The sequence below is a fragment of the Cherax quadricarinatus genome, chromosome 2 (assembly GCF_038502225.1).
Source record: "Cherax quadricarinatus isolate ZL_2023a chromosome 2, ASM3850222v1, whole genome shotgun sequence".
Taxonomy (NCBI): domain Eukaryota; kingdom Metazoa; phylum Arthropoda; class Malacostraca; order Decapoda; family Parastacidae; genus Cherax; species Cherax quadricarinatus.
This window is the reverse complement of record NC_091293.1, coordinates 25496101-25628991: the sequence shown is the minus strand read 5'-3', so window position 1 is coordinate 25628991 and position 132891 is coordinate 25496101. Positions and strand designations below refer to the sequence as shown.

The 132891-nt window shown below is 43.2% G+C and overlaps 1 protein-coding gene across 1 annotated transcript; it reads right to left on the bottom strand.

Moving 5' to 3' along the window:
• Positions 1-11262: 11262 nt before the first annotated feature.
• LOC128690780 (R-spondin-1) lies at positions 11263-121400 on the bottom strand. The gene is made up of 3 exons (XM_070087718.1): positions 121212-121400; positions 58705-58872; positions 11263-14068 (listed from the first exon to the last, which is right to left on the bottom strand). The coding sequence occupies exons 1-3, from the start codon at positions 121393-121395 to the stop codon at positions 13731-13733; spliced, it is 690 nt and encodes a 229-aa protein (XP_069943819.1). The 5' UTR covers positions 121396-121400; the 3' UTR covers positions 11263-13730.
• Between the last annotated feature and the right edge of the window lie 11491 nt (positions 121401-132891).

Genomic DNA, 132891 nt, shown 5'->3' with positions numbered 1-132891 from the left:
GGCCCGATAGCTGAAAAGGTGCTTGCCAACATGCTCAGGGCTGTAACATCAGACAGGGAGACCGCCCGTCTCCAGGCTGTGAGCACACCTCACTCCAGGGACTTCCTGCCAACAGTTCCCATATCGGCAATTGGAATGTGCCTCGACCCTAAAACCCTTCGTATTGCATTGGCTCTGTGCCTTGCTACCCCAATTCACACGGAATATACGTGTATTTGCGGCGAAGCACAAGCCGACAAATATGGTCTTAACTGTTTCAAAACCATGGAAGGGCTGGCATGCAAGACACAATGAGGCCACGACATCATAAAGAGAACCCTTGCTACAGCTGGATGCCCAGCCGAGAGGGAGCCCCGATCACTAGCAGCCAACAACACCCACAACCCAGCAAACCGCCCCGACGGGATCACCATCTGTCCTTGGAAGAATGGCAAGCTCTTAGCATGGGACTATACCTGTGTGTCCACACTGGCTGACACCTATATCCATCACATTGTCAGGTGACAGGGAGGAGCTGCTGACCACAGGGAGGAGTACAAGATCAGCAAGTACAGGGACATAAGCCAACAGTATCAGTTTGTCCCAGTGGGAACAGAGACCTTGGGATCATGGGGAAAAAATGTCACACGTTTCCTTAAAGAATTGGGTTCAAAACTCATCGACACCACCAGGTACCCAAGGGCAGCCACTTTCATGTTCCTGCGCCTCACCGTGGCCATCCAGAGGGGAAATACATGCTGCATACTTGTCTCGCGTCCGGCTTCGGAGGAGCTGGAGGAAATTCATAATCTTTAATATTCTGTACCATTGTATTCACGTTTGTGTTTTCTCTAAACTTATTCTGTCTCTTAACAAAATTTCCCATAGAATATAAAATATATGGGGGTGATAGGAGAAGAAAATACTCAAACAGCTCCGAGGAGAACCTTGAGTTTTCCCTGAGGTACGTTTATTGTCTTCTCTGAGGATGAGGTTCCCCATTCCAGCTATAGAAGTGGTATATCTACATATGTATATATATATAATATATATATATATATATATATATATATATATATATATATATATTTATATATATTATATATATTTGTATATATAATATATATATGTATATATATATATATATATTTATATACATAATATATATTTGTATATATAATATACAGTGGTCCCTCGATTATCGACGGTAATCCGTTCCTGGAAGCCGGTCGATTATCGAAATGGTCGATTTACGAATCAATTTTCCCCGTAAGAAATAATGTAAATTCAATTAATCCGTTCCTGACACCCAGAAGTATTAAAACAAAAAAATTTTTACATGAAATATTCATGTAGTACATAAACAATACAATGGGAAATGATGAATGAAACATTAACAACATAACACTTACCTTTATTGGAGATTCTTCTTAGTGTATGGGAGACTGGAGGAGGAGGAGAGAGTGGATTGTTTATAGTTTGGAAGGGAAATCCCCTTCCAGCAACACCTCAGGTACCATTTGCTTTTCTGGGGTTGCTTCTTTTCTCTGTTTCTTAATGCCACTAGGACCAGCTTGAGAGTCACTGGAGTCCTGTCTCGCAAAATAACTGTGCAGAGAGCTCTGTTTCTGGCGTCTCTTTAAAACTTCCCTAAAATGGGCCAAGACTCTGTCACTGTACAAGTTGCCGATATGGCTTGCAACATCCTTCTCTGGGTGATGTTTCTCCATAAATCTTTCCATCTTACCCCACATAGTAAAAATCTCCTTAATTTCTGAAGAAGACACCTTCTTCCATCTCTCTTCCTCCTCCTCTGCAGCAAGATTCTGAGCTGCGATCTGTTGCTCTTCCTGCTGAAGCTCTTGCAGCTCCTCAGTGGTTAGCTCTTCGTTGTGGTCCTCCACCAACTCTTCCACATCCTCCAAACTCACATCCAACCCCATGGAACTCCCCAGTGCCACAATAGAGTTCAAAACTGACATAGGCTCATCAGGGTCAGCCCCAAACCCTTCCAAATCCCTCTTGTCGACACAATCTGGCCACAATTTTCTCCAAGCAGAGTTCAAAGTCCTGGTAGACACTCCCTCCCAAGCCTTACCTATAAGGCTTACACAATGGAAAATACTGAAATGTTCTTTCCAAAAATCTCGTAGGGTCAAGTGAGTGTCTGAGGTCACATTGAAGCACCTTTCAAACATTGCTTTGGTGTACAGTTTTTTAAAGTTTGCAATGACCTGCTGGTCCGTGGGTTGGAGGAGAGGAGTGGTATTCGGGGGCAAGAACTTTACTGAGATGAACCCAAACTCCTTCAGAATTAGGTCATCCAAGTTTGGTGGATGAGCAGGTGCATTGTCCATTACTAGCAGGCACTTGAGATCCAATTTCTTCTCCAGGAGGTAATTCTTCACACTAGGGCCAAACACTTCGTTGAACCACTCTACAAAAATTTCCCTCGTGACCCATGCCTTATTATTAGATTTCCAAAACACACACAATTTACTCTTCATAACATTATTTTTCTTAAATGCTCTGGGATTTTCAGAATGGTACACTAGTAACGGCTTCACTTTGAAATCCCCACTAGCATTAGCACAGAACATTAGCGTCAGCCTGTCTTTCATAGGCTTGTGTCCTGGCATTGACTTTTCCTCTTGTGTAATGAAGGTCCTCTTTGGCATTTTCTTCCAGAAGAGGCCTGTTTCGTCACAATTGAACACTTGTTCAGGTTTCAGTCCTTCAGCCTCTATGTACTCCTGGAATTCATGCACATATTTTTCAGCCGCCTTGTGGTCCGAACTGGCAGCCTCACCATGCCTTACCACACTGTGTATGCCAGTACGCTTCTTAAATCTCTCAAACCAGCCTTTGCTGGCCTTAAAATCACTCACTTCACCACTATTTGCAGGCAATTTATTTACCAAATCTTCATGCAACTGCCTAGCCTTTTCACAAATAATCGAGGTCATAAGACTGTCTCCTGCTAATTGTTTCTCATTTATCCACACCAATAATAACTTCTCAACCTCATCCAGTACTGGTGATCTCATTTTTGTCAGCATATTTACCCCCTTTGCAACAACAGAGTCCTTGATTTCCTTTCTCATGGCTATGATGGAAGATATGGTTGAATGATTTTTGTTATACATCCTCGCCAGTTCGCCCACATGTATGCCACTATCATATTGTTCAATGATGTTTTTCTTAAATTCAATGGTATTTCTCACCTTCTTTACCAAAGGTTTGGCACTAGGAGCTTTCTTTGGAGCCATGGTAGCTTATTTAGCACTTAAATAACTTGCAAGCACTAAAATAAATGAAATATTATGAAATATTTCACTGGAGCACGTGAGAGGACCGCCGCTAACTGGTAAACAATGGCACACTGGCTGGGAAGGAAGGCTGAGGTGGGTCGAGGCCCGCTTACCTCGTGCATACGCGTCTGGGACGACGGGTCGAGACGGGTCGATAAACGAATTTCGGTCAATTTCCGAGTCAATATTTTGTCGAAAAAACCGGTTGATTTCCGAAATGGTCGACTTTCAGGCCGGTCGATTATTGAGGGACCACTGTATATATAAATATATGTATATATATATATATGTATAAATATTATATATATATGTATATATATATATATATATATATATATATATATATATATATATATATATATATATATATATATATATATATATATATATATATATATATATATATATATATATATATATATATATTACAACCATTTGAGGGAGGGTGATGGGACTCTTTATCCAAGGAAATGGAGCTACCTTTCCTTGAAACAAATCTGGTTGCCTCCCTATTAAGAAAAACTGGGACATATATCTGAAAGATAATCATAATGACACAAACCAGACAATGGAACACAAGGCAAAGAAAACTAGTAAAGTGCATTAAAGAACTTTATTACATACTGAATAAGAAGTTTTTTAGATGGTAGTATGGCACCTACACTGCCATTGTACAGGTGCCATAGTGCCCGGCGAGATTATTTACACCTTGTAAGATGAGCGATCTTTGACTGTACACAGGTGGGTAGCTGGCGACCCACGACCCATCTCACCACCTTACAGCTGTGGTATTGTCTACGTGCCTAACCTTTTGTTTACTACGAAAGAGAATGATTAATATATATATATATATATATATATATATATATATATATATATATATATATATATATATATATATATATATATATATATATAATATACTCAAGGATATGTACACCGAGCGTTGGATATCTCTGTGTATGTACGATGAGAGTTTGATCCCTATTTTAGGAATTAATCTATTCTTGGCTAGTGTTGAAGAGGTTATACACACCCTTAATGACCCCTCGGGTAGTCCATAGGTTTTAAACCAAGTTAACAGAGGAATTGACGGGAACTCGAACGGTGATCGAGACTTGTAGCATGATCAGTGCTGTACCACTTGACCACTAGGCTTACAGTAGGAAAGTTCCACAGACAGTAATGTTGTGTCATGTCTGTGTCTATTGTCTGTGGTCACTGTCTGTGACCCAGCTTTCCTTCCCAAAACTCCAGAACCTTTCATAGTATATTTATTCACATAGCCATCGAAGTTATATGGTCCAATGTAAGCTTCGTAGCCCAGTGGTACAGGGATGCACCTGCTACCAGTGGTACAAGGATGCACCTGCTACCAGTGGTACAAGGATGCACCTGCTACCAGTGGTACAAGGACGCACCTGCAACCAGTGGTACAAGGATCCAGCTGTTACCAATGGTACAAGGATGCACCTGCTACCAGTGGTACAAGGATGCACCTGCTACCAGTGGTACAAGGATCCACCTGCTACCAGTGGTACAAGGATCCACCTGATACCAGTGGTACAAGGATGCACCTGCTACCAGTGGTACAAGGATGCACCTATTACCAGTGGTACAGGGATGCACCTGCTACCAGTGGTAAAGGGATGCACCTGCTACCAGTGGTACAAGGATCCACCTGCTACCAGTGGTACAAGGATGCACCTGCTACCAGTGGTACAAGGATGCACCTGCTACCAGTGGTACAGGGATGCACCTGCTACCAGTGGAACAAGGATCCACCTGCTACCAGTAGTACAAGGATTCACCTGCTACCAGTGGTACAAAGATGCACCTGCTACCAGTGGTACAAGGATGCACCTGCTACCAGTGATACAAGGATGCACCTGCTACCAGTGGTACGAGGATGCACTTATTACAAGTGGTACAGGGATGCAACTGCTAGCAGTGGTACAAGGATGCACCTGCTACCAGTGGTACAGGGATGCACCTGCTACCAGTGGTATAGGGATGCACCTGCTACCCGTGGAACAGGGATGCACCTGCTACCAGTGGTACAGGGATGCACCTGCTACCAGTGGTACAAGGATGTACCTGCTACCAGCGGTACAGGGATGCACCTGCTACCAGTGGTACAGGGATGCACCTGCTACAAGTGGTACAGGGATGCACCTGCTACCAGTGGTACAGGGATGCACCTGCTACCAGTGGTACAAGGATGTACCTGCTACCAGCGGTACAGGGATGCACCTGCTACCAGTGGTACAGGGATGCACCTGCTACCAGTGGTACAGGGATGCACCTGCTATCAGTGGTACAAGAATGCACCTGCTACCAGTGGTACAGGGATGCATCTGCTACCAGTGGTACAGGGATTCACGTGCTACCAGTGGTACAAGGATACACCTGCTACCAGTGGTACAGGGATGCACCTGCTACCAGTGGTACAAGGATGCACCTGCTACCAGTGGTACAGGGATGCACCTGCTACCAGTGGTGCAGGGATGCACCTGCTACCAGTAGTACAGGGATGCACATGCTATCAGTGGTACAGGGATGCACCTGCTACCAGTGGTACAGGGATACTCCTGCTACCAGTGGTACAGGGATGCACCTGCTATCAGTGGTACAGGATACTCCTGCTACCAGTGGTACATGGATGCACCTGCTACCAGTGGTACAGGGATGCACCTGCTACCAGTGGCACAAGGATGCACCTCCTACAAGTGGTACAGGGATCCACCTGCTACCAGTGGTACAAGGATGCACCTGCTACCAGTGGTACAGGGATGCACCTGCTACCAGTGGCACAGGGATGCACCTCCTACCAGTGGTACAGGGATCCACCTGTTACCAGTGGTACAAAGATGCACCTGCTACCAGTGGTATAGGGATGGACCTGTTACCTGTGGTACAGGGATGCACCTGCTACCATTGGTACAGGGATGCACCTGCTACCAGTGGTACAGGGATGCACCTGCTACCAGTGGTACAGGGATACACCTGTTATCAGTGGTACACGGATGCACCTGCTACCAGTGGTACAGGGATGCACCTGCTACCAGTGGTACAGGGATCCACCTGCTACCAGTGGTACAAGGATGCACCTGCTACCAGTGGTACAGGGATCCACCTGCTACCAGTGATACAAGGATGCACTTGCTACCAATGGTACAAGGATGCACCTGCTACCAGTGGTACAGGGATGCACCTGGTACCAGTGGTACAGAGATGCACCTGTTACCAGTGGTACAGGGATGCACCTGCTACCAGTGGTACAGGGATGCACCTGCTACCAGTGGTACAGGGATGCACCTGCTACCAGTGGTACAGGGATGCACCTGCTACCAGTGGTACAAGGATGCACCTGCTACCAGTGGTACAGGGATGCACCTGCTACCAGTGGTACAGGGATGCACCTGCTACCAGTGGTAAAGGGATGCACCTGCTACCAGTGGTACAGGGATGCACCTGCTACCAGTGGTACAGGGATGCACCTGCTACCAGTGGTACAGGGATGCACCTGCTACCAGTGGTACAGGGATGCACCTGCTACCAGTGGTACAGGGATGCACCTGCTACCTGCTACCAGTGGTACAGGGATGCACCTGCTACCAGTGGTACAGGGATGCACCTGCTACCAGTGGTACAGGGATGCACCTGCTACCAGTGGTACAGGGATGCACCTGCTACCAGTGGTACAGGGATGCACCTGCTACAAGTGGTACAGGGATGCACCTGCTACCAGTGGTACAGGGATGCACCTGCTACCAGTGGTACAGGGATGCACCTGCTACCAGTGGTACAGGGATGCACCTGCTTCCAGTGGTACAAGGATGCACCTGCTACCAGTGGTACAGGGATACACCTGCTACCAGTGGTACAGGGATGCACCTGCTACCAGTGGTACAAGGATGCACCTGCTACCAGTGGTACAAGGATGCACCTGCTACCAGTGGTACAGGGATGCACCTGCTACCAGTGGTACAGGGATGCACCTGCTACCAGTGGTAAAAGGATGCACCTGCTACCAGTGGTACAGGGATGCACCTGCTACCAGTGGTACAGGGATGCACCTGCTATCAGTGGTACAGGGATACACCTGCTACAAGTGGTACAGGGATGCACCTGCTACCAGTGGTACAGGGGTGCACCTGCTACCAGTGGTACAGGGATGCACCTGCTACCAGTGGTACAGGGATGCACCTGCTACCAGTGGTACAGGGATGCACCTGCTACCAGTGGTACAGGGATGCACCTGCTACCAGTGGTACAGGGATGCACCTGCTACCAGTGGTACAGGGATGCACCTGCTTCCAGTGGTACAAGGATGCACCTGCTACCAGTGGTACAGGGATGCACCTGCTACCAGTGGTACAGGGATGCACCTGCTACCAGTGGTACAGGGATGCACCTGCTACCAGTGGTACAAGGATGCACCTGCTACCAGTGGTACAGGGATGCACCTGCTACCAGTGGTACAGGGATGCACCTGCTACCAGTGGTACAGGGATGCACCTGCTACCAGTGGTACAGGGATGCACCTGCTACCAGTGGTACAGGGATGCACCTGCTACCAGTGGTACAGGGATGCACCTGCTATGAGTGGTACAGGGATGCACCTGCTATCAGTGGTACAGGGATGCACCTGCTACCAGTGGTACAGTGATGCACCTGCAACCAGTGGTACAGGGATGCACCTGCTACCAGTGGTACAGGGATGCACCTGCAACCAGAGGTACAGGAATGCACCTGCTACCAGTGGTACAGGGATGCACCTGCAACCAGTGGTACAGGGATGCACCTGCTATCAGTGGTACAGGGATGCACCTGCTATCAGTGGTACAGGGATGCACCTACCAGTGGTACAGGGATGCACCTGCTACCAGTGGTACAGGGATGCACCTGCTACCAGTGGTACAGGGATGCACCTGCTATCATTGGTACAGGGATGCACCTGCTATCAGTGGTACAGGGATGCACCTGCTACCAGTGGTACAGGGATGCACCTGCTACCAGTGGTACAGGGATGCACCTGCTACCAGTGGTACAGGGATGCACCTGCTACCAGTGGTACAGGGATGCACCTGCTACCAGTGGTACAGGGATGCACCTGTTACCAGTGTTACAGGGATGCACCTGCTACCAGTGGTACAGGGATGCACCTGCTACCAGTGATACAGGGATGCACCTGCTACCAGTGGTACAGGGATGCACCTGTTACCAGTGGTACAGGGATGCACCTGCTACCAGTGGTACAGGGATGCACCTGCTACCAGTGGTACAGGGATGCACCTGCTACCAGTGGTACAGGGATGCACCTGCTACCAGTGGTACAGGGATGCACCTGCTACCAGTGGTACAGGGATGCACCTGTTACCAGTGGTACAGGGATGCACCTGCTACCAGTGGTACAGGGATGCACCTGCTATCAGTGGTACAGGGATGCACCTGCTACCAGTGGTACAGGGATGCACCTGCTACCAGTGGTACAGGGATGCACCTGCTATCATTGGTACAGGGATGCACCTGCTATCAGTGGTACAGGGATGCACCTGCTACCAGTGGTACAGGGATGCACCTGCTACCAGTGGTACAGGGATGCACCTGCTACCAGTGGTACAGGGATGCACCTGCTACCAGTGGTACAGGGATGCACCTGCTACCAGTGGTACAGGGATGCACCTGTTACCAGTGGTACAGGGATGCACCTGCTACCAGTGGTACAGGGATGCACCTGCTACCAGTGGTACAGGGATGCACCTGCTACCAGTGGTACAGGGATGCACCTGTTACCAGTGTTACAGGGATGCACCTGCTACCAGTGGTACAGGGATGCACCTGCTACCAGTGATACAGGGATGCACCTGCTACCAGTGGTACAGGGATGCACCTGTTACCAGTGGTACAGGGATGCACCTGCTACCAGTGGTACAGGGATGCACCTGCTACCAGTGGTACAGGGATGCACCTGCTACCAGTGGTACAGGGATGCACCTGCTACCAGTGGTACAGGGATGCACCTGTTACCAGTGGTACAGGGATGCACCTGCTACCAGTGGTACAGGGATGCACCTGCTACCAGTGGTACAGGGATGCACCTACTACCAGTGGTACAGGGATGCACCTGCTACCAGTGGTACAAGGATGCACCTGCTACCAGTGGTACAGGGATGCACCTGCTACCAGTGGTACAAGGATGCACCTGCTACCAGTGGTACAAGGATACACCTGCTACCAGTGGTACAGGGATGCACCTGCTACCAGTGGTACAAGGATGCACCTGCTACCAGTGGTGCAGGGATGCACCTGCTACCAGTGGTACAAGGATGCACCTGCTACCAGTGGTACAAGGATGCACCTGCTACCAGTGGTACAAGGATGCACCTGCTACCAGTGGTACAGGGATGCACCTGCTACCAGTGGTACAAGGATGCACCTGCTACCAGTGGTACAAGGATGCACCTGCTACCAGTGGTACAGGGATGCACCTGCTACCAGTGGTACAAGGATGCACCTGCTACCAGTGGTACAAGGATGCACCTGCTACCAGTGGTACAGGGATGCACCTGCTACCAGTTGTACAGGGATGCACCTGCTACCAGTGGTACAGGGATGCACCTGCTACCAGTGGTACAGGGATGCACCTGCTACTAGTGGTACAGGGATGCACCTGCTACGAGTTGTACAGGGATGCACCTGCTACCAGTGGTACAGGGATGCACCTGCCACCAGTGGTACAGGGATGCACCTGCTACCAGTGGTACAGGGATGCACCTGCTACCAGTGGTACCGGGATGCACCTGCTACCAGTGGTACAGTGATGCACCTACATATATATAACAGATCTGAGTTTTAAAGCTTTCATTTTTGAGCTGAGTTAATGTTTTACTTACAAAGATTAAAACACAAATATTTTAAAACGTTGTAGCTTGCAATATACGAGAAGTTGCACTAGCAGTGGCAGGAGAGGTACAGCTGGTTGAGACCTGAACCCCACCAGCTGCACTAGCAGTGGCAGGAGAGGTACAGCTGGTTGAGACCTGAACCCCACCAGCTGCACTAGCAGTGGCAGGAGAGGTACAGCTGGTTGAGATCTGAACCACACCAGCTGCACTAGCAGTGGCAGGAGAGGTACAGCTGGTTGAGATCTGAACCACACCAGCTGCACTAGCAGTGGCAGGAGAGGTACAGCTGGTTGAGATCTGAACCACACCAGCTGCACTAGCAGTGGCAGGAGAGGTACAGCTGGTTGAGATCTGAACCCCACCAGCTGCACTAGCATTGGCAGGAGAGGTACAGCTGGTTGAGATCTGAACCACACCACCTGCACTTGCAGTGGCAGGAAAGGTACAGCTGGCTGAGATCTGAATCACACCAGCTGCACTAACAGTAGCAGGAGAGGCACAGCTGGCTGAGGTGTGAACCACACCATCTGCACTAACAGTAGCAGGAGAGGCACAGCTGGCTGAGGTGTGAACCACACCATCTGCACTAACAGTAGCAGGAGAGGCACAGCTGGCTGAGGTGTGAACCACACCAGCTGCACTAACAGTAGCAGGAGAGGCACAGCTGGCTGAGGTGTGAACCACACCATCTGCACTAACAGTAGCAGGAGAGGCACAGCTGGCTGAGGTGTGAACCCTACTAAGTGAACCAACAGTGACAAGAGGGGTGCAGCTGGTAGATGACTGAACCCCAGGCAGCTGCACCAAATGTTAACATTTTAAACACAAAATATGAGATCGTTGACGACATATAATATATGTGTGTGTGTATGTGTGTATATATATATATATATATATATATATATATATATATATATATATATATATATAGTATTTATATATATATTTTTATATATATATATATATATATATATATATATATATATATATATATATATATATATATATATATATATATATATATATATATATATATATGTATACATACATGTACAGAATTCTTGTGTGTGCATATTTCGACTCTCCTTTCAAAAGACAAAAAAGATTTGATTGAGGTGAGGCTATGTCAGGTACAGTTTTCCATCAGTACCTTGAACAAATATTCATAGTTTCGTCTTACCAAAATTCAAACCATCAAATTTAATTTGATCAAACTTAAAATAACCAAAACACAAAAGAAAAAAAAGATCAAAAATTGAAATTATCATAAATTGAAAATAACAGACATAAATTAAATTATGAAAAATGATACAATCAAAAGAGACTTACAAAATTGTCATTATCCATATATAAATTCTGACATAATCCCTAAAATTTAGTTATCCAAAATACATAAATGATTTATTAAGGTCTGAATTATCATTACTAATTCTCTTAACGTTTTAATGGGAGAACTGGTAAGCTAGTGGAGGACCTGGGTCAGGTGACCAAAAAAAAAAAAACTCTAGTGGCGGGTCATCATATGACTTAAGACCTGCGTCAGGAGACACTGGTTCTACTGGTTCTCTTTCCTGACGATTCTTACCTAACCTAACCTGACTCATTACATTTGTACGGGTCGTCGAGAGTTGAAGTCCCGAGTCATGACGACTCACTAATATTAAACAAACTCTGAATGTTCTTTTTTGTTCTTTTCATTTTACCAGACAATTAATCTCTGCTTTTACAGATCATAATACAAAGCTCTCATGAGAATGACATTTATCACGACGTTGCAAAGCTACAAATACAAAGGTTTACTTGAATTACAAAGCCCTTTTTTTCAAAATAATGTAATGAGTCAACGAAGCAATACATTTAAACAGTTTATTGCTGTAAAATTTCCACACATAAGACTACAGCACTAAACAAAATACAGTGAGTTACAAGATAAACCTATTACCATTTATATCATAATTTATCTATTGTAGATCAATGAAAATGCATTTTATAGCATATATGAATTAAAAAGTAACATTCTTCAGCATCTAAAAATACTTATTCATGAATAATAATAATAATAATAATAATAATAATAATAATAATAATAATAATAATAATAATAATAAAAATAACAATATTAATCGTATTATTAAGCTTTACGATAATTCCAAAAAAATGAATTTTCTGAAGATTTAGCGAGACTTTCTCAAGAGTTTCACAAGAGGCACCTACTAGAGGCACTCACAAAAGGCACTCACGAGAGACCCTTACGAGAGGCACTCACATAAGGCACTAACAAAAGAGAGGCATTCACAAGAGACATTTATAAGAGGTATTCACAAAAGGCACTCTGATGAGGAAGTTAAAAGAGATACATAAGGCACTCACAAAAGGCACTCCACGAAAGAATCACAATTCTCTCACAAGAAAACACTCGTAAAACACACGCAACAGACACTTCCAATGCACTCATAAGAGACGAAAATGTTCATTGGAAACGGTCAAGAAACAGTCACAAGAGACACTCACAAAATACAAGAAACACTACAAAAATACTTACAGGAAACACTCGCAAAAGATACTCAATAAACATTTACAAAACACTCACAAGAGACACTCTCAAAAGACAAGCTACAATGTCGAGTCCTCGCGGTGAATGAGACTGGAGGCACTGGAAGCAATCTCACACAGCGGATCAAGCTTAGTATCAGAAAAGGATCAAGCACTCCTTTCTTTACGTGTCATGCAAACAAACACTGTTCCTTACGGGTCATACAGTTCCGGAGAGTGGGGGGTGGATCACTCTGTATTGGAGGTGGGAGGTTACTTAGGCCTACTTAGCGAATCATACATACAGTTCGGGATGGGAAGGGGACTCAAGTTGCTACTGAGAGGGAAAGATCGCACACTACTGGAGGGAACTGATTACACACGTGGAACATCACTCCACTCGAGGAAGGCAGTGACCAACCTCGGTGCAGGGAGGATCTCTCCACTCGAGGACCCCTCAAGGAAGGCTCCTTGACGCTGGTGAGGGGCTCTTGATCTAGGGAATTGGATCTGTGCTCCAGTTCCCTGAATTAAGCCTGAATGCCTTCCATCCCCCCATAGGCGCTGTATAATCCTACGGGTTTAGTGCTTCCCCCTTGATTATAATAATAAATCCACTAGAGGAAGGCAGTGACCAACCTCGGTGCAGGGAGGATCACTCCACTAGAGGAAGGCAGTGACCAACCTCAGTGCAGACACTCTTACACAAAATATTAGGAACGTCAAAACACAAAATAAATTAGTTGGAGAAGATGGCTTGTATAACAAGGTCGGGATCACAAGGCACTGTCACCTCTCTTAATACCGTCCATTAGGTCTCTCTCCCCACTTGAGGAGCTGAAAGTCCCATGCGGGTTTAACTATCTCTCTTAATAATAATAAAAATGATAATAAAAATAACTATCTTTCCTCACTTCAAGTATAATTACACGAGGCGTCTCCAAAGAGTGACGGACTCTAAATTAAAATGAAAATTGGCACTCAAGAGGCCAGGGACTCAGCTATTGGCCGCCATTGTTGTTGCTGTTGTTGTCGGGGCCGATGACTTTTTCCTTTTCTCTTTATTCTTTTTAAGCCTGCCTCTTCTCCTGTCCTTCCTTCTTCTGTTTCTCAAACGAGTCTCTTTATATTTCCTTCTCCTGTGTCTCTCCCTTCTTTTGTCCTTTTCCTTCCTGCGTTTTTTCTTTCTCCTCCTTTTAGGTGGTGTAAGCTCGGTCGGGAGAGAGGTGGCGTTGACTGGGGTCTGGGTGGCGTTGACTGGGGTTTGAGTGGACTTAGGTGGCGTCAACCAGGGCCAGCTGCTGTTGCCTCTGTCTATCTCGTTGACTGCTACATCTGCAACAATGATACACAGATGTTAGGTCAGTATTTATGACATAATGTCACTGTACACAACTTTAACTTTACAGCTGCCATAGAACACAGAGAGTGCCACAGCTGCCATGGAGCACGAAGAGCGCCATAGCTGCCACGGAGCATGGGAGGTATTATACAAGTATTATCATGTGGAATAAGCAAATATATACAGTGAAAGTTCTATTGCAAACTTAACAACATTAAATATGTTATTTCATACGTTTCTACATTAACATAATAATAATAATAATAATAATAATAATAATAATAATAATAATAATAATAATAATAATAATAATAATAATAATAATAATAATAATAATAAATATACCTATGTAGTTATCGACTTAACATTACATAATGAAAATATCGAAAATTAAATAAAAGTAATGGAGAATAATTGGTAAATTACTTTGTAAGTTTGAAGTTTGTGCTTCATGATCAGTGATCATGACGTGATCATTGTGGCTTCATCGTTCACTGGTGTGGTGACGGGTCAATTCCAGTCCTTCACTTCAATGAATCAGAAACCGTATACTTACAGTGCAATTCCCAAATCTTCGGATGTCTTTACAAATAAAGCTGGAGTCACCTCTACGGTGGTCCACATGAGAGTTGCTCGCTAGCATCCCGGTGAAGCGGAATCTCTGTCCGGTATCTGTCCACCTTAGAGAGGAATTTGACCGCGAGGTTGATAAGGTATTACAGTTAAACTTAATCGAGCCTCCAGATTAATTTTTTTTTGCTCACCTGTGGTGATGATTAATGAAAACACGCAGATGGTTCGTATAAGCTAGCTCGAGACCTCAGAGGTCTGAAATTCATTAAAAAATTGGATGTCAGACCTGTGTGTTATAGACAATGATATTCACCGATTCTGTAATTTTTCTTTTTCAGTGACAAATATCATGCAGGCTTTCCATCAAACATTACTACATCCAGACTGTAAACAGTATACTGCATTCTCAACTCTGCGAAGACCGATGCAGCACAGAACCATGCTATTCAGCCTAGTCTCATCTTGTGCGACCTTCGTAGGACTGGTGAATGAAAGTGCTGGATAATTTACCTAACGTTTCTGCCTATTTTGGCAATATTTATGTCGTAAGTTTTATTTGGGAAGATCATATCAAAGCAAACTCCTCGTTAATAGTTAGACTGGACACTCATAGCTTTACTGTCAAACTTTGAGAAATGTTTCCTTGGATATAATTAAATTATCTTTTTTTCTAATCTCAGTTAACCTCTCGTCTTCTATTCTTGATAAAATACAGACATTAATTCTCCAAGGCTAAGAAACTTAATCTTAGTTTTTCAGTAAATTCGTTCCCAAGGTAATGGATCTTACCTCAGTGTTGGCAAGCTCCTTGATAACACTGCGTTTATGATATGTTATCAAAGTTTAATTCCATCAAGGAAATATTTTTCAGTACCCCTGCGCTGAAGCTGCCAAGTATCAGCAAAGTGTTTTGTTTGAGAAATGATGCAGCCAAACGCAGGATCGGGGGTTGGGGGGAGGGGTTGTCGTGTTGCATTACCATGAGGACACCCAGTTTTCTGTTTGCTTCATTAGCAGACAGCACCCTCCTGCTTGCCAAACAACGCTTCTCGACTAGAGAGAATGTATAACCCTGGTGAGGAGCATCTCTAAACTTGATAGGTAAGCAATTTATGTTAGAAACTCATCGTAAGCCATTAATTTACCTGGAATATTTTAAACTATCAAATAATTGCCTCCTGAGGTTAACTTTAGCTATCCAGTCTTTAAGTGCAAAATAATATTTATCAATGGTGCTTTAAATTATTTCTCTGGTTAAGTCGAAAGAGTCAATAAGTAGCCTTGATTTATTTTACAGTTTTATTTCCTGTGAACTTTTTCATCAATGTTTTTATGCCCTCTGATTATAAAGCTATGGAATGAGGCAATGTGAGGAGCCACCCTCCTAAGCCAGCCACCCCCCGAAGCCAGCCACACCCCGAAGCCAGCCACCCCCCGAAGCCAACCACCCCTCGAAGCCAGCCAACCCCCGAAGTCAGCCACCCCCCCAAGCCAGCCACCCCCCGAAGCCAGCCACCCCCCGAAGCCAGCGACCCTCGAAGCCAGCCACCCCCCGAAGCCAGCCACCCTCGAAGCCAGCCACCCCCGAAGGAGGTGACTGGCAGACAGTTGACGTTACTGAGTGACAGATGATGTTACTGAGTGACAGTTGATGTTACTGAGTGAGAGTTGATGTTACTGAGTGACAGTTGATGTTACTGAGGGACAGTTGATGTTACTGAGAGACAGTTGATGTTACTGAGTGACAGTTGGTGCTACTGAGCGCTGCTTCAATAGATTTATGAACAAAATATCTAACAGATAAGTTAAACAGGTAGACAGACGGGCAGACAGACAGGAAGACAGAAGGGAAGACATTCGAGCAGACAGACAGGACGACAGAAGGGCAGACATACGAGCAGACTGACAGAAAGAGAGACGAGCAGACAGGAAGAGAAATGATCAGAGAGTGAGACGGGCAAATAATGAAACGGGCAGACAGTAAGACAGGCAGACAGTTAGAAGGACAGACAGTAAGACAAGTAGACAGTGAGGACAGGCAGTGAGAGGGACAGACAGTGAGAGGGACAGGTAGTGAGAGGGACAGTGAGAGGGACAGACAGTGAGAGAGACAGACAGTAAGAGAGACAGACAGAGATGGACAGACAGTGAGATGAACAGTGAGGACAGACGGTGAGAAGAACAGACAGTGAGAAAGACAGACAGTGAAAAGGACAGACAGTAAGAAGAACAGACAGTGGGAAGGACAGACAGTGAGAAGAACAGACAGTGAGATGGGCAGACAATGAGATTGTCGGGCAGTGAAAGGGTCAAAGAGGGATAGAGGGGCAGTGAGAGGGAGGGACAGAAAGTGAGAGAGACATGGAAGAGGGACGTGGAGGAGGAAGACGACATTTACAGCCGTCGCATCTTCCACCAACACAGTCCCAGGAAAACGTTCATCAGATATACAATTATCACTTTCACCAGTGGCAGAACCTGCGGACAAATCAACAGCAAAACACAAGTGGTGCAACAAATAGGAGTCCACCCTCCCAGGCACCTAGGCAGTGCTCTTGCTGTCACCGGAGGGGACACACCACTAACAACTGCCTGCGAGATAGCAGGTGCAATTATTGCTACAAGAAGGGACATCAGAAGAAAAAGGAACTTGACAGAGAGGATCACCTGTTTAGAGACCTGTTCTCGGAACAAACCAGTAGAATCTCTGAACTGGTGAACACATTTACACGTCACCCACTCAGCTACTCCTATCTCAGCTCAGCAGGTGGTTTTCTGTATTATACAAGACCACAGAACTATATCTCAGCAGCTGCCTCGGTGCCCTGCCTCTCTCAAGGGCAGGCACCTTACACACCTTACACACACATCACCTCAAGCTGAACACATCATGAGGAGCCAGTCTATCAGCATCCTGTAAGCCAACATTAGACGTTTCATTACCAATGCTGGAGAGCTCACACACAGTTTTGTGAACACATGACGTCCCGACATGATACGCTGTTGTTGAAACATTTTTGAACAACAGTACTCAGAAAATTTTGCAAGAATTACTGGCTACACCTCATGGATGAGAAGAGACAGGCTGTGTGCTTCTCTAAAAGTGTACATGCCCAACACATTGATGTTGTCATCCCTTCTCATCTTGAAATGATCTTCAAGCTATGCATAAACACTAGTGCCTCTGTACTAGTATGTGCAATGTACAGACCTCAATGGCAACATGCAGACCCCATCACTTCCTCATGGAAAATGTGGCCTCCCTTCTGCTCCAACACAACTGTCAACTTATCATAATTGTTGGTGACCTCAAGCAACATTTTTACAGAGGGACTTTGATGACCTTGCAGATGACCTCCCTTGACTCAGTAGTAAGTGATCTGGCAGAAGGTATAGTCACTTGTCAAACCCTCGGCTACGTTGGATTGTCTGACCACACGGCTGTTTTTACGACACTTAAGATCCCAACAGAACGAGATGAGGAGTCCACACGCACAACCTGGCTATGGGAAAGAGGTAATTGACCAGCACTTTGCTCTGAGCTCGCCACCACCGATCGGAATGCTCTTCTCCAAGAGGATGTTGACAATCAAGTGAAAGCCTTCACTGGACACAGCCTTAATCTACAACAAAAACACATCCCTCACGGGTAGTAAGTGACGAAGCCTACAGATCAGCTTTGGTTTGGCTTTCATTGTAGAGAGGCTACTACTGCTAAGTACAAGGCTTGGCGAAAGTATAAGAGACATCCTACTACCTGTAACAGGAACTTGCACAGGCAAGTCTATAGGCACATGGGTGAAGTTCAAAAGTGGGCCATCTCTAAATGGGAGGTGGACACAAGAAGAAAGCTAGCATCAGGTAGAGGGGGTTCCAAAACCTGGTGGTCCCTGGTCAAGGACAGAAAAGGTTATCTGCCTGATGAACTTATTCCACCTCTAAATCGATAGGATGGGACCATCTCTAATAGTAACCAAGAGAAAGCGGACCTCTCTGCTGAACACTATGCTACCAAAATGAAAGTTCCTGATCCAGCAAGGGACCCTCATTTGCTAGCTGCAAGGACTATGTCAAAACTGTCAGTGGTGATAGTAAGCTGAGCCCAAGATTGCTGAGTAGATGTGCAAACCAGCTAGCAGCACCTCTAGCTCGCATCTTTCAGCACTGCCTAGTACAGTGTAAATGGTCTTCTCTTTGGAAAGAGGAAAGTGGAGCCCCTGTTAACAAAAAGAAGAGCAGAGCAGAAATCAGCACCTACAGACCAGTGTCACTCCTGTCAATCACTGGCAAGATCCTTGAGACAATAATCTCAAGACAAATGACATAGTTTTTCGACTACCACTTACTACTTTGTGACAGACAATATGGCTTCAGGAAAGGTTAATTTGCTGCTGATCTGTCGTTAAACATTTCCACTAAATGGCACCAGTCACTGGATGAATCCAAAGACAGCTGTGTGGTACCACTGGACATTGCTGGCGCTTTCGACCGAGTGTGGCACCAGGGCCTCTTGGGAAATCTGCAAGCAATGGGAATTGCGGGCTTTACACTATGCCACATCAGTGAGTACCTTCATGGTAGATCCCTAAGGGTAGTTCTCAATGGAACAGAATCAGCAAGACATCCTATTGGGGCAAGTGTTCCGTAGGGAAGTGTGCTTGGGCCATTGTTACGGAATGTCTACTTCAAAGACCTTCTTCATCTCATCCCAGAACCCCATGCATATGCAGACGACTGTACTCTGACATTTACTTATCCAAGAGATGAAATGTAAGCTGCTCTAAGCTACATCAATCACCAGCTAAGAGCTATATCCTCCTGGGGAAACCGATGGCAGGTAACATTTGCAAAAATGATGCTGGTCTCTAGACACGATGATGGTAATGCTGGAGCAGTAGTAAGAATGAATGGGAGAGTGTTGGTACCTGGGGAATAAGTTGATGTACTTGGGGTGAAATTTGACTCCAAACTGACCATGAAGAACCACGTTGTAAATCTTGCAAACAAGGCAGCCAGGAGGCTTACAGCACTTCGACGTATCTTGCATTTGCTTGACAATTGGGGATGCATGATTCTGTATGAGGCACAAATGCGCTCACGCCTTGAGTATGCTCCACTTTCTTGGTTTGCCTGCTCCTCCCCCTCTCATCTGTGACTGCTTGACAGAGTAGATCTGTCATTTCAGCAGAGCCTTCAACACAGGAGGGATGTGTGTGGCCTTACTGTTATGTACAAGGCCAACATAGTCAGAGTACCACACTTGGCTCCACTCTGAGGACAGCGAGGAGCAAGCTTCTATACTTCTTCTATACCACAAGACGGGCAGAAAGCAGCTTCTTCACTCTGGCTGTACCCTTCTCCAGAACATCACTTCATCTGAGATCATTTATCTCCAGGATAACTCGAGTCTGCAACACATTCGTACAGCATTATGATATCAACGAGATAAAGTCAGTTGATGAAATGAAAATGCTGGCCCACAGATGGCTCCATCTTCATCCTGTTCCCTACTTGTATGTTTCATAACAATGAAAATGCTTTCAAATGACCTGATGTAGGTAACAGCTCTTAGTTTGTCAATAAAGTTAGGAATCCTTAACTTGTCAATAGCTTGTCAATAAAGTGAGGGACCTTAACCTAACCTTGTCAAACCCCGTGTAAAAAAAAAAAATAGACGAGTAGGGAGAGGGACCGGCAGTGAGAGGGGTAGGCAGTGAGAGGGACAAGTAGAGGGAGGGGTGGGCAGTGAGAGGGGCGGATAGTAAGAGAGAAGGTCATTGAGAGGGGCGGGCAAAGAGAGGGGCAGGTAGTGAGAGGGGCGGGCAAAGAGAGGGGCAGGTAGTGAGAGGGGCGGGCAGCCAGACTCTCTCATGTAATTAAATGATCCTAAGAGATTGCAGTGCTGGGTGCCGCCCCACTCACGCAAAGCCTTCCCACTCACCTCCCTCAACACTCTCCCACTCCTCTAAGATTATTATTATTATTATTGTTATTGTTATTATTATTATTGTTGCTGTTGTTGTTGTTGTTGTTGTTGTTGTTGTTGTTGTTGTTGTTGTTGTTGTTGCTGTTGTTGTTGTTGTTGTTGTTGTTGTTGTTGTTGTTGTTGTTGTTGTTGTTGTTGTTGTTGTTGTTGTTGTTGTTGTTGTTGTTGTTGCTGTTGTTGTTGTTGTTGTTGTTGTTGTTGTTCCTACTGCTGCTCTTAATACATATTATTATTATTTTTATTATAATTATTATTGTTGTTGCTTTTATTATTATTATTATTATTATTATTATTATTATTATTATTATTATTATTATTATTATTATTATTATTATTATTATTATTATTTACGTCCCACGGAACACCTTTCAGAAGTTTCCTGATTTTTTCTCCTGCTTAAATACAAGTTATCAATTTTATTTCACTCATAGCTCGAGAACGCCTCATCCAATCGGCTTCAAATTTTCACCATTTGTTTAAGGTAACGAGGACCAAATACGTGGAACAATTGGCATGTTCACGTTCCCTGTGACAAAAACTGTTGAACTCATTTCCATCTTTCAGGAATGGCTGAGATAACTTTCTAAACCTCAGAGGCGGAGCTTCTAACCTTCACAAAACCTGCTAAAAAGAAAAAATAGACGACGGCGGAAAGTGAGATCCAAATGTGTAGTTGAAGATCTGACCATTTAATGTTTTAAAAATACTGTGAAATATTTTGTTCACGTAAAATCAGGTTAAATAATATTTAGTTTATCTCTTCTGGACGACTTCAGTATTTAATGACTGATGCATCTCAGGAGCCAGGGAAGTGTTTGTTATGTTTTGTTTGCTTGCAGCAACATTAGTATGGACTGATGAAGCCACTGTGTGGCGAAACGTTTCCTCAATAAAGATACCCAAGAGTTGCACATGTGTCTAATTTATCAACATTAGTTGATGTAGTAAAATAATGAAAACGTGGAATCGTTGGAATCCGTGCCGTAACTGGAGACTGACTCATCAGATCGGCTTCAGATTCTCACCACTGGTGTGGTTCCTGAACACAAGGTTCACGCTGCTCTTGGGTAGCATAAGTCATAATTTGCCAGCTTTATTGAATAGTGATAATTAAATTTTTATTCAGTAATTAAAGACTGCTTCTTCTGGCTGGCTTCAAAATATTGTTGATGATGCATTGTGTAACAAGGATGGAAGCTCGTAAGTTTAGTCCCAGCAAGTTAAAATTTGAAATTTTTCTGAAAGAGTTGAAAACCTGGAATCGTTGGAATCAAATCAATTACTGGAGAGGCTTTTCACATCGGTTTCAATTTTTTCAATTGTTGAACTTTATTAAAGCACAGTTTGCCACTCCTTAAAATATAATGATAAAAATATAATAATTATAAAGGTCATCAATCCTCAGTGGTTGATGCATCGTATAAAATAGAAGGAAAGTTTCAGGTGTTTAACCTGTGTTGGCACAAATGTTGGAAGGAAAGTTTCAGGTGTTTAACCTGTGTTGGCACAAATGTTGGAAGGAAAGTTTCAGGTGTTTAACCTGTGTTGGCACAAATGTTGGAAGGAAAGTTTCAGGTGTTTAACCTGTGTTGGCACAAATGTTGGATTCCGTTCAATAACTGGGAAATGCATCTTCTGGTCAGGTTAAAACTTTTGGTGCTGATGTATTTTCTCTCAAAGGAAACAATCACTTGATCTTAAATTCTGTAAGTTATTATGTGACAATTATATTAATCAAATTTATTTCTGTGAAATGAAGAATGTTTCTTCTGATCAGAAATATGTCACAGTGTTTGACTTGGTTTTCGTACGTAAATCAGCTTAATGTTGATTTATGTACTTATAACATTTGATTGCCCTCAAGTGTAGTATTAAAAATTTGTATTAAAAAGTTGTAGTATTAGTATTATAATGTTGATATAGACAGCTGCAGTTGTGTATATCATCGATATCACATTAGGAATTCACCCCTAAAAAGTAATCTCTTACTCAGTGGTGATCTGTATTTAGCTTTGTCAAGACCTGTCTATGAGCAGCTATATCTCCAGCTTAAGGCAGAACTAACGGAAGCAAGAAGAGGAATTCAAAGAATGAAGGGTGTATGCAAGGATTATCCCCGGAACAATGTCAAAGATGATCGGACCAATGAATGGATGCTAGTCGGAACTGAAGGGACGAAGCTGAAGATGAAGAAGGTCCAGGAGACCGCTATGAAAACCAGCAACTCTTTTTCCTTGTTATCAGACGAATATGAATTGACCATCCATGATCTTCCAACGAAGACAATTCTATCAAGGACAATTGTTAACGACACAGTGAAGCAAGCTAGTGAAGAGATCCCAGCGAAGACCATCTCTACTAAAGACCATCGAGAACGTCACGCACACCGCCAGTCGAGGTAAGAACATTGTTTTAGATGGGGACAGTCAGATTAAGTTTATGGATAGGGTTTTTTGTCTTAGAGATAGGATGAGGAGGCAGAGGGTGTGTTTTCCTGGGGCTGGGATGAAGGATATTGTTAGCCGTCTGGACAACATATGAGAGGCAATGGGAGCAATCCTATTTATGTCTCAGTGCTGGAGGCAACGATGTTGGCAGACATAGGAGTGAAGACCTGATTAGAAGGTATAAGTCAGCAATAGAGATAATGAGAAAGAAGGGAGGGAACCCTGTGATATGTGGTATTTTGCCAAGGAAGGGAGTTGGAAATGAATTGTTGTCCAGGGCAATTGGTGTTAACTGCTGGCTGGACAAACACTGTAAGGAAAATGCTGTAACATTCATTGACAACTGGGACCTCTTCTATGGTAGAAATGACATGTATGCCAGGGATGGGGTTCACTTTTCTAGGTTTGGGGTGGGGGTACTGGCCAATGCAGTGGAGGGAGCTGTTAGGACTATACACTAGAAATAGTGGTATTGGTTTTTGGGGTAAAACAGTGAAGTCCCATTGTAGCAATATTGTGAGTTTTAGGGTAACCAGTAATATGTAGAATGAGGTGGACATTGGAAAGCCAGTGGCACTAGGTGACAAGGAAAGTAATAGCTTTAGTGGAAAAACAGAAATGAGCAGGAAGGGTAAAGAGAAAGGAGGGTCTCTAACCTTACATCATACTAATAGACGTAGTGCCAGGAATAAGATGGATGAGTTAAGATTAGCTGCAAGTGCAGGTAACATTGATGTATTTGCCATAACTGAGACATAGTTTAATACGAAAAATCTGGACATTCCTGCTGAATGTTATATTCAGGGTTTTAAATTGCTCCAAGTAGATAGAAGTATCGGTAAGGAGGGTGGGGTGGTACTGTATGTCCGAGATCGCTTGAACTGCTGCGTAAAAACGAGTATGAAGTCTGAAATAATACGTACAGAGTCTGTATGGATAGAATTTTCAGATGGGCATGAAAAACTGATTTTAGGCATGATATACCGTCCCTCAAACTTGGATAGGGACCAAGGGAGACTGCTGTGGGAGGAAATTGTTAAGGCCACAAGGCACGATAACGTAGTAATTCTAAGGGAATTTAACTTTAGTCAGATTGACTGAAATTTAATTGACTGGAAATTTAGAATCTAACGACTTTAGAGGTAATTCAGGATTGTCTTTATAAGTAGTTTGCGGCAGAACCTACAAGGGGAAATAACCTGCTTGAGTTGGTTCTGGCAAAGAAAGAAAACTTTGTTAATAATTTAGAAATTACAGAGGAACTCGGCACAAGCGACCACAAATCAATTACCTTTAACACTAAATGGAAGTATGATAGTAGGGACAACTCAATAATGGTCCCAGATTTTTGCTTAGCAAATTATAATGTGCTTAGAGAACACTTATCATCCGTGGACTGGGGTAATGAAGAGAACTATCAATGTGACAGCTTTCTAAGCACTATATATGCTGTCCAAGGAACATATATTCCATATAAAGAAATAAGATCGAATAGAAATGGGTGACTAATAGGCTCAAATATCTTTTAGGGCAGAAGAAAGGAATTTATAGGCCTATCAAAAGAGGTGAGGGTCTTTTTATTAATCAATATATTCACATTAAGAGGGAGGTTAAAAAGGGGGTAAGAAAAGCAAAACTGGACTATGAAATTACAGTTGCTAGGGATTCGAAAACTAACCTGAAAGGTTTTTCCAGGATTATAGAACAAAAGTTAGAGATAAGATAGGTCTCCTTAAAAATAACTCTCGGTATCTTACTGACAAGGAGAATGAAATATGCTCGATATTTAATGATTATTTTCTCTCAGTTTTCACGCAGGAGGACATTAATAGTATCGCAATAATTAATTTTTATAGTGGGCCTGAAGAAGATAAATTATGTAACATCACAATCACTAGCGATATGGTTATCAAACAAGTAGACCGACTGAAGCAAAATAAATCCCCGGGCCCTGATGAACTTTTTCAAGGGTTCATAAGGAGTGTAAAATGGAACTTTGTGAACAAAAATGACTAATATTTTTAATATATCTCTTCAAACAGATTTAGTGTCTGATATGTGGAAGAAGGCCAATGTAATTGCTATTTTTAAAGCAGGGGACAAATCGTTCATGAATGGTATACAATACCGACAAGATGAAAATTAGACACATATGCAACATCTGGGCATCTTTAATGTAGACATTTCGCCATCCAGTGGCTTTGTAATACAAATACAAATTCTACAAATTAATACAAATTCTAGGACATAATTTGAAGACAGTAAAACTATATACAGAAGATGAGGTAATAAGTCCTCAGCCTTGAAGTTGGTGTGAAAAGCACCGTAGTAGTTAAGAATCTGGAGCACAAGCAAGAAGGCTGGCACTTATATACTGGCGTCGGGTGAAAAGAGGATGGGTAGCTGACGAAGGCATTGTCACTGGTAGGCAGGATTCCTCAGGGGAAGTAGGTCATACCCAAGGTACGGGTCCTTCACAAACGCATCTCAGTAACAGAATATTTGCTCAATATTTGCTGCCACTTTCCTTAACAGTCTCTGGTGCGGTACTCTATCAAAGGCCTTACTAAAATCCAAATAAACTTACTAAAACCTATTTTTAAAACTACGCAATGTTTTAGCTTCAACGACGTTACTCGGGTTTTTTTTTCCACTCATCCACAACTCTGTTACCAAACCAGTGCTTTCCTATATCTCTTTTGAGTCTAAGTTTTTCCGACTTGAAACTATTGTTGCGAGTCCTGTGTTGGTTAGATATTTTTAGCACATTATTTACATTCCCAGAGAGAGTGCAGATTCAGGGCCGTCAGTTTATCCTCGTAGGAGAGATTTTTGATACATGGGATCATCAATGTCATCCTCCTTTGTACGTTTTCAAACGCATTAATATCCGCTCTGTAATACGGCGACCAGAACTGTGCAGCATAATCTAAATGCGGCCTAACCAACGATACAGGGTTGAAGAACAACCTGCTGATTCCTGTTAGTTATGCTTCTTGATATGAAGCCAAGAATTCTATTCGCTTTATTTCGAATACTTACGCTCGGGTGTCTGGACTTTAGATTACTGCTAACCAGAACGCCCAGATCTTTTTCGCAATTAGAGAAATTAAGATCTACATTATTTAGTTTATAAGTATCATGGTTATTTACCTTTTCATAGCTTACAACTTTGCATTTGTCTATGTTAAACTGCATCTGCCACTTCACCGACCACTAAACTATTCTATTCAGATCTTCCTGGAACACTCTAGAACACTAGTCAGAACGAATTTGACGACTTATTTTGGTGTTATCGGTAAACTTGCTTATGTTTCTATACCCTCATCTATATCGTTTATGTAAATTGTGAACAAGAAAGGGCCAACACTGACCCCTGTGGAGCACCACTTGTGATAGTTCCCCACTCTGATTTCTTCCCGCTTATGCAAAGTCTTTGTTGCCTATCTGTCAGCCACGCCTCAATCCAGGAAAAAAATTTCCCTCCTATTCCTCAATAGTCTCCAATGTGGGACTCTCAAAAGCCTTACTGAAGTTCATATACACAATATCATATTCATTACCATGATCTATCTCCTCAAATACCTTAGTGAAGAATGTTAGCAAGTTCGTAAGGCAGGAACGCCCCTTTGTAAAACCGTGCTGAGATTCATGAATCATTTTATGTCTTTCAAGATGGCTACGAATTGCCTCAGCAATTATAGATTCCATCAATTTTCCCACTATGGATGTTAGGTTTATTGGTCTGTAGTTCGAAGCTAAGGACATTTTACCTGCTTTGTAGATAGGTGTCACATTTGCCTTTTTCCACTTATCTGATACTATGCCAATTTGTAGAGATATGTTGAAAAGGCTAGCCAAAGGCTCACTAAGTTCTGCCTTATATTCCTTTAAACCCCTTGCCACCAGTTCATCATTCCTTCTATACTCTTTGCGAACAGTTCATGCGATAGTTTCTGAGTGTCGCATTTAATTAACTTCAACCATTCTAAGCATAACTCAAATTACAACTTCTGAGTGGCTTAATGTGCTGGCATATTTTAAGATATTGGTCTTCTCGGTCTCATCGAAAGGTCTGAATTATATTTGGCTGTGTAATATCCTAGTTGACCATTTTAATGATAAAATTTGGATGTTAGTTTACATGTGACTTGTGAATGCCTGTTCTGATTGTCTTCAAATCTTCGAAGATAATATGTATCATGTATCTGCATTATCAATTTATACAGCACTCTGCACTATTCCAATAGCGTGCATTGAGGCACTGGGGACTGGGCTTATGGAATAAGAGGATACCTTTATGGTATCTCATAGCGACTGCAATACAGCTAATTATTATTGTTATTACATTAATTACGAGTCATGAAACCTATAGGTGCTATATAACTCCTGGGGCATGGTAGGCAATCAAGTTTGATCCTTGTAAGGAGAGGGGACAGCTCCAATTCCTTCGATCAAGATCCCTTCAGCAGCATCATATCAAGAGACTTCATCATGACATACACGATACTCAAGGTTAGTGACAGGTTGAACAGGGACAGAATGAGACAAACCAGAGTGAGATAACAATCAAATATAGTAGAGATAACAGAAACCGCTTCTACATTGTAAAGATAATGGAGACTGATAAGATCTACGAGAGATATAATGAAGATTGATTCTGTACGTGGATACAAAGTCATTTGTAAGATAAGCTATCCAGATAGGAACGGACTGTTTATATTAAGAGGGCCAGGATGAAGGGAACGCAGGTGGAAGTTGATGACACAGATGAGCAATGGGGATGTAAGAAATGAATTTGATAAAGCAGTGGTGGAGGCAGACTCAATATACAGCCACAGGAGAAATCAGGAAGGCAGTCAAAGTGGTCTACGAGTGGAAGCTATTTAGTTCGAAACAATTCGGTGAATATACACTCACGTAAACTTGCGCATATGCACACATGTAAATGACGTATGTGGTGTTCTCCAAGTATGTTACATTTTATTCAACATTTGCCACACAACCAAAGGGCATGCCCTCTCGTTCAGTGAAATGGCAACTCAGAGTGTATCAGTACTGGGGTCCCACTGCTGTGCTTATTAAGTTCAAACCTCCAGTCACATGGAAGCCAGCTACTTCAGCCAAGAGGACGTAACAGCTGCTCACCCGGCTGAGTGGCAGACTTCCGCAGACGCTGGTCAAGTTCACTCAAGCGTGGGGTGTTACCATGCACCATGGCTTGTTGTAGTGTTTTAGAATCTCAGGTTAAACTGTTGAAGAAGGAGGTTCTACTTCTTCAGGAGGAAAATAGGAGGCTGAAGCTTCGCCTAGATGAGTTTGGGAGTGAGTGTGAGAAGGATTTAGCTGGTAAAGAGGAAATAGTCACTAGCAGTGATAGTGGCAGCCGCTTTAAGTGGCAAGTGGTTCACAGTACAGGAAGAAGGAAGATAAGGAGGGTTAACAGAGAAGATGTGAAGGTAGGAAATCGATTCTCTGTTCTCCAGAACGAGTGTACTTCAGTGGTTGGTGAGGTTGAAGGTACCACTGATTCCCCTGCTAATCAAGTTAAGAATATTTTAATAGTAGGAGATTCTCAGGTAAGATATATGGACCATGCATTTTGTAACAGAGACAGAAAGGTCAGATAGAGGATGTGCCTTCCTGGAGCTGGTGTTGGCGACATAGTCAGCAGGTTGGATAATATTATGTCAGGTAATGGGAACAAGCTCATTATCTGTCTTAGTGCTGGGGGTAATGACGTTGGGCAGGAGACAGGAGCTGCTGGATAAGCGCAGATCAGCCATAGAAGTAGTTAGGTCTAAGGGAGGGATCCCAGTCATATGTTGCATCTTGCCTAGAAAGGGAGTGGGCAATGAATGGATGTCTAGGGCAATTGGTATAAATTGCTGGCTAGAAAAATACTGCAAGAAACTTATAATCCCATTCATTGATAACTGGGACCTATTCTTTGGCAAACGTGATATGTATGCAAGGGATGGGGTTCATCTCTCTGGGGATGGAGTGATTGCATTAGCCAATTCGATTGAGAGGGTAATTGATGACTTGTCCAGGAATTTAAACTGATAGATTATAGAGATATGGGTGTTTTTGGGAAACAATCAGGCTGCAGTATTAGGGTTAAAAACAGCAGTTATTACCGGGATACCTCAGGGATATGTTTAAAAGACAATATTCGAAATAAAAATGCTAGTAATGACAAATCAATTGATCAACAAATAGAGATAGCAGAGGGCATCGAGTGACTAGCTCCCTTAAGGTAACAAAAAAAGGCACAATACCGTGACTGGAACGATACACAAATAACCCGCACATAGAAGAGAGGAGCTTACGACAACGTTTCGGACCGACTTGGACCATTTACAAAGTCAGTGTGACTTTGTAAATGGTCCAAGTAGGACCAAAACGTTGTCGTAAGCTCCTTTCTTCTATGTGCGGGTTATTTGTGTATCCCTTAAGGTTTACTATACAAATAGTAGGAGTCTAAGAAATAAGATAGATGAGCTAAGATTAATTGCAAGTGTAGGTAATATAGATATTATTGGCATAACAGAGACCTGGTTCAACCTGAAAGATAGAGAAATGTCTTCTGAATACAACATACAGGGTTGTAAACTATTCCACACTGATAGGGTCAACAGGAAGGGTGGTGGAGTGACGATGTAAGTCAGAGAAAATTTAAATTGTTGTCTTAGACATGATATAAGATTAGAAACATCGAACACAGAATCTGTTTGGCTACAGTTTCTCGAGGGTCGTGACAAATTAATTTTGGTGTGATTTATAGGCCCCCAAACCTTGATAGGGAGTGCAGTAAGCTGTTATGGGACGAAATTCATAAGGCATCTAGATATGAAAATGTTGTGATAATGGGAGATTTTAACTTTAGACAGATTGATTGGAACAATATGACAGGAAATCTTGAGTCTAGTAACTTTCTTGATACGGTTCAGGATTGCTGTTTAGAACAGGTTGTAACGGAACCAACTAGATGAAACAGTCTGCTTGACTTGGTTCTTGCCAACAAAGATTCACTAAATAATAATCTTGAGGTTAATGATGAGCTTGTGGAAAGTGATCACAAATCACTTAGTTTCAATATATCATGGAATTACCCAAATAACTGTAGTCAAATCTCTGTCCCAGATTTTCGCTTGGCCGTCTTCATGGGAATGAAAAATTACTTGGGTGGGCTAAATTGGGATGTCCTGACTATGAGTCAGGTAGGTGATTTGGTTGCCAATATGACGTTTTTCAGAGCATAGTTCTAGCTGCCCAGACAACTTTTGTTCCGAGTGGGAAATTAGATCTAACAAAAATGATCCCAAATGGATGAACAATAGATTAAAACACCTCATTGGTCAAAAGAGAGGCATATATATAGGCGTATCAAAAGAGGGGATGGGCAGTTAAGAAATCAATATATTCAATTAAAGAGAGAAATAAAGAAAGGAATAAGAAAAGCAAAAAGGGATTATGAGGCTAAGGTTGCAAGGGATTCAAAGACTAACCCAAAAGGGTTCTTTCAGGTATACAGAAGTAAGATTAGGAACAAGACTGGCCCACTTAAGAGTAACTCTGGTCAGATCACTGACAGTGATAAGGATATGTGTGAAATTCTCAGTACCTACTTCCTCTCAGTTTTCACCCAGGATAATACTAGCGATATTCCTGAAATAATAGATTATGTAGAACAGGACGATAATAAACTATGCACGATTGCCGGAACTAGTGACATGGGCCTCAGACAAATAGAGAAACTAAAACCTAACAAATCCCCAGATCCTGTTGAACTGTTTGCAAGGGTGTTAAAGGAATGTAAAGAGGAACTTAGCATACCTTTGGCTAATCTTTTAAACATATCACTGCAAACTGGCAAAGTGCCTGATAAGAGGAAAATGGCAAATGTAATACCAATTTACAAGGCAGGTGACAGGTCCTTGGCTTCGAACTATAGACCAATAAGCCTTACCTCCATAGTGGGAAAATTTATGGAATCAATAATTGCCGAAGCAATTCGTAGCCATATTGATAGGCACAGATTGATTAATGAATCTCAAATCGGTTTTACAAAGGGGCGTTCCTGTCTTACGAATTTACTAACTTTTTCACTAAGGTGTTTGAGGAGGTAGATCATGGTAATGAATATGATATTGTGTATACAGACTTCAGTAAGGCTTTCGATAGAGTTCCACATCAGAGGCTATTGAGGAAAATTAAGGCACACGGAATAGGAGGAAAAATTTTTTCCTGGGTAGAGGCATGGCTGACAAATAGGCAGCAGAGAGCTTGCATAAATGGGGAGAAATCAGAATGGGGGCACGTCACAAGCGGTGTTCCTCAGGGGTCAGTGTTGGGCCCATTGTTGTTCACAATTTACATAAACGACATAGATGAGGAAATAAATAGCGATATAAGCAAATTTGCTGATGACACCAAAATTGGCTGTCCAATTCATTCTAATGAGGACACTAGAGCACTCTGGGATGATTTGAATAGACTGATGCAATTGTCGGAGAAGTGGCAGATGCAGTTTAATGTAGACAAATGCAAAGTTCTAAATGTTGGACAGGAAAAGAACCATGCCACATATAAACTAAATAATGTAGATCTTAATACTACTGATTGCGAAAAGGATTTAGATTAGTGTTCGCAATAAAGCTAACAGGATTCTTGGCTTCATATCTAGAAGTATAAATAATAGAAGTCCTCAGATTGTTCTTCAATTCTATATATCCTTGGTTAGGTCTCATTTAGACTATGCTGCTCAGTTCTGGTCACCGTATTATAGAATGGATATAAATGCTCTGGAAAACGTACAGAGGAGGATGGCGAAGATGATCCCATGTATCAGAAATCTTGCCTATGAGGACAGACTGAGGGCCCTGAATCTGCACTCTCTCGAAAGGCGTAGAATTAGGGGGGGATATGATCGAGGTGTATAAATGGAAAACAGGAATAAATAAAGGGGATGTAAATAGCGTGCTGAAAATTTCCAGCCAAGACAGGACTCGCATCAATGGTTTCAAGTTGGAAAAATTCAGATTCAGGAAGGATATAGGAAAGCACTGGTTTGGTAATAGAGTTGTGGATGAGTGGAACAAACTCCCGAGTACCGTTATTGAGGTTAAAACGTTGTGTAGTTTTAAAAATAGGTTAGATAAATACATGAGTGGGTGTGAGTTGAACCTGACTAGCTTGTGCTGCTGGGTCTGGTGCCGTGCTCCTTCCTTGAGTGGAGGTGACCAGACTGGGTGGATCATTGAGCTAATCCGGGGGGGGGGACATGGACCTGCTCCGCATGGGTCAGTAGGCCTGCTGCAGTGTTCCTTCTTTCTTATGTTCTTATGTTCTTGTGCTCTTATGTATGTAATGGGTATATCATTACATACTTTGATATCTTAATCCATTAACATTGCACAATGTCACAAGTAAGTGGTGAAGGAATACACGGGTAAGGAATCTACCACTACCGTGTTTACCTTACCCTTGCTCTCTCCTGCTGAGCAAGGGGCAAGCCTTGTTTTTTCTGGCTTAGTTTACGACCAGGTGTTACAGGCCTTTATTCTACCACCTGTGTTCGTGATAATGCAAAACGAATGAGAAGAATACAAACAGGAGTAGACCAAGAAAAACTACAGATGGATCTGGACTAGCCTCAGGATTTTTCTTAAAATTGTATTTGAGAATTTAACCACAACAAATGCAAAATTATGAAAATCGGAAAACGCAAAGAAGATCGGAAAGAGAGTACAGGCGGGATAAAGGTTGTAAATTTCCCTGAATGAGGACATTGGGGTGAGCATAGTTCAGATTATTTCGCCTGAAGCACACATCAAACGCGACACTGGCAAATTAGGGTCGTGAATGCCTTAACAATGAGGCATTCACGACCCTATCTATACACGGCATATGTCAGGACCATCGTGAAATATGCAACACTGGTATGGAACCCACATTTGATAAAGTATGTAAAGGAGCTGGAAAAAGTTTAAAGGTTTGCTACGAGGCTCGTTGCAGGGCTGAGGAGGTTGTGACCTGTAAGGAGAGGCTGGAGGAGCTAAATCTGATGACACTAGAGATCAGAAGCACCAGGAGTGACATGATTACAATATATATAATACCGAGAGAGATTGACAGGGTGGACAGGGCTTCTGTTTGACAAGCTGGTCTTAGGTACCCGGTGGCACAGCTGGAAGCTTAAAACACAGATGAGTAGGAGATATCAGAAAATACTTCTTTAGCCTTAGCGTGATCAGGAAGTGGAACGACCTAGAATAGTAAAGTGGAAGAGGTAGGATCTGTATATAGCTTTAAGAATAGGAGCGAGTGAACTCAGTAGCGATCAGAGGAGACGCGGGGCGAGGAGCTACAAAACAAACAGGTGAGTAAAGAGAGAAGGGACATAGGAGTGAGAGGAGTGGGCGAACTGTATGCTCTTGTACTGAAAGAAGTTATTGAACACTCTACCACATAAGAAACTGGATCACAGACTAGAGCAGTAGGAAGGAATAACAAGGAAGGCATTAAACTGGATTAAATAACATCCAATAGGAAGAAAATAGCTAGAGATTGTCAGGAAAGAGGTGCCAGGACGAGAAAGTATGACACAGAGGAGCCAGAGAGGATCGGTACTGGGACCGGCACTGTTTCTGGCATATGTAAATAATATGCTGGAAGAGATAGACACAGAATCTAATGAACAGCTTCACTGTTTATTAAATATTCACTTCCAGAATAATACCGAAGTTGATAAGATTGTTAGATTTTGCCACCGAAGTGGCTAGTTGAGAAACGTAAGATATGCAGAAAGACTGAGAGAGCTGATCCGCTTGACATTAGAAGAACACGGAACTGGAGGAGACAGGATTACAACGTGCAGGATATTCCGGAAAAATGACAGAGTGGGCAAAAGACTCTTCACTCAGAGAAGAACTATTTAGAGTTTGCCTGAATAAAGCCAAAACCGCAGATGAGCCACAGAAATGTGGGGAAGTACTTTACATGATGACTCACGAAATCGTAATGACACGATTGCAAACAAACTATACCACGGGTGGGGTTTGAACCCGAGGTCAGAGAGTCTCAAAACTCCAGACCGTCATGTTAGCCACTGGGCCAGCTAACGAGACGGTCTGGAGTTTTGAGACTCTCTGACCGCGGGTTCAAACCCCACCCGTGGTATGGTTTGTTTCCAATCTGGTCATTACGATTTCGTGAGTCATGTTGATGACTTTGAGGGAACTTGAGCTAGAGTTCGTCACGGCCATGCTAGCGGGATATTCGTCTGTAAAAACTTACATTTGTGGTCGCAGTGGTGCCTATGCTAACCTTACTATGGTGTAGAAATATGCGTAGTTGGATGAATCTTATTGAAGTTAGCTGGCCCAGTGGCTAACGCGACGGTCTGGAATTTTGAGACTGACCGCGGCTTCAAACCCCACCCGTAGTATTTTTTTTATACTACATGACATGCATTACATATATTAGGAAGAGATCACGTCAACCTACGGAATGCCAAGAGGCTGGCATGAGAGCTGTACCTCAACACATGTATATCCTGGGTGTTATACGAAGACTCTCACAGGTACATAACAGGTGATGTACCTTCTATATCACGCAGGTGTTATACCAGGAATCTCAAACGTATATCACATGGGTGTACCACAGGTGTTTTCAGGTCATAATGACACCCATGAGGCTACCTGGCATACCTGGCCAGCTTAAAGATATGCTAATTACAAGTTCCTCTTCAACCCTTGTATGGCAAGGGAGGGAGGAAGGTATGGGGAAAGGTTGCCTCATGCCGACCACCTTTATTCTGCTGAGGAAGGAGAAATGTTTCTTGTGAGGAATGTGTGTTTCTTGTAAGGAATGGGTGGATCTTGTGAGAAATTGGTGTTTCTTGTGAGGTATGGTTGTGTTTTGTGAGGAATGGTGTTTATTGTGAGGAATGGGTGTTTCCTGTGAGGAAGAAGCATGTTCCTGAGAGGCATTCACGTTTCCTAAGAGGCATTTGTGTTTTCTGAGAGGCATTTGTGTTTTCTGAGAGGCACTCGTGTTTTCTGAGAGGCATTCGTTTTTCCTGAGAGGCATTCGTGTTTCTTGTAAGGCACTCGTATTTCCTGTGAGACATTCGTCTTTCCTAAGAGGCATTCGTGTTTCCAGAGAGGCATTCATGTTTCTTAAGAGGCATTTGTGTTTTCTGAGAGGCATTCGTGTTACCTGAGAAGCATTAGTGTTGCTGTGAGGCACAGGTTTTTCTTGTGAGCAATGGATGTTTAGTGTGAGAAATGGGTGTTTTCTGTGAGAAATGGGTGTTTTCTGCGAGAAATGGGTGTTTTCTGTGAGAAATGGATGTTTTCTGTGAGAAATGGATGTTTTCTGTGAGAAATTGGTGTTTTCTGTGAGAAATGGGTGTTTTCTGTGAGAAATGGATGTTTTCTGTGAGAAATGGATGTTTTCTGTGAGAAATGGATGTTTTCTGTGAGAAATGGGTGTTTTCTGTGAGAAATGGATGTTTTCTGCCAGAAATGGGGGTTTTCTGCGAGAAATGGGTGTTTTCTGAGAGAAATGGGTGTTTTCTGTGAGAAATGGATGTTTTCTATGAGAAATGGATGTTTTCTGTGAGAAATGGGTGTTTTCTGTGAGAAATGGATGTTTTCTGTGAGAAATGGGTGTTTTCTGTGAGAAATAGATGTTTTCTGTGAGAAATGGGTGTTTTCTGTGAGAAATGGATGTTTTCTGTGAGAAATGGGTGTTTTCTGTGAGAAATGGATGTTTTCTGTGAGAAATGGGAGTTTTCTGTGAGAAATGGGCGTTTTCTGTGAGAAATGGGTGTTTTCTGTGAGAAATGGGTGTTTTCTGTGGGAAATGGGTGTTTTCTGTGAGAAATGGGTGTTTTCTGTGAGAAATGGGTGTTTTCTGTGAGAAATGGGTGTTTTCTGTGAGAAATGGGTGTTTTCTGTGAGAAATGGGTGTTTTCTGTGAGAATGGGTGTTTTCTGTGAGAAATGGGTGTTTTCTGTGAGAAATGGGTGTTTTCTGGGAGAAATGGGTGTTTTCTGTGAGAATGGGTGTTTTCTGTGAGAAATGGGTGTTTTCTGTGAGAAATTGGCGTTTTCTGTGAGAAATGGGTGTTTTGTAAAGCAATTTTTTAAAGAAATACAAAATAAATAATCAAAATTAAAGGTTATTGAGATTTATTGTATTTTTTTGTATAATAAATATCTCTCAAAAGAAATTTGTTTGGTGTGAGAAATTATAATTTCTGTGAAAAAAATAGTTTTTGTCGTAAACAAAAATATTCTGGAAGAAATAAATGTTCAAGAACACAGGTGCAGTGAACACTCAGGTGCAGTGAACACTCAGGTGCAGTGAACACTCAGGTGCAGTGAACACTCAGGTGCAGTGGACACTCAGGTGCAGTGAACACTCAGGTGCAGTGAACACTCAGGTGCAGTGAACACTCAGGTGCAGTGAACACTCAGGTGCAGTGAACACTCAGGTGCAGTGAACACTCAGGTGCAGTGAACACTCAGGTGCAGTGGACACTCAGGTGCAGTGAACACTCAGGTGCAGTGAACACTCAGGTGCAGTGAACACTCAGGTGCAGTGAACACTCAGGTGCAGTGAACACTCAGGTGCAGTGGACACTCAGGTGCAGTGAACACTCAGGTGCAGTGGACACTCAGGTGCAGTGAACACTCAGGTGCAGTGGACACTTAGGTGCAGTGAGCACTCAGGTGCAGTGGACACTCAGGTGCAGTGGACACTCAGGTGCAGTGAACACTCAGGTGCAGTGGACACTCAGGTGCAGTGAACACTCAGGTGCAGTGAACACTCAGGTGCAGTGGACACTCAGGTGTAGTGAACACTCAGGTGCAGTGAACACTCAGGTGCAGTGGACACTCAGGTGCAATGAACACTCAGGTGCAGTGAACACTCAGGTGCAGTGAACACTCAGGTGCAGTGGACACTCAGGTGCAGTGAACACTCAGGTGCAGTGAACACTCAGGTGCAGTGGACACTCAGGTGCACTGGACACTCAGGTGCAGTGGACACTCAGGTGCAGTGAACACTCAGGTGCAGTGAACACTCAGGTGCAGTGGACACTCAGGTGCAGTGGACACTCAGGTGCAGTGAACACTCAGGTGCAGTGGACACTCAGGTGCAGTGGACACTCAGGTGCAGTGAACACTCAGGTGCAGTGAACACTCAGGTGCAGTGAACACTCAGGTGCAGTGGACACTCAGGTGCAGTGAACACTCAGGTGCAGTGGACACTCAGGTGCAGTGGACACTCAGGTGCAGTGAACACTCAGGTGCAGTGAACACTCAGGTGCAGTGGACACTCAGGTGCAGTGGACACTCAGGTGCAGTGAACACTCAGGTGCAGTGAACACTCAGGTGCAGAGGACACTCAGGTGCAGTGGACACTCAGGTGCAGTGGACACTCAGGTGCAGTGAACACTCAGGTGCAGTGGACACTCAGTTGCAGTGGACACTTAGATGCAGTGGACACTCAGGTGCAGTGAACACTCAGGTGCAGTGGACACTCAGGTGCAGTGGACACTCAGGTGCAGTGGACACTCAGGTGCAGTGAACACTCAGGTGCAGTGGACACTCAGGTGCAGTGGACACTTAGGTGCAGTGGACACTCAGGTGCAGTGAGCACTCAGGTGCAGTGAACACTCAGGTGAAGTGGACACTCAGGTGCAGTGGACAATCAGGTGCAGTGAACACTCAGGTGCAGTGAACACTCAGGTGCAGTGGACACTCAGGTGCAGTGAACACTCAGGTGCAGTGAACACTCAGGTGCAGTGGACACTCAGGTGCAGTGGACACTCAGGTACAGTGAACACTCAGGTGCAGTGGACACAAGTGCAGCGGACACACAGGTGCAGTGGACACTCAGGTGCAGTGAACACGCAGGTGCAGTGGACACAAGTGCAGCGGAGACACAGGTGCAGTGGACACACAGGTGTAGTGGACACACAGGTGCAGTGGACACTCAGGTGCAGTGAACACTCAGGTGCAGTGAACACTCAAGTGCAGTGAACACCGAGGTGCAGTGAACACTCAGGTGCAGTGGACACACAGGTGCAGTGAACACTCAGGTGCAGTGAACACTCAGGTGCAGTGGACACTCAGGTGCGGTGAACACTCAGGTGCGGTGAACACTAAGGTGCAGTGAACACTCAGGTGCAGTGAACACTCAGGTGCAGTGGACACACAGGTACAGTGGACACAAGTGCAGCGGACACACAGGTGCAGTGGACACTCAGGTGCAGTGAACACACAGGTGCAGTGGACACAAGTGCAGCGGACACACTGGTGCAGTGGACACACAGGTGTAGTGGACACACAGGTGCAGTGGACACAAGTCCAGCGGACACACAGGTGCAGTGAACACAGGTGCAGCGGACACACAGGTGCAGTGGACACACAGGTGCAGTGAACACACAGGTGCAGTGGACACAAGTCCAGCGGACACACAGGTGCAGTGAACACAGGTGCAGCGGATACACAGGTGCAGTGGACACACAGGTGCAATGAACACACAGGTGCAGTGGACACAAGTAGAACGGACACACAGGTGCAGTGAACACTCAGGTGCAGTGGACACTCAGGTGCAGTGGACACTCAGGTGCAGTGAACACACAGGTGCAGTGGACACAAGTGCAGCGGACACACAGGTGCAGTGGACACACAGGTGTAGTGGTCACACAGGTGCAGTGGACACTCAGGTGCAGTGAACACTCAAGTGCAGTGAACACCGAGGTGCAGTGAACACTCAGGTGCAGTGGACACACAGGTGCAGTGAACACTCAGGTGCAGTGAACACTCAGGTGCAGTGGACACTCAGGTGCGGTGAACACTAAGGTGCAGTGAACACTCAGGTGCAGTGAACACTCAGGTGCAGTGGACACACAGGTACAGTGGACACAGGATGCAGAGAACACAGGTACAATAGACACACAGATGCAGTGGACACACAGGTGCAGTGGCACACAGGTGCAGTGAGCACAGGTGCAGTGAGCACAGGTGCAGTGGATACACAGGTGCATCGGACATACAGGTGTAGTGGACACACAGGTGCAGAGGACACACAGTTGCCGCGGACACACAGGTGCAGCGGACACACAGGTGCAGTGAACACACAGGTGCAGTGGACACAAGTCCAGCGGACACACAGGTGCAGTGAACACAGGTGCAGCGGACACACAGGTGCAGTGGACACACAGGTGCAGTGAACACACAGGTGCAGTGGACACAAGTAGAACGGACACACAGGTGCAGTGAACACACAGGTGCAATGGACACAAGTGCAGCGGACACACAGGTACAGTGAGCACAGGTGCAGCGGACACACAGGTGCAGTGAACACAAGTGCAGCGAACACACAGGTGCAGTGGGCACAAGTGCAGCGGACACACAGGTGCAGTGAACACAGGTGCAGTGAACACACAGGTGCAATGGACACAAGAGCAGCGGACACACAGGTGCAGCGGACACACAGGTGCAGTGAACACACAGGTGCAGCGGACACACTGGTGCAATTAACACACAGATGCAGTGGACACACAGGTGCAGTGAACACACAAGTGCAGTGAACACACAGATGCAGTGGGCACACAGGTGCAGTGTACACACAGGTGCAGTGAACACACAGGTGCAGCAGACACACAGGTGCAGTGAACACACAATTTCAGTGGACTCACAGGATGCAGAGAACACAGGTACAATAGACACACAGATGCAGTGGACACACAGGTGCAGTGGGCACACAGGTGCAGTGAGCACAGGTGCAGTGAGCACAGGTGCAGTGGATACACAGGTGCATCGGACATACAGGTGTAGTGGACACACAGGTGCAGAGGACACTCAGGTGCAGTGAACACACAATAGCAGTGGACACACAGATGCAGTGAACACACAGGTGCAGTGGACACACAGTTGCCGCGGACACACAGGTGCAGTTAACACACAAGTGCGGTGGACGCACAGGTGCAGCGGACACACAGGTGCAGTGAACACAGGTGCAGTGGACACACAGGTGCAGTGAACGCACAGGTGCAGTGAACACAGGTGCAGCGGACACACAGGTGCAGTGAACACAGGTGCAAAGGACAGACAGGTACAGTGGACACAAGTGTAGCTTATACACAGATGCAGCGGACAGAAAGATACAGTGGCCGCACAGGTACAGTGATCACACAGGTACAGTGACCACACAAGCGCAGCAACCACACAGGAGCATCAACACAGGTGCAGAAACTCACACAGGTGCAGCAGCCACACAGGTGTAGCGGCCACGTAGGTGCACCACACAGGTACAGTGACCACACAGGTGCAGCAACCCCACAGGAGCATCAACCACACAGGTGCAGAAACTCACACAGGTGCAGCAGCCACACAAGCGTAGCGGCCACATAGGTGCAGCAACTACACGAGTGCAGTAACCCGCCCAGGTGCAGTGACCACACAGGAAATGTAGTCACACAGGTGCAGCAGCCACACAGGTGCAGCAACCCACACAATGCAGCAACCCACGCAAGTGCAGTAGACAAATGCAGCAGCCACACAGGTGCAGCATCCACACAATGCAGCAACCACACAAGTGCAGCAATCACACAGGTGCAGCAACCGTATAGATGCAGCAATCAGACATTTGCAGCAACCACACAGGTGCAGCAACTACACAGGTGCCGTGGCCACAAAGGTGCATGAGCCACATAGGTGCCGCAACCACATAGGTGCAGCAATCAAACAGATGGAGCAACCACACAGGTGCAGCAACTACACAGGTGCAGCGGCCACACAGGTGCAGCAACCACACGGGTGCAGTGGCCACACAGGTGCATCACCCATACAGGTGCAGCGGCAGGAAAGGCACCCATCAGTAAGGCAGGTATCAACCTGGTGTATAATTTACACCGCGGATGCTGTGTCATCTGATGAGTTTAAATCTTACTACCTATGAAGACCACAGGGGCACCGCTGCTCTATAATACAACCCCTACCTATGATGACCACAGGGGCACCGCTGCTCTACAATACAACCCCTACCTATGATGACCACAGTGGCACCGCTGCTCTATAATACAACCCCTACCTATGATGACCACAGGAGCACCGCTGCTCTGTAATACAACTCCTATCCATGATAACCACAGGGGCACCGCTGCTCTATAATACAATCCCTACCTATGATGACCACAGGGGCACAGCTGCTCCATAATACAACCCCTACCTATGATGACCACAGGAGCACCGCTGCTCTATAATACAACCCCTATCCATGATAACCACAGGGGCACCACTGTTCCATAATACAACCCTTACCTATGATGACCACAGGAGCACCGCTGCTCCATAATACAACCCCTACCTATGATGACCACAGGGGCACCGCTGCTCCATAATACAACCCCTACCTATGATGACCACAGGGGCACCGCTGCTCTATAATACAACCCCTACCTATGATGACCACAGGGGCACCGCTGCTCCATAATACAACCCCTACCTATGATGACCACAGGAGCACCGCTGCTCTATAATACAACCCCTATCCATGATAACCACAGGGGCACCACTGCTCCATAATACAACCCCTACCTATGATGACCACAGGAGCACCGCTGCTCCATAATACAACCCCTACCTATGATGACCACAGGGGCACCGCTGCTCCATAATACAACCCCTACCTATGATGACCACAGGGGCACCGCTGCTCTATAATACAACCCCTACCTATGATGACCACAGGGGCACCGCTGCTCCATAATACAACCCCTACCTATGATGACCACAGGGGCACCGCTGCTCCATAATACAACCCCTACCTATGATGACCACAGGGGCACCGCTGCTCTATAATACAACCCCTACCTATGATGACCACAGGGGCACCGCTGCTCCATAATACAACCCCTACCTATGATGACCACAGGGGCACCGCTGCTCCATAATACAACCCCTACCTATGATGACCACAGGGGCACCGCTGCTCTATAATACAATCACCGTCCCTCTATAATGTCTGCAGCTGGACTCTGATATATAATCCCTCGGTAGGAGGTACGTTCTCCTATCATCTTTCTATAAGACATACTGACACTTATAACAAAAAAGGAGCACTGCAGAAGGCCTCCTGGCCCATGCGAGTCAAGTTCATCTCACACCCACCCACACCCACTCAGGTATTTATCTAACCAATTTTTAAAACTACACGATGTTTTAGCTTTAATTACGCTACCCTTTATTTATTTCCGTTATCCATTTATACATCTTAATCATATCCTCCCTAATTTTACACCTTTCTAGAGAGTGCAGATTCAGGGTCCACAGTCTCTTCATAGGGAAGATTTCTAATACATGAGATCATGTGTCATCCTCCTTTGCACGTTTTCAAGCGCATTTATATCCGTTTTGTAATACGGCGACCAGAACTGTGCAACATATTCTAATTGAGCCCTAACCAGCGACTCCTGTTAGTTATACTTCTTGATATGAAGCCAAGAATTCTATACGCTTTATTTAGAATACTTATGCTCGGTTGTCTGGGCTTTAGATTACTGCTAACCAGTACTTCCAAATCTTGTCCGCAGTCAGAGATATTAAGGTCTACATTATTTAGTTTATAAGTATCATGGTTATTTACCTTTCCAACGCATAGAACTTTGCATATGTCTACATTAAACTGCATCTGCCACTTCACCGACTACTGCAATAGTCTATTCCGATCTTCCTGGAGCACTCTAGCGACCTCGTCAGAATGAATTCGACGGCCTATTTTGGTGTAATCGGCAAACTTGCTTATGTCGCTATTTATACCCTCATTTATATCGTTTATGTAAACTGTGAACAACAAGGGTCCCAACAATGACCCCTGAGGAACACCGCTTGTGACGCTTCCCCACTCTTATTTCTCCCACTTTATGCAAACTCTTTGTTGCTTATCTATCAGTCACGCTTCTATCCAGGAAAAAAATATCTCCTCCTATTCCGTGGGACTCTGTCAAAAGCCTTACTGAAGTCCATATACACAATATCATATTCATTATCATGATCTACCTCCCCAAATACCTTAGTAAGTTAGTAAGTTCGCAAGGAAGGAAGGCCCTTTTGTAAAATCATGCTGAGATTCATTAATCAATTTATGTCATTCAAGATGGTTACAAATAGCCTCGGTAATTATAGATTCTATCAATTTTCCCTCTATGGAGGTTAGGCTTTTTGGTGTGTAGTTCGAAGCTAAGGACGTTTCATCTGCTTTGCAGATAGGTATCACATCTGCAATTTTCCACTTATCTGGTACTATGCCACTTCGTAGAGATAAGTTGCAAAGACTAGCCAAAGGTTTACTACGTTCTGCCTTACATTCCTTTAAAACCCTTGCAAACAGTTCATCAGACCCTGGGGATCTGTTAGGTTTTAATTTATCTATTAGTCTGAGAACCATGTCACTAGTGACTTGGATCGTGCATAACTTATCATCGTTCAGTTTAACATAGTTTATTGTTTCTGGAATTTCACTAGTATCTTCTTGCGTCAAAAGTGAGAGGAAATAAATGTTAATAATTCTACTTATTTCCTTATCACTGTCTGTGAGCTGACCCGAGTTACTTTTGAATCGGCTATTATTTTCACTAGTCTTACTTCTCTATACCTGAAAGAAACACTTTGGATTACTCTTCAAATCCCTTGCAATTTTAACCTCATAATCTCTTTTTGCTTTTCTTATTCTCTTTTTTTATTTCACTCTTTATTTGAATATATTGATTTCTTAAGTGCCCCTCTCCTCTTTTGATTCGCCTATATATGCCTTCTTTTTGACCAATGAGGTGTTTTAATCTATTGTTTATTCATTTTGGATCATTTTTGCTTGATCTAATTCCTCTATTTGGAACATAAGTTGTTTGTGCAGCTAGAATTATGCTCTGAAAAATCGTCATATTGGCATCCATCACAATCTACCAGACCAAGCAGAAGTCAGGGACAGAGACTTGATTGTAGTTATTAGGGTAATACCATGATATATTGAAACTGAGTGATTTGTGATTGCTTTCCTAAAGCTAATCATTAACTTCAATATTATTAATTAGTGATTCCTTGTTGGTAAGAACCAAGTCAAGTAGGTTATTTCCTCTAGTTAGTTCTGTCACAAATTGTTTTAAATAACAATCCTGAATCGTATCAAGAAAATGGCTAGACTTCAGATTTCCTATCACATTGTACCAATCATTTTGTCTCAAGTTAAATCTCCCATTAATGCAACATTTTCATATCTAGATGCCTTATAAATTTCGTCCCATAGAGGCCTACTGCTCTTCCTATCAAGGTTTGGGGGCCTATAAATCACATCCAAAATTAATTTTTCACGACCCTTAAGGAACTGAAGCTAAATTGATTCTGTGTCTGAAACTTCTGATTTTATATATTGCCTAAAGCAACAATTCAAATTATATCTGACTTATATTGCCACTCCATCACCCTTCCTATTGACCCTATCAATGTGGAATACTTTATATCCTTGTATGTGGCATTCAGAAGGCATTTTTCTAATTTTCAGGTTGATCCAGGTCCCCGTTATAGCAATAATATCTATGCAACCTGAATGTGAGATTAATCTTGGATCATTTATCTTATTTCTTACACTCCTACTATTAGTATAGTAAACCTTTGTTTGGTGACCAGTTGATTTGACTTTACTAGCATCTTTATTATGAATAATGTCTTTTAGACATATCCCTGAGATATCCTAGTAATAGCTGCTGTTTTCAGCCCTAGTGCTGCAACCTGACTGTTTCCCACATACACTCATACCTCTATATTCTATCAGTTTAAAGTCCTGGACAAGTCAGCAATGGCCCCCTAGATCGAGTTAGCTAATGCTACTACCCCCTACACCAGAGAGATGTACCCCATCCCTTGCATACATATCATGTTTGCCATTGAAATTTTCCCAGTTATCAATGAATGGGATTGCAAGTTCCTTGCAGTACCCGTCTAACCAGCAATTTACACCTATTGCCCTACACATCCATTTATTGCCCACTCCCCTTCTAGGCAAGAAGTTACATATGATAGGGACCTCTCCTTTAGACCTAATTAAATCTATAGCTGACCTGTACTTATCTAGCAGCTCCTCTCTCGTATGCTTCCTGATATCATTTCCACCAACACTGAGACAGATGGGCCTGTTCCCATTACCTGACATAGTACCCAACCTGTTGACTTTGTCATTAACACCAGCTCCAGGGAAATACACCCTCTGTCTCAACTTTCTGTCTCTATTACAGAAAGTATGGTCCATATATCTTACCTGTTAGTCACCCCACAGAATGTTTTCACATTAATTAGCGAGTATAAGATTCTGCCCCCGATGCTTCATCTGTAATGTCTGCCGTTGCCAACATTTTCCTCAATAACAGCTGTCTTCTGTTTTCTCTGCATAACCTGACAATTGTCTCCGGTAATACCTACTGACAACTATAATTTATAATAGTTATACATTTATAATATCCATACAACTCTTAATTAAACTTCTACAACTTTTCTAAAACTTATTGATATCTATCCTTGTGTAACAGATATCGGTAATCTCTAGGTAACATAATGGCATTAATAACTTTGTAGTACATAGACATTTATAATCTGTTAATAATACCTAGGAATCTATAATCAATGTATAACACCTAGGTCTGACAAGACGTGTGAAACGTGCAGCTGTGGGTGTGTCTGGGTGGGTGCGGTTATAGTGGGTGGATCTCGCACTGCAGGGTGGTGATGGGTGGGTTGGGAGAGGGACTTGGGATGGGGGGGGATAATGGAGAGATTGTGGTTAGGGTTTGGATGGAGATGGGTTAGGTTGGGGAGTGGGTGTGTCGTGGAAGGGGGGTCGTGGAAGAGGAGTTGTGTGTAGGGTGGGTGGAGGGGGGCTGGAGGTATGGTTATTGAGGGTTATTATGCTTGCTAAGGCGTGGGTGGGGAAGGGGAGAGTTGGACAGGTTGTTCACAGCTTGAGTCTCACTCATTCTACCTTCCCTTCTGTTGATGCTCCATCTTTTGTTTCCCTTCGTTTCATGTGGCCATTCACTTTCTTCATCTCGTTATTTCCTTTGTTGTCTGCGTTCCTTCACCCTCTCCATCTAGTATTTTCCTTCGATTCGTGTGTTCCTTTACCTTCCCAGTCCAGTGTTTTCCTTCATTAAATATGTTCCCCTCACACTCTTCATCTTGTTTCCTATGTTTTATTTGTTTCCTCCTCCCTCTCCATCTTGTTTTTCTTTCATTTTGTGTTGCTTCTCCCTCTTCATCTTGGTTCTGTGCTGGGTCAGGTACACGCGGGAATGTCTTGACCTCAGCCTGAGGCGCGATGCTTTCCTTAAAGATCCCTGTCTCCTGATAATTGGGGAGAAATGGTTAACACTTTCTGGGGCCTCATACTTTTTTTTTCAGAGGGGATTTTACACACACACACACACACACACACACACACACACACACACACACACACACACACACACACACACACACACACACACACACGACCAGACAGGTCTACAAAGAGACCTGGACAGGCTGGATGTGTGGTCCAGAAACTGGCTCCTAGAATTTAACCCCGCCAAATGCAAAGTCATGAAGATCGGAGGAGGGCAAAGAAGACTGCAGACAGAGTATAGGCTAGGTGGCCAAAGGCTGCAAACCTCACTCAAAGAGAAAGACCTAAGAGTGAGTATAATACCGAGTACATCGCCAGAAGCACACATTAACCAGATAACTGTTGCGGCATATGGCGCTTGGCAAACCTGAGAACAGCGTTCCGGTACCTCAGTAAGGAATCGTTCAAGACTTTATACACTGTGTACGTCAGGCCCATACTGGAGTACGCAGCGCCAGTTTGGAACCCACACCTGGTCAAACACGTCAAGAAATTAGAGAAAATGCAAAGGTTTGCAACAAGGCTAGTTCCAGAACTAAGGGGAATGTCCTATGAAGAAAGGTTAAGGGAAATCGGTCTGACAACACTGGAGGACAGGAGGGTCAGGGGAAACATGATAACGACATACAAAATACTGCGTGGAATAGACAAGATGGACAGAGACAGGATGTTCCAGAGATGGGACACAGAAACAAGGGGTCACAATTGGAAGCTGAAGACTCAGATGAGTCAAAGGGATGTTAGGAAGTATTTCTTCAGTCATAGAGTAGTTAGGAAGTGGAATAGTCTGGCAAGCGATGTAGTGGAGGCAGGAACTATACATAGTTTTAAGACGAGGTATGATTAAGCTCACGGAGCAGGGGGAGAGAGGACCTAGTAGCGGTCGGTGAAGAGGAGGGGCCAGGAGCTGAGTCTCGTCCCTTGCAGCCACAATTAGGTGAGTATAATTAGGTGAGTACACACACACACACACACACACACACACACACACACACACACACACACACACACACACACACACACACACATACACACACACACACACACACACACACACACACACACACACATCGAGAATCAAGACAGACCCGAAACTGTTATATAGCCACATCAGGAGGAAGACAACAGTCAAAGACCAGGTGATCAGATTAAGGACAGAAGGTGGAGAACTCACAAGAAATGATCAGGAGGTATGTGAGGAGCTGAACAGGAGATTTAAGGAAGTTTTTACAGTAGAGACAGGAAGGGCTGTGGGAAGACAGAACAGAAGGGAACATCAAGAGGGAATATACCAACAAGTGTTGGATGACATACGAACAACTGAGGAGGAGGTGAAGAAGCTCTTAAGTGACCTTGACACCTCAAAGGCGATGGGACCGGACAACATCTCCCCATGGGTCCTTAGAGAAGGAGCAGAGATGCTGTGTGTGCCTCTAACCACAATCTTCAACACATCCCTTGAAACTGGGCAACTACCTGAGAAATGGAAGACAGCTAATGTAGTCCCCATATTTAAGAAAGGAAACAGAAACGAGGCACTAAACTACAGACCTGTGTCTCTGACATGTATTGTGTGCAAAGTCATGGAGAAGATTATCAGGAGGAGAGTGGTCGAACACCTGGAAAGGAACAAGATTATAAATGAAAACCAGCATGGGTTCATGGAAGGCAAATCTTGTATCACAAACCTCCTGGAGTTTTATGACAAGGTAACAGAAGTAAGACATGAGAGAGAGGGTTGGGTAGATTGCGTTTTCCTAGACTGCAGGAAGGCCTTTGACACAGTTCCCCACAAGAGATTAGTGCAGAAGCTGGAGGATCAGGCACACGTAAAAGGAAGGGCACTGCAATGGATAAGGGAATACCTGACAGGGAGGCAGCAACGAGTCATGGTACGTGAAGAGGTATCACAGTGGGCGCCTGTTACGAGCGGGGTCCCACAGGGGTCAGTTCTAGGACCAGTGCTATTTTTGATATATGTGAACGACATGATGGAAGGAATAGACTCTGAAGTGTCCCTGTTCGCAGATGACGTGAAGTTGATGAGAAGAATTAAATCGGACGAGGATGAGGCAGGACTGCAAAGAGACCTGGAGAGGCTGGACATGTGGTCCAGTAACTGGCTTCTCGAATTCAATCCAGCCAAATGCAAAGTCATGAAGATTGGGGAGGGGCAAAGAAGACCGCAGACAGAGTATAGGCTAGGTGGACAAAGACTACAGACCTCACTCAGGGAGAAAGACCTTGGGGTGACCATAACACCGAGCACATCACCGGAGGCACACATCAACCAAATAACCGCTGCAGCATACGGGCGCCTGGCAAACCTGAGAATAGCGTTCCGATACCTTAATAAGGAATCGTTCAAGACACTGTACACTGTGTATGTTAGGCCCATACTGGAGTATGCAGCACCAGTCTGGAACCCACACCTGGTCAAGCAAGTCAAGAAGTTAGAGAAAGTACAAAGGTTTGCAACAAGGCTAGTCCCAGAGCTCAAGGGAATGTCGTACGAGGAAAGGTTAAGGGAAATCGGACTGACGACACTGGAGGACAGAAGGGTCAGGGGAGACATGATAACGACATACAAGATACTGCGGGGAATAGACAAGGTGGACAGAGATAGGATGTTCCAGAGAGGGGACACAGGGACAAGGGGTCACAACTGGAAGCTGAAGACTCAGACGAGTCACAGGGACGTTAGGAAGTATTTCTTCAGTCATAGAGTTGTCAGCAAGTGGAATAGCCTAGCAAGTGAAGTAGTGGAGGCAGGAACCATACATAGTTTTAAGAAGAGGTATGACAAAGCTCAGGAAGCAGAGAGAGAGAGGATCCAGTAGCGATCAGTGAAGAGGCGGGGCCAGGAGCTGAGTCTCGACCCCTGCAACCACAATTAGGTGAGTACAATTAGGTGAGTACACACACACACACACACACACACACACACACACACACACACACACACACACACACACACACTCACACGACATGATGGAAGGGATAGACTCAGAAGTGTCCCTGTTCGCAGATGATGTGAAGTTAATGAGGAGAATTAAATCAGATGAGGACCGGGCAGGACTTTAAAGAGACCTGGACAGGCTGGACACCTGGTCCAGCAACTGGCTTCTTGAATTCAACCTTGCCAAATGCGAAGTCATGAAGATCGGAGAAGGGCAAAGAAGACCGCAGAGTATAGACTAGGTGGCCAAAGACTGCAAACCTCGCTCAAGGAGAAAGATCTTGGGGTGACCATAACACCAAGCATGTCTCCGGAGGCACACACCAACCAGATAACTGCTGCAGCATACGGGCGCCTGGTAAACCTGAGAATAGCGTTCCGATACCTTACCTGTGATATGCCTTTACCTTTGAAGAATTTCGAGAGTATATCTACTCTCTGAGCCCGGCCATGGGTCAGGCTCGTCTAGCGCTCGCCTGGTCAACCAGGCTGTTGCTGCTGGAGGCCCGCTGCCCCACATATTCATCACAGCCTGGTTGATCTGGCACCTGGTGAAGGTACTTTTCTAGTTTCCTCTTGAAGGCTTCAACACTTGTTCCAGCAGTGTTTCTGATATCTTCTGGCAAGATGTTGAAAAGTCTGGGACCCCGGATGTTGATACAGTGTTCCCTTATTGTCCCCACCGCACCCCTGCTCCTCACTGGGTTTATTTTACACTTCCTCCCATATCTCTCACTCCAGTATGTTGTTAAGGCAGTGCGCAGATTTGGGACCAGGCCCTCGAGTACCTTCCAGGTAAATATTATCATGTACCTCTCTCTCCTCCGCTCCAATGACTACATGTTCAAGACTTGCAGGCGTTCCCAGTAGTTCAGGTGCTTTACTGGCTCAATGTGAGCCGTAAACGATCTCTGTATTTGTTCCAGCTCCGATATTTCTCCTGCCCTGAACGGGGCCGTCAGCACTGAGCAATATTCTAAGTGAGGGAGCACTAGCTATTTGAAAAGTGTCACCTTACCATCACCTTAGTAAGGAATCGTTCAAGACACTGTACACTGTGTACATCAGGCCCATACTGGAGTATGCAGCTCCAGTTTGGAACCCACACCTAGTCAAACACGTCAGGAAATTAGAAAAAGTGCAAAGGTTTGCAACAAGGCAAGTTCCAGAACTAAGGGGAATGTCCTATGAAGAAAGGTTAAGGTAAATCGGACTGACGACATTGGAGGACAGGCGGGTTAGGGGAGACATGATAACGACATACAAAATACTGCGTGGAATAGATAAGGTAGACAGAGACAGGTTGTTCCAGAGAGGGGACACAGAAACAAGGGGTCAAAATTGGAAGCTGAAGACTCAGATGAGTCATAGGGATGTTAGGAAGTATTTCTTCAGCAACAGAGTCGTCAGGAAGTGGAATAGCCTAACAAGTGATGTAGTGGAGGCAGGAACCATACATAGCTTTAAGACGAGGTATGACAAAGCTCTGGAAGCAGAGAAAGAGGACCTAGTAGCGATCAGTGAAGAGGCGGGGCCAGGAGCTGTGTCTCGACCCGTGCAACTACAATTAGGTGAGTACACACACACATACACACACACACACACACACACACACACACACACACATACACACACACACACACACACACACACACACACACACACACACACACACACACACACACACACACACACAAGGTTAGTTCCAGGGCTAAGGGGAATGTCCTACGAAGAAAGGTTAAGGGAAATCGGCCTGACGACACTAGAGGACAGAAGGGTCAGGGGAGACATGATAACAACATACAAAATACTGCGTGGAATAGACAAGGTGGACAGAGACAGGATGTTCCAGAGAGGGGACATAGAAACATGGTGTCACAATTGGAAGTTGAAGACCCAGATGAGTCAAAGGGATGTTAGGAAGTATTTCTTCAGTCATAGAGTAGTCAGGAAGTGAAATAGCCTAGCAAATGAGGTAGTGGAGGCAGGAACCATACATAGCTTTAAGATGAGGTATGATAAAGCTCATGGAGCAGGGATAGAGAGGACCTAGTAGCACTCAGTGAAGAGGCGGGGCCAGGAGCTGAGTCTCGACCCCTGTACCAAAATTAGGTGAGTACAATTAGGTGAGTACACACACACACACACACATACACACACACACACACACACACACACACACACACACACACACACACACACACACACACACACACACACACACACACACACACAGAAAGAAAAAAAAAGAGTACTGCAGCAAGCTTACTGACCCGTACTAGGCTTAAGCTATTGGCCTAGGCTAATCAGGTCCAAGTCACATCCACTTAAGAACATAAGAAAGAAGGAACACTGCAGCAGACCTATTGGCTCATGCGAGGCAGGTCCAAGTCTCCTACCGGCTTAAGCCAATGCATCAGACCTATTAGCACAAGCTAGTCAGGTCCAACTCACACCCACCCATGTACGTGTCTAACCTATTCTTAAAACTACACAACTTTTAACTTCAGTGATGCTACTCGAGAGTTTGTTCCACTCATCCACAACTCTATTACGAAACCAGTGCTTTCCTATATCCTTCCTGAATATAAATTTTTCCAACTTGAAACCATTGCTACGAGTCCTGTCTTGGTTAAATATTTTTGGAATGTTATTTACTTTCCCTTTATTTATTCCTGTTTTCCATTTATGCACCTCAATCATATCCTCCCTAATTCTACACCTTTCTAGAAGGTACAGATTTAGGGCCCTCAGTCTATCCTTATAGGAAAGATTTCTGATACATGGGATGAGCTTTGTCATCCTTGTTTGTACGTTTTTCAGCGCAGTCATATCTATTCTGTAATATGGAGACCACAGCTATGCAGCATAATCTAAATAAGGCCTAACCATCGATATATAGAGTTGAAGAACAACCTGAGGACTTCTATTACTTATACTTCTTTATATGAAGCCAAGAATTCTATTCTCTTTATTGCAAATACTTACACACTGCTCTCTTGGTTTTTAGAATACTGCTAACTAGAACTCCCAAATATTTTTTTGAAATCACTTGAATTAAGATGTACATTATTTATTTTATGTGTGTTATGGTTATTTTCCTTTCCAAAGCTTAGAACTTTGTATTTGTCTATGGTAAACTGCATGTACCACTGCACCAGTCACTTGAGATCTTCCTAGAGCACTCTCGTGTCCTCGTCAGAATAAATTCGATAGCATATTTTGGTGTCATCGGCAAACTTGTTTATGTCGCTGTTTATACCCTCATCTATGTCGTTTATGTAAACTGTGAACAACAAAGGGCCCAACATTGACCCCTGTGGAACACTGCTTGTGACACTTCCCCACTCTAATTTCTCCCCTTATATGAAAACTCTATGTTGCCTATCTGTCAGCCACACCTTAATCCAGGAAAAAAATTATCCTTTTCCGTGTGTCCCAACTTTTCTGAATAGCCTTTGATCATTACCATTATCTACATTCTCAAATACTTTTGTGAGAAAAGTTAGTAAATTCGTAAGGCAGGAACGTTTCTTTGTAAAACCTTGCTGAGATTCATTAATCAATTTTTGTCTTTCAATGTGGCTACAAATAGCCAGGGCAATTATAGTTCCATCAATTTTCCCACTAAGGAGATTAGACTTATTGATCTGTAGTTCGAAGCTAAGGACTTGTCTCCTCCTTCGTAGATAGGTATCACATTTGCCATTTTCCACTTACCTGTTACTATTCCCGATTTTTAGAGATATGTTGAAAAGACTAGCCGAGGATTCACTAAGTTCCTCCTTACATTCCTTTAGAACTCTTGTGAGCAGTTCATCAGGTCCGGGGGATCTCTTAGGTTTTACTTTATCTATTTGTTTGAGAACCACGTCACTAGTGATCTGGATCGTCCATAACTTATTTGAGTTCTATCCTACATTATTTATTATTTCTGGAATTTCACTAGTATCTTCCTGGGTAAAAATTGGGAGGAAATGAGTGTTTAACATTATACACATTTCCTTATCACTGTCGGTAAGCTGACCTGAGTAACATTTGAGTGGACGTATATTGTCCCTAATATTACTTCTATATACCTGAAAAAACCCTTTTGAGTTGCTCTTCGAATTCCTTTTGACTTTATCCTCATAATCACTTTTTGCTTTTCTTATTTCTTTTTTTTATTTTTCTCTTTAATCGAATATATTTATTTCTTAACTGCCCATCCCCTCTTTTGATTCACCTATAAAAGCCCTTTTTTTGACCAGTAAGATGTTTTAATATATTGTTTATCCATTTTGGATAATTTTTGTTTTATCTAGTTCCCCTATTTGGAACATAAGTAGTCCGAGCAGCTAGAACTATGTTCTAAAAAATTCCATATCGGTAGCCATCACTACTTACCTGACCTATAGGCAGGTCATTCCAGTTCAACCCACTGAAATAATTTCTCAATTCTATGAAATTGGCCAAGCAGAAGTCAAGGACAGATACTTGATGTAGTTATTAAGGTAATTATATAGCTTTAAGCTTTAAGAAGATGTATGATGAAACTCTTGGAGCAGAGCAGGGAGAGAGTTCACCTAGAAGTGACTAGTGACGAGGTGGGGGCCAGGAGTTAGTAAACCACCAGCCACCACGTATATGTGAGTACATATAGATGAGCACACACACACACACACACACACACACACACACACACACACACAGGGAGAGTGACCTAGTAGCGATCAGTGAAGAGGCTGGGCCAGGAGCTCGGACTCGACCCCCGCAACCTCAACTAGGTGAGTACAACTAGGTGAGTACACACACACACACACATGCATGTGAAGAAAGAATTGATTTCGAATGTTATGAATGAAAAGAAGCTGGAAGATCTGGCTGTAAGCAAAACAAAACTAAAAGGAATGGCTGAGGAAGGAGTATCGGTAATATTAAATGATCAATTCTAGAAAGAAGAGCGGGAATGTGTTTACCTGGAGTTTACCTGGAGAGAGTTCCGGGGGTCAACGCCCCCGCGGCCCGGTCTGTGACCAGGCCTCCTGGTGGATCAGAGCCTGATCAACCAGGCTGTTACTGCTGGCTGCACGCAAACCAACGTACGAGCCACAGCCCGGCTGATCAGGAACCGACTTTAGGTGCTTGTCCAGTGCCAGCTTGAAGACTGCCAGGGGTCTGTTGGTAATCCCCCTTATGTATGCTGGGAGGCAGTTGAACAGTCTCGGGCCCCTGACACTTATTGTATGGTCTCTTAACGTGCTAGTGACACCCCTGCTTTTCATTGGGGGGATGTTGCATCGTCTGCCAAGTCTTTTGCTTTCGTAGTGAGTGATTTTCGTGTGCAAGTTCGGTACTAGTCCCTCTAGGATTTTCCAGGTGTATATAACCATGTACCTCTCCCGCCTGCGTTCCAGGGAATACAGGTTCAGGAACCTCAAGCGCTCCCAGTAATTGAGGTGTTTTATCTCCGTTATGCGCGCCGTGAAGGTTCTCTGTACATTTTCTAGGTCAGCAATTTCACCTGCCTTGAAAGGTGCTGTTAGTGTGCAGCAATATTCCAGCCTAGATAGAACAAGTGACCTGAAGAGTGTCATCATGGGCTTGGCATCCCTCGTTTTGAAGGTTCTCATTATCCATCCTGTCATTTTTCTAGCAGATGCCATCCATACAATGTTATGATCCTTGAAGGTGAGATCCTCCGACATGATCACTCCCAGGTCTTGACGTTGGTGTTTCGCTCAATTTTGTGGCCAGAATTTGTTTTGTACTCTGATGAAGATTTAATTTCCTCGTGTTTACTGTATCTGAGTAATTGAAATTTCTCATCGTTGAACTTCATATTGTTTTCTGCAGCCCACTGAAAGATTTGGTTGATGTCCGCCTGGAGCCTTGCAGTGTCTGCAATGGAAGACACTGACATGCAGATTCGGGTGTCATCTGCAAAGGAAGACACGGTGCTGTGGCTGACATCCTTGTCTATGTCAGATATGAGGATGAGGAACAAGATGGGAGCGAGTACTGTGCCTTGTGGAACAGAGCTTTTCACCGTGCCTGCCTCGGACTTTACTCTGTTGACTACTACTCTCTGTGTTCTGTTAGTGAGGAAATTATAGATCCATCGACCGACTTTTCCTGTTATTCCTTTAGCACGCATTTTGTGCGCTATTACGCCATGGTCACACTTGTCGAAGGCTTTTGCAAAGTCTGTATATATTACATCTGCATTCTTTTTGTCTTCTAGTGCATGTAGGACCTTGTCGTAGTGATCCAATAGTTGAGACAGACAGGAGCGACCTGTTCTAAACCCATGTTGCCCTGGGTTGTGTAACTGATGGGTTTCTAGATGGGTGGTGATCTTGCTTCTTAGGACTCTTTCAAAGATTTTTATGATATGGGATGTTAGTGCTATCGGTCTGTAGTTCTTTGCTGTTGCTTTACTGCCCCCTTTGTGGAGTGGGGCTATGTCTGTTGTTTTTAGTAACTGTGGGACAACCCCCGTGTCCATGCTCCCTCTCCATAGGATGGTAAAGGCTCGTGATAGGGGCTTCTTGCAGTTCTTGATGAACACGGAGTTCCATGAGTCTGGCCCTGGGGCAGAGTGCATGGGCATGTCATTTATCGCCTGTTCGAAGTCATTTGGCGTCAGGATAACATCAGATAGGCTTGTGTGAAAAGTGGGTAAGAGTAGATGTTTATACACCAGGGTGATAAATGAGTATAGAGGAAAGAGAGAAATTTGGAGAGATGTTCAGTGAGTGTAAACGAAGTTTTGAAGTAGAAAATGATTGTGTGTGGGATCTAAATGCTAAGTTGAGAGAAACTGTTGTAGAGCGTGTAATGAGTAAGAGTTGGGGTACCAAGGGTTAATTGAACTATGTATAGAAAGTGGTTTGGATATAGGTAATACACATTTCTAAACAATGAGGATAATTAAGAACACAAGATACAAAATGATAGTTTTTTGGACTAAGAATCTGTAGATAAAAAGTTGAAGTGAGTAGATTTCAGGATTAGAGGAGCGACAGATGGAGTATATCATATCATTATTAAGTGGTAGCTACAATGAGAGTAAGAGGCAGGTGGGGGCGCAAGGAAAATGACTTCGGTGGGTAAGAGTAAAGTAAAAATTAAGAAATTAAAGGAGGAGGTTCTTAGGGTAAGATATAGCAACGTTTGGAAAAAAGGAAAGACCAGAGAGGGTGAAGGTAATGAGGAGGTCGGAAAGGTATGGGATTGATTTTAAAATTCAGTGTTGGAATGTGCAGCAGCAGTTTGTGGGTATTGAAAATGAGTGCGGGAAGGAAGAAGGGCCATTGCTAGAATGGGGAGATAAAGTTGGCGAGAGATTTTAGTGCAGATGTGATATAAGGAGGGTGGAGTAAATGGAGAGTAAAAGAGAGGCTAAAAGAGTTGTGAGGGAGTGCAAAAGGAGAACTAATGAGAAAGAGTCAGTGAGGAATTATTAAAAAGAAAATTACTGAGAATAAGAAAAGTTTTTGCAGTGAGAGCAATTAGTGGAGAACAATTAAAAACAAAAGAGAGGGGGTCACTGGATGGGGAAGTGCGAGTACTGGGAAGATGGTGGGAATATTATGAAGAATTGTTCGATGTTGAAAAGAGGGAGGCATTGATTTAATGTAGTGTTGAGGAAGGTATAATATCTTTCAGGAATGAGGAAGAAGCTAGAAATGAGTGCGGAGGAGGAGCCTGAGGCAGCGGTAGAATGAAATGGGCAAAGTAGCTGGTGTAAATGCGATTAAGACAGCAATGTTAGAAGCAGTTGGGGATACAGTTTTGGAGTGGTTGATGCCTGTGTTCAATATGTGCATGAAAGAAGGAATGGGACCTACGGACTCACCGAGTATGAATAGTTTATTTGTATAAGGGAACAGTGTATGGAAGAGTGTAAGAATTGTAAGGAAATAAACATGTTGAGTATACCAGGTAAAGTGTATAGTAATTATTGGATAAATTATGGGTAGCAGAGAAAGATGAATCACAGAGGAACAAGGTCTTAGGAAGAGTAAGGGATGTGTAGACCAAGTATTTACATTAAAGCATATAAGTGAACAATACTTAGATAAAGGTATGGAACTTTTCACTGCATCTATGAATTTAGAAAAGACATATGATAAGGCGGATGGGAGAGCAATGTGGCAGATGCTACAAATATATGGAGTAGGTAGGAAGTTACTTAAAACAGTTATGAGATTTTATGTGGATAGTAAGGCTCAGATTAGAGTATGTAAGAAAGAGGGAGATTATTTTTTCAGTCAAAATATGCATTAGACAGGGATGTGAGGCGTCACGATAGTTATTTAACATATTTCTTGGTCGAGAGGATAAAGGAAGTTTTGAGTGCTATAGGTTTGGACATTCAACAGGTTTGTTAAGCGTGTTAGAAACTGTAGGAGTGAGTGGAGGCAATTATTTTGTATGATTTGACATGCTATTGGGGTGTGACCAGGGTATCATTTCTAAAAGGCTTCACGACAAACCGGTTAGCTGGACTATATTCCTAGAGGTGAGAAGTAGAGTGCTTGCACTATAAAGAAGGGATGGGGATGTTTCGATTGGAGGGTTATCTGTACTGAGATATCAGAGTGCTTTTGGCAAGACAGAGATTGAATGAATGATGATGAAACTCTTTTCCTCTTGGTCTGGTTACACTACCTCAGTAGGGCGTGTTTATATATATATATATATATATATATATATATATATATATATATATATATATATATATATATATATATATATGTATATATATATATATATATATATATATATATATATATATATATATATATATATATATATATATATATATATATATATATATATATGCAATAAGATCAGAGTAAACAGGTGATTTCGGAATATGCAAAACAACCACTCTGAAAAAATAGAGAAATTCCAAGCGCTTTCGTGACTACTCACATAATCCTTGATAATGTGAGTAGTCACGAAAGCGCTTGGAATTTCTCTATTTTTTCAGAGTGGTTGTTTTGCATATATATATATATATATATATATATATATATATATATATATATATATATATATATATATATATATATATATATATATATATATATATATATATATATATATATGGAGGTACCACCTCTGGAACTGTGGTGGGGACCCTCATTAACAACAATATGGATAAATCGTTCAGTGACCTCGGCTGACATTGCTGTAACAGCAGCCAGGAAGGAGAGCTTACCTGGGGCAGGGGTGGGTATGGAAAGACAGAGACCAGGGGAGCGGGCACTGAGTTTCGTGCCTGGGGGACACCGCTTGCGGCACCGTCCCGCATGCCGCAGGAGCCCAGTCTTGCAAACAGAGCAGTAGTGGCGAGTAGAACACTCACTGCAACCCCGCAACATGCACTCTGTGGGCACGAGAGAATATTAGTTGTGAGCTGCTGTGAGCAGGAAAGAGAGGTATTAGTTGTGCACTGTGGGCAAGAGAAGGTATTAGTTGTGCACTGTGGGCAAGAGAGGGTATTAGTTGTGCACTGTGGGCAAGAGAGGGTATTAGTTGTGCACTGTGGGCAAGAGAGGGTATTAGTTGTGCACTGTGGGCAAGAGAGGGTATTAGTAGTGCACCTTGGATAAGAGAGGGTATTAGTAGTGCACCTTGGACAAGAGAGGGTATTAGTTTTGTAATGTGAGCATCAGTTGTGCACTGTGATCAGGAGAGGGCATTAGTTGTCCACTGTGAGCAAAAGAGGGTATTAATTGTCTATTCTGGGAAGGAGATGACACATTTGTTCTGTACAGTGGGTAGGATAGGGCATTAGTTGTCTACAGTGGGCAAGAGAGCTTGTAAGTTGTACACTGCGGGCAAGAGAGCTTGTTAAAAATCTGCACTCACAAGTAATATCTTAAGAAAATGGGAGAGAATATTAAAATATTGATAATAATAGTAATCATAGTAATAATAATAATTATAATAACAACAACAACAACAACAATAATAATAATAATAATAATAATAATAATAATAATAATAATAATAATAATAATAATAATAATAATAATAATAATGGCAATAGAAATAATGATATTATTATCAATTATCAGAGGAATTATACTATCAATACTACTATTACTACAACTACTACAACAACAACAACAACAACAACTATTACTACTACTAGTACTACTACTACTACAAGTACTACTACTACTATTACTACAAATACACTATTGCTACTACTACTAGTACTACTACTACTACTACTACAAATAAAAATAACAATAATGATAATAACGATAATAATTACAACAATAATAATAATAGTAATAATTACAAAAACAACATTAATAATAATAATAATAATAATAATAATAATAATAATAATAATAATAATGATAATAACAACAATTATAATAATAATAATAATAATAATAATAATAATAATAATAATAATAATAATAATAATAATAATAATAATAATAATAATAATAATAATAACTATGATAATAATAGTAATAATAATAATAATAATAATAATAATAATAATAATAATAATAATAATAATAATAATAATAATAATAATGTGGACCGTAGTACCCTGAGACAGACAAGTTCCACACCATAATCCCAAGTTCTCAAACTTGATTAAGGTACATCGATAATATCCTGGCGCTGTACCCATGACCCTTAGTATTCTAAACCTCCTGAGATAAATTAAGTCGACTGAACCTACAATCAGTTATACTTTAGAGATGGAGGAAGATGATCGACTTATGTTCATGGACGCCCCTCTATGCACGATCACTCCCAGTGGCTCCCTCTCTTTTAGATTACACAGGAAAGCCCTCTAACAACTTCCGTCTGATATACTTGTACTCGCACTGCGACACACATCAGGAGGGAAACAGGGACTGGGTTTTCTGGAAGTTTCTCGTATATCCAGTCCTGCTTTCCTCCAGGAAGAATGCGCCTATTTTCTGCAGATCTCATGTCTTTACTACCTCACGTTCTTCGTACACTAATGTAGACGAAGACCCCAGATCTCCTTGAATGTCATGCACTGAGAACACACCAAAAAGGGAATAAAAAAAAGCAAAGAGAAATTATGAGGTTAAAGTCACAAGGGAATCGAAGACTAACCCAAAAGAATTGTTTCAGGTATACAGAAGTAAGATTAGGGACAAGATAGGCCCACTCAAAAGTTACTCAGGTCAGCTCACCGACAGTGATAAGGAAATGTGTAGAATTCTTAACACTTACTTTCTCTCAGTTTTTACACAGGAAGATACTAGCGATATTCCAGAATTAATAAATTATGTAGAACAGAACGATAATAATCTATGCACAATTAGGGCCACAAGTGACATGGTCCTTAGACAAATAGATAAATTAATTCCTAACAAATCTCCAAGCCCTGATGAACTGCATGCAAAGGTTCTGAAGGAATGTAAAGAGGAGCTTAGCAAACCTTTGGCTAATCTTTTCAACATATCACTACAAACTGGCATAGTGCCAGATAAGTGGAACATGGCAAATGTGATACCTATTTTCAAGGCAGGTGACAGGTCCTTAGCTTCGAACTTTAGACCAGTAAGGCTAACCTCAATAGTAGGAAAATTGATGGCACCAATAATTTCCGAGGCAATTCGTAGCCATCTTGAAAGGCATAAATTGATTAATGAATCTCAGCACGGGTTTCAAAAGGGTGTTCCTGCCTTACGAATTTCTAAAATGTTTAAACTAAGGTGTCTGAGGAGGTAGATCATGGTAATGAATATGATATTGTGTATATGAATTTCAGAAAGGCTTATGATGGAGTCTTACATCAGAGACAATTGAGGAAAATTAAGGCACACGGAATAGGAGGAATTTTCCCTGGATAGAGGCATTGTTGACTAATAGGCAGCAGAGAGTTTGCATAAATGGGGAGAAATGAGAATGGGGAAGCGTCACAATCGGTGTTCCACAGGGGTCAGTGTTGGATCCCTTGTTGTTCGCAATCTACATAAACGACATAGATGAGGAAATAAACAGTGACATAAGCAAGTTTTCCGATGACACCAAAACAGGCCGTCGAATTCATTCTGATGAGGACATTAATAGCACTCCAGGGATATTTGAATAGACTGATGCAGTGGTCGGAAAAGTGGCAGATGCAATTTAATATAGACAAATGCAAAGTTCTAAACAATGGACAGGAAAATAACAATGCCACATATAAACTAATTTTAATGTCTGCGAAAAGGATTTGGGAGTTCTGGTTAGCAGTAATCTAAAACCAAGACAACAGTGCATTAGTGTTCGCAATAAAGCGAACAGAATCTTTGGCTTCAAATCAAGAAACATAAATAATAGGAGTCCTCAGGTTGTTCTTCATCTGTATATATCTTTGGTTAGGCCTCATTTAGATTATGCTGCACAGCTTTGATCGCCGTATTACAGAATGGATATAAATGCACTGGAGAACCTGCAAAGGAGGATGACAAAGTTGATCCCGTGTATCAGAAATCTTCCCTATAAAGACAGACTGAAGGCTCTGAAATAAATAAATGGAATGTAAATATCGTGTTAAAAATATCGCAGCAATGGTTTTAAAGTGGAAAAATTCAGATTCAGGAAGGATATAGGAAAGCACTGGTTTGGTAATAGAGTTGTGGATGAGTGAAACAAACTCCTGAGTACCGTCATAGAAGCTAAGACGTTGTGTAATTTTAAAAATAGGTTAGATAAACACATGAGTGGGTGTGGGTGGGTGTGAGTTGACCTGACTAGCTTGTGCTAATAGGTCTGATGCCGGTCTCCTTCCTTAAATGGATGTGATCTGACCTGACTATTTTGGGTCATTGGTTTAAGCCGGTCGGAGACTTGGACCTACCTTGCATGGGCCAGTAGGCCTATACAGTGTTCCTTCTTTCTTATGTTCTTAAGATGCACAGAGTCCTCGTGTGTTGTGGTGAGGAAAACTGCCTACTACATATTAATCTGTTCTAGTTATCTCTCTATTAGGACTGATGAAGCCACTCGTGGCGAAACTTTCCTTTACTAAATGTCCCGAACTGTACACAAGTGTCCTTTCCCACAGTGTCCTTTCCTTGCCGAGAATGGTATCACAGCGTCCATCAAAGATCTCTCCAGAAAGTGACCTGCATGTTCCACTATTCTGTGTAGACGATGGGACAAGAAGTCTATCAATAAAGCTCAACGAAAATAAATACGTGTATAGTAGGGATTATCAAAGTAATGCCTGCATAGTTCACAGAGACACTGAGGGACATTGGACTAAGTGGAACAAAGTCCAGCTTGTCATGAAGGAGCCGGACTTGAGGAGACGCTGGTTTTTATAGTTATCTCTGGCAACAGTAAAAAATATGAGAGTACAAACAGCAGGAAGTTTTAGTCATCACCTTCAAGGACCACAACAATGCCACTATCACATCTGCGAGGAAACTGATAGGATAGATAATGAGAACATTTAAGACAAGAGATGCTAAACCAATGATGATCCTTTTTAAATCACTTATTCTCTCTAGGCTGGAATACTGCTGTACATTAACATCCCCATTCAAGGCAGGTGAAATTGCAGAACTAGAGAATGTACAGAGAACCTTTACTGCACCTATAAGTTCCATCAAATACCTTAACTACTGGGAGCGCCTGGAAGCACTTGACTTGTACTCACTAGAGCGCAGGCGAGAGAGATATATCATAATCTATACCTGGAAGATTCTGGAGGGACTGGTCCCTAATATGCACAAAGCAATCTCTCCATACGAAAGCAAAAGACTTGGCAGGCGATGCAACATACCCTCAGTGAAAAGTAGGGGGGTCACTGGTACACTAAGAGAAAATGCAATAAGTGTCCAGGGCCCAAGACTGTTCAACAGCCTCCCACCAGCAATAAGGGGCAGACCTCTGGTTGTCTTCAGGAGGGAGCTGGACAGATACCTAAAGACGGCGCCGGATCAGCCGGGCTGTGGTTTGTATGTTGGATTGCGTGCAGCCAGCAGTAACAGCCTCGTTGATCAGGCCCTGATCCATCGGGAGGCCTGGTCGTGGACCGGGCCGCGGGGGCGTTGATCCCCGGAATGCCCTCCAGGTAGACTCCAGGTAGACGCTGACGCACATGCATGTTGAATACATTACGTGGACTCCACCTTGGGGCACAGCCATTAAGTGACCTCACTACAGTTCGGTTCACTTGACCTTCACATGAATATTTTCCTACATAAACCTACGTACATTACGAGTGAACAAGGTCTCAGGTCCGATACGCATCCATAATAGACTTTCCCAAGTGTTTACTCACATGTCGTTAGCCTCAGATTGTCAGTATCATATTCAAGCCTTTTCCCATATCTTCCATTCATATATTATCCGATATCTCTCTTTTCTCAGCGTCAGAAAGAGCAGACCAAGTTATATGAGGCGTTCCCAGTAGTTTAGATGTTTTATTAGTTGATGCTGGCAGTATACGACCTTTGTACATTCCCAGCAATGCTGTCTCTACTGCTCTGAAAGATGCTGGTAGGAGAGAACGATGTCAAAATTATGATAAATCAAGCGATTTTAAAAGTGGTATCATTGACTTTGCTTATCTTGTTTTGAGAACTTGATGCACCCACCTTATTGTGTTGGGGAAATGACGGACCATCTGACACGATTATTCCTTAAGTTCTTTGCCTGTTCCTTACGCTCCGTAATATGATCTACTTACTTATTGTATATTGTACTCATTTTGAGTTCTTCATTCTTCTCATAGCAAAGCACCTGAAATTTCTCAACATTGACCATCATGTTATTTTTATTTGCCCACTGGAAAACTATTGATGTCTCTTAGTAGTTTTTCTGTGTTTTCCAATGAGGCAACTTTCTAAAAACCTTATCTGGTATCCGCAAAAGATGATACAAGGCTGTGGTTAGCGTTGTTGTCTATGTCTACTAACAGTAATGGTACGAGGGTCGCGCCTTGGGGGACTCAGCGAATTTTTTTACTTTGCTGAGACAAGACGTTAGTTTGTTTACCACAACTCATTGTGATCTGCTTCTTAGAAACTTAAATGAGAATAAAGATGTGGATAACGACACTTTTTACAGCTCGGGACATTTATTAAAGGAATAAATGTCCAGAACTTTACATAATTCTTTGTCCACATCTCAGGTTTAGTGTTACATTTGTTGACCTTTTTTTATGAGCCATTACTTCATGGTCGCTTGTGTTAAAACTCTCCGCATGGTGAGTGAATTGTGGAGGGTGGAGGGAACTGTGGAAGGTGGAGGGAACTATGGAGGGTGGAGAGAACTGTGGAGGGTGGAGGGAGTTGTGGAAGGTGGATGGAACTGTGGAAGGTGGAGGGAACTGCTGACAAAGGAATGAACTGTGGAGGGAGCAGTGAACTATGGAGGGTGGAGTGAACCGTAGAGGGAAGAGTGAAACGTTGAGGGTGGAAGGCACTGTGGAGAGAGGAGAGGACTGTGGAGGGAGGAGGAGACTGCAGAAAAGAAGAGTAAGTAAGTAAGTAAGTTTATTCAGGTATACACAAATACAGTTACATAGATTATCGTACATAGCAGCATATGTGTAGAGAACCTGGGATAACCCAAAAAAGTCAGAGTGACTTAATTCCATTGGACTGTGAGGGGAAGGGTACTGAGAGGAGGAGGTGAAAGAGAGGAGCAGGGGATTGAGAAAGGCAAAGGACTGAGAGAGGCAGGGGACTGAAAGTGGGAGGAAACAGAGAGTAGAAGACCGAGAGAGGGGACTGAGAGATCGAGGGGACTAAAAGGGGAAGGGGACTGAGAGTGGGAGGAAACCTAGTGGGGAAAGGGACTGAGAGGGGGATGGGACTGAGAGGGGCAAAGGACTAAGAGGGGCAGGGAACTGAGAAAGGGAGAGGGCTAAGAGGGAAAGGGGAATAAGAGGAGCAGGGAACTGACAGGGGGAGGGGACTGAGAGTCGGAAGGCACTAAGAGGGAAAGGACACTGAGAGGGCAGGGGACTAAGAGGGGAGAAGACTGATAGGGCAGGAGACAAAGAGGGGAAAAGACTGAGAGGAGGAGGAGACTGAAAAGGGACAGGAACGAGAGCTGTAGGGGATTAAGAGGGAAAGGGGTCTGAGATTGCAAGGGACGGAGAGGGGGAGGGGGCTGAGAGGGGAAGGGGGTTGAGAGGGTGAAGGGACTGAGAGGAAAATTGGGCAAAGAGGGGGAGGGGATTGAAAGGAAGAAGAGAGGGGACTGAGAGGAGGAGGGAACTAAGAGAGGAAAGAGGACTGAGAGGGAAAGGAAACTGAGAAGAGAATTGGACAAAGAGGGGGAGGGGACCGAAATGTCAGGAGATGGAGAGAGGGGAGGGGACCGTGAGGGGGTGGGGACTGATAGGGGGAGGGGACTGGGGGTGAGGGGACTTCTAAGAGGAGGGGACTAAGAGAGAGAGGGGACTGATAGTAGGAGGGGAGGGGATTCAGAGGGAATGGGAATGGGAGGGGGAGGGACTGAGAGAGGGAAGGGACTTAGAAGGAGAGGGGATCAAGAGAGGGTGGGACAGAGAGGGAGAGGGGACTGAGAGGGGGAGAGGAACTGAGAGGGGGAGGGGACTGAGAAGAGGAGAGGCCCGAGAGAAGGAGAGGACTGAGAAGGGAAAGGGCATGTGAGGAGGAGAATATTGAGAGGGGGAGGGGATTGAGAAAGAAAGGGGAACTGAGAGGGGGAGGAGACTGAGAGGAGGAGGGAGAGATCATATCATCTGCATAAAATTAGAGTTGGCTGATGAATATGTTCTAGTTGAGGTTAAGATGGTCAGGGAATTGTGGGCGTAGGAAGCTGGAGGCATCTTGTGGTCGTGGGAAGCTGGAGGTGTCTCGTGGTCCTGGGAGGGTGCAGGTGTCTTGTGGTCGTGGGAAGCTGGATGTGTTTTGTGGTCGAGGGAGGCTGGAGGTGTCTTGTGGTTCTGGGAAGCTGGATGTGTCTTGTGGTTGAGAGAAGCAAGATGTGTCTTGTGGTCGTGGGAAGTTGGAGGTGTCCTGTGGTCGTGGGAGGCTGGGGGTATCTCGCGGTCGTGGGAAGATGGAGGTGTTTTGTGGTCGTGGGAGGGTGAAGGTGTTTTGTGGTCGTGGGAAGCTGGAGGTGCCTTGTGGTCGTGGGAAACTGGAGGTGTCTTGTGGTCGTAGGAAACTGGAGGTGTCTCGTGGTCATGGGAGGATGGAGGTGTCTTGTGGTAGTGGGGGGCTGGAGGCTCCTTGTGGTCGTGGGAGGGGGTGTCTTGTGGTCATGGGACGCTGGAGGTGTCTTGTGGTCGTGGGAGGCTGGAGGTGTCTTGTGGTCATGGGAGGGTGGAGGTGTCTTCTGGTCGTGGGAAACTGGAGGTGTCTTGTGGTCGTGGGAGGCTGGAGGCGTCTTGTGGACGTGGGAGGGTGGAGGTGTCTTGTGGTCGTGGGAGGGTGGAGGTGTCTTGTAGTCGTGGGAGGGTGGAGGTGTCTTGTGGTCGTGGGATGCTGGAGGTGTCTTGTGGTCGTGGGAGGCTAGAGGTGTCTTGTGGTTGTGGGAGGCTGGAGGTGTGTTGTAGTCGTGGGAGGGTGGAGGTGTCTTGTGGTCGTGGGAAGCTGGATGTGTCTTGTGGTCGTGGGAGGCTGGAGGCATCTTGTGGTCGAGGGAAGCTGGAGGTGTCTTGTCGTCATGGAAGGGTGGAGGTGCCTTGTGGTCGTGGAAAGCTGGATGTGTCTTGTGGTCGTGGGAGGCTGGAGGTGTCTTGTGGTCGTGGGAGGCTGGAGGTGTCTTGTGGTCGTGGGAGGGTGGAAAAGTCTTGTGGTCGTTGGAGGGTGGGGGTGTCTTGTGGTCGTGGGAGGCTGGAGGTGATTTGTGGTCATGGGAAGCTGGAAGTGTCTTGTGGTCGTGGGAAGCTGGAGGTGTCTTGTGGTCGTGGGAGGGTGGAAGTCTCGTGGTCGTGCGATGGTGGAGGTGTCTTGTGGTCGTGGGAAGCTGGAGATGTCTTGTGGTCGTGGGAGAGTGCAGGTATCTTGTGGTCGTGGGAAGCTGGGTGTGTCTTGTGGTTGTGGGAGGCTGGATGTGTCTTGTGGTTGTGGGAAGCTGGATGTGTCTTGTGGTCGTGAGAAGCTAGATGTGTCTTGTGGTTGTGGGAAGCTGGAGGTGTCTAGTGGTCATGGGAGGCTGGAGGTATCTTGTGGTCGTGGGAAGATGGAGGTGTTTTATGGTCTTGGGAGGGAGGAGGTGTTTTGTAGTCGTGGGAGGGTGGAGGTGTCTTGTGGGCGAGGGAGAGTGGAGGTGTCTTCTTGTGGTCGTGGGAGGGTGGAGGCGTCTTGAGGTCGTGGGAGCCCGGACGTGTCTTGTGGTCGTGGGAAGCTGGAGGTGTCTTGTGATCATGGGGGAGTGGATGTGTCTTGTGGTCGTAGGAAGCTTGAGGTGTCTTGAAGTCGTGGGAGGCTTGAGGTATCTTGTGGTCATGGGAGGCTGGAGGTGTCTTGTGGTCGTGGGAGGCTGCATATGTCTAGAGGTCGTTGGAGGCCTGAGGCTTCTTGTAGTCGTGGGAGGCTTGAGGTATCTTGTAGTCATGGGAGGCTGGAAGTGTATTGCAGTCGTGGGAAGCTGGAGGTGTCTTGTGGTCGTGGGAGGGTGGAGGTGTTTTGTGGTCATGGGAGGCTGGAGGTGTCTTGTGGTCGTGGGAGGGTGGAGGTGTTTTGTGGTCGTGGGAGGGTGGAGGTGTCTTGTGGTCGTGGGAGGGTGGAGGTGTCTTGTGGTCATGGGAGGCTAGAGGTGTCTTGTGGTCGTGGGAAGCTGGAGGTGTCTTGCGGTTATGGGAAACTAGAGGTGTCTTGTGGTCGAGGGAAGCTGGAGGTGTTTTGTGGTCATGGGAGACTGGAGGTGTCTTGTGGTCATGGGAGGGTGGAGGTGTTTTGTGGTCGAGGGAATCTGGATTTGTCTAGTGGTCGTGGGAGGCTGGAGGTGTCTTTTGTTCGTTGGAGGCTGGAGGTATCTTGTGGTCCTTAGAAGCCGGAGGTGTCTTGTGGGAGGGTGGAGGTGTCTTTTGGTCGTGGGAGGCTGGAGGTGTATTGTGGTCGTGGGAGGCAGGAGGTGTCTTGTATTCGTGGGAGGGTGGAGGTGTCTTGTGGTTGAGGGAGAGTGGATTTGTCTTGTGGTCATGGGAGGGTGGAGGTGTCTTGTGGTCGTGGGAAGCTGGAGGTGTCTTGTGGTCGTGGGGGTGGATGTGTCTTGATGTCTTGGGAGGCTGGAGGTGTCTTGTAGTCGTGGGAGGCTGGAGGTGTCTTGTGGTCGTGTGTGGCATGCAAAGAGTACTTAACCTTTATTCGGTGCATGTACACACCCTCATTTACAGGCTATCTCCCCCAACCAGCGAACCAGGTGACTAAGAGTTGACGATGGGGCCCCGTCGTTCAACTAGTAACCAGGTTCCAGCCAATAAAAAGATGGTTTTGGCAATTGCAGAGGTTATGTGGGTACCACTCTCCTGTCTGCCTTTGTCATTCCCATTCTAGAGCTGGTTGACACACGGTCTGCTCTCTAGTGGCTTCTATTCTGCCTTGCTTACCGTGGAGTGCACTAATACCTATAACTGTACATAGTGTATATAGTGTACATATTACTGTTCTAAATTGGTGAAGGATAATATAAGTAAAAACTTTTCTGCTGTGTTTATTTTGCTCCCTTTACACCCAGGATAACAGGCCATTTGGACTCCTCGGTTGTAATATGGGGGCCTGTCCAGGAGCTGGAGCTGGACTTAGAGAAAGGGTTGAGCCTAGGGTGAAGCTGGTAGCAGGAACATTGTGCAGTTTGCTGTCTGGCATTGCATTAGCTTTGCCAACGCTTTTCAAATTTTGTGTGTCGGTTACTTTGCTTTATGGTCAGCCTTGCTATTGTGTGATCGTTCAACAGCTCGCTACTAGCTTGTTTGGTGTGCTCGCTTCTCTATGGTCAATCTTGTAGAACAGTGTGTAGCTTGCTGTCTGGCATTGCTTTACAAATTTTGCATGTCAGTTGCTACTAGCCTGTGTGGTGTGAAGAATTTTGCAGTCAGCTTTGCTATTGCATATCCACCTTGTATGCGTATTCTGCAATCGTACTGTGCATAGCTAAGCATGTTCTGCAAATTAACGTGTTACGGTGGGGTATTCTGCAACCGTACTGTGCATAGCTAAGCGTGTTCTGCAAATAAACGTGTTACATTGGGGTATTCTGCAATCGTACTGTGCATAGCGAATAACTTGTACATTGTGGTATGCCACCTAGACGAGTCAGACGCCTGGTGTCAGCATATACTTTGTATAACCTACCTAAATTGTCCCTACAGCGTTATTGGCAAATTGCTCGTTCCATTGGCATTAATTACCAACGCACTCTCACAGCTGTGCAACTGCGTTCACTAATTACTGACAAACTTCGAGAAGAAGAGATGGCACATCAGACTCCTCCCTTTACGGGAGCTAGGGCAAAAACTATGTTCTTGCAGGAGGAAGATGATATATCAATGGAGCAAAATAGTCAGTCTAGTGCAGCAGGGTTGTCTCAAGGTGAATCAGCAGCATTGGCACTTGAGCTGGCAAAAATCAATCTTGAGCAGACAAGGGAACAGAGAGCATTTGCAAAAGAAGAATTTGATAGGGAAAGAGAAAGGAGGCAGTTTTCGTATTCTGTAAATGATTTTAGTTTACAGAAAGCAGTATAGCTTGTTCCCCGCTTCAATGAGGCCGAACCAGAACAATTTTTTGAAAGCTTCGAAAATCAGGCTCGAGCCTTGAGGTGGCCGGAACAGCATTGGGCATCGTTGGTTCACACAGCATTGTTTGGCAAGGCACAGGAATTTACATCAGTGTTAAATGACACTGAGTTTTCTGATTATCAAGTAGTGAAGACCACAGTTTTGGGAGCATATACCTGTATCCCAGCTAAATATCGTAAATTACTTAAATTAGGCAGGCGACAGCTTGGTCAATCCCTGGTTGATTTTGTGCAACAGCAGACCAAAGCTTTTACCAGCTGGTATAAAGCAAGTGGTGTCGCCACTTTTGAGGATCTGGTGCAGCTTATTCTGATTGGCAACCTGCTGGAGTCCATGGGACCAGAGGTTCGAGTCTTTCTTCAGGATCGTGACTTAACCACTGCATTAGAGGCAGCCTAACCGCTCCTTGTCCGAGCGGTCCCGTCTCTCTTTTCAACAGCCTGGCATGAGCAGAGATCGTCAACCTTGGAGAATGAAGTGCCAGCCGGAGGGAGAATGTCTACATCAGCCAACTAAGTCACCTGGTGAGCCACGCTTCTCAACTTATGGTCCACCTGGTGAGAGACAAACTACTCAACATGGTGCATCTCGACAACAGTATTCAGAGAGACGCCAGCCAGAACGACACCAGTTGCAAAATCAGCAGGGAGTAAAGGGCAAACCTGTCGTCTGCTTCCTCTGTAGCAAAGTAGGTCACATCCATCCCCCACAAACCCCAACCCATTGGGAAAATCTCTAATATCCCTAGTAACATGTCCCCGAGAGAAGTAGAAAAAGGGATGGCCCCTTATTATTATAAGAGTCTTATTTCCCTTCAGGAGAACTCAGAAACAACTGAAGTCAAAACCTTTAGAGATACTGGAGCATATTGCTCACCTATAAGAGAGGGAGTATTACCCCTTTCAAAGAACACTTCCTTGAATTCCTCTGTTTTATTGGAAGCATTTGGAGGAGCTATATATTCTGTCCCTTTGCATAAAATTTATGTACAGTGAAAATATTACACTGGGAACTTGACTGTGGGTATATCCGAAGGATTCCCCATGAAAGATGCCATGTTATTACTGGGTAATAACATTACTACTGCTAGTGTGTGTCCTGAACCTATAATGATTAATTCTTCTCCAGTGTTGGCCATAACTCAGGCAATTTCCCAAGGGTTGTCTGGCGAGAATGTTGACCTATCCTTGGACGACTCCGATCTCGGAATAGCCACGTTATATTACGAGGCACACCGGCCGGAGCCTCGTAAATCAACTGATCAAGCCTTCCTATTCCCAGGTTGCAGGATTGCCAGATATCTCTGTTTCCATGCCCGAGGGACTGTCCTTCCGGGAGGAACAACGAAAGGACCCTTCTTTAAAATTCGCCTTTCAGGCAGCCATGGGTAAATCCTCTTTGGATCATCTGGTCAAGTATGAACTTAAAAACGATTATTTGATCTGCACTGAGACTGGTAAGGAGATAGAGGGCCGGCAATTGTCTGACAGGTTAGTGGTTCCAACAAAGTTTAGACCTCAAATATTGAATATAGCTCATAATACTTCATTAGGAGGTCACTGAGGAATTACAAAAACCTTGTATAGAATCACAAAAAAATTTATTGGCCATAATTAAAGCAGGATGTGAAGAATCATATCAGGTGTTGCCGAGAATGTCAGCAAGTAGGGAAACCTGGACATTTCATTAAACCTGCACCTCTTCAACCTATACCTGCTGATGGAGAACCTTTTGCAGATTTAATTATAGATTGTGTAGGTCCACTACCTAGGTCAAAGTCGGGAAATCAGTATTTATTTACCATTATGGATAGAGTAACCAGATATCCTGAAGCAATTCCCATGTGCAGTATTAATACTAAAGCTATTCTCAAAGCTTTAACAAAATTTATTTCTTGTTTTGGCATTCCTAAAACTGTTCAAAGTGATCAAGGTACTAACTTCACTGCCAAAGCATTTAGGGAAGCATTAACTAGGTTAGGGATAATCCACAACTTATCCACTGCCTATCATCCTTAGTCCCAAGGTGCCTTGGAAAGATTCCATCAGACGTTAAAAACCACGATGAGAACTTTTTGCATGCATTTTCCTACAGTCTGGGATGAATCACTACTTTTGTTGCCGTTCTCAGTGCGAGAAATGGTGCAAGAGTCTACCGGGTATAGTCCGTTTGAGCTGATCTTTGGGCACAATGTACGAGGTCCTTTTCGGGTGCTCAAAGAAGGATGGATGGGAAAAGACGTTAGCTCAACACTCTACAACCCTTTTTCAAGGTTGCAGGTGGCACGTCAGTTAGCCAAGGCTAACTTAAAGGGAGCTCAAGATAAGATGAAACAGAGGTTTGACAGAAATGCACAATTCCGCTCCTTCCATCCAGGAGACAAGGTGTTGGTGCAGGAACCTATACCTGGCCACACCTTGAAAGCTAGATTTATGGGACTTATGCAAATTGTAAGTAAATTATCTGATGTAAATTATGTGGTAGCTCCTCTTGATAAGACCTCAAAAACTAAAACCTACAACATTAATCAGTTAAAATCTTTTCATACATCAGATAAAGTCCCAGTAATGACTCTGTCCTCTACCTCTGAAGACGACTCTGATTCTTTGCACTCTATTTCTGAAATTAATGTTAAACTTTCAAACTCTGTCCTCCTCAAGAACCCTAGTTCTTTAATGGAGGGACTATCTTAAACACAAGCAACAAGTTTAACTGAGCTTCTACAGTCATACCCAAATATTTTTTCGGATGTGCCGAAAAAATGTACGTTAGGTTATCATGATGTAGATGTGGGAAACTCTAAACCTATTAAACTCTCCCCCTACAGAGCTAATCCTGAAAAGCAGAGGCTACTTCAGCAGGAAGTAGAATTTCTGTTAAAGCATGGTTTAGTGCAGGAGTCATCTAGTCCATGGGCTTCACCGTGCATCCTTGTTAAAAAAGCTGATGGAGGGTTTCGTATGTGTACAGACTACCGTGAGGTGAATGAGGTCACAATCACAGATGTTTACCCTCTTCCTCGTCTGGATGATGTAATCGACTTTGTGGGTAAGGCTACTTTTGTGTCCAAGTTAGAACTCCTTAAAGGTTACTATCAGGTACCTTTAATGGATAAGGTGAAGGAAATCTCTGCCTTCATAATTCCAGGAGGTCGTTATCAATATACAGTTGCCCCCATCGGAATGAAAAACTCCCCCTCTTCATTCCAGAAACTTATCCATCAGGCTATTAAAGGACTTGAAGGCACGGCAGCGTACCTGGATGATATTGTTGTGGTGTCTGGTACTTGGGATCAACACCTATTTAGACATAAGGCTCTTTTTGAGACCTTTCAGAGTTCCCATTCAACTGTTAATTTATCTAAGTCTTCTTTCGGCCAGGCCACTGTTACTTTTCTAGGCCATGAAGTAGCTTCTTCTTCTTCTTCTAGCTTCTAATGACCAGAGCTTTGGTAAGATGGGGAAGGAAGAAGGATGGGTAAGGATGGAAATATTGGAAGAGGGTTGGAGGGGGGGGAGAGGTAGGATATAAAAGGTAAGTGGCCCAACCACTTTGGTGTAATTTAAAAAGTGTATTTGAATTGATAAGATTATTTTTAAGAGGTATAATACTAACCCATCAGAGTCACATAAATATAATAGGTATATAAGTACATGACTCTGAATTGGTTGTAATTATACAAGTTGCAATTGCTTTTTTTTTTTTTTTTTTTTTTTTTTTTTTTTTTTTTTTTTTTTTTTTTTTTTTTTTTTTTCGGCGATTGCACAACGGATATTTATACGACAGGAAAGGCAATATTTTCTGGCCAGTTTATGAGCTCGTGACAATAGCTTCTTACTGGTGGTGTCCAACCATAGTCAATAGCATAATTTTACATTAGAAAGTTATTTAAGATGTCTCCCTAATTGGGGGCGATGATTTTTTCAGTATACATAGAAGGGTTCTGGTAGTATCCAATCTTCTTCGTCAGGTAAGTTGCTTAAAATCATGGGTCGAGGGTAATCATCTTTATGAATAAAACGACGAACCCTCTGTGGGAGAGTCATTCTTTGAGTCCTGTGAGGTGGAGTATTGATGGTGTAATCGGTGGTATTTATCACTTGTATAGGATGTTCTCTATCTGGCATGTATAGTTCTTGCATTGTATAAAGTTGTTTCTTTTTTAGGGTGTCAAGGCGTACATTTATGGCAGTGATATCTTGTTGTGTGTGTAAATCTGCCATTTTAACTCTGTCTCTCCTCCTGGTATTGGTAATAAATCGAAGAGCTCTATTCTGGACCCTTTGTAACCGTAGCATGTTGGTCTTTGTTGTTAATGATATTGGGACACAAGGGTATTCAAGTATAGGTCTTATTATCATTTTATACAGATGTTTTTTGACATGTTGAGGGGCTTGATTGAATCGAAAGAGTCTGCTAAGACCGGCTTTGGCTGTGTTGATCTTTTTAGTTACATGAGATGTTGAGTGGAGCAGCCTGTCTATTTCATATCCCAAGATCTTGTTAGGGTTTCTAATGGCTACAGGTGTACCTCTGATGGAGATACCCCCTTTATCTTCAATGGTTGATGCAAAACATCCTATCGTGCTAACAAGGACCTTGTCAGGATTAGTCGTAATTCTCCATTTCTTCTCCCAATTAGATGTTCGACGAAGTTCAATATTCATTTTTTCTATGACTCTCTCATACTTGTATTTTCCTGTTACTGGAGTTGATGAGACGACATGAATAACATCATCTGCAAACTGTGTCACAATTGTGTCATTAAACTCTGGTTGAGGAAGGTCATTCACATAAATGTTAAACAGAAGTGGACTGAGACAAGAACCTTGTGGGACACCAGCCGTCGGTATAAAAGGTTCTGTCGACTTGCCATGAAAGGTGGGAATGATTTTTCTTTGAGTTAAGAAATTATAAATTACTCTGAGAAAAGTCCAGTTATGGTCTGGTAGGTCAATGAGTTTGTATATAAGGCCATCATGCCATAAGCTATCAAAAGCTTTATGAACATCTCTGGTGGCAATTAAGGCAAGATTGCCCTGCTGTTTTAGACTTGCTACAGTGTCAAAAATAACATTTATTGCATGGTTGGTACCTCTATGTGTTCTAAAGCCAAATTGTTTTTCAGTAAACAAGTGATTAAACTCCATATAGTAATTCAATCTGTTGGAAATGACTTTCTCAAGAACTTTTCCAGTGACTTCAAGTAAAGATATAGGTCTATAGTTCCCAGGTTGGTGAATGTCTTTATTGGGCTTAGCAAGAAAGATCATCCTAGCAGTCTTAAAAACAACTGGAAAATATCCTGAGGCCAAGATGGCATTAAAGATATTTACCAAGGACTGTTTGCAATTTCTAGGTAGGTACTTTATTTGTTTCATTGTTATTCCAGAGAGGCCAGGGGCTCTATTTCTCATTCTTCCAATAACCTGACTTATCTCTAGTAATGTAATAGGTCTAGTAAGCGGGTGGGTATCTTCAAGAGTTGAAGTATCGATTGTAGGTAGTGGTTGTAGATCATCCAAGTTCTCATCTCTCCATTCATTTATTAACTGATAATGATTATTATTAAATTGACGACTGTTATTATGAGAGAGAATTTTCTCCCATACTTCACCCATCAAATTAGCCTGGTCCTGTGGATCGTCAAGTTTAATTTCAACATCTTCATCATCTACATCAGTGAAGGTATGAACTAAGTAGTTAGGAACCTTGTGCTTTCCCCCTAAAAGTTGTCGGATCTTACTCCAAAATTTTGCCATGAAGTAGGTAGTGGAAAAGTTGCTCCTAAACTTGCTAAAGTTTTTGCCATTGAAGATTATCCAATTCCTCATGATAGGAAATCTCTTCAACGTTTCCTAGGCATGATAGGGTTTTACAGAAGATTCTGTAAGAATTTCTCAGATATTGTAGCTCCTCTTACCTCTCTTACCAGTCGCAAAGTTCCCTTTAATTGGACCCCAGAATGTCAAAGTGCTTTTGATAAAGCAAAAAGATTATTGTGTACTGCACCCATTCTTTTGCCTCCAGACTTCTCCAAACTTTTTCATTACAGGTTGATGCTTGTGAGTCTGGGGTTGGGGCAGTACTATTGCAAAATGGGAACGAGGAGTTGCAGCCTGTAGCCTACTTCTCTGCCAAATTCCAGCCACATCAGAGGGCTTACTCTACCATTGAAAAAGAAGCCCTCGTGCTGGTACTGGCTTTGGAGCATTTCGATGTTTATGTGGGCCAGACATCGCAGGTGGTCACAGTCTACAGTGATCACAGTCTACAGTGATCACAATCCTCTAGTATATCTCCAAGCCATGAAGAACCACAACACAAGGCTCATGCATTGGGCTTTATGACTGCAGCCCTATTGTATTAAAATTCACATATTGCCGGCAAAGAAATTATGTTGGCAGACTCTTTATCTAGAGTCTAACTATATTATTTAATTATATATATTAGGTTAGGATGTTACGTTACTTGTGGTAACCCCTTCCAAGCTCTTTTTTTTTTATCACCTGGAGGGGTTTTTTTTTAGTGAGGGGATGCGGGCTACCGTCCGCCTGTATCTTGGACCTAAGCTAGCCTGACAGTCTGCTGTCTCGCTCTGAGTTTAGGGTTTGGCTTTTTGTCATGAGAAAAGCTGAGCTCTATCTAAGAGTTGGATAAACCATACCCCCGGCTAACGCGATGGGCTGGAGTTTTGAGACTCTATGACCACGGGTTCAATCCCGGCCGGGGGTATGGTTTGTTTGCAATCGTGTCATTACGATTTCTTAAGTCAAGTTAAGAGTTGGATGGTTGAGAGGAAAGGCGGTCCCATTATTTTGTGCCATGGTGGCACGGTTACCACTGGGAGGAGGCAGCCTGATCCTGAGCTTTCTCGGGGTGGGGGTGTGGCATGCAAAGAGTACGTAACGTTTATTCGGTGCATGTACACACACTCATTTACAGGCTATCTCCCCCAACCAGCAAACCAGGTAACTAAGAGTTGACGATGGGGCCCTGTCGTGCAACTAGTAAGCAGGTTCCAGCCAATAAAAAGATGGTTTTGGCAATCGCAGAGGTTATGTGGGTACCACTCACCTGTCTGCCCTTGTCATTCCCATTCTAGAGCTGGTTGAAGCACCATCTGCTCTCTAGTGGCTTCTATTCTGCCTTGCTTACCGTGGAGTGCATTAATACCTATAACTGTACATAGAGTATATAGAGTACATATTACTGTTCTAAATTGGTGAAGGATAATATAAGTCAAAACATTTCTGCTGTGTTTATTTTGCTCCCTTTACACACAGGATAACAGGCCATTTGGACTCCTGGGTTGTAATATCGTGGGAGGGTGGAGGTGTCTTGTGGTCGTGGAAGGGTGGTCACAGGAGGGTGGAGGTGTCTTATGGTACTGGGAGGTTGGAGGTGTCTTGTGGTCGTGGGAAGCTGGAGGTACCTTGTGGTCGAGGGAGGGTGCAGGTGTCTTGTGGTTGTGGGAAACTGGATGTGTCTTGTGGTCATGGGAGGCTGGAGGTGTTTTATGGTCGTGGGAGGGTGGAGGTGTCTTGTGGTCGTGGGAGGGTGGAGGTCTCTTGTGGTCGTGCAAAGCTGAATGTGTCTTGTGGTCGTGGGAAGCTGGAGGTGTCTTGTTGTCGTGGGAAACTGGATGTGTCTTGTGGTCGTGGGAAGCTGGAGGTGTCTCGTGGTCGTGAGAAGCTAGATGTGTCTTGTGGTCGTGGGAACCTGGAGGTGTCTTGTGGCTGTGGGAGGCTCGAGGTGTCTTGTGGTCATGGGAAGATGGAGGTCTTTTGTGGTCATGATAGGGTGGAGGTGTTTTGTGGACGTGGGAGGCTGGAGGTGTCTTATGGTAGTGGGGGGATGGAGGTGTCTTGTTGTCGTGGGAAGCTTAAGGTGTCTTATGGTCATGGGGGAGGGGGTGGATATGTCTTGGTATCATGGGAGGCTGGATGTGTCTTGTTGTTGTGGGTGACTGGAGGTGTCTTGTGGTCATGGGAGGCTGGAGGTGTCTTGTGGTCGTAGGGTGGGTGGAGGTATTTTGTGGACATGGGAGGCTGGAGGTGTCTTGTGGTCGTGGGAGGATGGATGTGTTTTGAGGTCGTGAGAGGCTGGGGGTGTCTTGAGGTAGTGGGAGGCTGGAGGTGTCCTGTGGTTGCAAGAGGCTGGAGGTGTCTTGTGGTCGTGAGAAGCTAGATGTGTCTTGTGGTCATGGGAACCTGGAGGTGTCTTGTGGCTGTGGGAAGCTGGAGGTGTCTTGTGGTCGTGGGAAGATGGAGGTGTTTTGTTGTCGTGGGAGGGTGGAGGTGTTTTGTGGTTGTGGGAGGCTGGAGATGTCTTGTGGTCGTGAGAGGGTGGAGGTGTCTTGTGGTCGCAATAGGGTGGAGGTGTCTTGTGGTCATGGGAGGCTGGAAGTGTCTTGTGGTTGAGGGAGGCTGGAGGTGTCTTATGGTCGAGGGAAGCTGGAGGTGTCTTGTGGTCGTGGGGGTGGATGTGTCTTGTTGTCGTGGGAGGGTGGTCATGGGAGGATGGAGGTGTCTTATGGTCATGGGAGGCTTGAGGTGCCTTGTGGTCGTGGGAGAGTGCAGGTGTCTTGTGGTCGTGGGAAGCTGGATGTGTCTTGTGGTCATTGGAGGCTGGAGGTGTCTTATGGTAGTGGGAAGGTGGAGGTGTCTTGTGGTCGTGGGAGGGTGGAGGTCTCTTGTGGTCCTGGGAAGCTGGATGTGTCTTGTGGTCGTGGGAAGCTGGAGGTGTCTTGTGGTCGTGGGAAGCTGGATGTGTCATGTGGTCATGGGAAGCTGGAGGTGTCTTGTGGTCATGAGAAGCTAGATGTGTCTTGTGGTCGTGGGAACCTGGAGGTGTCTTGTGGCCGTGGGAGGCTGGAGGTGTCTTGTGGTCGTTGGAAGATGGAGGTGTTTTGTGGTCATGTTAGGGTAGAGGTGTTTTGTTGTCATGGGAAGGTGGAGGTGTCTTCTGGACGTGGGAGGGTGGAGGTGTCTTGTGGTCGTGGGAGGGTCGAGGTTTCTTGTGGTCTTGGGAAGCTGGAGGTGTCTTGTGGTCGAGGGGGGGTGGATGTATCTTGGTGTCGTGGGAGGCTGGAGGTGTCTTGTAGTCGTGGGAGGGTGGAGGTGTCTTGTGGTCATGGTAGGATGGAGGTGTCTTGTGGTCATGGGAGGGTGGTCATAGGAGGGTGGAGGTGTCTTATGGTAATGGGAGGCTGGAGGTGTCTTGTGGTCGTGTGAAGCTGGAGGTGTCTTGTGGTCATTGGTGGCTGGATGTATCTTGTGGTTATGGGAGGCTGGAGGTGTTTTATGGTCGTGGGAGGGTGGAGGTGTCTTGTGGTCATAGAAGGGTGGTCATAGGAGGGTGGAGGTGTCTTATGGTAATGGGAGGCTGGAGGTGTCTAGTTGTCGTGGGAAGCTGGCGGTGTCTTGTGGTTGTGGGAGGGTGCAGGTATCTTGTGGTTGTGAGAAGCTGGAGGTGTCTTGTGGTCGTGGGAGGGTGGTTATAGGAGGGTGGAGGTGTCTTATGGTAATGGGAGGCTGGAGGTGTCTTGTTGTCGTGGGAAACTGGATGTGTCTTGTGGGCATGTTAAGCTAGAGGTGTCTTGTGGTCGTGGGAACCTGGAGGTGTCTAGTGGCCATTGGAGGCTGGAGGTGTCTTGTGGTCATGGGAAGATGGAGGTGTTTTTTGGTCATTGGAGGGTGGAGGTGTTTTGTGGATGTGTGAGGCTGGAGGTGTCTTGTGGTTGTGGGAGGCTGGATGTGTCTTGTTGTCGTGGGATGCTTAAGGTGTCTTGTGGTCGTGGGGAGTGGATATGTCTTGGGAGGCTGGATGTGTCTTGTGGGCATGGGAAGCTGGAGGTGTCTTGTGGTTGTGGGAACCTGGAGGTGTCTAGTGGCCATTGGAGGCTGGAGGTGTCTTGTGGTCATGGGAGGCTGCAGGTGTCTTGTATTCATGGGAGGGTGGAGGTGTCTTGTTGTCGTGGGAGGGTGGAGGTGTCTTGCAGTCGTGGGGAGGGTGGAGATGTTTTGTGGATGTGGGAGGATGGAGATGTCTTGTGGTCGTGGGAGGCTGGATGTGTTTGATTTCGTGCGAGGCTGGGAGTGTCTTGAGGTCGTGGGAAGTTGGTGGTGTCCTGTGGTTGCAGGAGGCTGGAGGTGTCTTGTAGTCGTGAGAAGCTAGATGTGTCTTGTGGTCGTGGGAATCTGGAGGTGTCTTGTGGCCGTGGGAAGCTGGAGGTGTCTTGTGGTCATGGGAAGATGAAGGTGTTTTGTGGTTGTGTGAGGATGGAAGTGTTTTGAGGTTGTGGGAAGCAGGAGGTGTCTTGTGGTCGTGAGAGGGTGGAGGTGTCTTGTGGTCATGAGAGGGTGGAGGTGTCTTGTGGTCGTGGGAGGCTGGAGGTGTCTTATGGTCGTGGGAAGCTGGAGGTGTCTTGTGGTCGTGGGAGGCTAGCGGTGTCTTGTGGTCGTGGGAAGTTTGAGGTGTCTTGTGGTCGTGGGGGATGGATGTGTCTTGTTGTCGTGGGAGGCTGGAGGTGTTTTGTGGTCGTTGGAGGCTGGAGGTGTCTTATGGTCGTGGGAAGCTGGAGGTGTCTTGTGGTCATGGGAGGCTGGAGGTGTCTTATGGTCATGGGAAGCTGGAGGTGTCTTGTGGTCGTGGGGGTGGATGTGTCTTGTTGTCGTGGGGGCTGGAGGTGTCTTGTGGTCGTGGGAGGATGGAGGTGTCTTGTGGTTGAGGGAGGCTGGAGATGTCTTGTGGTCGTGAGAGGGTGGAGGTGTCTTGTGGTCGCAATAGGGTGGAGGTGTCTTGTGGTCATGGGAGGCTGGAAGTGTCTTGTGGTTGAGGGAGGCTGGAGGTGTCTTATGGTCGAGGGAAGCTGGAGGTGTCTTGTGGTCGTGGGGGTGGATGTGTCTTGTTGTCGTGGGAGGGTGGTCATGGGAGGATGGAGGTGTCTTATGGTCATGGGAGGCTTGAGGTGCCTTGTGGTCGTGGGAGAGTGCAGGTGTCTTGTGGTCGTGGGAAGCTGGATGTGTCTTGTGGTCATTGGAGGCTGGAGGTGTCTTATGGTAGTGGGAAGGTCATAAAGCACATGGATGGTACTATAATACTCAACTAATATATGCATACAACACATGTAAAGGAGGATCAGCAACTATGGAGACAGCTCGGTCATGTTACGTATGTCGTCTCGACATACACTACTATGTTATAGGCTGAACAGGCAGGTGGTTGTGGGCTGATTCTATACAATAACAAAGACATATGTAACTTAGAACTAATGGATGGTATCATAATGAGTTTTACATAATGGGTGTTAATGTAATGAGTTTCATTGTAATGCATTATGACTTATAAGAACAAATCATTGTACAATATGGATGGAATTGATTGATCGATCTGTATTCATGCACTCTACGGATTCTGAGGAAGAATAAATATATATATACCAGGTGAAATTAACAGCAAAGCAAATCTGATGCACTCAGATCTTTACTGTCAAATTCTCAGAATACGGAGGGAACGTGAACACTGAAAAAAAAAATTCTAAAAAACTGATCAGTTAATAACAAAACACACAGCTGACAATTTCCTTCATCTCTGACATCTAATTATACAGACTATGTACATTTAAACCCAATTCTGCGAAGGTGACGTTTACATATGCAGAATTGTTATCATCTCTGGGAGGATCGAATTCCTCTGCAATGGCTAACACATGCCTTGACTGAGGGAGATCTGAACAAGTATCTACAAAAGATACTTGTGGGTTTCTTGTTACTTGTCGAGTACGCAAAGCATAGTGACATTCAGGTTGATTATCTGACTGAGTATTTGAGGTAGAGGGTACAGAGTCAAGAGGATTGTCAGCATCTGTCACATTAGTCTGGGTAGCAATATCATCAACATCGCATACTAACTTCATGTGATCTAAATGCGATTCTTTGTACTTACCAGTACTAATTTCTCTAACCTTATACTTATTGCCAGTGATATGTTCTACAACTCGATAAGGGCCGACAAACTTTTGATCGAGCTTAGGCATTGCGGATATTTTGTTGAAATTTGTCAGCATAACTCTTGAACCTACTTTAACTTTTGATGGCTTAGCATGGTTATTAGTTACTCTAGTAAATTCTGCTGTTGATTTATGAAGTGTTTCATGGATTCTTCTAAAAGCACTCTGAGCTATGTTGGTACGAGTTGCTATGAAATCATCAGGGTTGTAATTAGGTTTCGGAGTGGAATATAACAACTCATAGGGTAAACGCTTGTCTACACCATACAATGCATAATGTGGAGTATCACCTATGGAAGCATTGTAAGCAGAATTTATGGCACATTGAACATCTGGTATAACTTCATCCCAAGTTTCACTATTGGGGTTGATAGTGGCTCTCAAGACATCAAGTACTTTCTTATTGGTTCGTTCAGCTAACCCATTGCTGGCAGGATGATGAGGAACAATGGTGGATTTAGAGATCTTGTACAAAGTACACAAATTTTCAAGAATCTCATTACAGAATTCACCTCCATTATCTGTTACTAAGGACTTAGGGGTGGTATGCCTGCAGATAATGCATTCTTTAAACGCTTTAGCTACTGTCTCTGCAGTCTTATCTGCAATAGGAACTAACTCACAATATCTGGTGAAATGGTCTACCATAACACACAGATGTTTGTTGCCTTGGAGGGAACATTTAAAATTGGTTAACAAATCAAGGGCAACGCTTTCCCACGGTTCGCTAGTGGTAGGGTACACTTGGATTAGATTAGGACCATTGACATTTCCTTTATGTTGCATACAAACACTACATTTCTTAACATACTCTGAAATGTCAGTTGCCATATGTGGCCAAAAGTACTTCATTCTAGCTTGTTTCGCAGAACAATCCATACCAGGGTGTGCAACACCTGGTGCATCATGAACTAGCTGTAGAGCTACATTCACTAGACTGTGGAATTACTAACTGGTAAACTCTTCTGCTTGGAGTATCCAACTCGGCTGTTCGATACAGTAATTCTTGACTCATTACAAAGTCACTAATGGGTGCTGGTGGCTTCACAGTAAGAATAAGATCTTCCTGGAGCAGGAATCGAATCACACCAGACCACATGGGATCTGTTCTTTGTGCATTCTTTACATCCTCGGCAGTAAATGGAGGATCTGCAGTAACTACACTAACGTGTCACGATGAAGCATCTGCGACTATGTTTGACTTGCCAGGTAAATGTTCAAAAGTGGGATTGAACTCTTCGATAGTCAAGGTCCATCTGGCTAACCTTCCAGTAGGTTGTTTATTCTGGAATAAAGGTATCAGTGGTGCATGGTCTGTCAAGACATGAACAGGGTACTGGTAAATAATGTCTCGGAAGTGCTTTAAAGACCATACTATTGCTAAAGCTTCTTGCTCAGTTACTGTATAATTACGTTCAGCCTTCGTAAGGACTCGGCTAGCAAATGCAACTGCGTTGTACTTGCCATCAGTCTTCTGAGCTAGTACGGCACCTATGCCAATTGAACTAGCATCAGTTGTCAAATAGAAGGGCTTAGAAAAGTCTGGGAATTTCAAAATGGGAGCGGACGTTAGCTTTTCTTTTAGTGTCTGGAATGCTCTTTCTTGACAGAAGGTCCAGATGAAAGGAGCATCTTTCTTAAGCAATTCAGTTAGAGGAGCTGCTATTGAAGAAAAATTAGCAATGAAAGATCTGTAGAAACCTGCTAGACCCACAAAGGATCTTACAGCATCAGCAGTTTTGGGGGATGGAAAATTTAGTACTGCCATTACTTTACTTTGATCAGTTGTAACCCCTCTAGGAGTGACTACATGACCAAGAAATAATTTCTAATCTGAAAAATTGACATTTAGACAGTTTGATCTTTAAATTGGCTTCTTCAGGCTTACCAAGTACTATATCAAGTCTTTTCGGACATGATGATTAAGTCATCTAAGTACACTATAAGTGCTTTACCTATAAGACCTCTAAAGATATTGGTCATGAGTCTAGAGAATGTGATAGGAGAGGATCATAATCCAAAAGCCATTTGAAGGAAGTGATAATGACCTGTGGGAGTAGAGAATGCGGTTAACTCTTGGCTGTCCTAGTGAAGAGGGACTTGCCAAAACCCTTGTAACAAGTCCAGGGTCGAGAAGACTGTGTTATCTCCGATATTGCATAAAAGATCACCAAGTACAAGAAGTGGGAAGCGATCTGGAACAGTTTTCGCATTTAACTTCCTAAAGTCAATTACCGGGCACCAAGTACCGTCCTTCTTAGGCACTAGGATCAAGGGTGCATTCCAGGGTGAATTGCTAGGTGCAATAACTCCATCATTGAGCATTTGATTGATCAGTTCTTCTGCAACAGCAACTTGGGAATGAGGCATTCTGTACGCAGGTATATAGATAGGTCTAGTACCAGGTTCAAGTGGAATATGATGGGACAATAAGTTCGTTATACCCATCTTCTCACCTGGTAAGGCAATGGATTTACGACGTTTGTTCAACAGAGTCAACAAATGCTTGACTTCGTCTGGGAAGTCAGTGGGAGCTAAATCTTTCTCCTCAACTGGTGGAATGGATTGATCCAGTGGAGTGGATGAGGTCTCCCCTGTTGAAATAGCACCGACCCACTGGTCAGGTGGCACGTGATCCTGTACTTGAACAGGGTAAGGATAGTGAACCAGGTCAACGAGACTGGTATTTGGTCTGAGATGAACACTGTGACCCGAAGTGTTAGCAAGGAATAAATGGATCTTACTGTCTCTTACAACATGTAAGGAAGGATCAACAAATAAACCCTTGACCTTGCAGGAATCACTGTCAACTAGGACGTTATCACCATCTGGAACATTAGAAACAACAACAGACACTCTAGTGAGAGCACTAGCCACAACAGAGACGTCTTTCTGCAGACGGCATGTGACATCAACAAGAGATGGCATTACTAGTTTCAAGTGATCATTTTCCGACAAGGCATCCCCTGTGGAGAAACTACTACTTGAAAAGCAGTCATTGCAGGGATAGGCTGTGCACTCAAGGCAGTCTGAGTGTCCTCGGACACTTGAGGCAATACACTATCTTGCATGTCTGAAGGTGTAGGTGGAACACAGATGGGAGTGACAGAATTACTAGTGCCTGACCGCTTGGGTACGCTACTGGAAAATGCATTGGCTTGTAAGGACTTAATCCATACATCGTACTCTGCGGCAGTATGCAGATTTCTGATCCAAGCTGGTAACCCCAAAATGGAACGATCAAGTCGCCAATTTGGGCATGCCATTGGTATGGGTCGAGCACAATGCATGGAAGCAAATCCCAGTAGAAGGTCACCAGGGAAAGTAATTTGGTCGACAACAAGAAAAGCAGCAGTAAAGTCTCTACCTTGGATAGAAAAGGTGAGCGAAGTCTGACCTCGGACATGCAGAAGGGAACCAGCTACTCCACTAAGGGAGGTTACAGTAGTTGGTTCAATGAGGAGGACACGTAGTAATTGCTTCTCTTTAAACAATCTAGACCTGATGATATTAGCTTGCTCACCAGAGTCCATGAACACATGAACGGGCTCATTATGGATAGAAGCTTGTACTAAAGGACTTATTGTTTTGTTTGAAGTTATGTGCAAACAGAAGGGTGGGTTGTCATCGGAGAAGGCATTTTCTACTTCATCCCCAAATTCCTCTACGTCAGAGACGTGTGAAGCAGCATCAACAGCGAGGTTGTCTTTCTCAAGACTGGCTAAGGCTTCACAGGAATTTTGAACTGGGATGGTGTACTCATTATCACCTACTGTCACTTCTGGACGAGTAGACTGGAGCGCTCGGATTCCCCCGAATTGGAAGAACGAGGCTGGTTCTGGTTATTCTGAGAACCCCGATCTCGATTTCCTCTCCTGGCTCTGCGGTTGGAACGGCAACGGAAAGATCTAGAGTACTGAAGGTTGTAGAGAGCACTGCGCTCAGATGTGTCATGTCCATGTATTCTATGATAAGTACAGTAGCTAAGATCTGACTGGTACTCATCATCAGTACGTCGCCTCTTAGGGTGACTATCAGGACAATTAATTGCAATATGGCCACGGAAACCACAATTGTTGCAAGTTCTTTGACTATTGGTGCTATACATGCTACGGGTGCTACGGGAATGATGACTCTTAACACTAGCTTTGGATGATGATCGCGAGTGATTTAGATTGGGAGTTTTGGTAGTAGCACAAACTAGAGGAAGTACAGGAGTAGACAAAGTGGTTGGCGTAGACTTTCGGTAAGGGAAGGTTCCATCGGGACACAAATTTCGCACATGGATGAGGGCTGCAAGTGGTCCCATAGTAGCATTTAGAGGACTAGAATTATACACATACATTGATGTCGGTGGCATTAGCTGTTTGATAACTCCGAATGCTGCTAATTTGACAAACCCTTCAAGGGCTGGTTTATCATTGTCTTTTAGGTACTTGGAAGTTTGACCTGCTTTAACGAATGAGGACATAAGGTTATTTAGACGAAGGGCAAACTCATCTAATGACTCCTCTGGCCTCGGAGCTGTACACACTAATTCTTTAAGGACGACAAAAGGATCGGTTTCTCGCACCGGTTCAAGATAGTTACGAATTAACTGTTCATAATCTTGCCACCTGGTTAGATCTTGAAAGTCCTTCATACGAATCAAGTTGAACACATGTGAGGCGGCTGGAGAACGGGCTAAACTCTCCTTTCCGACACTAATTAAACAACTCTCAGATGGAGGACCATCTACTGAGGCATTAGCTCTAGCTCAGAGAGCAGTAAACCAACCTTCTAGGTTGTCTGGATTACCATTGAACAATGGCATAGCATCATAAGGATCACGACTAAAATTACGCAGGCTAGAAGTCTGAGTGTGTCTATTATTTGATAAGGAATTACTCGAATTTTGAACTGATGCATTAATGGTTGTACTAGCAGCATGTGCTGAGGCATCGCTTGAGAAGACTTGAGACATGTTTGCAAAATGTAAAACAAGAATTTAGAGAAATATAGGAAAATGTAACTGAGGAACACACAACACAGTTAACTTAAATGGGAAGAAAATGCTTAACTATTCTGCATAAGTAATTAAAAATTGACAGGTCACACTGTAAGCAAGGAAACTCACACAAGAAAATATTCAACTGAATAAACAACACTTTGAAAATCAAGAGAACTTGTACTTTACTCAAATCTAATTTGCTCAACTTTACTTTAAATTGAATGAATGGCACAGTGAGTTGTCTTTACTCTCAATGCAATAGGGAAATTCAACAATAAAATGATGAATCAATCAAAAATGTTAAAATGGACTCAATAAAGCTTGTGCAAAATTAAGAAAAACTGGGGAAAACATCTTGTGGTCGTGGGAAGCTGGATGTGTCTTGTGGTCGTGGGAAGCTGGAGGTGTCTTGTGGTCGTGGGAAGCTGGATGTGTCTTGCGGTCGTGGGAAGCTGGAGGTGTCTTGTGGTCGTGAGAAGCTAGATGTGTCTTGTGGTCGTGGGAACCTCGAGGTGTCTTGTGGCTCTGGGAGGCTGGATGTGTCTTGTGGTCGTGGGAAGATGGAGGTGTTTTGTGGTCATGGGAGGGTGGAGGTGTTTTGTGGTCGTGGGAGGATGGAGTTGTCTTGTGGTCGTGGGAAGCTTAAGGTGTCTTGTGGTCGTGGGGGGGTGGATGTGTCTTGGTATCATGGAAGGCTGGATGTGTCTTGTTGTCGTGGGAGGCTGGAGGTGTCTTGTGGTCGTGGGAGGCTGGATGTGTCTTGTGGTCGTGGGAACCTCGAGGTGTCTTGTGGCTCTGGGAGGCTGGATGTGTCTTGTGGTCGTGGGAAGATGGAGGTGTTTTGTGGTCATGGGAGGGTGGAGGTGTTTTGTGGTCGTGGGAGGATGGAGTTGTCTTGTGGTCGTGGGAAGCTTAAGGTGTCTTGTGGTCGTGGGGGGGTGGATGTGTCTTGGTATCATGGGAGGCTGGATGTGTCTTGTTGTCGTGGGAGGCTGGAGGTGTCTTGTGGTCGTGGGAGGCTGGAGGTGTCTTGTATTCATGGGAGGGTGGAGGTGTCTTGTGGTCGTGGGAGGGTGGAGGTGTCTTGTGGTCGTGAGAGGCTTGAGGTGTCTTGTAGTCGTGGGAGGCTTGAGGTGTCTTGTGGTCATGGGAGGCTGGAGGTGTCTTGTGGTCGTGGGAGGCTAGATGTGTTTTGAGGTCGTGGGAGGCTGGGGGTGTCTTGTAGTCGTGGGAGGCTTGAGGTATCTTGTAGTCGTGGGAGGCTGGAGGTGTCTTGTGGTCGTGGTAAGAGATCATGGGGTCCTGGAAGGTGTCTTCTGTTCGTGGGAGGTGTCTTGTTGTTGAGGAATAAGGTCGTGTGGTCGTGGAGGGGTTTTGTGGTCGTGGAAGGCGTCTTGTGAGCGTTAGAGGCTCTTCTGGCTGTGGGAGGGGTTTTATGAGTGTGGGAGTGTGTTTTGATCATGGGACGTGTATTGTTGTCAAGGGATAAGGTCATGTGGTCGTGGAGGGGTTTTGTGGTCGTGGGAGGCGTCTTGTGGTCGTTAGAGGCTCATCTGGTCGTGGGAGGGGTTTTGTGATTGTGGGAGTGTCTTGTGGTCGTGGGAAGAGGTCTTGTGGTAGTAGGAGGGGTTTTTTGGTCGTGGGAGGTATTTTGTAATCGTGGTGGGCGTTGTTTGGTCGTGGGAGGCGTTTTGTGGTCGTTGGAGGCCTCTCAGCAGTGACAGCAGACGTCAGTGACAACATGTGGTCGTCACATATGTATCTCAGCAGACAGAAGGCGTCTTATGGTCATGGGAGGCGTTTTATCAAATGCTGGATCGTCTTTTTTTTTTTTTTTTTTTATTCGCCGGTATTCTCCCGGCCCGGGTCTTTTCCAAGTAGTGGTGACCCGGCCTTGGCTCCCTATCTGGGGAGTGTCTCGAGACTTAAGTCTCCCATGGGAGGAGGTACAAGTACCCCCTCATCTTTGGGACCAACTGTCCCCAGGCCTAGCCACATTCGCCGCCCTCACGGGGCTCGTAGGGAGAAGCTAGGCCTCTGGTCTGCCATCTGCCCCGCCCCAAAGGGGCTCGTGGGGATGGCAGTCTTGTGAGCTGCAGGTGGTAGCAAGCTCAGGCCTTAATGGATCGTCTTGTCGTCGTGTCAGGCACAGGCAAGACGTGTCTTGTGGTCGTGGGAGGCATCTTGGGGAAGTAGGAGGCGTCTCAGCAGGGCTGGAGGCATGTCAGCAGAGGCTGGAGGCGTGTCAGTAGAGGCTGGAGCAGGTATCTCTCAGACTCAAGCTCAGACTCGTATTAGAGTGTTCAGAGTTAACCATCGACAGGCAATACTTTCACGTCGGGATAATTTCTAGGCTGAGAAACGTTTAGATATGCGTGATGGCGAGCAGGGTAATGAAAGAGAAGCATAATGAGTAAGCAGACTTGATGCCTAGCTGGCTTTCTGTTTATCTTACTAGATGGGTCTCTGGCGCCTGGCTTGCTAGCTGACTGGCCGAATGAGCTAACATTAACGTAATCATACTTTATGATGGCCAGACAAATAATTTTAAATTTGGACTTATCAGCAAACTATACTTAACGTAACAATAAACAAAGCGTATATACACATCGTAACACACTGTATATACCCATGGCTGGCTACTAGGAGTTTCAAGCCTAGCGAATACTTTGCAATCACTGAGGCTTCAGGTAACCTTTTTTGTGTTTGTTTACCACCTGACAAGAATACTTTAACCCCTAAAACAGAGGTTAATGAAAACTCTCATTATATATGCGCTGATAGAAATTCACCTCTGTGAACGTATGTCCCGGGATATGTACACCTTCACACACTGCATACACAAAGTCTGGGAGCAAATTTCCGCGACCTGAAACCCAGATGGATGCTACCAACAGATGCCAGACAGAGAGAGAGAGAGAGAGAGAGCAGCTTCATCTCAATTATTCAATAATAATGATAGTTATAATAATCCAGAATTATAACATTTACATCCCCGGCGATAATTTAGAACCTCTGATGAACACATTCAAACTCAAATTACATAAACTATTAAGAAATAATGACGAGTCGCGTCCCGATTTTTTAATTCTCCGTTGCTAGGCATGGGGCCTAGCGAATCTGTAATTTGAGTTCTGGAATGTATAAACATGATAATTTCCTGAGAGAGAAAAACATAGTTCATGGATAGAGAGGTAAAAATCTTGGGCACGGAAACGATGAGTAAACTGGGGAATAAAAGTCGCAACAAAATGGCTGGAACAAGTCAGAGCTAACTTATAACACCATGGCTGGAACAAGCCACAGTTAACATGTAACACCATGGCCGGAACAGTTCACATCCAACTTACAACACCATGGCAGGAACAGTTCACAGGTAACTTATAACATCATGGCTGGAATAATTTACAGCTAACTTATAGCATCGTGACTGGAACAATTCACAGCTAACTTATAACACCATAGGTGGAATAATTCAAAGCTAATTTATAACACTATGGCTGGAACAGTTCACAGCGAACTTATAACACCATGGCTGTAACAGTTCACAGCTAACTTATAACACCATGGCTGGAACAAATCACAGCTAACCTATAACACCATGGCTGGAAAAGTTCACAGCTAACTTATAACACCATGGCTGGGACAAATCACAGAGTACCTATAACACCATGGCTGGAACAGTTCACAGCTAACTTATAACACCTTGGCTGGAATAATTCAAAGCTAACTTATAACACCATTGCTGGAACAGTTCAGAGCTAACTTATGACACCATGGGTGGAACAGTTCACAGCTAACTTATCACACCAAAGCCGGAACAAATCACAGCAAACCTATAACACCATGGCTGGAGCAATTCTCAGCTAACTTATAACACCATGGCTGGAATAATTCACAGCTAACTTATAACATCGTGGCTGGAACAAATCACAGCTAACCTATAACACCATGGCTGGAACAGTTCACAGCTAACTTATAACACCATGGCTGGAATAATTCACAGCTAACTTTTAACATCGTGGTTGGAACAACTCACAGCTAACTTATAACACCATAACTCGAATAATTCACAGCTAACTTATAACACAATGGCAGGAACAATTCACAGATAACTTATAACATCGTTGCTGAAACAATTCACAGCTAACTTATAGCTTAATGGCTGGAACAATTCACAGGTAACTTATAACACCATGGTTGGAACAATTCACAGATAACTTATTACACCGCGGCTGGAATAATTCACAGCTAACTTATAACACCACGGCTGGAATAATTAACAGCAAACTTATACCATCATGGCTGGAATAATTTACAGCTAACTTACAACACCATGTCTGGAACAGCTCACAGCTAACTTATAACACCATGGCTGGAACAGTTCACAGCTACCCTATATCACCATGGGTGGAACAATTCACAGATAACTTATAACACCTTGGCTGGAACAATTCACAGATATCCTATAACACAATGGCTGGAACAAGTCAGAGCTAACTTATGACACAATGACTGGAACAGTTCACAGTAAGCTTATGACACCATGGTTGGAACAGTTCACAGCTAACTTATAACACCATGGATGGAACAGTTCACAGCGAACTTATAACACCATGGCTGGAACAATTCACAGCTAATCTATAACTGCATGGCTGGAACGGTTCACAGCTATCTTATAACACCATGGGTGGAACAATTCACAGCTAACTTAAAAAACCATAGCTGGAATAATTTACAACTAACTTATAACACCACGGCTGGAATAATTCACAGCTAACTTATGACATCGTGGATGGAACAATTTACAGGTAACTTATAACACAATGGCTGGAACAATTCACAGCTAACTTATAACAACTTGGATGGAACATTTCACAGCTAACTTATAACACGATGGCTGGAACAATTCACAGCTAACTTATAACACCATGGGTGGAACAATTCACAGCTAAGTTATAACACCATGGCTGGTATAATTCACAGACATTTTATAACACAATGGCTAGAACAATTCACAGCTAACTTATAACATCGTGCATGGAACAATTCACAGCAAAGTTATAACACCATGACTGGTATAATTCACAGCTAACTTATTACACAATGGCTGGAACAATTCACAGCTAACTTATAACACCATGGCTGGAACAATTCACAGCTAACTTATAACACCATGGGTGGAACAATTCACAGCTAAGTTATAACACCATGGCTGGTATAATTCACAGATATTTTATAACACAATGGCTAGAACAATTCACAGCTAACTTATAACATCGTGGATGGAACAATTCACAGCTAAGTTATAACACCATGACTGGTATAATTCACAGCTAACTTATTATACCATGGCGGGAACAATTCACAGCTAAGTTATAACACCATGGATGGTATAATTCACTGCTAACTTATAACACAACGGCTGGAACAATTCACAGCTAAGTTATAAGACAACGGCTGGTATAATTCACAGCTAACTTATAACACCATTGCTGGAACAATTCACAGCTAACCTTTAATACCATGGCTGGAACAATTCACAGCTAACTTATAACACCATGGCTGGAAAAGTTCACAGCTAACTTTCAACACCATGGCTGGAACAAATCACAGCTAACCTATAACACCATGGCTGGAAAAGTTCACAGCTAACTTATAACACCAAGGCTGGGACAAATCACAGCCAGCCTATAACACCATAACTGGAATAGTTCAAAGCTAATTCATAACACAATGGCCGAAATAATTCAAAGCTAACTTATCACACCATAGCTGGAACAAATCACAACTAACCTATAACACCATGGCTGGAACAATTAACAGCTAACTTATAACACCATGGCAGGAATAATTCACAGCTCACTTATAACATCGTGGCTGGAACCATTCACAGCAAACTTATAACACCATGGCTCGAATAATTCACAGCTAAGTTATAACATCGTAGATGGAACAGTTCACAGCTAACTTATAATACCATGGCTACAACAATTCACAGATAACTTATAACATCGAGGCTGGAACAATTCACAGCTAACTTATAGCACAATGGCTGGAACAATTCACAGCTAACTTATAACACCATGGCTGGAATAATTCACAGCTAACTAACAACGCCATGGCTGGAACAGTTCACAGGTACCTTATAACACAATGGCTGGAATAATTCACAGCTACCTTATAACACAATAGCTGAAATAATTCACAGCTAACTTATAACATCATGGCTGGAACAATTCACAGGTAACTTATAATGCAATGGCTGGAATAATTCACAGGTAACTTATAACGCAATGGCTGGAACAATTTACGGCTAACTTATAACACCTTGGCTGGAACAATTAACAGCAAACATATAACAACATGGTTGGAATAATTCACAGTTAACTCATAACACCATGTCTGGAACAGCTCACAGCAAACTTATAACACCATGGCTGGAACAGTTCACAGCTATCTTATAACACAATGGGTGGAACAATTCTCAGTTAACTTATAACACCATGGCTGGAACAGATCACAGCTTATTTATAACACCATGGCTGGAATAGTTCACAGCCATCTTATACCATACATGGATGGAACAATTCACAGCTAACTTGTAACACCGTGTCTCGAACAGTTCAGAGCTAACTTATAACACCGAGGCCGGAACAGTTCACAGCTAACTTATGACACCGTGGCTGGAACAGTTCACAGCTAACTTATAACACAATGGGTGGAACAATTCACAGCTATCCTATAACACCATGACTGGAACAGTTCACAGCTAACTTATGTCACCATGGCTGGAACAGTTCACAGCTAACTTATAACACCATGGCTGGAACAATTCACAGCTAACTTACAACATCGTGGATGGAACAATACACAGCTAACTTATAACATAATGGCTGGAACGGTTCACAGCTATCTTATAACACCATGGGTGGAACAATTCACAGCTAACTTATAACACCATAGCTGGAATAATTTACTGCTAACTTATAACACCATGGCTGGAATAATTCACAGCTAACTTATAACATCGTGGATGGAATAATTTACAGCTAACTTATAACACCATGGCCGGAATAATTCACAGCTAACTTACAACATCGTGGATGGAACAATTCACAGATAACTTATTACACCATGGCTGCAACAGTTCACAGCTAACTTATAACACCACAGGTGGAACAATTCACAGCTAACTTATAGCACAATGTCCGAAACAGTTCCCAGCTATCTTAAAACACCATTGGTGGAACAGTTCACAGCTAACTTACAACACGATGGGTGGAACAATTCACAGCTAACTTATAACACCATGGCTGGAACAATTCACAGGTATCTTGAAACCCAATGGCTGGAACAAGTCAAAGCTAACTTATAACACCATGGCTGAAACAGTTCACACCAAACTTATGAAACCATGAGTGAAACAATTCACAGCTAACGTATAACACAATTGCTGGAACAATTTACAGCTAACTTATAACACCACTGCTGGAACAATTCTCAGCTATCTTATAACACCATGGCTGGAACAGTTCACAACTAACTTATGACACTATGGCTGGAACAATTCACAGCTAACTGATAACACCATGGCTGGAACAATTCACAGCTAACTTAGTTCATAGGAAAGTTATAAACACAATGACAGCTACCTTTTAACACCATGGCTGGAACAATTCACAGCTAACTTACAACACCACGGCTGGAATAATTCACAGCTAACTTATAACACCATGGCTGAAATAATTCACAGCTAACTTACAACACCATGGCTGGAATAATTCACAGCTAACTTATAACACCATGGCTGAAATAATTCACAGCCGACTTATAACACTATGGTTGGAACAGGAACCATAGCTGGAACAAATCACAGCTTATCTATAACACCATGGCTGGAAACAATTAACACAGCTAGAATAATTTACAGCTATCTTATAACACCATGGCCGGCTGGAACAATTCACAGCTAACTTATACAACACAATTCACAGGCTGGAACAATTCACAGCTAACTTATAACACCATGGCTGGAACAATAATTCACAGCTAACTAACACCATAGCTGGAAGAATTTACAGCTCACTTATAACACCATGGCTGGAATAATTCACAGCTAACTTATAACACGGAATAATCACAGCTGAAATAATTCACAGCAATTCACACTTATAACACAATATGGTTAACTTTTAACAAAATGGCTAGAACAATTCACAGCTAACTTATAACATCGTGGATGGAACAACTCACAGCAAAGATAAAAAACACCATGGCTGGCATAATTCACAGCAAACTTATAACACCATGGCGGGAACAATTCACAGCTATGTTATAACACCATGGCTGGCATAATTCACAGCTAACTTATAACGCCATGGCTGGAACAAAACAACTCAGCTAAGTTATGTCACCATTACTGGTATAATTCACAGCTAAACTATAACACCATTGCTGGAACAATTCACAGCTAACCTTTAACACCATGGATGGAACAATTCACAGCTAACTTATAACGCAATGGTTGGAATAATTCACAGCTGCCTTATAATACCATGCTTGGAATAATTCACAGCTATGTTATAACGCAATGGCTGGAACAATTCACAGCTGACTTATAACACCATCGGTGGAATTATTCACAGCTAACTTATAAAGCAATGGCTGGAACAATTCAGAGCTAACTAATAACACAATTGGTGGAACAATTCACGGCTAACTTAAAACGCAATGGCTAGAACAGTTCACAGCTAACTTATAACACCATAGCTGGAACAAATCGCAGCTGGAACATGGGTGGAATAATTCACAGTAACTTGTAACTTATATTTACACCATGCACTGGAACAATTCACAGCTAACTTATAACACCATGGGTGGAACAATTCACAGCTAACTAACTTATAACTTATAGCATCGGCTGGAATAGTTCACAGCTCACTTATAACACTATACTTGGAACGATTCACAGCTAACTTATAACACCATAGCTGGAGCTAATTTACATGTCTGGCTAACTTATAACACCATGGCTGGAATAATTCACAGCTAACTTATAACATCGTGGATCACAGGTAATGTAACACCATTTGGAACAGCTAACTTATAACACCATGGCTGGAATAATTCACAGCTAACTTACAACATCGTGGACCATGGGTGGAACAGTTCACAGCTAACTTATAACACCATTGGTGGAACAGTTCACAGCTAACTTATAACATCACTGGTGGAACAATTCACAGCTAACTAATAGCACCATGTCTGGAACAGTTCACAGCTATCTTAAAACACCATGGCTGGAACAGTTCACAGCTAACTTATAATACGATGGGTGCAACAATTCACAGCTAACTTATAACACCATGGGGGAACAACTCACATCTAACCTGTAACACTATGGCTGGAACAAGTCAGAGTTAACTATTAACACCATGGCTGGAACAGTTCACAGCTAACTTATGAAACCATTAGTGGAACAATTCACAGCTAACGTATAACACAATTGCTGGAACAATTCACAGCCAACTTATAACACCATGGCTGGAACAATTCACAGCTATCTTATAACACCATGGCTGGAACAGTTCACAGCTAACTTATTACACTATGGCTGGAACAATTCAGAGCTATTTTGTAAGACCATGGCTGGAACAATTCACAGCTGACTTATAACACCATGGCTGGAACAATTCACAGCCAACTTAAAACACAATAGCTGAAACAAATCACAGCTAATCTATAACACCATTGCTGGAACAGTTCATAGGAAAGTTATAACACTATGGCTGGAACAATTGACAGCTACCTTTTAACACCATGGCTGGAACAATTCACAGCTAACTTACAACACCACGGCAGGAATAATTCACCGCTAACTTTTAAAACAATGGCTGAAATAATTCACAGCTAACTTGCAACACTATGGCTGGAATAATTCACAGCTAACTTATAACACCATGGCTGAAATAATTCACAGCCGACTTATAACACTATGGTTGGAACAGTTCACAGCAAACTTATAACACCATAGCTGGAACAAATCACAGCTTATCTATAACACCATGGCTGGAACGGTTCACAGTTAACTTATAACACCATTGCTAGAATAATTTACAGCTATCTTATAACACCATGGCCGGAACAATTCACAGCTAAGTTATAACACCATGGCCGGCATAATTCACAGCTAACTTATAACAACGTTGCTGGAACAATTCACAGTTAACTTATACCACCATGACTGGAACAATTCACAGCTAACTTATAAGACCATGGCTGGAACAATTCACAACTAACTTATAACATAGCAATGGCTGGAACTATGGTTGGAATTCACAGCTAACTTATAACACCATGGCTGGAATAATTCACAGCTAACTTATAACATCGTGGATATAATTATTTACAGCTAACTTATAACACTATGGCTGGAATAATTCACAGCTAACTTATAACATCGTGGACTGAACAATTCACAGCTAACTTATAACACCATGGCTGGAACAATTAACAGCTAACTTATAACACCATGGGTGAAACAATTCACAGCTAAGTTATAACACAATGGCTGGTATAATTCACAGTTAACTTATAACACCATGGCTGGCATAATTCACAGCAAACTTATAACACCATGGCGGGAACAATTCACAGCTATGTTATAACACCATGGCTGGCATAATTCACAGCTAACTTATAACGCCATGGCTGGAACAAAACAACTCAGCTAACTTATAGCACCATGGCTTGAACAATTCACAGCAAACTTATAACACCACGGGTGGAACAATTCACAGCTAACTTGTAACACCATGGCTGGAACAATTCACATCTAACTTATAGCATCTCGGTTGGAATAATTCACAACTAACTTATAACACAATGGTTGGAAAAATTCACAGTTAATTTATAACACCATGGCTGGAACAGTTCCAAGCTAACTTGTACCACCATGGCTGGAACAGTTCACAGATAACTTATACCACCATGGGTGGAACAGTTCACAGCTAACTTATAACACCACACGTGGAACAATTCACAGCTAACTTATAACACCATGTCTGGAACAGGTCACAGCTATCTTAAAACACAATAACTGGAGCAGTTCACAGCTAACTTATAACACGATGGGTGGAACAATTTACAGCTAACTTATAATACCATGGCTGCAACAATTCACAGCTAACCTGAAACACTATTGCTGGAACAAGTCAGAGCAAACTTATAACACCATGGCTGGAACAGTTCCAAGCTAACTTGTACCACCATGGCTGGAACAGTTCACAGATAACTTATACCACCATGGGTGGAACAGTTCACAGCTAACTTATAACACCACACGTGGAACAATTCACAGCTAACTTATAACACCATGTCTGGAACAGGTCACAGCTATCTTAAAACACAATAACTGGAGCAGTTCACAGCTAACTTATAACACGATGGGTGGAACAATTTACAGCTAACTTATAACACCATGGCTGGAACAATTCACAGCTAACCTGAAACACTATTGCTGGAACAAGTCAGAGCAAACTTTTAACACCATGGCTGGATCAGTTCACAGCTAACTTATGAAACCATTATTGGAACAATTCACAGCTAACGTATAACACAATTGATGGAAAAATTCACAGCTAACTTATCACACCATTGCTGGAACAATTCACAGCTATCTTATAACACCATGGCTGGAACAGTTCACAGCAAACTTATGACACTATGGCTGGAACAATTCAGAGCTATCTTGTAACACCATGGCTGGAACAATTCACAGCTGACTTATAACACCATGGCTGGAACAATTCACAACTACCTTTTAACACCAAGGCTGGAACAATTCACAGCTAACTTACAACACCATTGCTGGAATAATTCACAGCTAACTTATAACACCATGGCTGGAATAATTCACAGGTGACTTATAACACTATGGTTGGAACAGTTCACAGTTAACTTATAACACCATTGCTAGAATAATTTACAGCGATCTTATAACACCATGGCTGGAACAATTCACCACTAAGTTATAACATAATGGCTGGTATAATTCACAGCTAGCTTATAACAACATTGCTGAAACAATTCACAGCTAACTTATACCACCATGGCTGGAACAATTCACAGCTAACTTATAACACCATGGTTGGAACAATTCACAGTTAACTTATAACACAATGGCAGGTATAATTCACAGCTAACTTATAACATAATGGCCAGAACAATTCATAGCTAACTCACAACATCGTGGATGGAACAATTCACAGCTAAGTTATAACACCATGGCTGGTATAATTCACAGCTAACTTATAACACCATGTTGGGAACAATTCACAGCTAAGTTATAACACCATAGCTGGTATAATTGACAGCTTACTTATAACAACATGGCTGGAACAATGCACAGCTAAGTAATAACACAATTACTAGTAAAATTTACAGCTAACTTATAACAACATTGCTGGAACAATTCACAGGTAATCTTTAACACCATGGCTGGAACAATTCACACCTAACTTATAACGCAATGCCTGGAACAATTCACAGCTGACTTATAACACCATCGGTGGAATAATTCACAGCTAACTTATAACGCAATGGCTGGAACAATTCACAGCTAACTTATAACACAATGGGTGGAAAAATTCAGAGCTAACTTATAACGCAATGGCTGGAACAGTTTAAAGCTAACTTATAACACCATACCTGGAACAAATCACAGCTAACCTGTAAAACCCTAGCTGGAACAGTTCCCAGCTAACTTATAACACCATGGCTGGAATAATTCACAGGTAACTTGTAACACCATGGCTGGAATTATTTGCAGCTAACTTATAGCACCATGGCTTGAAAAATTCACAGCTAACTTATAACACCACGGGAGGAACAATTCACAGCTAACTTTTAACACCATTGCTGGAACATTTCACAGCTAACTTATAACACAATGGTTGGAAAAATTCACAGTAAATTTATAACACCATGGCTGGAACAGTTCCAAGCTAACTTATACCACCATGGGTGGAACAGTTCACAGCTAACTTATAACACCATTGGTGGAACAGGTCTCAGCTAACTTATAACACCACAGGTGGCACAATTCACAGCTAACTTATAACACCATGTCTGGAACAGCTCACAGCTATCTTAAAACACCATGGCTGGAACAGTTCAGAGCTAACTTATAACACGATGGGTGGAAAAATTCACAGCTAACCTGTAACACTTTGGCTGGAACAAGTCAGAGCATACTTTTAACACCATGGCTGGAACAGTTCACAGCTAACTTATGAAACCATTAGTGGAACAATTCACAGCTAACGCATAACACAATTGCAGAAAAAATTCACAGCTAATTTATAACACCATGGCTGGAACAATTCACAGCTATCTTATAACACCATGGCTGGAACAGTTCACAGCTGACTTATGACACTATAGCTGGAACAATTCAGAGCTATCTTGTAACAACATGGCTGGAACAATTCACAGCTGACTTATAACACCATGGCCGGAACAATTCACAGCTATCTTACAACACAATAGCTGAAACAAATCAGAGCTAATCTATTACTCCATTGCCGGAACAGTTCATAGCTAACCTATGAAACCATCATTGGAACAATTCACAGCTAAAGTATAACACAATTGCTGGAAAAATTCACAGCTAACTTATAACACCACGGCTGGAACAATTCACAGCTATCTTATAACACCATGGCTGGAACAGTTCACAGCTAACTTATGACACTATGGCTGGAACAATTCAGAGCTATCTTGTAGCACCATGGCTGGAACAATTCACAGCTGTCTTATAACACCACGGCTGGAACAAATCACAGCTACCTTTTAACACCATGGCTGGAACAATTCACAGCTAACTTACAACACCATGGCTGGAATAATTCACAGCTAACTTATAACACCATAGCTGAAATAATTCACCTCTAACTTACAACACCATTGCAGGAATAATTCACAGCTAACTTATAACACCATGGCTGGAATAATTCACAGGAGACTTATAACACTATGGTTGGAACAGTTCACAGCAAACTTATAACACCATAGCTGGAACAAATCACAGCTAATCTATAACATCATGGCTGGAACGGTTCACAGTTAACTTATAACACCATTGCTAGAATAATTTACAGCGATCTTATAACACCATGGCTAGAACAATTCACAGCTAAGTTATAACACCATGGCTCGTATTATTCACAGCTAGCTTATAACAACATTGCTGAAACAATTCACAGCTAACTTATACCACCATGGCTGGAACAATTCACAGCTAACTTATAACACCATGGCTGGAACAATTCAAAACTGACTTATAGAACCATGGCTAGAATAATTCACAGCTAACTTATAACACTATGGTTGGAACCATTCACAGCTAAGTTATATCTCCATAGCTGGAATAATTTACTGCTAACTTATAACACCATTGCTGGAATAATTCACATCTAACTTATAACATCCTGGAGATAATAATTTACAGCAAACTTATAACACCATGGCTGGAATAATTCACAGCTAACTTTTAACACCATGGCTGGAACAATTCACAGCTAACTTATAACATAGTGGATGAAACAATTCACAGCTAACTTATAACACCATGGCTGGAACAATTCACAGTTAACTTATAACACCATGGGTGGAACAATTCACAGGTAAGTTATAACACAATGGCAGGTAAAATTCACAGCTAACTTATAACATGATGGCTAGAATAATTCATAGCTAACTCATAACATCGTGGATGGAACAATTCACAGCTAAGTTATAACACCATGGCTGGTATAATTCACAGCTAACTTATAACACCATGTTGGGAACAATTCACAGCTAAGTTACAACACCATGGCTGGTATAATTCACAACTAACTTATAACACCATGGCTGGAACAATGCACAGCTAAGTTATAACACCATATCCGGTAAAATTCACAGCTAACTTATAACACCATTGCTGGAACAATTCACAGCTAATCTTTAACACCATGGCTGGAACAATTCACAGCTAACTTATAACGCAATGGCTGGAACAATTCAGAGCTGACTTATTACACCATCGGTGGAATAATTCACAGCTAACTTATAACGCAATGGCTGGAACAATTCACAGCTAACTTATAACACAATGGGTGGAATAATTCATAGCTAACTTATAACGCAATGGCTGGAACAGTTAACAGCTAACTTATAACACCATAGCTGGAACAAATCACAGCTAACCTATAAAACTCTAGCTGGAACAGTTCACAGCTAACTTATAACACCATAGCTGGAATAATTCACGGGTAACTTGTAACACCATGGCTGGAATTATTTACAGCTAACTTATAGCACCATTGCTTGAACAATTCAAGCTAACTTATAACACCACGGGTGGAACAATTCACAGCTAACTTGTAACACCATGGTTGGAACAAATCATAGCTAACTTATAAAACCCTGGCTGGAACAGGTCACAGCTAACTTATAAAAACATGGCTGGAATAATTCACAGCTAACTTGTAACACCATGGCTGGAACAATTCACAGGTAACTTGTAACACCATGTCTGGAATAGCTCACATCTAACTTATAATAAAATGGCTGGAAGATTTCACAGCTAACTTATAGCACAATGATTGGAAAAATTCACAGTTAATTTATAACACCATGGCTGGAACAGTTCCAAGCTAACTTATACCACCATGGCTGGAACAGTTCACAGCTAACTTATAACACCGTGGCTGGAACAGTTCACAGCTAACTAATAACACCACAGGTGGAACAATTCACAGCTAACTTATAACACCATGTCTGGAACAGTTCAAAGCTATCTTAAAACACCATGGCTGGAACAGTTCACAGCTAACTTATAACACGGTGGGTGGAACAATTCACAGCAAACTTATAACACCATGGCTGGAACAATTCACAGCTAACCTATAACACCATGGCTGGAACAAGTCAGAGCAAACTTATAACACCATGGCTGGAACAGTTCACAGCTAACTTATGAAACCATGAGTTATAACAATTCACAGCTAACGTATAACACAATTTCTGGAACAATTCACAGCTAACGTATAACACCATGGCTGGAACAATTCACAGCTATCTTATAACACCATGGCTGGAACAGTTCCCAGCTAACTTATGACACTATTGCTGGAACAATTCACAGCTATCTTGTAACACCATGGCTGGAACAATTCACAGCTGACTTATAACACCATGGGTGGAACAATTCACAGCTATCTTACAACACAATAGCTGAAACGAAACACATCTAATCAATAAATCCATTGCTGAAACAGTTCATAGCTAAGTTATAACACCATGGCCGGAACAATTCACAGCTAACTTACAACACCATGGCTGGAATAATTCGCAGATAACTTATAACACCATGGCTGTAATAATTCACAGCTAACTTACAACACCATGGCTGGAATAATTCACAGCTAACTTATAACGCCATGGCTTGAATAATTCACAGCTGACTAATAACACTATTGTTGGAACAGTTCACAACAAACTTATAACAACATAGCTGGAACAAATCACAGCTAATCTATAACACCATAGCTGGAACGGTTAACAGTTAACTTATAACACAATGGCTGGAACAATTCACAGCTAAGTTGTAACACCATGGCTGGTATAATTCACAGCTAACTTATAACAACATTGCTGGAACAATTCACAGCTAACTTACACCTCCATGGCTGGAACAATTCACAGCTAACTGATAACACCATGGCTGGAACAATTCACAACTAACTTATAAAACCATGGCTGGAATTCAAAGCTAACTTATAAAACTATGGTTGGAACCATTCACAGCTAAGTTAAAACACCACGGGTGGAATAATTCACAGCTAACTTATAACACCATGGCTGGAACAATTCACAGCTAACTTATAAAACCATTGCTGGAACAGGTCGCAGATAACTTATGACACCATGGTTTGAATAATTCACAGCTAACTTGTAACACCATGTCTGGAACAATTGACAGCTCACTTGTAACACCATGTCAGGAACAGCTCGCAGCTAACTTATAACAACATGGCTGGAACAGTTCACAGCTAACTTATAACACCATGGCTGTGACAAATCACAGCTAACTTATAACACCATTGCTGGAACATTTCACAGCTAACTTATAACACCATTTCTGGAATAATTCAAAGCTAACTTATAACACCATTGCTGGAACAGTTCACAGTTAACTTATGATACTTTGGGTGGAACAGTTCACAGCTAACTTATAACACCATATTTGGAAGAAATCAGAGCTAACCTATAGCACCATGGCTGGAACAATTCACAGTTAACTTATAACACCATTGCTGGAATGATTCTCAGCTAACGTATAACATCGTGGCTGGAACAGTTCACAGATAACTTATAACACCATGGCTGGAACAATTCACAGCTAATTTATAACATCGTGGCTGGAACAATTCACAGCTAACTTATAGCACCATGGCTGGAACAATTCACAGCTAACTTATAACACCATGGATGGAATAATTCACAGCAAACTTACAACGCAATTGCTGGAACAGTTCACAGCTAACTTATAACACCATAGCTGGAACAATTTACAGCTAACTTATAACACCATGGCTGGAATAATTCACAGCTAACTTATAACTCCATGGCTAGAACAATTCACAAGTGACTTATAACGCCATGGCTGGAACAATTTACAGCTAACTTCTAACACCATGGCTGGCCCAATTAACAGCAAACTTATAACATCATGGCTGGAATAATTCACAGCTGACTTATAACACCATGTCTGGAACTGCTCACAGCTAACTTATAACGCCATGGCTGGAACAGTTCACAGCTAACTTATAACACCATTGGTGGAAGAATTCACAAGTAATTTATAACACCACGGCTGGAACAGCTCACAGCTAAATTATAACACCATGGCTGGAACAGTTCACAGCTAACTTATACCACCATGGGTGGAACAATTCACAGCTAACTTATGACACCGTGTCTAGAACAGTTCACAGCTAACTTTTAACAACGTGGGTGGAACAGTTCACAGCTAACTTATAACACCACGGGTGGAACAATTCACAGCTAAATTATAACAAAATGGCTGGAACAATTCACAGGTAACCTATAACACCAAGGCTGGAACAAGTCAGAGCTAACTTATACCACCATGGCTGGAACAGTTCACAACTAACTTATAACACCATGGCTGGAACAATTTACAGCTAACTTATGACCTCGTGGATGGAACAATTCAGAGCTAACTTATAACACCTTGGCTGGAACAGTTCACAGCTAACTTGCAACACCATGGCTGTAACAATTCACAGCTAATCTGTAACACCATGGCTGGAACGATTCACAGCTAACTTATAACAACATGGCTTTAATAATTTACAGCTAACTTATAACACCATGTGTGGAATAATTCGCAGCTGACTTATAACATCGTGGATGGAACAATTCACAGCTAACTTATAACACCTTGGCTGGAACAGTTCACAGCTAACTTACAACACCATGGCTGAACATCAAAATGGTATAAAATACCGACAGGTCGGTAGGTAAGACACAAAGGCACCAGTTAGGCAACTTTATTCCGAAACGTTTCGCCTACACAGTAGGCTTCTTCAGTCGAATACAGAAAGTAGGCAGGAACAGTAGAGATGTGAAGACGATGTAATCAGTCCATCACCCTTGAAGTCGTAAAATTCTACGACTTCAAGGGTGATGGACTGATTACATCGTCTTCACATCTCTACTGTTCCTGCCTACTTTCTGTATTCGACTGAAGAAGCCTACTGTGTAGGCGAAACGTTTCGGAATAAAGTTGCCTAACTGTTGCCTTTGTGTCTTACCTACCAACACCATGGCTGGAACAATTCACAGCTAATGTGTAACGCCATGGCTGGAACGATTCACAGCTATCTTATAACACCATGGGTGGAACAATTCACAGCTAACTTATAACACCCTGGCTGGAATAATTTACAGCTAACTTATAACACCATGGGTGGAATAATTCACAGCTGACTTATAACATCGTGGATGGAACAATTCACAGCTAACTTATAACACCATGGGTGGAACAATTCACAGCTAACTTATAACACCATGGCTGGAACAATTCACTGCTAACTTATAACGAAATGCCTGGAACAATTCACAGCAGACTTATAACACCATGGGTGGAATAATTCGCAGCTAACTTATAACGCAATGGCTGGAACAATTCACAGCTAACTTATAACACCATTGGTGGAACAATTCACAGCTAACTTATAACGCAATGGCTGGAACAGTTCACAGTTAACTTATAACACCATAGCTGGAAGAAATCACAGCTAACCTATAACACCATAGCTGGAACAATTCACAGCTAACTTATAACACCATGGCTGGAATAATTCACAGGTAACTTGTAACACCATGGCTGGAATTTTTTACAGCTAGCTTATAGCACCATGGCTTGAACAATTCACAGCTAACTTATAACACAACGGGTGGAACAATTCACAGCTAACTTGTAACACTATGGCTAGAACAATTCACAGCTAACTTTTAGCATCTCGGCTGGAATAATTCACATCTAACTTATAACACTATAGTTGGAACGATTCACAGCTAACTTACAAAACCCTGGTTGGAACAATTCACAACTAACTTACAAAACCATGGCTGGAACAGGTCACAGCTAAGTTATAACAATATGGTTGGAATAATTCACAGCTAACTTGTAACACTATGGCTGGAACAATTCACAGCTAACTTGTAACACCATGTCTGGAACAGCTCACAGCTAACTTATAATGCCATGGGTGCAAAAATTCACAGCTAATTTATAACACCATGGCTGGAACACTTCCCAGCTAACTTATACCACCATGGGTGGAACAGTTCACAGCTAACTTATAGCACCGTGGCTGGAACAGTTCACAGCTAACTTACAACACCACGGGTGGAACAATTCACAGCTAACTTATAACACCATGTCTGGAACAGTTCACAGCTATCTTATAACACCATGGCTGGAACAGTTCACAGCTAACTTATAACACGATGGGTGGAACAGTTCATAGCTAACTTATAACATCATGGCTCGAAGAATTCACAGCTAACCTATAACAGCAGGGCTGGAACAAGGCATAGCTAACTTATAACACCATGGCTTGAACAGTTCACAGCTAACTTATGACACCATGTGTGGAACAATTCACAGCTAACTTATAACACAATTGTTGGAACAATTCACAGCTAACTTATAACACCATGGCTGGAACAATTCACAGCTACCTTATAACACCATGGCTGGAACAAGTCAGAGCTAACTTACAACACCATGGCCGGAATAATTCACAGCTAACTTACAACACCATGGCTGGAATAATTCACAGCTATCTTATAACACTATGGTTGGAACAGTTCACAGCAAACTTATAACAATATAGCTGGAACAAATCTCATCTAATCTATAGCACCATTGCTGGAACGGTTGACAGCCAACTTATAACACAATAGCTGGAATAATTCACAGCTATCTTATAACACCATGGCTGGAACAATTCACTGCTAAGTTATAACACCATGGCTGGTATAATTAACAGCTAACTTATAACACCATTACTTGAACAATTCACAGCTAACTTATAAAAACTTGGCTGGAAGAATTCACAGCTAACTTATAAAACCATGGCTGGAACAGGTCACAGCTAACTTATAGCACCTTCGCTGGAATAATTCACAGCTAACTTGTAACACCATGGCTGGAACATTTGACAGCTAACTTGTAACACCATGTCTGGAACAGCTCACAGCTAACTTATAAGATCATGGCTTGAACAGTTCACAGCTAACTTATAACATCATGGCTGGAATAATTCACAGCTCACCTATAACACCATGGCTGGAACAATTCACAGCTAACTTGTAACACCATGTCTGTAACTGTTCACAGCTAACTTATAACACCACGGGTGGAACAATTCACAGCTAACTTATAACACCATTGCTGGAACAATTTACAGTTAATTTATAAAACCATAGATGGAACAAGTCACAGCTAATATATAACACCATGGCTGGAACGGTTCATAGCTATCTTATAACACCATTGCTGGAACAATTCACAGACTAACTTACAACATCGTGGATGGAATAATTCACAGCTAACTTGTAACACCATGGCTGGAACAATTCACTGCTAAGTTATAAGATCGTGGATGGAACAATTCACAGCTAACTTATAACACCATGACTGGAACAGTTCACAGCTTACTTATAACACCATAGTTGGAACAAATCACAGCTAATCTATAACACCATGGTTGGAACGGTTCACAGCTATCTTACAACACCATGGCTGGAATAATTTACAGCTAACTTAGAACACAATGTCTGGAGCAATTCACAGCTAAGTTATAAGACCATATCTGGAACAATTCACAGCTAAGTCGTAACGCCATCTCTGGTATAATTCACAGCTAACTGATAACACCATGGCTAGAACAATTCACAGCTAAGTATTAACACCATGGCTGGAACAATTCACAGCTAAGTTATAACACCATGGCTGGTATAATTCACAGGTAACTTATAACACCATGGCTGGAACAATTCACAGCTAACTTATAACACCATGGCTGGAACAATTCACAGCTAACTTATAACACCATGGCTTTAACAGTTCACAGCTAGCTTATAACGCCATGGCTGGAACAGTTCACAGCTAACTTATAACACCATAGCTGGAACAAATGACAGCTAACCTATTATACCATGGCTGTAACAATTCAAAGCTAACTTATAACACTATGTGTAGAACAATTCACAGCTAACTTATAACACCAAGGCTGGAATAGTTCACATGTAACTTATAACACAATGGCTGGAACAATTCACAGCTAACTTGTAGCACCATGGCTGGAATAATTGACAGCTAACTTACAACACCACGGCTGGAATAATTCACGAGTAACTTACAACACTTGCGGAAACAATTAAACGACAATACAGTGAAGTGGTCTTGATTCAAGGACAACCCTCTCAAGTTTTGGTTTTAAACTTGATACATGACCTCGTTATATTCAGAGCTTCTCAATGAATTTATCTACTACTAATAATAATTATAATAATAGTAATAAAATAACAAAAACAACAACACTACAGTAGTTCTACGACCACCACTTCTACTGCTACTACTTGTACTACTGCTACTACTACTACTACTACTACTACTACTTCTACTACTACTACTACTACTACTACTACTAATAATAATAATAATAATAATAATGATAATAATAATAATAATAATAATCAGACTAATTCTGGTGTGTCTCAAGTTGGTAAGGTAAAGTTAGGTAAGGTTCGTCAGGAAGCAGGACAAGTGTTTTCCGACGCGGGTCTTTGTCAGATGATGACCCACAGCTGCAGCTTTTGTTAATCTGACCGAGGCCTTCCGCTGGCTTACCGGTCCACCTCTTTAAAATTTATGGTCATAATTACAGCCATTTCTATGATGTCCCAAATTGGCTGGGCTACAATATTTTGGGTTTCTTGCAGTGTGTATGTGTGTGTGTACTCACCTAATTGTGATTGCAGGCGTCGGTTCTCAGCTCCTGGCCCCGTCTCTCTTCTGACCATTACTGGTTTCACTCCTGGCTGCATGAGCCCTATTATACCTATTCTTAAAGCAATATATGGATTCTGCCTAGAGCACTTCGCTGTCTAGGTCCTTCTAAAGAAGTATTTCCTAACATCCCTACGACTCATCTGTGCCTATAACTCCCAGATGTGACCTCGTATACCTGAGACCCACCTTTTAAACAGACTCTCCCTGTCCAACCTGTAAATTCCTATTAGATTTTGTACGTCAGAATCAAGTGTTGTCAGGTTTATCGACTCTAGCCTTTGTTCACAGTTCATGGCCTAAGCTCTGGGACTGGTCTTTTTGCAAAGCTTATTCCTCTTTTATGTTTTATCAGATGCGGGTTCCATACTGGTGCTGCATACTCTCAAGATGGGCTTGACATATACTGTGTATGTTGATGTTTCTGAATCTAATCTTAAATTTGTCAGTCTGGCCTTGCTGCTCCAATTTTTCGGTTCATGTGTATCTCAGGCTATATACTTGGAACTATGTTCACCCGCGAAGTCCTTCTCCTTCAGGAAGGTTTGCAGCCTTTATCCCGTGAGCCTGTACAACGTTTCTGTACACCTTTGCCTTTCTCCGATTTTCATAACTATGTATTTCCTGGGATTGAATTCGAGCAGCCACTTGTCAGACCAATCATGCAGCTAGTTCATATCTGTGGAGAAATTTTCTCCAGGAAGGGGGTATCAGCCCCCTTCAGCCCTTTCAGCCCTGAGGGGCCAAGCCCTCTCAGCCCTGAGGGGCCACTCAGAGGGGGCGAGTGTCTTGTTTACTGCTAGAGTGAGTAATTGATCACAGATGCTATGCCACGTAGACAAGTGACCTCTGCTCCTTGCAGCGGTGTTGCAAAGTGTATTTTTATAAGAGACAATACATTCTTACTTAAGCAGGACAATTAAGGAAAATCCTGCTCCCACTTTATTACCATAGTAAAGATAGTGTACATTGTTGTCTATGATTAAGACAGCAAGAAACAAACATTCTGCTTTGCTTCATCGAGGAGGTGACAAGGATTCAAGGTACTAGGTCAGCGTTTTTTTTTTTGTGCTGGGGGCAGTGACGGCATGGAGCGCTGTGGCGTCTGGCAGACTATCTTTGACTCTATGGAGAGTGACACTGATGCCAGGATACTGATCTGTGCGTTAGTGTGAACAAAGTGTCTCTAACACTAACACTTAATAGAAGTGTGATCAGCTTCTCTTGTGATACATTGTGAACAATAAAGACAAATCTTGTGGAACATAGTGTACCAGTGTGCGTTTCCTAGACTATGGAAGACGTGGACATCCAAGGACACTTCAGCTTCTATCAAGTCACCGATATCTGTCGAAGGTGTTGAGAACACCATAGCTCACATTACAAAGAGCAAGGTATGTTACGAATTTCTTGTAGATCGGGGGATTGCGCAATTCTTGAGTCACAAGGAGTTTGTAATCAACCTATAATCGGCAGTAAGGTGTAGGTATTTCGTCAGCCATCATCGAATGAAATATGCTGACATAACACCCCCTAGGGGTAATTTATACTTACAAATTGTATCTCTTGACAGCCCAATGTTGTGATGGTTTCGACAGCATCTAGACCTCATCTGCAGGGGCGGCTGTGTAGACGATTTGCTGTCATTTATCAGCTAAGTGTTCATTATATATAGTTATAAAAAACACAGCAGGTAAGGCCAAAATTCTCAACAGAGTTTTGGTCCTTCGAACCGGATAAAGACCACACTGTGGTCCAAACATGTTGTACTACAGTGTACAAATAACCTATGAGCCAAGGTCCTTCGAAAAAAGCTGTAAAACTTGTGTTTACAATATAAATCAGTATAAATGAGTCCCTCCAGACTCAATCACAGAGAATGGGCAGCCAAAAGAAAACGGGCGCTCACCCAGCGTTCACCCAAAAGAAAACGGGCGCTCACCCAGTGGACACCCAAAGAAAACGGGAGCTGGGTGACTCACCCACATCCTGCACCCACTGCTCCAATCTGGAGAAATCGCTGATTAAGACAACACCACCAAGTGATGTTGTTTGTCTGAGTGTATATATACACATAGTGTTTATAATGTTTATAGACAGAAATTAAGAGACAAGATTGTGTTAAAGTTTGTTTCTTATAGATCTACCTGTTATATTAAAGGAACTTATATATAAAGTGTAAGCTTTCAAATATATATTAACAGTGAAATTTATATATGTGTAAGTAATATTCACGTGTGATTACAGTTATACAGTGACATTTATAGTGTATAGTGAATGAAGTGTATAACATCGTTATTTACGATTAATTATCCTGGCAGGCTAACACAGCAAAACTCTAAGCCATAAACACCAGACTCATGTACCCTGTACCCTTCATGGTCATTGACCCTGAGGTTAAGCTTAGTGGGTCAGTAGTGTCTGACTCGATTATTGCTGACTTAAGCATAACAAAAACTCAGCTGTCTATAGCAGTACAGTGTTTTATAAACACTCTAAGTGTGGTGCTAGAATTTTCAGTATACCATTAAAAATGGCTTGTTTGAAAACTCAGTTTCAGACTTTACAGACTAAGATTACACAATTAGAAAATCTAATTTCAGTCTGTATAGGATTAACTCAAGATACAAACATAGATTTTGATGATCTTGAGGTCAAGTTTGGATTATTTACACAACGTCTGGAAATAATTAATTCAGACTATACACATTATGAAAATAAATTTCTTGAATCAGATCCATCTGAGGATGAAATTAAAAATGTTTTGGATACTTTTAGTGATCAACAATTAAGGTGGACAGGAGTACAGGCTATCTGTCGTAAAACTCTGTCACAGAGACCTACTATAACTAGTGGGCAACCACCTGTTACACCTGTAACAACAGCAAGTGTCCCATTACCAAGCTTACCTACATTGTCATTACCTATTTTCCAAGGTCATAATTATGAAGAATTCATTAGTGGTTTTCAATCCATAGTAAATTCACGAACTGACATAGATGAGATTGCTAAGTTCAATTACCTTAAATGTCTTGTGAAGGGAGAACCCTATGAACTGATTAAGTCATTTCCGGTGGTCAAAGGCAATTATCAAATAGCCTTACGTGTCTTAGCAGACAATTACTTTGATGATGACAAGGCCAGAGTTAGACATGCAGTCTTAATATCAAGCTTGAAGCCACCCAAACATTGTTTTTCAGACTTACAGGCATTTAGAATTACATTAGACAATAGTCTCAGATCTCTAGGTGCTAAATATGACCTAAGACAATGTGATTGGTTTATCAGTGGTATTGTACAGGATAAGCTGTCACCACAAACTATTGAACGATTAAATATTATGTTCAATAAACGCTATTTCACTTGTGAAGAAATTAGCAATGGTTTACAAACAGTAGTTTCATGCATGCAAGCAACGAGACAAGACGAAAAATCCACAAATCCAGTGGATAATAAACCTTCAACTCAGTATAAAAAGAGTATACCTACTCCCACTAAACCACATAATGGGAAATCCCATATAGGCATTTATCAAGCTGTGAATACAATAGACAGTAAACAGACTGTCATACATAAACGTACTCCAAAATGTGTACTTTGTGATGGAACACATTGGGCACAGTATTGTAGTCAATACACATCAATGGAGGCACGTAAACAACGTGTTCATCAGCTGAAAAGATGCATCAAGTGTTTAGGTGAACACAAGGGAGGTAAATGCTCACTGAAGAAGTGTTTTAAATGCAAGGGTATGCATCATACAGCATTATGTCCAAATACTTTTGCTGAACAGCAGCAGACTTCCACAGAATCAGGAAGTCAACAAGCAACAGCATTAAATGTTAGAGATAAGTTTAAAGCAACTGCTCTCCCGATAGCTCGAGTTGAGTTATCTAATAAATTACACAAAACCAATGTGCTAACACTATTTGATCAAGGCTCACAAAGGTCCTTCATAAGAAGATCAGTGTTGCAGAAACTGAATAAACAACCCTATGCCAAAATACAGTTAGATATAGCTGGTTTTTTCCACAATTCTGGTAAACAGACATATGACCTAGCCAGAATCACTGTTGGTCTAGGAAACAGGAAAAAGACAGTAGAAGCTGTGGTAGTAGATGATTTACCTAAGTCTGTGCAGATCCAGGGATTAAAAGAAACAGTTGCAGCACTGAAAGCAGCTAAGGTCAAGTTAGCCTGTCCTGACATACAGACGGACACAATTAGTCCAATTGATTTAATCATTGGAAGTGATTATTATCACTGTTTTGTGCAAAATATAGTAAGTAAACATGATGTTCACTTGCTGAAAACGGCAGGAGGCCACATGATATGTGGTCCCATTCCCTCTCAAAGTGGGAAAGAAGCTGATATTGATTCAGTGGAAAATGTACTAGTTACGAGAATAACCGCTGATCATGTACCACAGCAAAAATTATCATTACTGGAAGAAATGAATGAACCAGTTGATAAGTTGTGGGATTTAGATGCGATAGGTATTGATGTAAATAAACCAAGCCCACAAGAGTCTCAGACTTATAACCAATATTTGGACACTGTCAAATATAAAGATGGACAGTATTGGGTTAGGTTACCATGGAAATTAAATCCACCACATCTGCCTAGCAATTATCGCATGGCTTTCGGACAGATGAAAGCACAAATACATGAGCTCAGGAAGAATCCAGAGCTACTGACTGTCTATGATAATATCATACAAGAACAGTTGGACAATAAATTCATTGAGGAAATAGTCGAAGATAAGTTGAAGACAAACGCTCATTATCTCCCGCACCATGGAGTCAGAAAAGATTCTGAAACCACTCCACTACGTGTTGTATATAATTGCAGCGCACGTGCAAATAAAGATGTAGCAAGTCTTAATGACTGTCTGATGACCGGACCCTCACTAACTGAGAAGCTTGGAGACGTGCTTATGAAATTTCGCACAAACCCATATGCCTACACGGCTGATATTTCCAAGGCTTTCTTAAGAGTAGGACTACAAGAAATAGATAGAGATTATACTCGATTCTTGTGGCCTGAAAATCCACATGATCTTCAAAGTCCTGTGAAAACTTATCGTTTCAAATCAGTATTGTTTGGTGCAACATCCTCTCCATTCTTACTAGAAGCTACTCTAAATACACATTTGAAGAAATCTGAAAGTCCCTTCAAAGAAATCTTAAAGAAAAGTTTCTATGTGGACAATCTTCAAGGTACTGTGAATAAAGAGGAGGATTTGAAATCCTTATTCAGAGAAGCTAACAAGGAGATGAAAGAAGCAAACATGCCTCTAAGGATGTGGAATACAAATTCAAAGCAATTAAGGGAACTTATCAAAGAAGATTTCCCTGAAACTGAAATTCCTGATTGCAACAATATGCTGGGACTTAATTGGAACACACAGGAAGATACTTTGAGTCTCAAAAGGATAAACAATAAATCATGCAGTACACTCACTAAACGTAGTTTACTGTCAGAGGTATCACAATGTTTTGATCCTCTAGGACTCGTCTCACCAATTACCATAAAGGGTAAAATGCTTATACAAGATGCATGGAAACTCAAAATTGGATGGGATGAGAACTTGCCTCTAGAAATGAGTCAAGCATGGGATGAAATATCCAAGGAGTTTAAGCAACTTCATCAAATTAAATTTCCCAGACAAATAGGTCAAGAGGGAAACAAGTACACATTACTTGTGTTCTGTGATGCGTCAACCAGAGGTTATGGCGCTGTAGCTTACATGAGTAATGCTGAAGGAAGTACACTAATTACTTCAAAGGCCAGGGTAGCACCCTTGAAGGTCAGAACAGTACCACAATTGGAACTGACAGCACTCTATGTAGGTACAAAATTAGCTGTCTATCTCAACAAAGTACTTGATCATCTCACTATTGAAAAAACCGTGATCTGGAGTGATAATGAAGCAGTTCTCCAGTGGTTAAGAAATAATAAGAGTAACTTGGTCTATGTACAGAACAGAGTAGCAGAAATAAAAGAGATGCAGAGAGATTATCTCTTTCTTCACGTCTCTACCCAAGAGAATCCAGCTGACATGTTGTCACGTGGTGTCCCACTTAAGAAATTTGTGGATAATAAATTATGGCTCCACGGACCGAACTGGCTCTCTGATGAAAATAACTGGCATCAGCAAAAAGCTCACATTATGCCAGAAGAAACAGTCTGCTTGAACACAGCAGAAATAAGTTGTGTAAATACTGCAGACACAACAGAAATAGTCATTGATGGATCTAAATACTCATCTTTGGGTAAACTCTTAAGAGTTACAGCTCTTGTCTTTAAATTCATTAAAGGAATAAAACCTGATTATGAATGTCTTGAACCCATTAAATACTGGGTGAAACTAATACAGAAAGACGTTTTCTCTACAGAATATAAATTTCTAGAAACACAAGATAAATCCCCAAAGAAACCTGTTATGATTAATTCTTTAGGACTTTATCTCGACTCAGAAAAGATTATGAGATGTCGAGGAAGAATTCATAATTCTTCACTACCTAAAGAAGCCATACATCCAATATTGATCCCCAAGAATCATTGGCTAACAAAACTGATTGTGCAAAACGCCCACAGTAACGTGTTACATGGTGGGGTAGCTGACACACTTTGTCATATACGACAATCCTACTGGATACCTCAAGGTCGACAAAGTGTGAAAAAACAAATAAAGGACTGTATTACTTGTCGTCACTACGATATGCGAGTATGTCAGTATCCAGGTCCACCTCCATATCCCTCTGAAAGAGTTTGTCATATCACTCCATTTGAGGTGACAGGTGTAGATTACACTGGACCAATAATTTTAACCAAAACAGTTGACAAAGTTCCCATCAAGGTGTACATCTGTTTGTTCACTTGTGCTACGACTAGAGCAGTACATCTAGAAGTAGCCACTGACATGTCTGCTGAAACTTTTATCAAATTATTCAGAAGGTTTGCAGCCAGAAGGGCATGTCCCAGACTGATGATTTCAGATAATGCAACGAACTTTGTTGCTGGTGGTGCTTATATCAGCAAGATCTTTGATCAACCAGAAGTACAACAGATGCTGAATCAACGCAGATGTCGTTGGAGATACATTCCTCCTAAATCTCCATGGCACGGAGGATTTTATGAAAGAATGATCGGCATTGTAAAGCGTTGTTTAAGGAAGACTCTTCATCGTCAGAGAATAGACTTAGAAGAATTCCGTACAGTTGTGACTGAAATAGAAAATAGAGTCAACAACAGACCTCTAACTTATGTTATCGATGATCTGGACAATTTAGAAGTGTTAAGTCCATCTCATTTACTCCATGGCAGAAGGCTCGAACCTGTTCCTCCCATGAATGATGAAGAAATCATAGAGGATCCTACTTATTTCGAACCTGAGCAACTCAGACGTAAATTCAAACACCTTAATAAAGTGATTGAATGTTGGGAGAAAATTTGGCGAGAAGACTATCTCACCTCATTGAGAGAACACTTCTATGGAGCTGGTGTTCCTGAAAATCATAAGTCCTTAAGACCTGGTGACATAGTGATTATCGACAATGATGGTCCGAGGTCCCAATGGCCACTTGGAAAAATTGTGACCATATATCCTGATGCAAATGGAATCATCAGGACAGTTGATGTTTTGAGCAAAGGTGTAGTGAATAAGCGGACAATAAATAAACTAGTGCCGTTAGAATTACACAGTGTTGAAAACAAAATTAGTGATTCTCCAGAAACTGCACAGACTAAAGCTGTTCAGAAAAGACAAGCAGCAGTGGTGGCGAGTGAGAAAATCAAATTAATGTTAAGTGATGAATAGTTCACCTGCAGCGAACCTCCGCCGCCCCCCAGTGTGGAGAAATTTTCTCCAGGAGGGGGGTATCAGCCCCCTTCAGCCCTTTCAGCCCTGAGGGGCCAAGCCCTCTCAGCCCTGAGGGGCCACTCAGAGGGGGTGAGCATCTTGTTTACTGCTAGAGTGAGTAATTGATCACAGATGCTATGCCACGTAGTCAAGTGACCTCTGCTCCTTGCAGCGGTGTTGCAAAGTGTATTTTTATAAGAGACAATACATTCTTACTTAAGCAGGACAATTAAGGAAAATCCTGCTCCCACTTTATTACCATAGTAAAGATAGTGTACATTGTTGTCTATGATTAAGACAGCAAGAAACAAACATTCTGCTTTGCTTCATCGAGGAGGTGACAAGGATGCAAGGTACTAGGTCAGCGTTTTTTTTTTGTGCTGGGGGCAGTGACGGCATGGAGCGCTGTGGCGTCTGGCAGACTATCTTTGACTCTATGGAGAGTGACACTGACGCCAGGATACTGATCTGTGCGTTAGTGTGAACAAAGTGTCTCTAACACAAACACTTAATAGAAGTGTGATCAGCTTCTCTTGTGATACATTGTGAACAATAAAGACAAATCTTGTGGAACATAGTGTACCAGTGTGCGTTTCCTAGACAATGGAAGACGTGGACATCCAAGGACACTTCAGCTTCTATCAAGTCACTGATATCTGTCGAAGGTGTTGAGAACACCATAGCTCACGTTACAAAGAGCAAGGTATGTTACGAATTTCTTGTAGATCGGGGGATTGCGCAATTCTTGAGTCACAAGGAGTTTGTAATCAACCTATAATCGGCAGTAAGGTGTGGACTTTTGAGTCCAAACAAGTAGGTATTTCGTCAGCCATCATCGAATGAAATATGCTGACATAACACCCCCTAGGGGTAATTTTTATTTTTTTTTTTTTTTATTATCACACCGGCCGATTCCCACCAAGGCAGGGTGGCCCGAAAAAGAAAAACTTTCACCATCATTCACTCCATCACTGTCTTGCCAGAAGGGTGCTTTACACTACAGTTTTTAAACTGCAACATTAACACCCCTCCTTCTTTATACTTACAAATTGTATCTCTTGACAGCCCAATGTTGTGATGGTTTCGACAGCATCTAGACCTCATCTGCAGGGGCGGCTGTGTAGACGATTTGCTGTCAATCATCAGCTAAGTGTTCATTATATATAGTTATAAAAAACACAGCAGGTAAGGCCAAAATTCTCAACAATATCCATTTGGAATCTTCCCTGGTCTACTTGTGTTTGTATTCTCCTTATTAGTGTCATTTCATCTGCAAACAGACACCTCTGACTTGATTTCCTCTGTCATATCGTTTACATACATAAGAAACAGTACTGGTCTAACATTGACCTTTATGGAACCCTACTCGCCACTATCGCCCATTCCGATACCTCCTCTCTGACAGCAAGTCATTGTTCACTTCAAGGTAAGTATTCCTTAATCCAGTGTAGTCTTTACCCTGTAATTACTGCCTCCTCTACCTTTTATGCCAATCTCTTGTGGGATACTGTATTGAATTCCTTCTTACATCAACAAATATAAAGTCCACCCATCCCTGTCTCTCCTGACTAATCTTCGTTACTTTATCATAGAACTCAAGCTGATTTGCCAGACAGGATTTACCATCTCGAAAATCATGCTGGTTGTTGTTTATGAATCCACTTTTTTCAAAGTTCTTCGTTACTCTTCTGATAATCTTTTCAATAGCTTTGCAAACTATGCATGTTAATGACACTGTCCTGTAGTTCACTGCCGCCTGTCTGTCCTTTTTAAATATTGGGACTACATTGGTTGTTGTCCAGACCGCTAACAGCTGACCTGTTTCAATGGATTTGTTGAAAATCGATGCAAGTGGTTCACACATTTCCTTTGCTCTCTCTGGCGGAACCGATGAAGAAATGTTGTCTCGTCCCATCGCCTTCGAGGTATCTAATTCACTCAGTATTTACTTCATATCTCCTCCCTTTGTGAGTGTTGTGTCCAGTTGGTGCACTTTTTTTTTCTCTCTCTCTTTGACTCTCTGGCAATGTTTCTGATGCCACTGAAAATGCCTCCCTAAATTTTTTGTTCAGTTCCTCTCATTGTCATTCCTAACGAGTTCCTCTCCTTCCTTCTTCAGTCTTATTACCTGGTCCTTCACAGTTGCCTTCTTTCAACTTTGGCTCATATTAGGCATTTGATGCTGTGTTAGTCTCAGATTGCCTTGCAGCCTCTCTTTTTACCCATGCATATTAGTTTCTGGCTCTTCTGATTGCTTCCTTATTCTATGGCTTTCTTTGTTTTATATATGTCTTCTATGTTCTTACACTATCAGCTTTTGTCTCCTTACACCTGAGAGTGAGTCACGGGCTCATTCTCTTTTTGCTTGTGCTTCTTCTGTTTCCGGGTATCATTTTTTTCTTTGCTTTCCAGCTACATATTCTATCATGTCATTTCCTGTCTTTCCTTCTAGCCTCCTTTCCCATGGCACTCTGTATATGAAATCCTCATACTATCATGGTCTCCATTTTCGAAGTTAGGTGTACGTTCGTGAGCGAGCGTGTGTACTCACCTGTATGTGCTTGCAGAGGTGTAGTCACAGTTCCTGTGTGTGTGTGTGTGTGTGTGTGTGTGTGTGTGTGTGTGTGTGTGTGTGTGTGTGTGTGTGTGTGTGTGTGTGTGTGTGTGTGTGTGTGTGTGTGTGTGAAAGAGAGAGAGAGAGAGAATTGCTTACAAGATGGTTAGGAACCTATAAATAATTGATTTTTTTCCTAAGCAGATCAACCAGAATGTATTCATCATTTAAAATATTTGTCTTTATTTGTAGATTAAATCAAGAAAAAAAAATATATAACTCATCGCCCACCAGTGCTAATTGAAGAGAAGCTAATACAATTTTAGAAGTTCTCTAAGCTATTATACAATGTATTATGTATCAGTGCCACACCCGAGCGCAGATAACCTGAGGACCCTCAGGATCATTGTGTGAGTCTTGTCTCGAAGCTGTATTTCTCCCAGCCTTTGAGACTGTACCCCTCCCAAGCTTGGAGACTGGCAAGATGACTTCTCTCTCTGCTTGAGGTGACTGACGACTTGCTTAGATTGTCACTCTGGCTTGATGACTAGCTTGTAAAAGCTAATTCATACTATAACACTGACCACTGTGAATAAAATAGCGTATTGCCCACAAAAGTTACGGCAAAGGCACGAGCTGCTGAACAAGCTTTTATTGGGGGTAATCATTCCCTTGCAGAGTGAAACGGTGCCCTAATAAAAGTTTCTTCTACAGCGTGTCTGTGTCTTCAGACTAAACGATTCAACTCGACTGTTTAGTTAGAAGGCCAGAGCCGCTGGTAACACTAACTACCGCACCTAGACCCACTACCTCACCCACTCAGTAATACCATCTCACCAACACCCATTACCTCACCCACTCCGTAACACCACTGCACCTAGGCCCACTACCTCACAAAAGAAACTTGGAAACACAACTTACTAGCGCAGAATCCTCTCTTCTTGTTCCTTTTGAGCTTGTAGAAGCCGGAGGGGCAGACGCGGGTGCAGGAGGCAGTCTGCCTGGCGCCCTCCCTGTGGAGCAGCAGGGAGAAGGGCGGCTTGCACGACAGACACCCGTTGATGGGCGTACACTGAGCACACCCGTACGGACACCCCACCTCCATCACCACCTCTGTCGGACACACAGTGCTATTAGTCTGTTGTCAATGATTTGGCTTACACTTAAATATTATTGAAGGGGAGAACTGGGTAATGCTCTGCTAACCATTCATATTATATTGTTACTTCTTGAGAGAGACAGATTATATTGATGCAAAAAACGCTAATAAATGTGGCTTATTTCAGTTATAGGTCACTAGGGTTTCTTCCCCAGGGTCAGACCCACATTAGAATTACACAGGATATATACTGATTGATAAACATGTGTAAATAGACTTGCCTGCACGTCTCGACTCACCCAGGATTCGAACCCGGGTATTTTCGGAAGCGAGCACAATTACAAGACTCACCCTAAGCTGTAAGACATATCTTGAATAAAAATCGAACAATATATAAAATTGAGCATTTCATTTATTACAAGCAGAGTGAAGATGGACTATGTTTTAACACATCGGTTGTTTCACGTCAAGGTAGAGTGACTAGAAAAAGCAGAAACACTTCTATCATCACTCACTCAGTGGATTGACAAAAAGGTAATATTCTTATGTTTTTTAATTGAAATATAATATAATGCCATGAATCTTCGAGTTTATAAGGCTGATCACAACACTTAGATACTAAAGTTTTAGATTCAGAAATTTTTATAAACAATATATGTAGCAAATAATTCTCCCAGATCATATAATCCTGACAAGAACATAAAAATGGACACAGTAGAGGACCTGAAATTCGTAACAAGTGAAAATCACAGTAATATGGCACCACTAAACTATTACACTGTTTTATGCAAATATACCCTGAGAGTAGCTACTATTATAAAGAACATTCTTTATACTTTACTGACAACAAACAAATCATTACCTTTAAAATTAGAACTAGCTTTCATTTTCAAAATACTTCAACTGTTCAGCAGACTCTGGCGAACAGTTGATCTCTGTAAATTTTCTCTTCCTCTTCCCAGAGTAATGAAAGTACATTGTGCCTCTACAGTCTCTAATGGAAGAGTCCAAACATATTCTCAATATAATGAATGCATTGCCTAAAAAAAATGAGATTCAAGTGACATAAACTGTTACGTAAATGACATGTTGGTAAGTTTTTTACAGATTTATATTACGAATACTTTTTAAATGACGTCTCTCACTAGAGGCTTGGACACATCTATGCTGTATTTACCGCAAAGATTTCTAGCTTTTTCTTTTACAGCATCGGCACTCATTAGAGGATATTTCCATAAAACACTGAAATTCTGCTCTGGCTTCCATCATGATGCCTTGTGATGGGTGACCCCGTGGTCTGCCTGGCAAAGCTCTCGCTTCACACACGGAGGTCCCGGGTTCGATTCCCAGCGGGGTAGCAACATTTCGACGCGTTTCCGTACACCTGTTGTCCTGTTCACTTAGCAGCAAGTAAGTACCTCGGTGATAGCCGACTGGTGTGGGTCGCATCCTGGGGGACAAGATTGAAGACCCCAACGGAAATAAGACAGACAGTCCTCGAAGACGCACTGCTTTTCTTAGGTTATCCTGGGTGGCTAACCCTTCGGGGTTAAAAGTCCGAACGAAATCTTATCTTATCTTGTCATGTCTCCAGTAAAACAGTCCGGAAGAACGTATAAGACATTAGACATTTTCTCGATATTTATTTCATCTTTGAAATTCCCAACCTTTCTTCTTCCTCGACATTGGGGCTGTTATACCATTGTTTCCAGCAAGCTTACACTCTGATAAAATTGTTTCCAGCAAGCTTACACTCTGATAACATTGTTTCCAACAAGCTTACACTTTGATAACATTGTTTCCAACAAGCTTACACTTTGATAACATTGTTTCCAACAAGCTTACACTTTGATAACATTGTTTCCAACAAGCTTACGCTCTGATAACAATGTTTCCAACAAGCTTACGCTCTGATAACAATGTTTCCAACAAGCTTACACTTTGATAAATTAGACACATGTGCAACTCTTGGGTATCTTTATTGAGGAAACGCTTCGCCACACAGTGGCTTCATCAGTCCATACGTAGGAGAAACTTGAAGAACAGGAGGAGAATGAGGTAATCAGTCCCTCAACCTTGAGTCGATGTGTTCAGTCCATCAATCTTGAATAGAATACGGCATATCAGCGGAGAAGCAGCTTATAAACCGTATGGCAGGAGAGGTGCAGCAGTCATAGTTCGAGTCACACTTGTTCAATGTGGAAGTAGGTCGTGCCCAAGAATTAGGCTGCACCTCTCCTGCCATACGGTTTATAAGCTGCTTCTCCGCTGATATGCCGTATTCTATTCAAGATTGATGGACTGAACACATCGACTCAAGGTTGAGGGACTGATTACCTCATTCTCCTCCTGTTCTTCAAGTTTCTCCTACGTATGGACTGATGAAGCCACTGTGTGGCGAAGCGTTTCCTCAATAAAGATACCCAAGAGTTGCACATGTGTCTAATTTATCAACGTGTCGGTTCTCTGAACCATTCATCTACAAGCTTACACTCTGATAACATTGTTTCCAACAAGCTTACACTTTGATAACATTGTTTCCAACAAGCTTACACTTTGATAACATTGTTTCCAACAAGCTTACACTCTGATAACATTGCATCCCTCTTACTTCTTGAAGAAACAAAGTCTTCCAACAAGGATTCTAAATTTTAACCTCAATGTCTATTGCTGAACTTCTTTCTGACTTGACCATTTTTATTACCGTAGACAATGGTTCTTAAAACTCCCCAGTAAACTGAAACTATAAGGACGCACTCAAAGGTTTTCTTATAAATAAGAATTTTCTGCAAATCCGAACGAGCCTCACTAGATAAGTTCAGATTTTTATTAAAGCAGTCCAGCTACTTTTAATATATTTGTTTATGATGAGCAGCAGCAAGCGGTCTGGGACGCTCAGTCTTATCTGACCAACCTGCACCAGACATATTATATAGAAAATAATATAGTGTTGGCTTATAATATATAAACGGGCCTAGTCTCGGTCTCAGGAAAGCATTCCTGTCTTCACTCCTCTGACTAACTACGCCCCTGGATAGACGTACCTTGAGCAACAAGATATAGAGATATACATTATGCCGCTTGATCTACTTCTGGTTGTTCATTTATACACAAGATAGAGAGAAGGAGGAAGCATTATATTCTGAAACACAACTCGTGTTTCTCACATTGTATCATCTTCAGCTAGGAGACAAACCAGAGTTTGATACACAAAAGTTTATTTAAATCAATTGAGCAAATGCTTCACACACACAAATACGAAACGTTGTTGCATATTAGAGTTGATGAGTGCACTCTTGCGGCAGCGATGAGTGATGAGTGAGTCAACATTTGTGATGCTGTGACATAGTGGGGTGAGTGTGGCGAGGAGAGGGTGGGGGATGGTGGGGAGGGTGGGGAAGGCGGGGAGGGCGGGAAAAGTGGGGAGGGTTGAGACGTAAAGGAAGGAAGGAGAGGTTATTTATTAAAAAAAAAAAAATACATCAACAGTGTTCATCTAACCTATTCTATACGATAGTTACACACAGGGAATATAAGCTAACTGTTTCCCTGTCACAGTCCATCACGCAGGATGGGATTCATACAACGAGCTGAAATCTGTCAGCCTGAGCTGGGAGACTTCAGTAGGACAATGAAGATATCGTCCAGTATTCCAACAAGGATTCATCTTCTGCAGCAGCTTGGGAGATTTCGTTCCAGCATAGACAGAGTTACTGTCACTTAGGCATTCCCATCTCTCAGAAGAACTTTCCTATACACCGGAGAAATTGAATATTTGACGATATCTTCATCATTCCAGAGTGATGATAAGATAAATTATACACAAGAGACAGAGGAAAGAGAGGGAAGAAAAGAAGGGGAAGAGGAATATGGATATTACAATTCAGAATATAGTACATCAGTAGATGATAACGAATACATAAGCTTAAGTATATATAATGACTCGAGCCTCTTAACGATTTTTCCTCATTTCCCGTTTTCCTTTAAATAAAATTAAAAAAACAATTGCTACTTTATTCCGCATGATAGTTACATACCTCTGTATGTTAGAAGTGATCAAGGTCCCAGGACCGAAACGTTTTCTAATAAATATGTTATAGTGTTTGCTTACGTGTCTTTCTAAACCAACTTGTCGGTATTTATTACCAAGGTTTATACCAGTTACAAACGTACATAGATGAATGTTCACATGTGAATTGTAAAGGACCTGCCTAGTATGGGCCAACAGGCCTCCTGCAGTGTTCCTCCTTTCTTATGTTCTTATGTTATATCTACACATGAACATATACAGAGAGGGATTGGATTGGAGGATTTGGGAGGGGATGAGAAAGTGGAGCTTGGAGAGCAGGATAGGGACAGGAAGAAGGTAGATTCAGGTTACTAAACATTTGACAGGAAACAGGACCAGCGTTTCTTGACGCGGGTCTTAGTCACATGATGACCCACAGCTGTAGCTTTTGGTTATCTGATCGAGGACTGAACAATGTTGATGGTAGGGGGTGCGTGGGAGGCTCACTGAGACTATCACTACTACTGTTGTGCTCACCTGCTGCCCTGGGCACACTGAAACCCCGGGAACATTGCTGCCTTGGGCACACTGATGCCTTGGGCACACTGCTGCCCTGGGCACACTGCTGCCTTGGGCACACTCCTGCCCTGGGTACACTGCTGCCCTGGGCACACTGCTGCCCTGGGAACATTGCTGCCTTGGGCATACTGCTGCCTTGGGCACACTGCTGCCCTGGGCACACTGCTGCCTTGGGCACACTCCTGCCCTGGGTACACTGCTGCCCTTGGCACACTTCTGCCTTGGGCACATTGCTGCCCTGGGCACACTGCTACCCTGGGCACACTGCTGCCCTGGGCACACTGCTGCCTTGGGCACACTGCTGCTCTGGGCACACTGTTGTCCTGGGCACACTGCTGCCCTGGGTACACTGCTGCCCTGGGCACACTGCTGCCCTGGGAACATTGCTGCCTTGGGCATACTGCTGCCCTGGGCACATTGCTGCCTTGGGCACACTCCTGCCCTGGGCACACTGCTGCCCTGGGCACACTGCTGCCTTGGGCACACTTCTGCCCTGGGCACACTGCTGCCCTTGGCACACTTCTGCCTTGGGCACATTGCTGCCCTGGGCACACTGCTACCCTGGGCACACTGCTACCCTGGGCACACTGCTGCCTTGGGCACACTGCTGCTCTGGGCACACTGTTGCCCTGGGCACACTGCTGCCCTGGGCACACTGCTGCCTTGGGCACACTCCTGCCCTGGGCACACTGCTGCCCTGGGCACACTGCTGCCCTGGGAACATTGCTGCCTTGGGCATTCTGCTGCCTTGGGCACACTGCTGCCCTGGGCACACTGCTGCTTTGGGCACACTCCTGCCCTGGGCACACTGCTGCCTTGGGCACACTGCTGCCCTGGGCACACTGCTGCCTTGGGCACACTCCTGCCCTGGGCACACTGCTGCCCTTGGCACACTTCTGCCTTGGGCACATTGCTGCCCTGGGCACAGTGCTACCCTGGGCACACTGCTGCCCTGGGCACACTGCTGCCTTGGGCACACTGCTGCTCTGGGCACACTGTTGCCCTGGGCACACTGCTGCCCTGGGCACACTGCTGCCTTGGGCACACTCCTGCCCTGAGCACACTGCTGCCCTTGGCACACTTCTGCCTTGGGCACATTGCTGCCCTGGGCACACTGCTACCCTGGGCACACTGCTACCCTGAGCACACTGCTGCCTTAGGCACACTGCTGCTCTGGGCACACTGTTGCCCTGGGCACACTGCTGCCCTGGGCACACTGCTGCCTTGGGCACACTGCTACCCTGGGCACACTGCTGCCTTGGGCACACTCCTGCCCTGGGCACACTGCTGCCCTTGGCACACTTCTGCCTTGGGCACATTGCTGCCCTGGGCACACTGCTACCCTGGGCACACTGCTGCCCTGGGCACACTGCTGCCTTGGGCACACTGCTGCTCTGGGCACACTGTTGCCCTGGGCACACTGCTGCCCTGGGCACACTGCTGCCTTGGGCACACTCCTGCCCTGAGCACACTGCTGCCCTTGGCACACTTCTGCCTTGGGCACATTGCTGCCCTGGGCACACTGCTACCCTGGGCACACTGCTACCCTGAGCACACTGCTGCCTTAGGCACACTGCTGCTCTGGGCACACTGTTGCCCTGGGCACACTGCTGCCCTGGGCACACTGCTGCCTTGGGCACACTGCTACCCTGGGCACACTGCTGCCCTGGACTGCAGGTAGACAAAGACAGAGACAGGGAGAGACTAGAATAAAAGGAGAGAGTATGTGGAGTAAATGAGGCTGGGCAGAAGTGTCAAGAGCAGTGGGAGAAGACCCAAGTGGCCATCATGGATGGTAGTGTACACACAGGTAGAGAGAGAGAGGCCTTGTGAGGTGGAGGAGGCTCTCTGCCCTGCCCGCCCTCCAGCTTCAACAGCCACAGTGGGTTTACCAACACTTTAAAAAGTGACGATGTGCTCTTTAATTCGTCCTCCAGTTTAATCAGAGAGCGTCTGGTTACCAACGATTTAACTAATCATCACTTCCTATACGCAAACATATGTTAGTTTAGCTTACATTTGACTACTCTAATCTAAGCAATAATAATAATAATAATAATAATAATAATAATAATAATAATAATAATAATAATAATAATAATAATAATAATAATAATAATAATAATAATAATAATAATAATAACAACAAAAACAGAGATTATATGAACAGGTATAGCAAAGCTTATTTAAAAAGTGGCCAAACAAATGCTAACAGGAATGAGACCAGAGAAATGGCCGAAAAAAAGATGAAACTACGGAATTAATCAGCAGTGGATTGGAAGTGGGATGCTGGTGGACAGACCTCAGCATGAAGCTAAGTAGACCAAACAACGGCCTCTACAGAGAGATACACAGTGCTGCCAACACCAGTAATCCCACCCACACTAATACCTGCCCTTCATAACCTGTCATTGCCGTCCACAACATTAATATCTTCCCACCACCCCAGGCCCTTACATAACCTGGCCTTCGCACCCATACCCATACTCCACATACCCAAGCCTTCCCACCCACAGCATTAATACCCCTCATCAGCCCTCTCCACATACCCGAGTCCAATGTAAGTCGCATATTCTTGGAGTCAAGTAAAAGCCTGGTAAAACTAAGAACCGCCTTCACGAACCTAAATAAAAATTATTTTAGGACCCTCCAAGCGACATATGTTAAGCCAGTTCTAGAGTATGTAGCACCAGCATTGAACCTGCTTCTGATCAAGCATGTAAACACATTTGATGGCGCTTGAAGATTCCAAACTAACTGCTGGCAATGTATTATGAATGATTGAAGGAAATGAATCCAAGAACAAAAGAGCTAAAAACAAAACACAGGAGACATGGTAACGTTGTACAAAACACAGGAGACATGGTAACGATGTACAAAACACAGGAGACATGGTAACGATGTACAAAATGCTGGATATTAGTGATCGATCTTTGGGTTTGTTTATTAACAAAAAATATATTTATCTCTCAGGGTGATAGAAAAATGAAACGAACTAGATGAGAAAATGGTGATGGAAATAAACACTAGATGCAGTTTGAGTAGATACCATAGTCCTAGATTGTCTAAAAAACAACAGTGCCCATCAAATATAGGATAAGATGGTGGACCTAGAGCTTAGAAACGAGCCCTAACCCCTCACGCAAGAATAAATCGTTGAGTACTCAGACACAGACACAGACACTGACAGACAGACAGACAGACACACACACACATGCACCCACACACACACACACACACACACACACACACACACACACACACACACACACACACACACACACACACACACACACACACACACACACACACACACACACACACACACACACACACACACACACACACACACACACACACAGCCACACCTAGCCAAGCACGTAAAGAAACTAGAGAAAGTGCAAAGGTTTGCAACAAGACTAGTCCCAGAGCTAAGAGGTATGTCCTACGAGGAGAGGTTAAGGGAAATCAACCTGACGACACTGGAGGACAGGAGAGATAGGGGGGACATGATAACGACATACAAAATACTGAGAGGAATTGACAAGGTGGACAAAGACAGGATGTTCCAGAGATTGGACACAGTAACAAGGGGACACAGTTGGAAGCTGAAGACACAGATGAATCACAGGATGTTAGGAAGTATTTCTTCAGCCACAGAGTAGTCAGTAAGTGGAATAGTTTGGGAAGCTAGCTTTAAGCAGAGGTATGATAAACGCTCACGGCTCAGGGAGAGTGACCTAGTAGCGATCAGTGAAGAGGCTTGAAGAAGGGGCCAGATCAGAAATTAAGTTTCTTGGTCACGTAGTCACTCCTAGAGGGGTTACGACTGACTTAAGTAAAGTAACTGCAGTACGAAATTTTCCAACTCCCAAAACTGCTGATGCCGTAAGATCCTTTGTGGGCTTAGCAGGTTTTTATAGATCTTTCATTGCCAATTTTTCTTCCATAGCTACTCCTCTAACTGAGTTGCTTAAGAAAGATGCTCCTTTTGTTTGGACGTCAAGAAAGAGCATTCCAAACTCTGCTAACATCTGCTCCAATTTTGAAATTTCCAGATTTTTCTAAGTCCTTCTATCTGACAACTGATGCTAGTTCAATTGGCATAGGTGCCGTACTAGCTCAGAAGACCGATGGCAAGTACAACGCAGTTGCATTTGCTAGCCGAGTCCTTACAAAGGCTGAACGTAATTATACAGTAACTGAGCAAGAAGCTTTAGCAATAGTATGGTCTTTAAAGCACTTCCGAGACATTATTTATCAGTACTCTGTTCATGTCTTGACAGACCATGCTCCACTGATACCCTTATTCCAGAACAAACAACCTACTGGAAGGTTAGCCAGATGGACCTTGACTATCCAAGAGTTCAATCCCACCTTTGAGCATTTACCTGGCAAGTCAAATGTAGTCGCAGATGCCTTATCGCGACATGTTAGTATAGTAACTGCAGACCCTCCATTTAGTGCTGAAGATGTAAAGAATGCTCAACGAACAGATCCCATGTGGTCTGGTGTGATTCGATTCCTGCTCCAGGAAGATCTTATTCTGACTGTGAAGCCACCAGCACCCATCAGTGACTTTGTCATGAACCAAGAATTACTGTATCGAACAGCCGAGTTGGGTACTCCTAGCAGAAGAGCACACCAGTTAGTAATTCCACAGTCACTAGTGAATGTAGCCTTACAGCTAGTTCACGATGTACCAGGTGTTGCAACTGGTATGGATCGTTCATACAGATTGAAAAAATACTGGAGTAGGAAATGTAGTGTCTGCATGCAACATAAAGGCAATGTGGTCCTAATCCAATCCAAGTATATCCAAAGAACGTGGGAAAGATGCTAGATTTGGACGATCCATACAGATATTGTGATAGCTTTAAGCAGAGGTAGATACCCCTAAGATGTTGACCTAAGAAAGTACGCCACTATCAATCAGACACTCCACCAAGCGTTTCGTTGTTATAACCCCCCCGCAGCTTAGCTCAAAGTGTTTTTAGAAGAATCGTGAAACACTAGGGAGTCGCAAACACTCGAGCAAAGCCATCCAAAACAAAGTAGGTTCGAGAGTGATTAACTTTAACAAAAGTACACACACACACACACACACACACACACACACACACACACACACACACACACACACACACACACACACACACACACACACACACACACACGCACACACACACACACACACACACGAGGAGAGTTAAGGGAAATCAACCTGACGACACTGGAGGACAGGAGAGATAGGGGGGACATGATAACGACATACAAAATACTGGAAGGAATTGACAAGGTGGACAAAGACAGGACGTTCCAGAGATGGGACACAGCAACAAGGGGATACAGTTGGAAGTTGAAGACACAGATGAATCACAGGGATGTTAGGAAGTATTTCTTCAGCTACAGAGTAGTCAGGAAGTGGAATGGTTTGGGAAGCGATGTAGTGGAGGCAGGATCCATTCATAGCTTCAAGCAGAGGTATGATAAAGCTCACGGTTCAGGGAGAGTGACCTAGTAGCGACCAGTGAAGAGGCGGGGCCAGGAGCTTGGAATCGACCCCTGCAACCTAAACTAAGTGAGTACAACTAGGTGAGTACACACACACACACACACACACACACACAACACTGGCGTAGCTAACAGATCTTGTCGCATTATCCTTTAAATCTCAACCAACCTGACCTTGTGACAATCGAGGTCAAGTGAACTGAATTATAAAGAGGTTGTAACTAAGAATTACTTTGACAACATCAGGAGTCAGGATTTCTTGCGATAACATTGTAGATGACGAGAAGAAAGCCGCTTCTGTGTACTCACCTATTTGTGGTTGCAGGGGTCGAGACTCAGCTCCTGGCCCCGCCTCTTCACTGACCGCTACTGGGTCCTCCCTCTCCCTGCTCCATGAGCTTTATCATACCTCGTTTTAAAACTATGTATGGTTCCTGCGTGTGTATATGTGTGTGTGTGTGTGTGTGTGTGTGTGTGTGTGTGTGTGTGTGTGTGTGTGTGTGTGTGTGTGTGTGTGTGTGTGTGTGTGTGTGTGTGTGTGTGTGTGTATGTGCGTGTGTGTATGTGTGTGCATGTGTCTGCGTATATGTGTGTATCACGAACTCAGATCCCATTCCACCTGTCTACCATCTCTATTTGTGAAGAACTATATAGCATAATGTAGCCAGGGTTCTGTTGTTGTTGTACAGTCGTGGCCACTAGTTCTCCCTGTTGATTCATTATTATCTATTTTATCTTATGTTCTAATGTTCTTACGTCGGTGGTTATCACGTCTTCTCTTCCCCTTATATTTGTCAAGGAATATATACTCAGTATCTCTAGTTCAATTTGTTTAAATTTGTGATGAATTTGAGAATATATTTTTGGACTTATTCTGTCAATTCACATTATGTTTACGTGTGGGCGCCATACTACTGCTGGATTTACCATTTATCTTTTACAAACGAGCATCATTTCTATAAGAGGAAAGTTCTCTCATATCGCTGTTCACATTTTTCTTTTACGAAAATAACCTCTCATTCAATCTATCAGGCTGCCTTTTATTGCAGCTATATTTTGCAATGTCCAGATTAATATTTCTTGACGTACTCCACCAATAAACAGTGTAGAAATCAAATTCTTAATGTAATTTCACTATTATTTGTTGGCTATAGAGTTTTGACAATAACTATTGTAAGTGAGAGAGATTTTCTTGCATTAGTGAGTCAGAGAGACTTTCTTGTGTGTGAGAGTGAGACAGATCTTTTTATACTTGTTTGTGTGACGTAATTTCTTACACTTGTGTGTGAGATAGACCTTCTTGCACATGTGTGTGCTTGTGTGGCAGACCTTGCACATGTGTGTGCGTGTGTGGCAGACCTTGCACATGTGTGTGTGTATGTGTGTGTGTGTGAGTGTGT

Coding starts and splice junctions, on each gene's coding strand:
- LOC128690780 (XM_070087718.1), bottom strand. CDS start 121,395: ATGGAGGTGGGGTGTCCGTACGGGTGTGCTCAGTGTACGCCCATCAAC. Junction 58,873..121,211: donor GAAGAGAGGATTCTGCGCTA/GTAAGTTGTGTT, acceptor TCGTGCCCACAG/AGTGCATGTTGCGGGGTTGC. Junction 14,069..58,704: donor CATACCCACCCCTGCCCCAG/GTAAGCTCTCCT, acceptor TCATTGTTGCAG/ATGTAGCAGTCAACGAGATA.